This window comes from Macaca fascicularis, chromosome 6 (assembly GCF_037993035.2).
Source record: "Macaca fascicularis isolate 582-1 chromosome 6, T2T-MFA8v1.1".
Classification (NCBI taxonomy): Eukaryota; Metazoa; Chordata; class Mammalia; order Primates; family Cercopithecidae; genus Macaca; species Macaca fascicularis.
Window position 1 is genome coordinate 86,704,397 of NC_088380.1, and position 144,179 is coordinate 86,848,575.

At 38.0% G+C, this 144,179-nt stretch overlaps 1 long non-coding RNA gene across 1 annotated transcript; it reads right to left on the reverse strand.

Annotated features, from left to right (window-relative positions):
* Positions 1–37,485: 37,485 nt before the first annotated feature.
* On the reverse strand, positions 37,486–91,416 carry LOC135971322 (uncharacterized). The gene is made up of 4 exons (XR_010587434.2): positions 91,196–91,416; positions 83,569–83,656; positions 46,887–46,987; positions 37,486–39,736 (listed from the first exon to the last, which is right to left on the reverse strand). It is a non-coding gene; the product is annotated as an uncharacterized lncRNA (long non-coding RNA).
* Between the last annotated feature and the right edge of the window lie 52,763 nt (positions 91,417–144,179).

Sequence of the window (144,179 nt, forward strand, 5' to 3'; positions counted from 1 at the left end):
AGTCATTGAATGGATGGCTGGATGGATGAATAGAACCTCAAAATTAAAGGGCGATAGAGTACCCTACACACAAGAATTCAGGTACTGATTCACATCTCAGACAGTTCTTGTGTTATCAGCCAATATCATGTGGCTAAAGAAATAAATGTGTTTTTGTAGGAAATGGTAGTTTAAAAATTACTGTCTTCTTCTTGCCTTTTCTGAATTCAGAGGAAATCCACAGTCCAGCAGTCAGAGGTTGGGAATCTTGAAGGTTTGCTCTGAGGACCTTCGACCCTGATTTTTGTTTCTTGTTTCTTCAGCTGTTGTTTTTCTTTTCTTTCATCTGACAAAATCCTCTATGTGGCTCAAAAGGCAGGTTCCCTACCCCTATGGATGGCTGCATTCATGATTCTTTTGTCTTAAGTCCTATAGGGATGCTTACTTTTGCCTGTTTGGCTCAATGCCCCATTACTTTTGTAGAGCCCATCACATCTTTGTCACTTTATAGGCATAAAAATAAGTGTTCAGAGCAAAACTTCTATGCCATCTTTCAAAGTCATCTTTGGGAAAACATTTTTTTCTCCACTAATACATCTGTCACATGGCCCTAAAATTTGTCTGAAGTCATTCTTTCACTTGAGCTTTTTGCGGAAATGTCAAACATCCTCAAAGATGGCATGCTCTGAGCTCCATACCATAGTTTCAAGATGCAAAATTGCCAAGTTGCTATTGGATATGATTAGACTGATGCACTGAATACTCTTAACCAAATTTTAAATACAAAAATTTATATTTTTCTTGATGGAAGCAATTCTGCTAGGAAGTGAATATGTGGATTTTATCCATATGTCTTACTTATAAATATATGCATTTATAAAAAATAAAGCTGGAGGGAAGCTTCTCTCATTCCCCACCCCAAATCCTGCAAAATAAACAAGTTGAATGACTTATCAAGTTATGCACTGATTGGGGTATATTTACTCTGATATGATTTCCCAAAATGTTGCTATGGAAGGACTGCTGGGGAGCAGAGATACATGAGGAGACAATACCTGATTAATTCTTTGGGCAGAGAGAGAGGCACTGGATTTACAAGTCAAGATTTCCTGACTTGAAAACTCCTATTTCCTTGGTTACATATGATTACATTCCTTCAGGAATGTTTATGATGAAAGCTTTTCAAGAATTGACCTGGGAACCTAACCACCACATATTATATTGTTTCTGTAGGAGAGACATAATATTTGTACAAATAATTACATTATATCTGAACTTTTGAAACACAATTTCTTTATAAGCTGGAAGCCATCTATATTCAGGGAACAAAAAAACATAATAGCCAGTAAGTGCCCTTGGGAAGAAGGAACAGCACCTGCTTCCATAAAACAAAGTAAATCCAAGGAATGGGGGGTGGTCCGAATTGTGATCTAGTGAAGAATAGCAGATTGCGTTGGGGACCTGACTCCTTGTCCTATCTCTTTTGCTGCTAGCCTCAGTTAGCTGTGGATGGCCACTGCTCAGCCATCTGTCAACCCACGGTACCAGCCTAGATCTGCTCTCTGATTCCCAAAGGCTTAAGGAACAAAAGAACGGCTGGACGGGGCCCTATTGTTACTGCCATGTAACCACTGAATCTTGTCTTTCCAGTGTCAGAAGTAGGAGTCCGTACCTACAAGTTTCCTGCATCCAACAGTCTGCAGAGGTCATCCTCAGGAACAAAATCTAGACAAAATGGAGAAGGCTAATTTAGTCTCTAGCTCCCCTTTCCTGCCACCATCCTGGTGGTGTCCTTCCTGATACCCCAACATTCCTTCTGACTTTGTGGCCTTTTCTTCCTCTTTTAAAATACCCAGAATCATTAAAGTGACTCAAATCAGCTCCATATACTCCTTCTTTGTAAAGTGTGTGCTTTATAACACAGAACAAGGTCAATATTTGATTAAGTCAAAGGAATACATCTCAAATTGTAGAATTTCTGTGCATTGAGGTATGGGTAAGAGAGGAACTCAGGGGAAAGAGGATTTTCCCAGCACCCAATAAATCATACTATATAAATGGCTAATTTATCTTACCTGCCCTTTAAGAGGCTGATAATACAGTAGTGATTTTTCACCCTGGCAACCCTTTAGAATCTCTGAGAGTTTTAAAGACATATATGATGGCACAGGCCCTGCCCATAAAGATTCTGACTTCATTGATTCAAATGGAACATGGGTATTGGTATAGTATTTTTAAAGTTTTGCCAGTAATTCTAACAGGCAGCCAGAATCGAAAATTATTTTTTGTAGGTGCAAAAGCCCCTGTGCCCTTCCCTCCAGAGACTCTTTTCTCCCATCCCTGCCCTGGTCTCTAGACCCCTAGCAGACCTGGCAGTTCTTCATTTTTCTGTCTCTGCTCACCTCTATTCCCCTGCTCCACAGGGCTGAGTGGGCAAGAGTGTCTGTGCCCGACAGCTCTGTGATGGACCAGGAGTGCTTCCTTGCCTATAAAGGAGTTTCTCTACAGGAGAAGGGTGTGTCCACAGAGCAGCTGATTTGCCTCTGTGGGCCTGAGCAGGCAGAATGAAGCCTACAGGATAGGATAGCATGTGCTTATTCTTTAAGAATGTTCCTTAGGAGATGGACTTGCCAGGGGAATTTTCTGAGCAATTTGATTCCAATTACAATCTATTTCTCCCTCTGTAAGGACCACAAATCAATACGGCAGTTTCTATTTTAAGTCAATGAGCTTGAGTGTTGGTACTAATGTTTTATGTGCTGACAAATCTATACATTTACTCAGTGATATTTTCAGAAAACTTTGATTATATCTCTTTTTGCAAATTCTGAAGAAAGGTATGGACATCAGATGGATATTTGAGAGAATTAGGTAAAGTTTCCTGGTTCACAGCACTTGATTAATTAATTGTTCCTGCAGAGAACTGAATTCACTTGGGCCAGTCTCTTAATGGTTTCCAATTCTGACTGCACATGGAATAATCTCCAGAGCTTTTTTTAAAAAAAATTTCTAATTGCTGGGCCCTATCCAAGAGGGAAAAAAAAAAAAAAAAAGTCTGGGGATGGGGCACACGCAATGGTACTTCTGAACCATGCCCCAGGCATGGAGGTTTCGTGTGGAGACAGGGTTGGAAGCTGCCACTCCTCAGCAACACTCAGCAGGGCTGTGTGTTGAAGACTACCACTTCATCAAGTGCACCCGCACCTGTCCCACATAGAATAGGTTGAATCTTCCCAGGGATGTTAGGTTTCATTTTGTTTTGTCTGCTTGGTAAATCCCATAACGTAAATTTTGAGGAATATTATTGACCAGAAACAAATGTCAGCAAGCCTTTGGGAATGACCTATTTTTCTGTATTTGGAAAGCTGTTTTATATTTAATGTCATAGAAACTACCAACATTATTGCTTTTTTTGCCCAAATTTTATTATAAAACTTAGCAAGAAAGAAGCTGGCCCATTGTAAGAATGAGACATTTCTTTAGCACTTCTAAAACACAAGAATCCTGAAGCAACACAATCATCTGCCTCTCCACAGCCGGCAGAAGGGCAGGATGGCATGTGACTTGACATGGATGTGAATATCAGGAAACTCTGAAATCAGAGATTATTTCTGGGAAGTTTTTTTTTTTTTTTCTGCCTCTAAGGAAAAAGACACAAATTTTCCTTGCCTCTGACATTTAGGACAGCCCTTTAAGTCTTTACGTTAAAACTTTGGACAACAGGATCTGAACGTTCTGTTTGCCAGCCTTGCAGTAGATGTCCTGTACTACCACAATAGAGACTTTTCTTGGGGTAAAGAGGAGAATGTAATCTGATCACTCCTGATTCCATGGAGGCAGCCAAACAATGTCAGCACCCATGACAGACTTTATTAGGTGTGCTGGGCAAAGACACAGTTGAATGTAGCTTTCTAGTCTATGCGGACATCTACATATGACATTTAGCAACCACTTCTAGTTGGAATATCATTCTGACTACGTGATTTTGTGGGGAAAAAAGTATATATATGTGCCACTTTTTACAAAGTATGAGAAACACACCATTAATAAGAATTATGGTTAAAATATGTCAAGAGAATTTTATTAGAAAACAAGATAAGGATGGAAGGAAGAAGGAAAGGAAAGAAGGAAGGAAGGAAGGGAAAGAAAGAGAGAAAGAAAGTAAGAGAGAGAGAGAGAAAGAGAAAGAAAGAGAGAGAGAAAGAGAAAGAAAGAAAGAGAGAGAGAGAAAGAAAGAAAGAAAGAAAGAAAAAGAGAGAAAGAGAGAGAAAGAAAGAAAGAACGAAAGAAAGAAAGAAAAAGAAAGAAAGAAAGAAAGAAAAAGAAAAAGAAAGAAGGAAGGAAGGAAGGAAGAAAGAAAGAAAGAAAGAAAGAAAGAGAAAGAAAGAAAGAAAGAAAGAAAGAAAGAAAGAAAGAAAGAAAGAAAGAAAGAAAGAAGGAAAGAAAGAAAGAAAGAAAGAAAGAAAGAAAGAAAGAAAGAAAGAAAAGAAAGAAAGAAAGAAAGAAAGAAAGAAAGAAAGAAAGAAAGAAAGAAAGAAAGAAAGAAAGAAAGAAAAGAGTCTCAGGTTTTGAGAAATTCTCTGTCTAGACTGGCCATATCCACCCAAGTTCTAGAAAACAATTTGAGTGCTGAGTGAATGTACTACAATGTAGCAGAACTAGAGAGGTGTCTGAGAGTTCTTGGTTCAATGCTTAATCACCTGTATGACCTGAGACAGGTTTTTCTTCACTTCTCAGGGCCTCAACTTCTGAAAAAAAGGGCTGATTTTTAAAAATTATTTATTTATTTATTTATTTTTTTTTTTTTATTTGAGTTCTGAGATTTCCTGGGAAGAGGAATGAGGAAACAAGCTCCACCTAGAAGGCAAAAGAAGACATTTACTGACAACAGTCAAAAACATGCTAGTTAAATTCAAAACTAGTAAAGGGGAACACTTCTGGGGAACAGATCATGTGTGAGCTTTCCCCTATCCCCAATGTATTGACAAGCATTATTGGCATCTTTAGGTTAATTTAAACAGAATCGTGTCACTGTACTGCTAGCCAGCAGCTTATAGAACCCCGCGAAAGGAATGTTTTAAATATATGAAGAAGAAATTGCAGGGGCATCTTTAAGCATTTTGAGCCCGAAGGTTTTCCTGTTTTCTCTGGTAAATTTTAGGGATGTGTGTTAGTAAATGGAAGCCACGGCATGTTATTTTGAGGAAGGTGGGGACGTGTGTCTTTTCCTTGTTCCTCCTACATCAGACCTTCTAGGTGGGGTTCTAGAACACAGGATTTTCATCAGTATTAGTAGAGCAGCCATAGAATTTTATCAGTTCTATTCATTATTCAATATTTGCTGTGCCAAGTAGGACTGTGCTCAGGGAAAACACATACAAAGCTGGACACATCCTGCCCCACCAAGGAGTAGCTGTTGCTGGAGATGAAGTGCGAAGCATTCAGTCTTCAGTAACCCCATCTTTTCATTCGAGATTTGGAAGTCTCTTATGGTGATTAACAGTACAGCCACTGAACTTAGTGAGATCCATCCTCTTGGGAAATTTGGGAAACTGCCCACAAGAAAGCTGGAGCTTTCTGCCCAAGGAGGGGATTACATTCTGATCCTCTGGGAGAGATCCTCTCGTGCGTCCTTTGAAGTGACTGCTTCTCTGCAGGTGTCAAGTAGCTCAGATTTGGAGCTCTCTGCTAAGCACTCTGAGTGACCTTTCTCCACGGGTCTTTGGGAAATTTACATGGTAATCCCTTAAAAGCATGATGGAGATCAGAAACAGTTTTCAAAATAAACTGGAAGAAGGCTGAAGGCTGCCCAGTACTGTTATTCCTGGCTTCAGTTTTGTTTGTTGTTGCTGTTTTTTTTTTTTTTTTTTTTGAAGGTGCAGGCAAAGTTTTTCTAGCACTCTCCCTGCTCCCACCAGACATGCAATGCCCTCCTGCCTGCCCATCCCCAGCCAAGCACTTGGGTCCAGATGCAGTGTTTCCCAGGCTTGGTCATTCTTTGCTAAATGTCCTATGTTGAGATTTAGTCCATCGAGGAGGATGCAGTAGGAGGTGTTTCCTGTTCCTGTGTCTCTCTGGTGACTTCCCTATTCTAGCCTTAGGCTTTGGGACAAGTCATTGCTCCAGAGTCAGCTCCTGGTGTTCACTGTTCCTGGTTCACCCTTCTCTCTTCAGCAGCTGCCCCCACTACCTGTCAGCCAGGAAAAGGAAATGATAGCTCTGCTTGCTTCTCTCTGTATTTGGGATATTCGTATTTTCTATCCTTTGTTGATGATACCCATTAGTGCTGTGGCTGGTACAGTAGGGCAAGGCCACACCAGGGCACAGTCTTTTGCTTCTTTTCCCAGATGTCACTTTTTGAAGTTAACATCATTGGTTATGACTCTTTATTTAGTTGTTTCTCAAATTTTTTTAAGCTCAGTCTTACGACTCTTTAAAATTTTATTAAAAATTTGTACATAACTAATTAATTTCATTCATTGTATTTCATAGTAGGGAAGGTAATGTGGTTTGTTTGTTTTCAATAGCTGGAGTCTCACTATGTTGCCCAGGCTGGTTCAAGGGATCCTCTTGCCTCAGCCTCCTAAGTAGCTGGGACTCCAGGGGAAGGTAGACTTTTGATGGTTCTTCATTTCACCATCTTTAATCAGAATAATTGTTAAATAATTGCTAAAAATGCTTTTTGACTAACAATGGAAAATTTTATTTGATGATAAGATTTGTTTGGGTTCAAGCCCTTGCTGTGTGACTTTAACAAAGCTACTTCACCTCTCTAAGACTTAGTTTTGTCATATTTAAGAATTGAGGTGATGCACAACACAGCAATGTTGTAAGTATTGCATGGAAGAATGGGGTCTAGCTTTCAGCAGAACACCTCACGTATGGTAAGCCATCCATAATGACAGTGACAATGGGAATGATGAGTGAATGCGCTTTGGAAGGAGCAAGGGACAGGGTTGATGGAAGAGGAAGAAATCAGTCTATTAGGAATCTGCAAGTTTGAAGCAAATATGCAAGCAAAAACTACAAGAACAAAACATCATTTTGTAATGACTATAGTGATAAACAGTAGAAAAGAGCCCAAATAGCACCTATCGCCAGCAGTGTGATAGATCCCACTCACATGTACATACACATCCACACAGATCCACAGCACACACCACACTCATGTACACACTCATCCACATACACTCACTGACATATACACGGATATGTACACAGACTGCATGGTTTGGAAAGCTGTAGAGAGTGAGACCTTTTAAATTATGTGTTTAGCTTAAATATTCAACCTGCCTCAGTCTTACTGTCAGTAGTGTCCGGGGCTATTTCTGGCACAGTTCTACCCCAGATACAGGTCATTCACTTGACTACACTTAGATTTGACCTTGTAAACAAGTTTCTTCCCCTTCTGAGGTCCTTGTGGTTTCTGTGGTCTTTTATTTTTTAACCTGTTAAAACACTTTTAAGTTCAGTTTTGTGGATTTGACATCCCACTCCCACTGGAACCTGACAGTGGTTTCCTATTTCTGGTTTATTGCTAAGGACTAATGAGAAATAAAAAGCATTAGAGCAAGGTCACCACAATACACTAAATAAGAAATCTATCCATGGTGCACATTTCCAAAGAGGGCTTCCTTTCAGGGTGATTTTCTCTTTGTCCTGTCTTAGAAGATGAGCTATAATTCTCTGAATTATTTGCCACATTACTTACTTTATCAAGCATGATATTTCAATCTTCACATCTGCTGGTAATTAAAGAGAAGAGTCTCTAAATGTCACAAGGACACTGGAATACATGCAATGGGACCTGTAAGCTGCTGCAGGAAGATTTTGGTAGAATTTCCCCGATACCTTAAAACACTGATACTCAAAAAACAAAACAATGTCTTACTAATACATTTTCCCTGTGAGTGCTGCTAGACCTACAGCTGTGCCAGCTTGTTAACACAGGTCTCTTAGTTAGCCAGATGATATTTGTTCTAGTTGTTAAGAATCAAGCCTATCTCCAGAGAGTTCAAGTGCAATAAAAGAGAAGCTGAGAGGGTAGAACTGATTGCTAATTTCAGAAATGTTTGGTAATTTGGATTAAGAATAAATCAAACATGGGCCCAGTGCAGTGGCTCACACCTGTAATCCCAGCACTTTGGGAGGTCGAGGTGGGTGGATCACAAGGTCAGGAGATCGAGGCCATCCTGGTTAACATGGTGAAACCCCATCTCTACTAAAAATACAAAAAATTAGCTCGGCATGGTGGCGGGCACCTGTGGTCCCAGCTACTTGGGAGGCTGAGGCAGGAGAATGGCGTGAACCCGGGAGGCGGAGTTTGCAGTGAACTGAGATCGCACCACTGTGCTCCAGCCTGGGCAACACAGGGAGACTCTATCTCAAAAAAAAAAAAAAAAAAAAAAAAAAGAAAAGAATAAGTCCAACATACCCAAATGAAGGATGATAGTGATAGTGTTACCAACAGAGGAGTCAAGTGCTTATGCTCACAAATTCTCAAAGTGTGAAGATTCGTTTTTGTGAACCCTGTGTGCCTATTGTGTGCCCACACTACTTCTTAATGGATTTAGCATGGATAAAATCTATGAAAACATTTCAGTGGAGGCAAGCAAAGGCGAAGGCAAAGTAGAATGTAGTAAAGGTCAACCTGATACATTTGCAGGCTGTTCAGATGCAGGCCTCAGCAGAACTATCCATGGAAACAAACTTTCTGGGGCTCTGAAGGAACTGTGGAAGGAAGCATATTCAGTCCTCCCAGCACCAAACGAGTACCAGTTTATGGTTCCGAAAGCAAAGAATTCAATATAGAAGCACATCAAGGGAAGAAGATATAGGGGCCTACAACAACCCATTTTCTCTATTTATTTAAACATAACTCCACACATCATAAGGAAAATGTACAGGAAAGTTTATGAAGCTATATGAAATCCAGTCTAAGGGGAAAACATTCTAAGAAAAAGGTACTTTTATTTTAAACAGAATGATTCCAAAATGTCTCTTGTCCAAAAGACAAATGAGGTAACTCAGAAGATAAGCATCCTCAGAGAATAGAAGTGTGCAGCAAACAGCTAAATCAAACAATTATAATCTCTAATTTTGTAAGAAGATTTATCAGATTAAGATAATAAACATATTGATGAAGAAATAAACATCCCACTAACATGCCAATTACATTCTCCTTCCTGAGGACACAATGCAATAAATGAAGAAATGGCTACTATGCAATATGATAGGAAATATTTTCAAACTCACAAAATAATCAGCAAAAACCTAAAAACAGAAGGAAATAATACCAAGAATTAGGCTTATGAAATCATACTGTTGATCTTCTGATCTAGTCTTATTCTTCCAAGCAGCAGGACTCCTAAGCCATGTAATTATGTGTTGAACAAATGGCATAACAACTTTAAATATAGCCTGTTTCTTTCCAGTATAAAATGTCTGGAGGTAAATTTAATGCCTTCTCTTCTGTTTTTTGTTGCCTGTAATCCTACAACACGACCAAGTTCTGTCTTCAAAGTCCTCTGCTTTATTTTTCCTTCAGACAGGACACTGATACATTATTTGTTCACTCATCCAACATTCAACACATACTATGTGGTAGGCTCCACTGGCCTGAATGACCATGTTCTCTACTAGATAACCCCAGACCCTTTCCTTAACCACAGCTTATTGGACCTGATGTGACAACTGACCCAAAGATGGTGGCTCCATTTGCTTCTAAAACTTAGGGCTTGTGAGGCTTGGCTAAAAACTCTAAGTGGAGCCAACCTTCCCTGGGAATTTGGAGCCTGAAGTCCTTTGCTAGTCAGCAGACGAGGGTCAGAAACATAACTATAAAAGGTTTCATGATGTAACAAGGACTGGATCAGCCCCTCTGAGTTATGTACAAGCTGAATAAGAGGTAGGCAGAGATGAAGATGGATCATAGACACAGAGGGTAGCAGAGACCCCATAACCCTGAAGCCCCCAGAGAGATAGAATAACTTCAATTCCTGATAGCTATACAATTTCAGGTCCCAGGACCTGGTTACATAATGAATCTAATTTTTGATTTCTATCACCCTTACTATATCTTTGTAAAAACTTAAGTTCTTAAGCTAGCTTAGGTGGGTTTCTGTTCCTTGACGCAAAAGAGCCTTGACAGGAACACTGCCTGATTACATATGTCCTGAAGAATATAGCTGAAACCATGAATATCTGAAAGAGGCATTTCAGTGCAGGTCAATTGGAAGTTGGGCTCATTCTTTTCAGCTAGCCATTGTCATCTTTATAAGGATGGCCATTTTAAAATCTATACTTGTAGCTAACCCAGCTATCCATTTATATGTAAAAATTGAATTTATTATCCTATCATGCTAGGTACAGTTTTGAACACATATACAATATATAGCAACTTATGGTAGAAACTTATCTTGCTGACAAGTCTGAAGTATGAAGAGTTGGGTAAGAAACCAAAGTCCCTATGACTGTTACTGTGAATATAACACTGTATGTTTAAAACCTCTTCTAGACTATTTCCTTTTCAAAATATAAACCTAGAACTCCTGCTATGCGTCTGTGAGGTTATCGTCTTAAACTTCTGTTTCATCCCTCTATGACATACTTTAGATCATGAAACATGTTCTTTCATCTTTTCGAACATGTCATTATAATGTCTATTTTGCAGTAAATCTGAATGAATACAAACTTACAGAGCAAAATAATTCTTCAAGATTCTAATGTCATTTTTAAACTCAAAGAGGGGTGTATCTACAGCCCAGGAATACGTGGATGATCTGTCTTTTAGAAAACTAAATTGTGTTCTTCCTCTTTATATAAAATAAGTGGTAGTATTTTAATTACATGGACATATCAGTAGAGTTTGTGTTGTTTCACTGGAATTAAAAAAAAATAGTCACTATATCAGTGTTTACAAATGAGCCTTAATGATAAAAATAAAATTTGTATGTAGTTTAATAGTGGTGAGTTAACTGCAGCTCATGAGATACTTTCTATACATATTTATAAAAGAAGCATCTTCCATAACACAAAACAAAGCAGTCAGAAAAATTAATTGGAAAATGCAAACAATAAAAGTTTGTCATATAGGGAAAAGCTTTTGTGGTAAAAAAAAAAACCACATAGTTAAGAAAAATGTAAATAAAATGCTGAGTCAAAGAAAGATAGATGAATTCATGGTAGCTCTGACTACCACAATGTAATATATACATGGAAATGTAAAGGACATAAAATAACCAAAGCAATCTTGAAAAGTAGAACAAAGCAGGAGGACTTAGCAATACCTGATTTCAAGAATTACTGTACTATTATAATCAAGACAGTATGGTACCACTGTAAATCTCAATGAAATAGAATAGAGAATTCAGAAATAGACCACGAATATTTGGTCAATGATTTTTGATAAAGCATTTTCAACGAATGCTACAGGAACAACTGGATATATATATATGTGGAAAAATTAACCTCAACTCTTACCTCCTACCATACATAAAAATTAACTTGAATGGATTATATACCTAAATGTAGATAATTAAAGTCATACAATTTATTTTTTTTAAAAAGCATAGAAAAAAATCTTTATGACACCAGCATGGGCAAAGATTTCTTGGAATTCAAAAAGCACAAGCCATAAGAGTAAAAAGTGTTCACTGAATTTCATCAAAAGAAATATTTCTGCTCTTAAATAGACACCATTAAAATATGAAATAACCAAGTCATAAACTAAGAGGATATATTCTCAATATATACATCTGATAAAAAATCTTGTATTCAGGGTACATTAAGAATTCTTAAAATTCAGGAATGAAAAGACAAACAGTTCAATTAAAACAAACAGGGAGAAGATTTAAACTGACATTTCACAAACAAAAAACAAATACGAATGGCCAATAAAGACATAAAAATATGTTTAAAATCATTAGTCATCAGGGAAATATAAGTTAAAACCATGAGATACCACTTCATACCCAATAAAATGGCTAATATTAAAAAGACTGAAAAGCTTGGCGATGATGTAGAAGAACTAGAACTCTCATAAATTGCTGGTGGGAATGTGAAAGTGGTGTAGCAAAACCAGCGCTTTCCTCTAAAATGAAATGTACGCTAACCACACAACCCAGCAATTCCACTCAGAGATAGTTACTCAAAAGAAATAAAAACATGTTCTCATAAAAACTTGCCTGTAAATGTTTCTAGAAACTTTATTCAAAGAAGCCAGTAATTAGAAATAACCCATATATACATCATATGAATAGATAAACTGCAGTGTGTCTATACACTGAAATATTGTACAGCCATCTAAAGGGACAACTTATTAATACATGCAACAACATGGAGGAAGCTGAAAAACCTTATGCCATTGAAAGAAGCCAGAAACATAATATTCTATTTATATGAGATTATAGAAAGAACAAAACTAAGCTGCAGAGAGTAAAAGCAAATCAGTAGTTACCTGGGGTTCTGTGGTCGTGTGTGTGTGTGTGTGTGTGTGTGTGTGTGTGTAGGGAGTGTGGTTGACTGGCAAGGTACACAGAGGCAGAGAATTTCGGGATTAATAAGAACATTCTATATTTTGCTGGTTATGGCGGTTCTATAGATCTATGCATTGAATACATGAAGAAGGAAAACCCATCTTAGAGTTACGACTGAAAATCTTTTGACCAAACTAGCAAAATTTAACTATACAGAGGAAGCTCAGCCAAATGACCTGTGTGTGTGTCTACTTGGAAGGAGCATCCAAGTTCCAGTGTCTCAACAAGAAATTGATCCACTGATTATCTGGATCTTGTGGCTTCTTTTGGCTAAGGAGGTATTCTTTTTCTTTTTGGCCCAGTAATGTTTCTGAAACCTAGGAATGTGTTAACACTATATTCTTAAAACCTTTGGAAAATATCAAAATTAACATAACTAAAACGGCAGTCTCATATAGAAACTAACATAGAAAAAAAGAAGTGAGTTTAAACCCATAGTGTTGGTGTTTTAGAATAAATATATATATAACCATATTCATTTGTGTATATTTGTCTGATTTTTAAGATTTTTAATTTATGCAAACTTTTCAACAATACCAATATTTTAGTTGTTTAAACTGTTTCAGGAAATTTAATTGATTAAATTTGTCATTAATGACCAAATGCTTCAGGAAAAAAGTTTCTGAAGTTTTTATCTGATATAATAATTTAATAATTCTTCCACTCAAAGTGTTATGTATTTAAATGTCTTTACATCTTTATAAAAGGTACATAAAACCATCTTGCCATAATTAAAGAACTACCGTTGACTCTTGAATAGTTTTTAATTATGCAGGTATACTTATACGACACTTTTCTTTCGGCTCTGCCACCCCTCCTGTTCCTCTTCCTCCTCAGCCTGCTCAACATGAAGAATACAAGGATGAACACCTTTATAATGGTCCATTTCCATTTAATGAGTAGTATATATATTTTCTCCTCCTTATTGTTTTCTTAATAACATTCTCTTTTCTCTAGCTTACCTTATTGTAAGAATACAATATATAATACACATAACACACAAAATATGTGTTCATTAACTGTTTATGTTATCAGTAAGGCTTCCAGTCAATAGTAGGATATTGACAGTTAAGTTTTGGGGAAGTCAAAAGTTTAATGTAAATTTTTGGCTGCATAGTGGGGAGCAGTACCTCTAACCCCTGCATTGTCAAGGGTCAGCTGTACTGTGCACATGGCTCCCCATGAACCATCAGAGTCTGGGATTTCCAGCATTTTCCTAGGAGAGGACTTGTCATTTGCATAGTTAGGCTCATCTCAATTTCAAGGAACAGAAAAGGTTTAGGTAAATAAAGAAATAAATTATGGGCAGCATCTCAGCAGCTGTATACTTTTAAGCACTTCTGAGGCTGAAATATATAGCCATGATTTGACCAAGAATTGTGGGCACCCTATTGTCATAGTTTGGGTTTACCCCAAACACAAAGCCTGAGCAGAAATTCAGGTGCAATGATTTAGAAAAGACCAATAAGGGAGTGGGGAAGCAAGATAGGAAAGGGGAATAAGCTAAGTAAGAGTGTGATTTTTAGCCTAATCTCAAGGGCATCACAGGCTTGAGATGAAGGAACTGGACTTATATCCCACCCAGTACACATAAGCTACAAGCCACCCAGGAAGGACACAGGTCAAGGGAGGCTTGAGAAAAAAAGAATGGGAAATTTCAGAAGAATGGCAGCTCCAGTGGCTCCCGTGTCCAAGGGCAGTTGTAAGTGACAGTTGTTAGGGGCAAAGCCCAGCAGTTTGAGGGATGCACTCACAGAGCTAGTGATCTGGGTGGGATGGCAACACTGCCCACTGCAATAGTGTGGTGTAGTAATGTCACCCCTTCAACCCAATATTGTCCAATACTAGGAGACATGCTAAGAGTTACTTGGAAAAAAAGATAGAAAGGACAGACTTGAGTGGCAGGCCTTAATCAATTTTCCAAAGAAATTCAAATTTGACTCCAAAATGCAAAATTCACCCAGGAAAGAGAAACATCCCCCAAATAAAAGCCTATAGATAAAGAAAGTTTTAGGCCGGGTGCGGTGGCTCACACCTGTAATCCCAGCACTTTAGGAGGCCAAGGTGGGTGGATCACGAGGTCAGGAAATCGAGACCATCCTGGCTAACACAGTGAAACCCCGTCTCTACTAAAAATACAAAAAAATTAGCCAGACATGGTGACGGGCACCTGTAGTCCCAGCTACTCAGGAGGCTGAGGCAGGAGAATGGCGTGAACCCGGGAGGCGGAGGTTGCAGTGAGCCAAGATCGCGCCACTGCACTCCAGCCTGGGCAACAGAGTGAGACTCCGTCTCAAAAAAAAAAAAAAAAAGAAACTTTTGCTTCTTGAGAGTGAGTTTAGAAATTATATGAATACAATGTCTAAGAGACATTGGTATCCCTTGAGATGGATCTCACCTGTACCTTAAAAACCTTTTTCAAGAATTCCTTTCAACCACATATAATACTCTTTCTGAGAGAAGTTCTGGTGAGTACATTTTGTATAGTTTTAGGGCTGTTTTAGCACCCTTTATAGATTGGTGCCACAGGCAACTTCCCAGTGGACCCCCTTTCAAACAATATAGCAAACCTAAAAGTGGATTAGAACAGTAGGATATCATCTACCGGCTATCCATATAGCTGACTTCATCACCTCCTTCAAGTGTTTGCTCAAACATCTTCTTAGTATGACCTGCTCTGAATACTCTGTTTAAAATTGCAAGCCCCCACCTATCAGCATTATGAATTCTCTTGATCCCCCCTTACCAAACTCTATCTTTCTTATCTGTAGAATACTTACCACCTTCTAAGTGATAGTGCTATTTATCTATTATATCAATATCTTATTGTCTGTTCCTGTACCCATTAAGAAGAAATTACATGAAGCTGGGGCTTCATTTATTATGTATTTCAAGCATCTCGAACAGTGTCCAGCACATAGTCGGTGCTCAAAAAATATTTACTACTTTAGTAATCCTACAGTTTCAGTGACTCAGATAACCTGTTGTTCTCTAAGGAGCATGAGCCCTTTGTTCCCGGTGTTGGTGACTCAACCATTCTCATAATTTAGCCACAGCTCACACGACTGATTAGGTCTGATCAGTTATCATTGATTTGAAACATCTCTAGGGGATATGCTTCTCAAGACAGACCAACGGTTTCCTCTGTGTGTGCTTAAATGGGGTTTCCTAAGGTATAGATCCATGCACCAATCAACTGTGGCCACCATAACAGGACTACAGGACATGACACATAACAACTTTTGCAGAACAAATGTCCTATGGTGACCTTCTCCCATGCCACAGGGTCTGTGGGTATAGACTAGTATAGTATGGACTGGCCAGTGCAGTTTAAGCTAGTCATGAGCCCTTTTCCACTGTGCTGAATTTTTGCAACAATTCGTTTTCTCTTCCTTCCTAAATGAGGTCAGTGGGAAAAGTTCATACTTTGGTTGTGCCTGAAATGCTCATTTTAAAATAAATACACATATGTAAATGTATGTGGATATTAACTGATGACATCAGGGCTTTGGCCCTCTGTCAATTGACTCTCAAAGTTACCTGTTTCAGAAACCCTCAAGAAAAATCATATCTTATGACAGAGTTGCTGGCAAGGAAAACTGCCCTGAAGAGAGGCCTGGAGTTTAGTAGAAAACTGCAGTTGTGTTTAAGTAAACGTGTTTATAGATTACTGTCTGAATGTGGGATTAAAAAGTGATGTGGATATAGTGATTCCTTTGACTTCCACAAGTCCATAAAAATTAGAAAGGAAAAAAATAAAATTTAATGTTGTGGAAAGAACTGGACACCAGTGTTCTCATTTAGCTCTGTCTCTAAGAAATTATGCAACACTGGCTAAATAATTTAACCTCTCCAGAACCCCATTCACACATCTTTAAAACAATAGGGCTGGAAGAGAGACCCTCCAAGGCTTGCCAGTCATGATCACTTAGAATTCTGGATTCAAAGTACTTGGGCAAACATTCTGCTAAACTCCCCCAAATCCATCACCTATTCAGTAAGTACATTTTCCACAGATAACATTTTGAAACCACTACACACATTTTACATTTTAAAAGCTCTATTCAGGCAGAAACTAAAGAAATAATATTTACAAAATCAATTTCTATTATTGTCTGCATTGTTTTATGCCATGTAGACTATTTTAACCTCTTAAGAAAGATAGTCTTTTATCCATAAAATATTAGATGTGGTACTAATCCATTGTAAACTAAATGCAGACCATTTAGTTTACACAGGGCCACAGGCGACCCTGCAAGTACAAGCTTACTGCATTATACTGAGAGAAATAGATTATATAGCACAATGCACTGCCTATATGATTAGGTCATAAAAGTCATGAGTTTTGTATTGCTTTGCAACAAGAATTTTTAGTCTTTTAGCTAGAGTCCTGCCATGTGCACCCTATAGTGCTGCAGACTTTGTTCAGTGGCTACTGTTCAACTGTCCTTCGCCCATGATATCAGTAAAACATACAGAAGTTTATCTAATATGTATTTAGTAAAATGATTCATTCTTTTGGTTCTCTCTGGGATTAGACTGAGTATGCCATCAGAAAACTCATAACTCTTTTTCCTGATAATACAGCAGTTCATCTTCAACCCTAAATCAGCTGTAGAATGATAGAACACAAACTTGGTGTCCAGCTTGTCTAAATCCATCATTTAACACCTGAGCAACCTTTCAGATGAAGTGACAAGTTATAATGTCGTTTTTTAAAAGCCTACAGAAATAGTAACAAGTATTAATACAGCTCTTATATGTGCCAAGCACTGTTTTAAGGGTTTTACATGTACTAATTTACTTAGTCCATTCTTCAACCTGATAGTTGACAATCCTGAGGCACATGCTATTTATATCCTGTTTTACGTATGTGGAAACTGAAGAAAGAGGTGCTAAGTAACCTGGTTAAGAACACACAGCTAGTATGTGAAAGGGCCAGTATTTGAACCTAAACAATTTGTCTCCATGTATAAACATGTATGTGTGTATTAGAAGAGAAATAGACCCTTAGTAAATAAAAGGCTTTTTACTAGAATTTCAGCACACAAATATTCCTATTTCACTCATTTGCACTTCTACACCAAAAATAACAATCTGCTTTCATGGGTGAGTTTTCTTTTGTTGAATCATGAATGTTATGCTGGAGAATTACGGTGGGTCTGAACTTATTACCAGCATGGCACACGGGGAACTCAGTTTGGATTTACAACATGCTCATCACATGTCATGTTAAATAGAAGCATTGACAGCTAACTTTCTGGCTTTTAGTAAGACTAATTATATAGGTTTAGTCTGCTCTAGGATTCAGTGAATGAATTTAACATAAGAAATATGCTATTTGGCACGAAGTAAGATTTAAATTTGTATCATGATTCAAAAGAATGAGGAAAAAGAAAGCAAATCCTGAACCTCTTTATAAAATTTTAAGGAAGGAATAATTAAGAAGCAAAATTAAGCTAGTAGAATTTCTTTTATACAAGCTGACCTTCAGAATAAAGTCAGCTCAAATTATTTTGCCCTCTACCAAGGATGAGTTTCTCCTTAATTCTTTTCCCTTTAAATATCATCACAGTGATGTTGTTGTAATGGTTAATTTTATGTGTCAAATTGACTGGGCCATGAGATGCCCTGATATCTGATTAAATGTTATTTCTGGGTATGTCTGTGAGGGTGTTTCTAGAAAAGATTAGCATTTGAATTGATGGACTGACTAAAACAGATGGCCCTCCCCAACCAGCTGAGGAGCTAAACAGAGTAAAATGGTGGAGGAAGGTTGATTTGCTTTCTCTCTGCCTGACTGTTTGAGCTGGAACATGAATCTTGGGCCCTTAGCATTCCTGGTTCTCAGACCTTCAGACTCCAACTGGAATCTATACTATCAGCTTTCTGGCTCTCAGGCCTTTGAAATATACCAACTTTCTTAGGTCTCCAGCTTGCAGATACTAAATTTTTGGACTTCTCAGCCTCCATGGTCACATGAGCCAATTCTCTGTAATCTCTCTCTCTCTCTCTCTCTCTCTCTCTATATATATATATATATATATATATATATACACAGACACACACACACACACACACACGGAACATATGTATTTATATTTATGGAATATATATATATATATCCTATTGGTTTTGTTTCCTTGGAGAATCCTAATAAATTTGCCATTTTTAAGCCGGGCGCGGTGGCTCATGCCTGTAATCCCGGCACTTTGGGAGGCTGAGGCAGGTGGATCACCTGAGGTCGGGAGTTCAAGACCAGCCTGACCAACATGGAGAAACCCCGTCTCTACTAAAAATACAAAATTAGCCGGGGTGGTGGCGCATGCCTGTAATCCCAGCTACTTGGGAGGCTGAGGCAGCAGAATCGCTTGAACCCGGGAGGCGGAGGTTGCGGTGAGCCGAGATCGCGCCACTGCACTCCAGCCTGGGCAAAAAGAGCAAAACTCTGTTTCAAAACATAAATAAATAAATAAATAAATAAATAAATAAATAAAATTTGCCATTGTTCTTATAGATTTTTATCATTTCTAGTAAGCGTAGGTACTTTACATACATTGCTTCTTATTTCTTTTTTTCTTTTTTCTCTTTTTTTTTTTTTTTTTTTTGAGACAGAGTCTCACTCTGTCGCCCAGGCTGGAGTGCAGTGGCGTGATCTCGAGTCACTGCAAGCTCCACCTTCTGGGTTCATGCCATTCTCCTGCCTCAGCCTCCCGAGTAGCTGGGACTACAGGTGCCCGCCACCACACCCGGCTAATTTTTTTGTAGTTTTAGTAGAGACAGGATTTCACCGTGTTAGCCAGGATGGTCTCAATCTCCTGACCTTGTGATCCGCCCACCTTGGCCTCCCAAAGTGCTGGGATTACAGGCATAAGCCACTGCACCAGGCCCATTGCTTCTTATCCTTACTATGGTACTGCAGATTATTGCTATCCCCATTTTCAGTGTAAGAACTCGAGGTTCTGAGAAGCAAAGTAACTTGCCTAAGGTTATACCACCATTCTTGAGGATGGCAGAGTTTATCATTATTAATATCCAAACCTAACTGCACAATGAGGTATCACCTCATACTTATCAGGGTGCCCAGTATTTAAAAAAGAAGAAGAAAAGAAGTATTGGTGACAATACGGAGAAACTGGAAACCTTGTGCATTGTTGGTAGGAACGTAAAATGGTGCAGACACTATAGAAGGTTAAATGGCAGTTTCTAAAATAATTAAAAATAGAATTACCATATGATCCAACAATTTCACTTATGGATATATACACAAAAGAATTAAAAGCAGGGCTCAAAGAGCTATTTGTACATTCATGTCCATTATAGTACTATCATGATAGCCAAAACGTAGAAGCAGCTAGTGTCCACTGATGGATTAATGGATAAACAAAATGTGGCATATACAAACAATAGAATATAATTTAGCCTTAAAAAGGAAAAAAATTCTGACACATACTACAACATGCATGGACCTTAGGGTCACTACACTAGGTGAAATAAGCCAGTCACAAAAAGACAAATGCTCTATGATTCCACTTTCCTAAGATACTTAGAGTAGTTAAATTTATAGACATAGAATAAAATGGTGGTTGCCAAGGGCTGGTGGGGAAGGAATGGGAAGCTGTTGAATGGGTATAGAATTTCAGTTTTACAAAAAGAAAAGAGCTCTGCATATTACTTGCACACCAATGTGAATGTACTTAACACTATAGAGCTGTACAGTTGATAAAAATTAAGGTGGTAAATTTTGTGTATATTTTACCACAATTAAAAATTAGAAAGAAAACTAACTTTGCTCAGAATGCATGACATGTGTCAAGCAGTGACACTGTCCATTTAATCCTTACAGTAAGCCCACAAGGAAGATATTATTATTCCTTTTCTATTGGTGAGGGTTGTGGTAGGCTGAATAATGGCTCATAAAGCTGTCAGTGTTCAAATCCTTAAAGCCTGTGAATGTGGACACTTGACAGATGTGATTAGCTGAGGATCTTTAGATGGGGAGACTAAACTAGATTTTCTGAGTGGGCCCAATGTAATCAGAAGTGTCCATATAAGAGGGAAATAGGAAAGATTTGACCATAAGAGAGGAGTCTGAGTGTGCTGCAGCATGAGAAAGACTTAACTAGCCACTGCTGGCTTTGAAGATGGCAAAAGGGACCACAAACCAAGGAGAGCATATGATCTTTAGAAACCAGAAAAGTCAAGGAAATGAATTCTCCCCTAGTTTCTCCAGAAGAAACACAGCCCTGCTTATTTATTTTAGGACCTCCAGTCTCCAGAACTGCAAGATGAGAAATCTGTGTTGTTTTAAGTCACCAAGTTTGTTGTAATTTTACAGCAGCAATAGGAAACTCATTCAAGAGCTTCTATAACATGTTCAGTATCACACAATTACTGAATTTTACACTTAAGATGCCAATTCAGATCCACCCAACGACAGAAGCTGAGTTCTCATCCAGTGAGCCTATGACAGAGTCAGTCAAATGAACTGTATGGTACAATGAAATAAGAATGTGTTCACACCAATCATATGGTGATATCTGCCTCACATTTATTCATCTATACATTCCTCTTCTTAAGAGTTCTCAGAATGTTTGACACTTATTTTTCAATTATTTGAAATTGATGTTAAGTAGCACCCACTGGGTAGAAGATTGAAATATAAAAATTAATAATGTCATCTATACAAAAATTTTAACTGAAAATATATTACTTTCTCATTGTAATGTTTTTCTGGAAATAATTGCTTGAATTAAAGAGAGGAAAAAATATCTGACAAAGAAGAGTTGCAGACATAACCTAATACTGCAAACAAGTCAGGTTGTCATCACCCTGAGAGATTTGAACTTATATCTTTAAAGCATTGTTATTGTTATCATTGTTACATAACAATGTTCCCTGTTTCCTAATTTTTTGCACTGAGGTATTATTGCATATAGTAACAGATCTTAAGTTTACAATCTGATGAGTTTTGACTTATATAGCCAATATCTCAGTCTAGATAGAACATTTTCATCACCAAATGATAACAAGGAAAGAGGCATGCTCTTCTCATGCCCCTTTCCAGTTTTGATCTTCAGGAAATGATTTATGATCAGATTATAAGCAACCCATTTCTTACCCCCTAAGCCACAATTCTGCTATGCCCATAACTGATCATGCACGTATTTGGAATCGAAATTAGGGTGATATTATTTATGGTACACAAAGGGAATACTTATTCACCTTTCAATATGTCATTTCATGCTCTCCATAGTTTAGCCCATACCTGCCTCTATAATTTTGGTCCCTTTCTCTCCTTTGAGTTTTCTTCTTCAATTGTATGCTCCCTATACCCAGCATAACCTCCTCCCCTCCATATAAATCTACAGAACACCTATTCCTCTTTTAATATTGAAACTGCCTTCGCAAAATTATGACAGTAAGAGAAATCTGACATAGTTGACTCCATCTTGCTTCTAATCTCCAAGCTGTCCTTGGTCATTCCTGGGTGTGGGCTAAACTCACTTTGGGAGGAATTTAGCCTATAGTTTAACCTTAAAGCAAGGATGATAATGGCTCTTCCCAAAATTAAACCACCTTTGTAAAACTAGTGAAAGGCCAGAAGGTTAGAATTATGGAGGAGCCTGAGTGCTGCTAAGATATAATTAAACACTAACCAACCATTTCTCTGGAGGTCACAAGATTTGTAACCTCCCCCAATTACTCCTGTAGATAACATCACTATTGTAGAACCTAAAATTGTCCTTTTGAGGGTTTTTTTCAGATTTTTGCATTTCTAATGACCAGCTGACTTAAGACTCAACTAGTCCTGTGATCCCCACCCAGAAGTTGACTCAGTGCACCAGGATCATTTTCCGCACCCCTATTATTTCATCCCCAACCAATCGGCATTGTCCATTCCCTAGCCCCCTGCCCACCAAACTATTCCTGGAAAACCCTAACCTCTGGATCTTGGAGGAGACTGATTTGAGTAATAACTCTGTCTTCCACAGGGTTGGCTTCATGTCCATTAAACACTTTCTTTACTGCAATACCACAGTCTCAGCGAACTGGTTTTGTTTGTGCAGTGGGCAGGAAAAATCCATCAAGTGCTTATGACAATTCAAGGGCTACTTCTTTATTGAAATGTTTCCTGAAGTCTTCCCCAATCTATGAATAATTACCTCCTCCTTTTTGCCCCCAGTGTACCTTAATCACTCTGCTCAAATAAAATCCAATATCACATTTCTTTATACATGTTAGACCATAAAAGAGGGTTGCAAATCAAATGACTTCATGACCAAGAGAAAAATAAATGAGTGAAACAGCTAGAATTAATATAATATGGAATGGTGAGAGTGTAGCAAAGTAGAAAGTGCATACCACTACCTACAGCATGCAAATAATTTTATTTTAGAACAAACAAAAACTGAAAAACCTGGGAGTGAAAGACTTATGACACTATCCTTTTTAAATGTAAGCCACTAAAGTTGGTGTATACTCTTCAAGACGGAAGGGGACAGATACTAATGACCAGCCAAGGTTTAAAGAAGTCTGTATGTTAAAGAGTTTCCCAGCTCAATCCCAGTCTAGAAATCCACTCTATTGCTTGTGAGAGTAAACCACAACTAATTGCCTTTACTTAAAGTTCTAAGTATTATCAGAGAAAACAGGAAGCATTTTTCATTCCAATACCTAATTACTCACAGATAAATTTTACTTTCATGGAGAAAGTCAAAGATACAATTTCTCAAAAATGCAATATTACTCTGACATCATACAATGGCTCTTTCTCATTAAGCATTAAACTTGGGATTTTTAAAGTATCTACAACATGTTCACATTTTATAGGCAACTATTGTATATCATGTGTTTAATTGGGATCTAAATTTATGACATATTGTCAGATAATTTCCTCACTAATGCCCACAAATAGTTTCTTACAATATTTATTCATTTTGACAGCATTGCTTTCTTGGATCTTTTCACTTTCTTTATAAGGGGTCTCACTTCAAACGACATTTTATGAAGTATGTGCTAAGAAAGAAACACAAGCCAAAAGTTTGAGCAATGCCACTAGTGAGATGTTGCATTGAGGAAATCAAGTCTCAGAACTTCCAAGGGAAATGTGGAATGAAGAACAAACAGTTTTGGTAAACTCTCTTTAATCCTCTACAAGACTATGATGGGTGATTTTTGTTAGAATTTTAGATGATGGTGACCTCATCTGAAACATCTACTTAGGTAGGCAACACAGTGCAGCTATTAATGTTACAGACTCTGAAGTCAGAGGCCTCAGGTCAAATCCAAGTCACTTAATCACTTGAGCCTCAGTTCCTCATCTATAAATTTGAATTTATCACCAAAACTACAATAGTAATACTAGCTACCTGTTAGGCATGTTAAAAAGCATGAGTAACATAATTTGCAAAGTGCTTAGCATCACTTGACACATGGTAGGTGATATGGTTGGGCTTTGTGTCCCCACCCAAATATCATCTTGAATTGTAATCCCCATAATCCCCATACGTCAAGGGACAGACCAGGTGGAGGTAATTGAATCATGAGGGCAGTTTCCCCCAGGCTGTCCTCATGATAGTGACTGAGTTCTCACAAGATCTGATGGTTTTATAAGGGGCTCTTCCCCCTTTGCTCAGCACTTCTTCTTCCTGCTGCCTTGTGAAGAAGGTGCCTTGCTTCCTCTTTGCCTTCTGCCATGATTGTAAATTTCCTGAGATATCCCCAGTCATGCTGAACTGTGTGTCAATTAAACCTCTTTTCTTTATAAATTACCCAGTCTCGGGCTGTTCTTTATAGCAGTAAAATGGACTAATACAGTAGGACTCAAGAAATTATAACATGTACTATTGTTATTTACCTGGAATTATCAACAAATTAGATGACATTTAATTATTTTTGGTAATAAAGAAGTTTGCTTTCTACTATTTTTCATACTGATTGTTTAAAAGCTTCAACATCTGTTTTGTACACATACACAACCACATATGTGTAAACAATTTTTATAATAAACCTATAGTGTAAAAAAGGATAATTCTACCTAGAGTTTTAACAAGGAGGAAATGATCTTTTATGCAAACCTCTATCAGTAGTGTTGGAAACTAGCAGGAAACTACAGTGTAATTACTACACATACAAGGCTCTGCATTCTTATTCAATTACTGCCTTCACAGGCCTTTTATATTTTTACTCAAGCATAGTAAAGACAATATTACATATTCAGTCTCTACTTGGATAATTATAAATAATTAAATTTGATTAAGCCCTAATTATGCATAGTGAAAAAAAAAACTAGCATTTCCCTGCGATGTTCATGCAATCCCATGCCTAGCTTGGCTAAGTGTACATTGCAGCACAAAACTTGAGAATTATTAAGAAGCCTAAAAAGCAGCAGATACCGCTAATTTAAGATGTGTTCTGGAATAAGCCACTCAAATTCTGTGGGACTTAGCTTCCTCCCCTACATAGCCTGGGGCAGAATTAATTCTTTCCGAGACTTCTTCCAGACTTCAGAGTCTGTGCTTATGTGATTATCTAGTCTACCTTTCTCTTATCTCAACACAACTTAAGGAAAGCAGCACAATCCCATGTTTAGTGGTGAAGAGATCCTCAAATGACGTAATAGGTGCTCCCTACTGGAGTATCTCAGAATCGCTAGTGTGAAGGGAAAGAGGAATTTGTAGATTGAAAAACAAACAAACAAACAAAAAACCCTGCCAACGGAAAGTAAAGTGGGGCTTTATTTCTGTTGTCCCCATTGACTAAAGTACTCCAACCATCCAAATACTAAATTTTAAAAATTATTATATTATTTAGAAAACCTTGTGGAGGCCAAGACAGACTTCCCCTTTGCCCTCTGGAGAGTTCCTGAAAATCCAACTCAAAAAAGGCAGATTAACTGGAGAAAAGGCACACACATTTATTTAATGTGCACATGGGGAGAATCACTGACGGATGCCCACCATCCCACCTGGTTCAGAAGCTTAGATACTGCCCTGGCAAAACAGGTTACCTGAGAGAGGATAAGAGAAATTCTGTTGAGGGGATTACTAGGGAGAATGAATGGCTCAGGGAACAGAAATTAGCTTGTCCATTATCTTGTGAAAGGGTCTGTTCAGGCATCGTTGCATTCTTGGTTTTATAGGGAGGAGAAAAAACAATTGTTCCTTTTGGTGGGCCTGGATCTTAGGCAGATAAAGGTTTTGGGAGAGATGGTGGGTGGAGGAGGGTGCTCACATGAGGTTTCTGCAGTTCAGCATGTCAAAACGCCAAATTTGGAGTTACTGATTTCTGAGTCCTAACAATCTCTAATCCAGGGATCATAGAAAAGTGGCCCTGAAACCATAAACAGTCTATATATGTGTTTTATACAGTCAAACAACGTTCTTAAAATATTTGAATTTGTCACCAAAACTTACAACCCAAGAGAATTCACAAAATCTGGATTTCTGGTTTGCTTTGAAAATTCAGAGGACCAGGCTACAGTAGGCTCACATTGTTGCAGCTTGATAGTGGTTGTAGGTGAGTAGCAGGTGACTCCCTGACTACTACTCTCAATGGCCTCTTTAGCGTTTGTCACTATATGTTGCTCTCTGTTTCTTCTAGCGGAGAAACATTTTTCTGTATCCTAGCTCTATCAAAGGTAGGAAAACTAAAAATAAACCATGTTTCTTATGCCATCCAATTTCATTCATTCATCATCAGGGTGACATATTTGACTCACCACTATTGGTTCCCACAAACTGGTCAGTCAAATATCAAGGAACTTATTTTCTGCTTTGTCACTTTGAGAAATATTGATTTGACCAGTTTTTACTCTTACTCTTTTTATTCATATACTCTCAGGATGATTGCCAGATTTTCCTTTTCTCTGAAGCTCATTTATTTTAATAAAGTATTTATACTTCATGTTATAAATATGGTATAAAGTATTATAAAGTATAAATACTTTATACTTTATAACATAAAGTATAAATACTTTATATAACATACTTGTATTTATACTTTATATAACATAAAGTATAAATACTTTATACTCTATATAACATAAAGTATAAAGTATACTTTATAACATAAAGTATTACATAAATATGAAATGTAGGTATATATTGCATTTATATATTATAATATATAGTACATGTAATACTTATATAACATTATATTTTCTATAATATAAATATGGAAAAGTATACATAATATATGTATAAAATAGAAAAAAACATCCACAACAGATACAAATACTGTAAGTTAAACATAAAAAATATGAGCAAAACTTCCTATTAATTATAAAATGTTTCTAAAAAATATAAAAAGTAAGCGTAAGGAACAATATGCCATATTCATTAATAGGAAGATGCAATAATACAAAGATATCATTTATCCTAGCATTCATTTATAACATCAGTAAAATGCTTAAAAATTTTTAACTTTTTTTCCATGAAACTTAGTAAGTTGATTCTAAATTTATACGTAATTCCAAAAGGGTCAAATCTATTCAAGAGAATTTTCAAGAAGAAAAGGTAAAAAGACTTACCCTAAAAATTCCAGGACTTTAAGCTATGAAAGTTAAGATGGTAAGGTATTGTGACAAGAATAAAGAAACCAAACATAAACCTACACATATGAACCCCTAATTCAACAATGTAACTACATTTAGTCTCTAAGTACCATTTCCTACTAAAATGAACAAAGGCTCCTTGGAGAAAGAGCTGATTCCAGATCTGGAAGCATAATTTACAGGATTGTCAGAAATATTTTGCCATCTTCAAGAGCAAGGAAGCTCTCCAAACTACTAGGGTCATAACAAAAGGACTTAGGAGCCAACTTAAAGATGCTCCCAGTAGCCAAAAATAATCTAAGCATCAATAAGATAATAACCAAAATATGTATGAAGGTATTGAGGTATATATGCATAGATTCTTGAGATTACAATGTGCCTACACAACAATTACCACCATGAAAAACCTTGTTCATCACTTTAAAGGATTCCAGAAAGCCAACTCATTTTAGTAGCTTATAAATAAAGATAAAGAATCAAATATTCTTTCTGACTTTCCAATAAAAACTATAACCCAAGGGAACGAAATAAGTAATAAAAATTTCTCTTTATAAATGATTTCTAGCTAATAAATGAAGAAAAATGACAGAATGAGAATATCACCATTTTACAACCCTTAGTGAAATAAATTAATGGAGGCAATGATTGCTAACATCACCAAAAGCAAGAAAAGACATTACATGCTTTCTAATAGAAGTACATGTGTCATGTACCCATGGGATTTTAATTTGTAGAGGTGACTGAGTGACAACATAGAGAAGCTAATGCCATTGAAAGATTTTTATTATTTGCATTGCACAAGTGGAGAGGGTGTACCACAGCATTCAGGGCCACATGGAGAAACGTCAGATTTGGTCAGGAAGCAGAAGGGGTGCGGGAACAGCATGGTCCATAGCCTTTATTGTGTTTTCCAAGGGGAAGGCAAAGCAGAGCAGTTTAGGTTGGGTTGTTTGAAGAATGTTGGCAGATGCTGAACTATAGTGGTGGTCTTTGGTTGCCTGGTACTTGGCCCTCAGTGCTTAGGACAGAGGAATACTGCCTCCTGGAGATAACAGCCAGATAAGAGGTGCCTCAGAGTACAGACTCTGGTTGGGTAGTTTACATGTGAAAGGCATGCTTCTGGGCAAGTCTTTTACTATATCTTGCTAGCCCTGGGAGGGACAGTCTCTTTCCATTCAGAGAGGCCACTAATGCTACAGCATTAAAAATACAAAAATAAGAAAACATAGCTAATATAATACATACTACCATGTGTGAAATATTACTGGAAATTCTTAAATAATACGCTAGGATAGTACTGTGGCCTTCATGTGTGTCCTTCCAAAATTCATGCTGAAACGTAATCCCCAGTGCAACAGTATTAAGCAGTGGCACCGTTTGTGAAGTGATAGTCATGAAGGCTCTGTCATTACAACAGGATTAGTATCTTTACAAAAATGCTGGAGGGAACTTGCTAGGCTCCCTTTTCCCTTTTCCCTCCAGAGGACATAGCGTACACGGCGCCATTTTGGAAGCAAAGAACAGCTCGTACCAGGCATTGAATCTGCTGGCACCTTGGTCTTGGACTTCCTAACCTCCAGAACTGTGAGCAATACATGTCTATTGTTTATAAATTATGCAGTCTCAGGTATTTTGTTATCGGAGCACTATTGGATTGAGATGGAAATAATCGGCAAAATTCAGACTATGAGAAACTTTATCTCAAATATCCCTGGTTCTTCAAAAAATGAATGTAAAAGTAATAAATAGAAAAAGGGGGACATATAGATTAAAAGAGACAAGACATAGCAAAATTCGGATCTAATTTGGATCTCACACAGATAAACTATAAACATATATAATACAACTGGGAAAATTTGAACACTAACTGGATATATAACTATGTTAAAAGATAATTGTTAAAATTTTCAGGTATGATAATGATTTTATCGTTTTTTTGAAAGAATCTCATATTTTAGAGACATCAAATAAATTAGCTTCAGGTGCAATAATGTGCTGTTAGTGATTTGCTTTAAAATATCAAAAAATGATAATGGAGTGGGTGTATAGAGAATGGCTGTGTGCCTAAACCAAGACTGACCATATGTCGGTAATTATTGAAACTGTAAAAGAAGTACATCAAGATTCATTACATATAGTTCACTATGCTTAAAATTTTACATAATAAAAAATTTTTTAAGAGAAAACTCAAAAAAATTAAAATTAGAATCTGAAAATATCTAATTTTGCAAGGTTGTAGAGCACTGGGAGTATACCCATGATATGGAATAATTTGGCAATATCTGGTAAATCTGAAGACAGGTATACTCCATAATGCAGCAATTTCACATCTAGGTATATACCTCAGAGGAACTTTTTCACCTGCATATGAGAATACACATACAAGCCAAAAAAAAAAAAAAAAAAAAAAAAAAAGAGAGAGAAGATAATCTAAATGTGTATTAACAGAAAAGAGGATAAATGCACCTATACAAACAAAAGATATTCCACAAATGTTAAAAGAGATGAGTAAGAGCTACATGCATCATCATGACTAAATACCAAAGCCATAATTTTGAGTAGAAAGAATGCAAGTTGCAGGATAATAGTTGTAATATCATTTACATATATTTATATAAAACTTTAAAATAAGCAAAATTATACTGTAGAGCATTTATGAATATGTAATTATACAATAAATGTTTAAAATATATGCAGTTATAATAAACACCAAATTCAGGGGAGTGATTTTTCTCTGAGAAGGAAGGGAATGGTATAGGATCTCAGAGAAATCTCCAGGGGATAAATGTGTAGGTAGTACTTTTGTTTCAAATACTTCCTCTCTGAAACAAAAACAAAACTGAAGCAAATATAGCAAATTATGAAAATTCACTAAGTGGATGGTGGCTACTTTGTGTTTTGCTGAATTATTTGCCATAGTTGTCAGCATGTTTAAAATAGTTTAACATTCTAAAATAAAAATGGTGGTGTATTCTGTGTCAATAATGGAATGTTGCAGCTGTCTCAAAAGTGTCTAAAAATAATTAAATAATTTCAGCCAAGGCAAACATAATCATCTGAGGAAATTGAGAGTTTGAATCTCTGTGTGGTCAAATGGGCATTGTGACACCCAACTGGCCTCTTAGCAAAGGTTCAGCTTCAGCTGCTGTTAGAAGGAGAAAAAAACCTGTGTCGTTTATACTAGATTCTGTTTGTAGTGCACACAATGGAGATTAGCTGTTTATTTCTTCCCCTGACTTTTGAAAATCATAGTTTCCACTTGTAACATAAATTTCTTTTATCTTAGCTTGACTTTGTGGGGTGACTGCATGATTAGATACATATAAATGCTCACTTGTAAAACATTTCAAAGAGCCCAAATGAAACATTTGCTTCTTTTTTTACATTACTTTCAAAACTAGGCTGTAGAAAAACAGACACTTTAGTGATGACTCTACCCAAATACTGAAGTCAAATAAGGAGCTGCTGCAGACCAGTCTTTTCCTTGTTGGTTACAAATAGTTTCTTTCCTAATGAAAAAGATATTTCAAATACTCAGGGTTTTTGTTTTTCCTTCCTCCTTTTTAAACTTATTTTCTGTCCTTTTTTGTTATTAGTGTTGTCCTATAAAGGATGACCTATGACATCTCTTAAATTCTGAGCAAGTTTCTTTTAATACTGTAGCCATATTTTAACATCAGCAGTTGGCACTTCACATGTTCGTTCTCACGGAGTGCAATGTGTGAAATGTGCTGTAGAACTGCCCCATATGCATGACTCCACAAAGATGCCTTCTGTTGCAATCAAAGCCTGTCAGCAATATATTTGGGGTACATCAATAACACGTAGTGGTAAATGGAGACAGAAGGCCAGCCTCTGAGTACATTGCAAATGCTCAGCCTCTGTGAGGGTTATTCTCTGTATCTTGCTAAGGAAGCAATAGTAAGAGTCCACATATGTTTGGTAGAACCACTGAAAGAAAGCTCAATCGAAAATTTTTAGAATTCCCATCCCCTCAATTTCCAACTGGTAAAACAAGAAAGATCTACTTCTTTATTCAGGTGAGTGATGAAATGCCACAACTACCCTAGTGGCCTGCTTGAAGATAGCATTGCTTTTATAGTGTTGGATGATGTACATGATCTTCAGAAGCAAGACCCTATGTAACTATGTGTGTGTGATGTTCAGGGGACATTAGCCCAGTGCTCTCTTTTTTAAACAACGATGCAAAACAGAAAATCACCTTCAGGTTTGGGAAGAATCGTCAGATTCTAGCCTCCTTCCTTTTCCTAAGTTTTTCCTAAACTGAAAAGCACTGAAAAATGGCCTCAGTTATATAGGGAGCCACAGTATGTAAGACTAGAGCTGTGCTTAAGCCAGAGAAAAGACAATCTGTCCTCACCCTCCTCTCCTTCAGCAGCCTTTCTTTCTATAGAGGTAGTGGAATGGAATAAACTCTTTAATACCTTTTTATCGATCTATCGATCTATCTATCTATCTATCTATCTATCTATCTATCTATCTATCTATCTATCTATCGGTTCTCGGCCTTTTGGCTAAGATCATTGTATTTATCTATATATTTGCCTTCCATTTTCTTTCTTCTCTTCTCATCCCTTTCTTAATTTTCTTTCTCTTGTATTCATAATAACCTTTTCATTTGGTTCCTACCCCAAACCACATGTTTGCATATTTGTTCTTATAACTTCTGGTTATTGCAGTTGTCATAATTTTTTTTGCTAGCTGGCTTTAACAACCTCATCAAACTTGAATATCTTTAGGAAAATAAAACAACATAAACTATCTCTCATACTAAATTGCAGTATCTCAAATTAATCCAAAAAATCATAGTTTTTTCATGAAATCCTGAGAGTTAATGGGTCAGTAAATAATTGCATGGCTTTATCCAAAAAAAAAAAAAGTATTTTTACCACCAAGCTGAACAGAGAAGGTATATTTACCCCCCAGAGACTCTGAAAAATGTGCAAATAACTAATTCCTGCAAACGTAATTCTCATCCCTGGTTGGAATTAATTTGACTGAAACCTTAGATGTATTCCTGAGTTTTTCTTCGGTCTACAGAGTCTACAATCTAGTCCTGAGGTTCACAGTTTGTAGCAGTTCTTGGAATAACAAGAAAATCGCTGCATGTGTTCAGTTCCTCTTTGTCTCTGTCTATGAACTTTCATTGGTCTAATATTTTGTCAACAGTTCATCAAGGAAATTAATGAGCAGTCTGACAGTTTTATCTCATGGGGCCACCATTTCCATCTGTGCGGTCTTCAAGTTGTCTCTCTGGGGAAGAGTGAATACACAGGGTTGTTTTCGGGGCTAGATGGAAGAACAGCATTCTTCCATCTCCGTGAGTCTAATCCAATGATGGTAACAGGCCCAAGTCATTTACTCTTTCTCCAAATGTGTTTACAAAATAATATTTATTTGTTCAAGCTCTGCTGTTTGTGCAATGTTACGGTATATTTAGCAGCCAATTTTCGTTTCTGAAGAGCTTTGATAGTGAGCTGTTCTGACTGAAACCGCATCTTTCTCATTGTTGCATCTCCACTGCCAGCACAGAATTTATCTAATTTAACAACGCGGAATGTAGAACTTTACAAACATTAGCTCATTTAATATCCACAACAGCCCTGTGAAATGTTGGATTTTTGTCTCCATTGTAAGGATTAGGAAACTAAAGCAATAAGCTATTTTGTGACCTTGCTCAAGGCCCAGATAGCTGGTGGCAGAGCTTGCTTCCAAAGACTCCACTACTGCTGTGCTAGTTTATGCATCAATGCTACGCTGTGTTGGGAGTGTCTATGGATTCAGGACAAGTCTGTATGCAAGAGCAAGTGGAAAAGAGTAAAAGAGGAAGAAGGGAAGGGAAAAGAAAGCAATTTGAAGAACAGTTGAAGCTAAAAATATCATTAGTAATTGAGAGACAAAACTGGGATTTGAGTTTCTTTCTTATAAGACAGGTTCAGCTGGAATAAACGCTCTCATTTTATTTTAATATAATTTTGATAACTATAAAATACAGTACTTAATAACTTAATTTTTAGAGCATAATAATAAAATGAATACCCATGAACCCACCACTTACCTCAAAACTAGAACACGACTCATCTGTGTGTTTTCTCTCTGGCTCATGTTCCGGTCTTCCCCCAGAAGTAAGAGCTACACTGAATTTTGTGCATATCATCCCCTTCCAATTTTAATATAATTGTATCACATATATAGGTAACCTAAACAAGCTTTTCTTGTTTTTGGTCTTTATCAAAATGATATGATACTATTTAAAATTCTCTTTTGTCTTTTTCACTTAAAGTTATCTTAACAAGATTCATCTATGTTGAATAGAATAAACTCTCCTTTATAAAATGTCATAGGAGTTTTCAAAACACTTCTTCTGTTTGTTGGTTGGTTGGTTGGTTGGTTTGTTTTTGAGATAGAGTCTCGCTCTGTCACCCAGGCTGGCGTGCAGTGGTGCCATCTCGGCTCACTGCAACCTCCGTCTCCTGGGTTCAAGCAATTCTCCTGCCTCAGCCTCCTGAATAGCTGGGACTACAGGCACGCGCCACCATGCCGAGCTAATTTTTGCATTTTTAGTAGAGACGGAGTTTCACCATGTTGGCTAGGATGGTCTCAATCTCTTGACCTCGTGGTCTGCCTGCCGTGGCCTCCTGAAGTGCTGGGATTACAGGCTTGAGCCCCCACACCCCGCCCTCAAAACACTTCTACATAAATTATCTCATTTAATTCACATAAAATCTATTGGAAATAAGTAGATTGCTCTAATTTTTCCTATTTTTTAAATTGCACCAGCACCAAAACTATGCTGGCAGCCACTAACAAATCTGGGTGTTTAGCTGGGCTCCCCCACGTGCTTCAAGGCCCACATGTCATTATGGGCTCCAGGTCTTGCCACAGACACAGATACTATGAACTTTGCATATCAGTAAGTCTGTTTGAATGCTTGTAACCGTGATTTTATTTTCCATGTGGTATGGGTGTTCTCTCATTATATTGAGAGAGAAAAAAATAAAATAAAAAAGCAGTCAAAGCACTTAGGATTTCTTGGAAATTCATTTTATTTCCATATGTATGGCACATAAATAAAGCTTTATGTTCATTCCAAATGTGACTGTCATGTCCATTTCACCATAGCTGATAGGATATGATAAACAATAGCATATGTAAATTCCCACCAAAAATACATATCTGAAGGAGGTTCTGTCTTTTATTACCTTGCAAATATCTTCTTTTAGACATTCTTTCAGCTGCCTGGCAAGCAAGTGAGGCAGTAAGAGACCTGACATTCCTGTGGTTGGCTTGAGTTTTGTGTTATTTATTACTCAGGGATGTGCTAATATCTACTACCTTACAAAATAACGACAGCAGAAAAATTAGAATTCTGATTCCCACATGAAATATACAAAGCAAATATGCCAACGGGCCATAACACCTGTGAGATTAACAACTCAGAAAGCTCGGTTGACTAAAATGAAAAAATGCCCAATTCTCTGGTGGTTTCCTCCATGGCATTGGACTAACAGATAATTCCTCATCTGACATGGTATATTTAATGCAACATTAGATACTTTCTCCATAACTTTTTATTAAATCTATGTCAGTATAAGGGAATTCATTAATAATTGAAGAAACTAACATGGTAATTCAGAGCATACTTCCCTGACCATCAGGAAAGGGGTGAGGAAAGGATTTTTCACATAAACTTTTCAAGTTTACTCTTACCTGTGGGTTGATTAGTCATTACTATCCAATGAGTAAAATACATGTATATACCACCATCAGAGCTGTCTGTAAAAGCAATGAGAACTGCCCTGTGTTAAATAGTAAGACTAAAGCATTGACCATCTTAAAGATAAAGACAAGTTGTTCTATATCTTAAGTAGCCAAAAGATCTGCTTCCTTTTGAGGTCATATGATGTAAGAAAAAAATACTGAGCAAAAGTTGTTTTCCCTTGCCACATTGGCCTGCAATACCATGAAAAGGTTGGGAGCACACATTTAGAGTCTGCCAGACTAGGGGTTCAAATCCTATCTTTGCTACTTAATACGTTTGTAGCTTAAAAAACTGTCTTAACTTTGGTGAACGTCAGTTTTCAATATCACAAGATGGAGACTTTCTTCTGGTCTTTATCCACAGGCTTGTTATGAGTATTAAAGGAGGTAAATCCCCTGGCGGTGTCTGACATGTAGCAAGGGCTCCTTAGAGAGGAGTGTCTTCTTGGGCAATCTGATATCCTACTGATTTAAACAGCTCTATCATACTTGCCATTGTAGAACCATGTTTCCTGCAGACAGAGAGTTGGTGATTGCTTCTCAGACATCACTCAGCCTTTGGTTTCCATGTGGCCCACAGCTGGAGCGGGGGGACAGGAGTCAGTGCTCAGCAGCACATGAGCTGCCAGTTTGCACTAGAGCTGCGCTTTCTGTGCTCAGCCATCTGACCCACCGGAAGAGGTCCAGAAGCCTCCTGTCTCTGCAGTGTAATCCCTGTGGAGAGCCTGTATACACAACCCACTTTCATTTTGCCTCCACATGGCGATTGTTGTCGTTTTCTAGGGCTTTGTGTTTTCTTTCTTACCAGGTCCTTTTCATGTTAAAGTTGGGCAAGACCTACCTGCACAGCAGGCATGCTCACTCCTCCTGAGGAGTATCCGTCTCTTGTTTCTCCCCAGCATGGTTAAAGATGGTTGTTTTGTGAAACAAACAGGCTTGGCCCAAGTTAGGGCTAACAGGATGTGTTACCCCTCAGGGGTGAAAGAAAAGGAAAAGTCCCGCATGAGGTGCTCTCTCACCCCATTACTCTGTTGGAAATGGTCGAGAGGAGCAAAGAAAATCTGGACAAAAGAAATAAAGTGAGATATGCTGGTTTTGATCAGAGACCATTTTGCCTCAGAAACAAAACCAGGCATGATATTTTAAAGATAAAATTCACTTGGAAACTATAATCAAGTAGCATAAATGTGCTTATGATATGAAACTGAAATTAGAAGTTCCATTCTCAAGACTGAGGGATCCCGAAGGGCTTCTGATGACTGATATTTAACTAAAACATGATGATTTTAGCTCACCACTGAATAATAGGTATCACAGAGATGCAGAAGGAAAAAAAGGAGAGGGGACCTTCTGATTCCGTTCAGGAATGGAACTTGGAAAGAACAAGGGGAGAGTGGAGAAAGGGAAATCTAAAGGAAAGTCATGGAGTGAGTTGAAAAAAACGAATCTCAAATAAGTAATGGCTGTTCCCTGAATTCAGAGTTCTTTGGGAGCTTCTTCCCCAGGACTGAAATCTCAAGGTTATTTCTTGCCTGCTCCTTTCCTTCTCTTTAGATGTGTATGGACAGTCAGTTAGAGGTGAGAGCCATGCCTGGCAATTTCTGAGGCTGTATGTTCCTCTCATGGTACAGCTTAACCTTTGGCTGTTGGGCTTGTCATTTCTTTTTCCCAGTATAATTCTTCTGCCTATGGTCATTCTTGAAGTCTATACAATAAGCTGCATTAGTGAGGACTGCCTAGGGTTCTCCATTTAAACAGATCTTGAACTCAGATATATTTCTATTGAAATTATCTTCATGCACTCTAGCACACATTCTTTAAAACATTTAACTTTTTAAGAAAAAAATAACTGTTGATTTTGGTGGTAGTTTCAAAACTCCTAAAACTGAACACTAAAAAGGGGGAAATGTATGTAAATTATACCTCCATTTTTAAAAAGCTTTTTAAAAAAGTAAATGTTGCCATATTATCTGCTGTAGACAAGTAGAACAAGTAGGGAATCATGTACTGAAACTGAGAACATCATAAGCCCTAGATTTTTAGGCCCCATAAGCTACTAATTAACCGTGGGATCTTAGGCATGCAATTTTGTCTTTAAGTCAGTTTTATCATCTGTAAAATGAGGAGTGTGTTCAGTTTAGCATTTCTGAAAGTATGTTTGGCAAAATACTAATTTTTCAGAATTTTTTTTGTTAATTTTTTAACTATTATTATTTTTTAATAGAGATAGGATCTCACTCTGTTATCCAGGCTGGTCTGGAACTCTTGTACTTAAGAGATCCTCCTGCCTCAGCCTCCCAAACTGCTCAGGTTACAGGTGTGAGCCACCACCCCCAGCCATGTTTGTAGTTTTCATGTAAGGCAAAAACAAGGGTTCCTTCATCAAATATTTTAAAGAATGGTTACATCAAGCAAAATGAAGTAGATTCATTAAGTACAGGATATGTCACAGCTTTTTCACCATGTGAAAATATACACACCATTTCCTCAGCTTATCCAATCACCATGATCTTTATCTACTCCACCCCACTCAGAATCCAGCATCTCTGGGTTTAATGTATAAATGCTGGGAAACACTTAAGTAATCCTTCCTGGCAATCATCTCCCACAAAATGTTCCTTCCACAAAACGTTTCTCAGGCATCAATTTTATTTGCACTTAAATTCACACATACGAGCAGAACGAAGTTATTAAGTGGTTATTCTAACAAACTAATTTGCCATTTTGTTAGTCTGAATATAATTGAGAGAAATCTTTACTTCATACTGCATGTGTAGACACAGATGTGGTCAGTGAATAATTGTATAAACGCGTTTCAGAATAGCTCCAGCATCTTTTGAGTGGAGTATATGTAGAAAGCAGGCTGAGGCTAGCAGAAGTGAGAGATAACAATAGAAGTGTAGGCAGGAGTCAAACGAAATTCTATTGGAAAATAAAAACACTGGTGAACCTGAAAAGTGTTTGAACCCTGTTACAGACTCGCATCAATGATTTTCTCTATTCTCTGCCACAGATGTGACAGCTAAGTTACTGTATAAAAAGAGGCCTCGTTTTTAGCCCCATTCTGGGAGCCCATGTAATTACTACTGGAGTATAAAGCTGGGAAGGGGGGATCTGTTTTCACTGAATGAACTATAATCACCACCACAGCTTTGTGCAGTCACGTCTCCAAGGAAAAGCTCATCTGAACTTTTCCAAAGTTTCTTCCATATATATCAAATTATTTATATGCTGTCAAAAATTGGCTGAAACCCAGCTATCCACAGCTATCTACAATTCCTAGAAAATTTAGCATATGATGTTTCTCGAGCATTTTTCTGCCTTTCTGCAAGGAACTTATCTAGTTATATTAATGATTATTGGCCTCTTTTACCACTCTTTTGCAAGAAAATCCTTCTGGACAATACAAATATTAAAAATGTAAATACAGTCACATATGATAAATGACTGCTTTTACAATACCTTGACTATATGCTGTATATGATGAATCCCAGCAGCCTTCTCTCTTTCCTAGTTATATTTATTAGCAGTGTTTTTCTTATGTAACCATAAATAATACTCTACTAAGCAATTCCTAACACATATATTTAATAAGTTAAATACAAATAAAGATCTGAGTAATTAATAGCATAATTTTCTTGGAAAGAAGTTGAACAAATGCATTAAGGAAAATTTCAAGTCCTCGAAGTTGCAGAAAATAAACTTATAATACACACAACTGGAATCAGAAGGATAATAGTAATTTGTAGCCCCTCCAAGGCAAAGTTTCAGGAGTAGCTTCACTAGCCTTTTACCTAAAACTGATGACTTTAGGTGTCTCCTCTATCACAATACTACAGCTACTTACATTTCCTTTAAGCCTAAACAGAAAAAATGAAAACACAGCAAATATTTTTTTGCCTTTATGTTAGAGCAGTGTTTAACCATCAGCAAAGTAAACAACTGGTATTTAACAGTAGGTTGCTTCTTTCTACTGAAACCTCTCCTTACACTGCTATACTCCAATTATCCTGCAAGTAAGTAAAGAAGTGGATCCATTAGGGTCACTAATTAACATCCATAAATATCTTGAGTTTATTTCACTGAACTTTGATTTAGTTAATTATAGGCTCACCTTTAGCACCTGAGCTGTAACCATTAACATTTCCATATTCTGCCTGGTCCCAAATGCTCCTGGGAATACTTAGGTAAAAACTACACCCACAATTGCAATATTTCTATGTTGGGTTTAATATCATTAACATGGAATCAGATATAGGTAACTAAATCCATTTGCCGCTAATATGGAGATACTAATTCTTGACTTAAAGGTCAAAAATAAAAATCTTATGAGATAAAATTGTATTGGTCTTTAGATTTTTATTTTTTAAATTGCATTCAGTTCAAATATTTACAGAAGCCCTTAAAAATAATATATATGAATTTCTGAGAGAAAATAACTATCAGCTATGTATAGTTTTCTTGTTTCTATTTTGTGGAGAAAAAAGAGGAAGACTGAAAATATTATTTCAGTTTCCTGGTAACATATTCAATGGACACCACAAAGGATTTAAAATACTTATTGAATTGAAAGAATATCAGCTAATACATAACAATTTGATAATTAATATCTACAAACCCCATCAGTCCAAGGTTGCCAAAATTAAAGTACAGAGTAAAAAGTTTCAAAAAGCTCCAGAATGAAATAAGACCCTGGGTCTTCTTTCCTGGTGCAACAGAATAACAGACTGAACACATCCCAGGCACAAAGAATTTCATCATCCAGTGAATCTTCTACTGACAATTTCTTTCAAATGCCAGCAAATTCTTCACAGAGGGGAACGCACCAGCCATCTTCTTTGTCCTTGGGACAGAGCAAGAAGGGTCTGTTCAAGTTGGTGACCTAGATTTGGGGAGCAAGAAAAACAAATGATAATCCCTGTCCCAAAATAACTTCATTTTTCCTAAAATTCAGTTTCCTAAATGAACCCATTTTTCCTAAAATGAAGATATTTCCTAAATATCTTTCCTAAATTATTGCCTCCAATTCCTACATTACAGTTTCAAGTTAAGACTTGGAAGACTGTTGTATTAGTCTGTTCTCACACTGCTAATAAAGACATACCCAAGAGGTTTAATTGACTCACAGTTCCACATGGCTGGGGAGGCCTCATAATCATAGCTGAAGGCAAATGAGGAGCAAAGTCACGTCTTGCATGGCAGCAGGCCAGAGAGCTTGTGTAGGGGAACTCCCCTTTATAAAACTGTCAGATCTCATGAGACTTATTTTATCACAAGAACAGCATGGGAAAGACCTGACCCCATGATTCAATTACTCCCACTGGGTCCCTCCCATGACACGTGGGAATTATGGGAACTACAATTCAAGATGAGATTTGGGTGGGGACACAACCAAACCATGTTAACTGTTAAAAGGGAAACATTTGGGTGAGCAATACCCTTTACACTGCCATGGCAAATAGATTTGACCCCATATGACATCTTTGATAAAGTGACAGAGGTTGTCTGTCATGTGCTGAAAAAATTCTAAAGCCATCCCCAAGCTCAACAGAAAAGAATCCTCTTTTTGATTAGTACTGTCCACTGTGAGCACAAAAGAGACTTGCAACAGATAAGTTGACTATTTCCTGACTCTGTTGTTTTTCCTTGTCCAGCATCTGCTCATCTTTCTTTTGCCGATACCATGTTGATTTTCCTTTGAGCATTCACCTCTTCCCTAATTTGCATTCTCCCATTTGCATTCTAAATTTTTTCCATCTCTGTTTTTACACATTCAAAATTCAGATCAGTTTGATTAAGCAAGAAATGTGTCAATAATCATAGATGTCCCCTCCTGGGAACCATGTAGGTGGGCTAATTTGTTGGTGCAGAGAAGGGAGATTTGCTCTAGATTCAGCCTTATAAGAAGTGAGTTGAAGATAAAGCCTTAGAAGCTCCAGTAGTGCAGTTGGTTAGCACACGATACTTAAATGAAGATAAAGTGTTAAAAAATTGCATTGAATATTCATATGACTTGCAAGAACATCTGGCAATTACAGAGCATTTTGCCAAGACTTAATAAAATAAATAAGGAGAATAAAAATCAGAATATATTTCAAGCTAGTACAGGCTTGTTCAATATATTTTTTAATTGGTGAAGAATTATATAACAAAACCTTATGAGACAATCTGTGGCAGCAATTCTTATTCTCAAAAATTAAATAAGCTATTTAAAGAGAAGGGCTATCTGCCATAGCAACTTTCTAACACTGACCTACCTAGTTTCTTCTGTAAGGGGATACCTTATTGTATTTAATGTACTCTAAAAATACATTTACTTCCATGTTATTGTTTTATCTTGACCATTTATTTTTTATTTATTCAATGTTTTTGAGATAGGGTCCTGCTGTGTCACCTAGGCTGGAGTACAGTGCTGCAATCACAGCTCACTCACTGCACCCTCAAACTCTTGGGCTCAAGTGATCTTCCCGTCTCCTGTGCAGCTGGGACTACAGGTGGACACCATCATGTTCAGCTAATTTTGTTTTTAATTTTTTGTAAACTGGGGCCCTCACTTTGTAGCCCAGGCTGGTCTCAACCTCCTGGCTTCACTCAACCCTCCTGCCTTGGCCTCCCAAAGCACTGGGATTACAGGCATGAGCCACCGCACCCAGCCCTAACCATTTTTCCTGAGCATTTGATCTTGCTCTCCATGACACTTTTAAAGAAGTAAGCCCAGAGTTTATCATAAGGATGTTATATTTTCCATAACACGATTTTTTTTTTTTTTTTTTGAGGTGGAGCCTCTCTCTGTTGCCCAGGCTGGAGTGCAGTGGCATGATCTCGGCTCACTGCAACCTCCGTCTCCTGGGTTGACACCATTCTCCTGCCTCAGCCTCCCAAGTAGCTGGGACTACAGGTGCCCGCCACCATGCCTGGCTAATTTTTTGTATTTTTTAGTAGAAACGGGGTTTCACCGTGTTAGCCAGGATGGTCTCAACCTTTTGATCTCATGATCCGCCCACCTCGGCCTCCCAAAGTGCTGGGATTACAGGAGTGAGCCACCGCATTGGGCTTCCATACCACAATTTTTAAGACTTCTTTAATAGAGCCGCTCTGGGGATCTGTGGTTTCAAAAAGAAGTTCAAAGCGTCGCTCTGCTTCATTGCCCTGTATTTTCCTTTATGATAAATCACAATCTGTATTTGTTTTGCTATATGTTTCCTTGTTCTTTGTCTATGTCATACAAAGCTGTATGAGGCAGGCACCTTATCTGTCCTTTTCACTATATGTCTCCAACACCAAGCAGAGTGCCTGGCACAATAATTATGTGTGAAAAGAATGCTTAATAAATCAGTGAATCTATGAATCAATGAAATAATTCATAAATGAAACTGATGGTGATACAACACAGTGGAGGTGCTTTTATTTTGTAAGCAGCTTTGTTCATAAAGTCATGAGAGTTCAGAAGTGGAAAGCTCATAAGTAGAGGCACTTCTGTACTCCTTCCTGCCTGTCTTGGACATGGCATCAATACCCATCTCATGTAGATTCCTAGGCAACCACTTCCAATGGATTCCTTCCATCTCTGGGATAAGGTACTAAAGCCAAAGTAGGTATTCATGCCTCTGTTTGCCCTGACCCTGCCTTGGACTCTTTATTCCAGTAAAGCAAGCTATGGTATATTTTCCTCTCATCGTCTTGCCATTCAGTGTGTACAAAAGTTTGGACCTTTCTATGCATTGCCAAGATATACTCTTTATACCATTCATAACATCTGGCTCACAGCTTCTAATAACCCACAAATGCCTTGACATAAGCAACAGCTAATTTTGTATTATGCAAAGTTTTAGTTATATTAGAAAATGACATAATGTATATGAAAGTGTTTTATGAACTATAAAATCCTATGCAAATAAAAGAGATAATGATCATGATTGTCACTATCACTGTTGTTGCCTTAGCAAAGACAGAAAACTGTTTGAAGAGTCTTTTCACATTCTCTCTTTTTGGCTTTTAAGAGATATTGAACTATATGCTTCCAGAGAAGAAATTGTTTCTTGGCATTAAAATAGAAATTTTAATAAAATTGCATTGACTCATTCAGGCATTGTTAAATTACAGAGGAAAACAAACAAAGAAACAAAACCAGATCCTATTGTCCCAGATCCACTATTTATCTAAAATGTGAAGAACAGGCATTTCTTAGTAGCTTACATTTTCTTTTTTTTTTTTTTTCCTTCAACTTTTATTTTAAGTTCTGGGGTTCATGTGCAGGATGCGTAGGCTTGTGCCATGGTGGTTTGCTGCACAGATCCACCCATCACCTAGGCATCAAGCGTAGAGTCCATTAGTTATTATTCCTGATGCTCTCCCTCCCCAACCCCTCAACCCTGACAGGCCCCAGTGTGTTTTGTTCCCCCCCACAGTGTAAGCTTTAAAACATACTTTCATTTCCTACACAGAGGATGATCTTGATTCCCCACTTTATACAAACTACCTTCTTAGAGAGGAGACCCCACTAGGCCAGTCAACCCAGCAATATCTCAGATCACATCAGACTCATTAGAAGAGAAGTAGAAGTTGCCTAAACACTATTATAATTTGAAGCACATCAAAAAGGTCCACACATGGCTCTGCCTAGAGGTCTAGCCCTGGGGACTGAATAAATTCAATAATAAGCCTAATGTCCTTGAGCACTCTCAGCTACCAAACAAAAGTCATGCTAAGCAAATGGAAGTACAAAAATGGATGCATACAAACATGCTTCTTTAGCACACAAATGTTCCCAGAAAGTATTGAATTGCCTGCTAGCAAGAGAGCTAGCCACAGAAAGGATCATATAAACAAATTCCTGTTTTCCAATTTTGACCTTTACTGACTGTTCAAGAATATTCAGCTCTCTCACACTACCTTGAGCAATATTACCATTTCCTATTTATCCAGATAAAAGAAAATGCATACTAAGAGTCCCTGATTAGCTGTAACTTACTAAATGATACCATGGAAGCTTAAATAAGTTAATATAGATTTCACATGTATAATATATTCTTGTGAACAATTGTACTTAGAGCAATAATCTAGCTCATCAGTTTTTGGAAGAGGCAAAGCACTTTTCAGGGCTTATTTTTGCAATATTATATTCTCTCCTAGCTTTCCTCCAGTTATGAGAAGTCAGGGGGGAAAATAATGAAACCCATCTCTGGTCATAGGCATCTGACTGAAGAACTTTGTTACTATTATTTGCAAGGATTTGACACTGACTTGAGGTTTCACTGATGACTGGCATTTGTAAAGCAGCCTTGGCATAGCATTCAGTAGGCTGTTAAAAACATGTATAATTTAGCTTTGGTAGTTTCAATAAAGTAAAGGTTAGGTTCTGCCAATGACCTTTCATGAACTTCTAGGAGTATATAGTCTTTTGGTGAAAAGGTAAAAAAACAGACTATATTTTCCTACTTAGGTGGTAATTACACTTCAGTTTATGTAGTTCTGATGTTCGTGGGAGATCTTTGTAATTTACCCCTGGGCAGGCTCACTGTGAAGCTTTTTTTTCCCCTCCAGAGAGTTGGTGGTTGTTGTTGTTGTTGTTGTTTTTAACTAACATCCTTGCAAATTGGATAAGTGCTGCATTACAGTGATTTGCAACTCACTGATAGACTTACATGTTTGAACCTTAGGAATAGCACTTGAAAGAAAGATTACAAATCCCCTTAACCTGCAAGCATTCACTTTCCAAAAATACCTATTTCCAAGGCAGGAAAGCACTGAATTTTGAAAGCCCTGGTAAATCCAAGCAAAGTGAAATGTACCTCTGCTCAAAAGAGTTCAATGGTGGTCGGGCCTTTAAGAAGACAACGTATTTTGAAGCTTTCTACAGATAGCCAAAGAAACTCGTCCTTCATTCAACATCACAGGGTTCCTCTGCCATCATGGTAATTACACATGTTGCCAACTCAATTAAGATTGCACAAGGAAAGATGATTATTCATTGTAGCAATTTCACTTTATAGTCAGTGGTAAATTCTGTGAGAAAACTTCATCCGGCAACTTTCCCATCCTCCTGGAAGGGGGGTCCTTGGTGGTCAGCCAGAAACATGCAAAACTATCAGTATAATTCATACTGCTAAGGGGTTCAAAAAAAAAAAAAAAAAAAAAGAAAGAGGCATTTCCAAAGCCACGGCAAATTAGCCTTTGGCATTGAAACTCTCGATTATTTATCCACTCAGGCGCATCTATACAATGAGAAACAACTGCCTTGAAAGGCAATAAAATGTTGCATACATTTCCCAGGGGCTTGTCTGCCTGATGAAGCATTTAATCAACCAGGCCACAGAACCATTTGCGTTCTATGTATCTAGCTAGGGGAGGTAGTCAGAGAAACTCATTAAACAGTACTCAGAAGAAACTATCCAGCCCAGGTCTTGATTTTCTCCACAGGCTCTCAGGCAAAGTACCAAAAGTCCATCTTTGGGCTGTTGATGAGTGTTACCAAGCTCCAGCTCCATTTTCTCAGAAAACTCAGGTCAGGAAGGTGTTTGTTCCTTGAATCTCTTCCTTAACTCCCGGACTGTGGTCAGCATCTCATGCTCTCATTTTGCATGCTTTTTGTTTTCTTTCCCCAATAATAATGTAGTCTACTTGAGTAGGAAGGATGGCATTCTTCTCTCACAGCATCTAAAATATGTTTGGATAGATCACTGGGTCTTGAAAAGTACATTTTCATTGTACTGGGCTGGATGGTTTCTTCTGAGCACTGTTTAATGGGTTTCACTGACTACCTCCCCTAGCCAGATACATATAATGCAAATGGTTCTGTGGCCTGGTTGAATAAATGGGTTTGTACTTCATTGTACTACTAGTGGCTCTTCACCTAAACAAAATTTCCATTTGGAATATCCCTCTCACTTATGTAAACACTACTTTCCCTTTCTTTTGATCAAGGACCTTCCTTCAACCTGAAAGTTTTTCATCTCCTCTGTACACATGATGCTTCCGGATTCTGAAGTCTTGTAAGCCAAACATTTAATGCTTAAAAATGTACCATCTTTCATAGACACAAAGTAACTATGCATCAGAACAAAAGCACAGCTAATTTATATAATGGTACTTTGTACGTAAAAATGAAAGGGACGGCCAATGCAGTGGCTCAAAGCTGTAATCCCAGCACTTTAGGAGGCTGAGGTGGAAGGATTGCTTGAAGCCAGGAGTTCAAGACCAGCCAGGGCAACAGAGCAAGTCCCTGTCTCTAAAAAAAAAAAAAAAAAAAAAAAAAAAAAGAATACAAGGGGAAAGATTTTTTGGAACTCAAGCTGTTCATCCATTGAAGAGTCTCTGTACAAATTATCTGGTCTCCTTATTGTCAGGAAGCACACAGAACCTTCCTTTATGTATTTGAGTATTACATATGCATTTATTTAAAGAAAATTCACAGGCTTTACAATGAGTTCTAATACCAATTCCCAGTTCCTTCTCACTGTGGAACTGTCAGTGACCCATTTGGTCATTTGAGGTGCACCATTGGGTGCACTAATATAGCCTTGAGATAATCCCAGATCTACTGCTTATTAGTTGCATGACTTGGCCACATTATTTAACGTCATTGCTTCAGTTTCCAAATCTGTGAAATAGAAATGGCGACAGCAATCACCTATAGGCTATCATGAGGATTAAATGGGTTACTACGTGTAAGGCACATGGGCCTGGCACTTAGTATGAACTCATCAAATATTAGCTTTTTTTTTTTCTTCCAGATCTGGGGACATTCTCATGTGTCCCTTATGAATTTTGTTCCCTTCCAACTGAGAGTAGTGGAGGATGTCACTTCTTAATTCAGGGTCCTTAGTGCTAAGTCTTCGGCCTTTTGTTATGTACTCGTTCAAAATACAGGCTCCAAGGGATGACTCTGTATTTCTATAATCTCCACTTAGACTGAGAGATTCCTAAGGACAGGAACTTGATCCTAATGTTGTTTCTATGGCCCACCATGTCAAAGGCAGTGTCTCACATGGAGTAAGAGCTCTATATTTATTTTTGTTGATGTTTTTTTTTACCATTCCTTCCTCTCTGGTCACCCAAGACTGATTATGGCAGCATTCCACTCGTTCTCCTCTTCCACACCACGTGTAAATTGATCCAATAGGGGTTACAGAGCCTGTAAGGCATAAAACAAAGGACTTATCAGTAACCAAATATGTGATCCTTACCAGAACTCTTATTGTTTAGATAGAAGAAAGAGCAGATAATTTTTTGGACAGATGTGTGTCCTGGGTTGTGGGCTGCTCATGGGTTACTTATGTGCTGGCAAGCTGATAAAATTGAAAGGCAATGAAAATATTTGGACCAAGCATTCCAGTGAAGCTAACATGAGAATTCTTGATTTTGACCAACCTTGGCTACATTATTAGGAAAAGATAGCCAATAAAGGTGTGTTCGATGGGAAACACTCTACTATAGGAAGATAACCAATGAAAATTTTTAATTCACTGAGCCAGACTTCTTTCCACATAGTCTCATGTGATTCAATTACAAAACACTTTCCTCGGCCAGGCGCAGTGGCTTACGCCTGTAATCCCAGCACTTTGGGAGGCCGAGGTGGGTGGATCGCAAGGTCAGGAGTTCAAGACCAGCCTGGCCAACATGGTGAAACCCCATCTCTACTAAAAATACAAAAATTAGCTGGGCATGGTGGCACGTGCCTGTAATCCCAGCTACTCGGGAGGCTGAGTCAGGAGAATTGCTTGAACTGGGACCCGGGTGGCGGAGGTAGCAGTGAGCGAGATCTCACCATTGCACTGCAGCCTGGGCTACAGAGTGAGGCTCTGTCTCAAAAACAAAACAAAACAAAACAAATCAAAACACTTTTACCTGCTTCCTGGCATCTTTGAATGCAGATTCAATAGTGAACTGGACTTACTCTCTTCAGAAGGTACTCCTACTCGTGGTAGAAAATGCAGCCACAAAGGAAAACCATTGTAGAGGAATTTCACTCCAGCAGAAAGAAGCAACCCCCTCATTACCAGATTGTTGTTTTCATTAATTCTGTGGAAAGTCCCTTCTCTTGTTCAGTCCTTTGCTTCTCCATTTGGCCTAATCCCCCCAGCTGTAGTTTTCAGAGTCTTATGATTAGTATTAATGTTGTTGACTTGCTATTTCAGATAGCCTAGGTTCAAGTTTTCATGAGTAAAACTTAGCCTTTCTAATCCATGATGCTCACGAAGGTCCCTCATGGATTCTTTTCTTTTAAGTTGTGACTTGGCACTTTGGTTTGGTCCAATGTGTTCTGTGACCTATGTACAAGCCATGTTTTTTTTCAGTTGGAAACGGGCTGTTTTTTTGGTGATCACTTACACATGTTGCTGTTTTCCCTCTGTTTCTCTGCCTACTCCATTATAAAATCCGACACATGATATGGTGAATTCAAATGTTTTTTTGAACCAGGTGAGAATTGAACTTTGGGCTTATTATTATTATTATTATTATTATCATTATTATTATTATTTTAATGGACAGGTGTTTCTAGTGAAGCATTTTCAAGCTGTTTTCTTTTGAATTTTACTCCTTTAAAATCCAGGCACTGTTTAAAATTAGTGGAAGGCATTTGAACTGTATGACTAAAAAAACATAAGCTGTTAGTATTCATGAGTTATATATTTCTTTCAGAGATGAAGGCTCCCTGTGTTGGCCAGGATGGTCTCGAACTCCTGACCTCGGGTCATCCACCCGCCTCAGCCTCCCAAAGTGCTGGGACTATAGGCATGAGCCACCATGCCTGGCCACTTGGTGACTTTTAAATGAAAAGGATTTGGAGCACAATAAATTTATGCTATTGTAGAGCATGAATTGGTGAGGATATCTGAAATAAAGAAATATCCTTCCATTCAAATTGGCTTGAACATAAGAGAAGGACCGTTATAGATACTTCAGGCCTGTGTCAGTGGTGGCTGCCAAAGTGGTCTAGAAGATCCTTGTATTAGTCCATTTTTATGCTACTGATAAAAACATGCTCAAGACTGGACAATTTACAAAAGAAAGAAGTTTAATGGACTTCTAGTTCCACATGGCTGGGGACGCCTCACACTCCTGGTGGAAGATGAAAGGCACATCTCACATGGTGGCAGACAAAAGAAGAGGGCTTGTGCAGGGAAATTCCCATCTTTAAAACCATCAGATCTCATGAGACCTATTCACTATCATGAGAACAGCATGGGAAAGACCTGCCCCCATAATTCAATTACCTCCCACAAGGCCCCTCCCACAACATACGGGAATTCAAGATGAGATTTAGGTGGGGATACAACCAAACCATGTTAATCCTTAACTATATGGGACTAAGGTAGAGATAATTGCAGAAAACAGAGATTTCTTAGTTTCCTGAGTCTGAGAGAAACCAGGAGAAGAGGGTTTTGAAGGTCTTTCTTGCCCATCCTATAAGCCATCTTTTTTCCACCAGGGTAAGATTCTGGAATCAGATAAATTTAATTCCAACCCCACCACCTTCTAGCTGGTAGTCTTAGGGAAGTTACTTGAACTTTCTGTGCTTTAGTGTCCTCATCTTAAAAATGAAGATAATAGAACTTATTTTATAAGGTTGTTGTATCTGTTGATTTACCTTATGCACAATGCTTAAACAGAGCTCTCCCACATGGATGGCATTCAGTAAATATTAGCTTAATTATTCATAACACCATTTCTCCTTCCTTATTCTGATCATTGTCTCACAGTCTCCTTCACTGGTACTAATTCCTCTGCCTAGCCTATAAAACCGGTGTCCTTGTCTCTTCTTGTTGTACATAATCACCTTAGATGATCTCATTTACCTCAAACTTTCACATACAATCATTAGGTGAAAGCCTCTTAAATCTCAGTGTCCAACCAGACCTCTCTCTTGAGTGCTGAGCTCTCTCTCCAACTCTTTAATGCACAATTAACCCTTGGTTGCACCATCAATACCTCATATTTAGTATGTCTAAGAGGAATGCATCAGCCCCTTTCCTGGAACTTCAGCCACCAGAGATGACAGCATGCCCCTCAAAGCAATGTGGTAGGGAAATCAAGGTGTGGGTGTTTAATGAATGGTGAGTGTTCTCCATCTCAGTTCCAGCAAGGGGTAGCTGTGGACAGGCAAAGAGGCTTCATTCTGAGTAGGTAGAATTAGCTTAGATTTTTACAAAACTTGCTTATAATTGGGAATTCCGTTCTGTAGTAAATAGAGAATTATTGAAAACGTATGATAGAACAGTTCCTAAAAAATATTGTCATATGTTTCTAGCTCTCATGTCTATGAGCAATAGACTTTACTGACATCAAGGATGATCTCCAGTCTCTTCCTTTGTATTCTGTGTATCTCTGTCAAGAACAAAAAGTCTGTTGCTCTCGGTTACTCTATGAGTGGCTGGACGAGGTCCAATATGTGAATATGAATCTTTTCCACAATAGTAGCCCAAAAACCAGCTCACCTGACTTCATGCCTCTTTCTGAAATCTTTGGTGCAATCAGATAATCCATTTCCAGTTATAGGACATCAGGCTAGTCTGATAGCTGTTGTTTCATGGCCAGTTATGCTGTGCCATTTTAACTTACACGTGGGAGGGTATTTTTCACAGATTTCCTGAGTTATGGTAGTGGTTTACTATTAGTCATCTCAATAGATGATAGGTTACTATTTCTTCTATCAATATATTCATGTAGAAAAAGTCCTGAGGCCAGGATCCAAAATGTATGCTCGCTCACTGGTGATAATTTAAGCAATCCTACAGAGTTGGCAGGGATGCCTGACAACTCATAGGAAATGGCCTCAAGGCATCTTTGCTTTGTCATCTAGTAAGAAAATGTAACACAAGTCATAGAAGGTGTCCTGCCCCAAACCATCACCCTAGCGCAGTGTGCATTAGCACCGAGCAAAAGATTATAACCATGCCTGAGTGGGAGTAACGACCGGCACATTCACAGTGAGGAAGAGTAATTTCTTACTGTTACATGCCTAACACACAGAATTTACTGAGGAGGAACACTGATATTCACACCACTTCATCCAACAACTATTATTTTAGCAACTACTATATACCAGACACTCTTCCATACACCAGGAATATACCAATGAACATACAGACCAAAGTCCCCATGCTTATGGAACTCATACCCTAATGAAACTGAGAAAGATTTGAGACATGGGAGGAAGTTGGGTTGGAGATTTTTGCTTAGCTGTCGTATTGAGACCAAGCTCCTTGATTGTACATGTATGCTCTAGTATTTTTTAAAAAGAGAAAAAAGTAAAGAAAGACACCACACACACACACATACACAAATACACATAAATATATACCTATCTATGTATATATTCATGCATAATCATATATACAATTAACAACACCATTCCCCTCACCCCATATGTATTTCTATGAGGGAGAAGGTATTCGTTCTCTCAGACGGTTTCACAGTTGAAAAGCAAAGCAGATGGCTCTTCTAGGGGAGGCAGCTTGCTTGCTAAAATGTCATGGATATACAGAAATAAAACCGAAAATGAAATGAAAGGCAAGAAAATATTCTCATTTGAATAATGAACTATCTGATGTTTCCTTAGAGCCACACAGCTCAGATAACAAAAAGAAACACTGTCAGACCCTTTGTTCTGCATTTATAACAAAACTCAAACCACATGTCTGTCATGTAATAAGCCACTCTGGATAATTTTTTGAAGAATAATAATCATTGTTTGATGGAACCACTTGTAAAACCCAGAAGGCACCCCAGAGAAGCTGGCACTCATAGTAAAGTATCCAAGGGATAATTTGTGGCAACAAATGATACACTGAATATTGCATTTAAACTTTAAAACAATTGTTCACACACAAAAGAAAACTAATGGCCGAGCTCTCACTCCGCCCCAGCTTCCTGTCACTGTTCATTTTTCAGTTTCCCCATGGTTGAAGGAAGCCCTTGGGACTCATGGCAGCAGATAGCTCAAAACGATGCCTGTAGAGCTTTTGTAATTATTATTATGTTAAACACATAATTTGATTGCTTTGTTCTGTGAGTATACGTGCTTATTTCAGCCTCCTAATAGTTGCCAGATTCGGCTGTGTGATTTGTATCCTGCAATAAAATGCACTGACCACAAGTTTGCCTTTCTGCACCCACGTTTCCACCAGCACTGTGCAAACCAACAATGCCTATTATTGTCTCCGGAGTTTTGTGTAGACCTGAAGTGACAAAGGGGAGTAACTTCAGACAAATCAACAGAATGTAATTACAGGTAAGGAGTTTGGGTTTACTCCCTCTAAAGGTCTTTGAGTCCTGGGATAAATTTTGACGCAACACCAATTGGACTGGTTTTAAGATCAGTTGTTTACTTAAATCTATTACATCCAGATTTCACATGAGCCAAGAGACCCACCTGCAAAGCCTGACCAAAGTTTGCTGTCTTTCCAACTACCTCCTGGGACAGGAAAAATCCCCAGAAAAAGATTAAGTGAAAGATATTAGAGATGTGACCTCCAGCACTGTCAGTGTGGACTAGAACCAAGTTGTTAAGGCTCCTGGGATCTCCATGATATAAAAGAGGAGCCAACCATTGTATAAACCCCTCTGGTTGCCGTCCCACCCTGGTATCCCTCCTCCTCAAGCTTATTCTGAGAACAAAGCAATTTGCCTGCTGCTTAGGAACAAATCACCCAGGTCTGAACAAACAAAGCAGACACTTCTTTTACGGAGGAGAAGTTGAGAGACCCTAAAAGCACTGTGAGTTAGAAAGGGAAGAGGTTTAAAAAACTGATGAAATTGTTTTCCCTTAAGAGTAATTTAACTGAATACTGAGAGGCCAGTTGTTAGGATTTGAAAACAATTCAGAAGCTATAGAAATCCTTTTGACTGTAACCTCCCTTACCCAGACCTTGGTCTCATGAGAAAGAAAACTCTCTTTGCTTAGAGTCATAGCAGATAATGCCTCTACTAAAGTTCCCAGTAAGGGCAGATGAATGAGTCAACAGGAAGCAGCCAGTAGTGCTTTGTGCTTTGACAAATCCTGGCTTTCAAATTCAGGCCTCTCTCCTATATAGTGGAGAAATCAGATAATACGTTGAAGAGGTGATCACCATTAAAATTATCAAGGAGGTGTAGACAGACATTGGGTGCCTCTGGTGCAATATGCTAAGAAGGACATGACCTCATCTAGGTAGTCTTCCAACAGAACACACATAAACTAAATCTAATCATGAGGAAACATCAGAAAAAAATCAGGAGCATTTTATTTAAAAGGGGAGAGAGGCTGAAGGTTTCACAAATGGTGATGTGATAAAAGTCTTAGACACTGAAAAGTTGAGGAACTCTTGCAGCTTAAAGAAAATTAAAGAGATATGAAAACTAAATATAATATGTGATCTTAGAGTGGATTCCATATAGAGGGGGAAATGCTACAAAGAACATGATCAGATCGCTGAAAAATTGAAATATTAATTATAGGGTAGATTAAAGTATTTAATGTTAAATTTCCTGAAGTAGATAACTCTACTGTGGTTGTATAAGGGAACATTCTTGTTCTTAGGAGATACACACTGAAGTACAATTGTCCCTCAGTGTATGTGGGGGATTGGTTGCAGGACCGCTCGTGTACACCAAAAGCAGAGCATATGCACATCTCAAGTAAACCCCATGAAACTTGAGTGTACAAAACATCAGCCCTCTGTATACATGGGTTTCACACCCTACAAATACTGTATTTTCAAACTGAATTGAGTTGAAAAAAAGTCCATGTATAAAGAGACCTGTGTAGTTCAAACACATGTTGTTCAAGTGTCAACTGTATTTAGAAGGGGCATAATGTATGCAACATAGTCTCAAATGGGCCTGAATTATGTGAGAATATATGTATACACACACACACACACACACACACACACACACACACTGCTTTCTGAACTGTTTAAGAATATGTAAGTGTGTGTGCAGAGAGGCAGGTGTGATGTAATGACAAAGTGGGCAAAATGTGAACAATAAGAGAGTCTGAGTAAAGCATATAGGCGTGTTCTTTATACTACTCATGCAAGTTTTGTTGTAAGTTTGAAATTACTTTTAAATAAAACAGTTTCCTTTAAATCTCTTAGAATGTATCCCAGGGGTGTCCTTTAAGAGAAGGCAAATTGGTTCCTCCATTTATATGATCTAGTTTATGTCAGAATCTTCTCAGATCAAGAGTGATTAAATGATAGAGGGAAATGTGCCTTGCATCCAGGTACTAACTATAAACTGTATGCAAGGTGAAATGAACATATTTTCTGATTATAATCTTTGGTTAAGAAAGTATTTGAGGCTGGGTGCGGAGGCTCACGCCTGTAAACCCAGCACTTTGGGAGGCCAAGGCAGGCAGATCACAAGGTCATCCTGGCTAACATGATGAAACCCCATCTCTACTAAAGATACAAAAAATTAACTGGGCATGGTGGTGGGCGCCTGTAGTCCCAGCTACTTGGGAGGCTGAGGCAGGAGAATGGTGTGAACCTGACAGGCAGAGCTTGTAGTAAGCCAAGATCACACCATTGCACTACAGCCTGGGCAACAGAGCAAGACTCCGTCTCAAAAAAAAAAGTATGTGAAAGATGTTTTATAAATTTTTTTTATTTTTTTATTATTTATTTATTTATTTATTTATTTATTTATTTATTTTTGAGACTGAGTCTTGCTCTGTCATGCAGGCTGGAATGCAGCCGCACAATCTCGGCTCACTGCAACCTCCACTTCCTGGGTTCAAGCAATTTTCCTGCCTCAGCCTCCTGAGTAGCTGGGACTATAGGTGCATGCCACCATGCCTAGCTAATTTTTTTTTTTTTTTTTTTTTTTTTTAGTAGAGACGAGATTTCACCATGTTGGCCAGGATGTTCTTGAACTCTTGACCTCTAGTGATCCACCCGCCTCGGCCTCCCAAAGTGCTGGGATTACAGGCATGAGTCACCATGCCCGGCCCTTTAAATTTTTTAAAAATGAACTCAGTAATACTATAATAGAGCATTTAGTAAATATAAATCAATTTCTAACCTTAATAATTAAGCTTCCTTCAAGCCTGTGTCCTTATTCTGGACACCCCATTTCTCTGGGTCCTGGTTTCCTTACAGCAAAATGGAGATAATAAAGCTACCTTAACTTCTTGAAAGGTTTATATGAGATAATATATGCATCATCAGTACCTACAGAATAGGGGAAATATACCTATATGGATGCATATATATATCAGTATAACTTTTTTACTGTAAGGGACTGAAAACAGAACTCAAAATAGTTTAAAGAGTAAACCATTCATATCTCATTCAACAGGGTGTTCCAAAACAGCACATACTAGGCCCATCACAGCCCTAGTATGGTCAGAGAGCGGGGTGAGAAAAGTGAGTCATGGGTATGAGGACTAAAGAGAAGATATTTGCTGTAAAGTGGTTTTGGCTTGGTTGACTGATTAGGTGACTCAGTGACATCAAGGTTCTAGATCCTTCCATTAATCAGTTGCCCACAGCTAAACCCTTCCCCAGAAATGGGGGAAAATATTTCCTCTCAATCTGAACACCCAGTTTAGGTCTCATGCCCAGCCATAGTCGAAGGAATCCTTAGGTGAGTGCAATGCTCCGATTGACTTAAGCCTAGGTGCCAGAATCCATCATAGGCAAGGAAATGGGTGCGTTACCATGATGGGATTAGACTGTAGATTCAACCTCAAGGTGCACAATAAACATAAAGCACCCATCACAATTCCTGGCACAAAACGGTTACTTAATAAATCTTTTTACCCCTCCTTATTTAACAAGGCTCTGCAAAGTACTGTTCTTCATTCTGTAGACATTAAAATACAATACATGATCTCTCCTTTTAGAGAGTGTACAATCCAGATGAAGAAGAAGAGGAATGTTAAGAGAAAATATAAAATATAACCTGAGAATACAAGATGGCATGTTAAGTGCCCAACTAGTGGTATAGATATGGGGCATTTAGGATGGTGGTTTCCCAGACATGATCTATTGTGGACTGGTGAACAGAGTAAGTAATTCTACAGGTTTGGGAATTCAAATACTCACCCAGGATTGCCTCTAAGCTGTAGAGGCAAAGAATAGCATATACTGTAGTAAAATAAATATGCATCCCAAGCACACACACATGTGCATATTGGTCATGAAGTGGCCTCTGTGGTGTCTTCTGCAAACTCCATGGCCTATCATCTCTGTCCCTGCCACCCATGATGGTGTGCCAGTGTTAACATCAGCCCACCAGCAGGAACATAGCAGCCATCCCCTCCAGTGGCTCACTCCTGCTCATGCATGACTACTCCAAATGCTACTGGGCTCCACTTCCACCAACAGCTTCTGTGGAAGTGCTGAGTATTTGGGGATGTCATCCCCCTACCATCACCAGGGTCTCCCCAAGGCTGGTCCTAATCACTGATGAGCAAGCTTCTTTTTGAGAAATTTACACTCCTATTCATGGCCACAGTATTGGAGTTCTCAGAGCACTCGGGATCTCCCCAGGTTTCCAGCAGAATGTCCACCCATGACCTGGCTAAGGAAGCCTTGAGAGAGGCCTGACCCACTTCTGGGGGTCCTAGGCCCATCACAGCCCTAGACTAGGCAGGCTGTAATGAACTGAAAGCAGTTGGGTTATTTTTATGTCAAAGAGCAAAATATCAAAAAGGAAGCTGAGAGCACTCCACTCTTCACTATCCAAGTCACATCAAGCTTATGTGATATCCTGTAACAATTTGCCTTGCACCAAGAAGAAAACAAACGCCCAGCAGCTAGCAAAAAATAATAAAATGAAATAAAAAATTTTAAAAAATAAAACTATGCTAGTATTTGTAAAAATGTTTAGATACAAGCTAAAGTAGTACTAAATTCATTGTAGCTTTTGGTATTATACATTTCACTCGAAACTTAAAAAACAACAGCCATTGTCATAACACAATATCAAAATGCTTTTGTCCTTATAAGATATCAAACTGGAAAAAGTTGAGCCCCACTGCTTTAAAAGTTCTTAAACTGGAAATGGTCATTGCCCCTTTAACCCTTCCCTATGCCAGCATATGATCATATGGGAATCATTTGGGCTGCTTCGTTCTCATGAGGCTGCTCTGTGGCCTGTCCACCTTATGCTGGAGCTTGTCTTAAATAAAGTACTGAGAAAAGGAAGAGATGGTGGCTTGAAGGAGATATTTTCCCTTAAAAGATTCTGCTGCCACATCCTTCCTGCTCAGCTTCCACCCAGACCACTGGTCTGGCTCACAGAGTATCCCATCTTCTCTTTAGAACACGAAAACACCCTGTCATATGTCTTGGGTTGGAGACTCACCTTGGCAAGGAACTATTTTCTGCCAACCAAGCAAGAGCTATAAGTATTAAGTATCTGGGAAAAAATATTATTTTCCCTCATTTCACATTCTCAAAAGAGCAAGGTAATGTTTTTCCTGTAGAGACAGTATTCTCCCTATTTTATTCTTTCTAGAGGATTTGGAATTAGACAGATTTTTGTCTCAAATCTTGACTGTCACTTACTAGTTTCATGAGCTCAAGCTTTACTTTCCCAGTCTGTAAAAATGGGACATATATATATACACACACACACACTTATGATGAAGGATATGAATTATTTATTTTTATATCATCAAATATATAATAAATACTCAGTAAAGTGTTGAGCACATGAAAGTAGAATAAACACACATATTCCTACATCCCAGCCAAGCTATACCATGCTCTTTTTAGAGTTGTAAAAATGAGACTTTGGCAAATATGGCTGGGGTGGTTTTGAGTGATCCAGAGAAGATGTTCTTTTAGACTGAAAACCTCCATCTATTCTGTTCTTGATATACATCTCAAAGACGTTCATACACAGATCCAAGGGTACGTGTACAAGGATATGCATTGCAGCATTATATGTGGTGGCAAAGAGATGGAACAGCCTGGTTGTCTATCAAGTAATAATGTGGTAGATAAACACCAGGGCTGTAGCTGTTAGAAACAACAGATTCAATATATACATGGCAACACATGAATGTATCTCACAGTCATGGTGCTTAGGGACAATAAGTAAAACACAAACCCATTTACTTATAGTCATGCAAAGCAGCAGTACTCATTTTGTAAGAAAAGCACACTAACACAAGATTCGCAATAAAAGCATTAGAGAATTTGACTACATGATAGGGAAAAATGATTAACTGGAATGTAGATAAAAGGAAATAGCTAAAGAAGGAAGAGAGGGGAGAAGAAAGGAAGAAGGGAGGTAAGGAGGGAAGGAGATACTCTGCTCTCAACAGTGATTATTATGTACCATGAACTGCGGACTGAAGGGTATAATTAATTGTTCCTTCTGCATTTAGGTCAGAAAAGAAGAAAGAAAGGAAAAGAAAGTAAGCCTGTGGAAATAGTTCTCAAATGTTTTCCCTTCCCTCACAGAGGTCCAATAGAGTTCCATCAGGACCCTGATCCTCCAGCGCCTGGAGGAGAGGAGAAGAACGGGAGGAAGGTGAGGGTTCTAGGGTTCTAGAGCAGAGATTCTCAACATTGGGGTCTGAGAACCATCCTGTATCAGGTACACTGGAGGCTCTGGTTTACGTGCAGGTTAATGAGTGCCATCCCAAACCCACGAATCAGAACCTCTGGAGGAGAGGCCTGGGAATGCATTTTGACAAACTCCTTAGAAGATTCTGTCACTGAAGTTTGAGGACCACTGCTGTAGAAGTATACCTCATTCATCTACTTAAATAAGACTGAGCCTTTTCTTAAGCTGAATTCAGACACATTTTTTGTGTCCATTTTTTGCTTTTATTATTATTTTTCATTGACACAATAATTGCACATATTAATGGAGTTCAGTGTAATATTTCAATACATGTATACAACATGTAATGATCAAATCAGGCAAATTACTATATTCATCATATTAAACACCCATCATTCCTTTGTGTTGGGAACATTCAAAATCTGCTCTTCTAGGTATTTAAAAATATACAGTAAATTATTATTAATTATATTTGCTATCGCTATAGAACACTAGAACTTATTCCTTCTATATAGCTATAATTGCTTTCTGTTAACCAACCTCTGGCTATGTGCCCCATGCCCCTTCCCAAGTAACCACAATTCTACTCTCTACTTCTCTGAAATCAACTTTTTTAGCTCCCACATATGAGTGAGAACATGCGGTACTTGTCTTTCCGTGCCTGGCTTATTTCACTTAACATAATGTCCCCCAAGCACATCCATGTTGCCAGATACATTTTTATAAACTGATTTGTGTTGCCTAGCTTAAGGCTGTGAACCTCTCAAGTGAGTAGTCATAGAAGCCATCTCCTTTTATTTTTTAACTTATTTGTGTCAGGCAAGATGGAAAAAAGAGGAAAAATCAGACTTCTTAATCAGATGCAATATACCATTCCTTTATACACAAAAGTAAAAAGCAAATTCAAGAAAATTAGTTTGCATTGGCACTTCTTGGGTACTTTAAATCACTTGACAATGGGAATAGAACATTAGTGAGCTGGTATCTGCTATAATTACACTTACTGTTGCATGTTATTTCTTCTTCCATGGAACATATGGCAACTTTCCAGAAACCTTTGTTCTGTTATTATACTGTAATATTCTTCAATATAGAGGGAAAGAGTATTTTTAAATTTTTTCCCTTTCCTTTGAAATTATTTCCCATGCCTTTCATGGACCTTGGTAATGTTCCAAAACTTTTCTAATCAATATAACATTGTACGCTGTCAGAATGGATTTTCTTCGCTAGAATTTATATGGCACTATACATTTAATATCTGTTCTACATAAATCCTTTTTTGGTATTATTTTCTTGTTTCGTGAGAGTCTTTTTTTTCAGACCTATTGAGTTATCTCCAATTTTAAAGGCTTTATTAAAGTAGCCCTAGAGTTCCATTTCCGGAAACACTGAACAGCAAAATCTTTTTGACAATTTGCTATCATGTTACTTAGAGATTGAGACTCATTCCATTTGCAAAGTGTCTAAAAAGGGGGTATTAGACATTTGAGGAGGATGAACTGCTTTGATCAAACTGGTTAGTACATTCAGTCATATAACCAGTGAATCCTGGTAGCCAGCTTGATGATTGGGGAATTGTTTTTTGTTCCTTCAGTATATTGAGTGATTGTCTTAATGAATTTATGAAAACACTGGAGTTTCGTTTGGTTGCTCGTTTTTTGTTTTTGCTTCATTGTAGTCCATAACCATAAAAATAACCACTTATTGAGCACAAAAATAAAGCTTAACATTGAACAGTAATAGCAACTCAATAATAAAGCAAATTCAAATGGAAAAAATCTAGTCTGATATGTACCAAATAAAATATTATTATTTATATAATGTCTTCTTAGCTGTGCAATTACAATTATGATTCAAGTTCTATACTGTGATATTTCAGCATTATAATAGTTTTGTGTTTTATTGGTTGTTTTTCCAAGAATATACATTGAAAAATATATGCAGAATTACATATATTATTTGCATTTATTAATGCCTACCAACCAGTGGGAAGATGTGGGAATGGATATGTACTGAAGTTTAAACCACTTACCTTTGTGCTATTCCTGTATTTTAATATGGAAAGGAAAAAAAAGGAAATCAACATTAAAGACTGGGTGAAGGACTAAGAATAATAGAGACCAGCCAGGTCAGTGCTCATGACTGAGTAAAACTATTGGTTATTTTGCAAGATAATTCTTTCTGCTAATTTGTTTCTAGGGCTAAATGGCAATATATAAATACATTGAAGTTAGAATGCTGACAGAGTGAAAATGTTTTGTTTTCTGAGAATGCCACAGACTATTTCTGAAACATTTAAACTTTGGCATTAACTACATTTTCCAAGCACCTTTCCCCTATTTAAAAATATGAATACATATAGCCCATATGTTTCTGATTCATTTGCAACTAATTTATCAAAATTGGCAAGACCTATTTGCTAACCACAAGGTCTAGGAAGCCAGTTTTTTATGTGTGTGTTTTTTTAAAGGTATTCTTAAATTTTCCATTCTGACCACTCAGTTAATTCAGAGGAGATTCAAACTTTGATTATGAGAGTTTCTTAGAAAACAGAGAAGTCGTTGAGTGTTTCCTTTCACTGTATTTTTTCTATCTGATCTATTTTGCCAATCTGAGAGACCCTTTTTTCCTTTGGTTTCCCTGTTCTCAAGATAAGTGGAACATGTTCATTAATAAAGTAATAACAAATTCAAAAAATATTTATTCTGGATAATGCTTCCATTCCCCATGGATCTTACATTCTAACAGAAAAAAATGTTATTATTAATAGAAGTCAACTGGCCAGGAATGGTGGCAGACACCTGTAATCCCAGAACTTTAGGAGGCCGAGGCGGGTGGATCACTTGAGGTCAAGAGTTCAAGACCAGCCTGCTCAACATGGCAAAACCCATCTCTACTAAAAATACAAAGTGGCTCATGACTGTAATCCCAGCTACTTGGGAGGCTGAGGCAAAAAAATCGCTTGAACTCGGGAGGCGGAGGTTGCAGTGAGCCAAGATCGTGCCATTGCACTCCAGTGACCGCAACAAGAGCAAAACTCCATTTCAAAAAAAAAAAAAAAGTAGTCAACTGTATAATACATTCAGTGCATTTGCTTTTAGTTTCTTTCAGACTTAACTGACCCTGTGTTTCAGGACACATGTCTTTTGCTTACACTTTCCCCTGAAGACCCAATACAGAGACTGAGCCTGCACATTAGCAATTAAACACTTGAATATCTACACATCAATCTATCTGTTAATTAATCAGTTAAATATTGCAGATGTATTTCCCATATTATCCATTCTCCCAAATGTATCTGATCATAAACTTACCTGGGCATTTATTTAACACACAGAATCCCAGGTCCCTGCTCTGGAGGCTGGGGACTGTGGATGTTTAAATAATATCCCAAAGTGATTCTTAGCAATCTGGGACCCATAGACACTGTGCTGGCTAATTATGCTTTCTGTAACACAGAGTTCTCATATGGCCCTGATTTCAGGTCATTTTCACCTTTTCAACAATGATAATGTTTTCAATGTGCAATTATATGTGACTTAATATTTAAACATCATAAGACCTTTCATATTAATATATTTACCAACAGAAAAATTTTCTTTGTCAGACTACTTGTCATAATTTTTCCTTCAGAAAAAGGATCTTTATAATATTAAATGTGGTCTCTTTCCTTAAGAAGATTGAATGTGCTGTTTAGAAAGGAGACAGCAAATGATGGTGACAGTTACAACCTATTTTTGTGAATTTCGGGGCAAGTCATTTAATCTATTTGAAGTTTATCTGGATTTTAAGGCAAATATCAACATTGGAAATAAGTTTTATATTATTTGAAGAAAAAGCAACTCTTTATGTCATTGCTTTGATTTTTTTGTCAAAATATTTTATTTTTATTTTAGGTTACACCATGAAAAGGGTAAATGTATATATTTACATTTATGAAATGGGGTGTGGATTAAAACAGATTGAAAAGTATTAGTTTAAAAGGTGTATTCATTTTCTATCGCTGTAGCTAATTACCACAACAAATGTTAATTAAGGTTTTTTTTTTTTTTTTTTTTTGAGACGGAGTCTCGCTTTGTCGCCCAGGCTGGAGTGCAGTGGCCGGATCTCAGCTCACTGCAAGCTCCGCCTCCCGGGTTTACGCCATTCTCCTGCCTCAGCCTCCCGAGTAGCTGGGACTACAGGCGCCCACCACCTCGCCCGGCTAGTTTTTGTATTTTTAGTAGAGACGGGGTTTCACCATATTAGCCAGGATGGTCTCGATCTCCTGACCTCGTGATCCGCCCGTCTCAGCCTCCCAAAGTGCTGGGATTACAGACTTGAGCCACCACGCCCGGCCAATTAATGTTAACAAATGTTAATTAATCAGTTAAATATTTCAAAGAACACACACAGTTTCTGTGAGTCAGAAATCTGGGCACAATTTAGTTGGGTCTTCTGGTCAAATACTAATCAAAACCTCAATTCAATCTCATAAGACTGCATACAACGTGTTGGTTTGATTTGAAGACTTGGCTAGGGAAGAATCTACTTCCAAGCTCATTCCGGTTGTTGGGAGAATTACTTTCTTTGCGGTTGTGTGACTGAGAAGCCCTCGCTTCTTATTGGCTGTCAGCTGAAGACTGCCTACAGTTCCCAGCCCTCTCGATAGGCAGCTCATACCATGGCTGTTTGCTTCTTCAAGACTAGCAGGAGAATCTGTCTCTCCAGTCCACTAAGACAGTCTTACATAACAAGACAATCACAGGGGTGATATCCCATCACCTCTGCTATATTGTATTGGTTAAAGGCAGATCTCAGGTTCCGTCACTCAAGGGGAAGGCACCATATACTAGGGCTGTGAATCATTAGAGATGACCCTAGGATGTAATTGTACTTCAGCAAAATAAAAACTTCTGTGCCTTAAAGGACACTACCAAGAAAGCAAAAAGACAGCCTACAAAATGGAAGACAACATTTACAAATCTTGTGTCTGATAAGTCCTTTATATAGCTTACTTTCCAGGATATATAAAGGACTCGTCCAACTCAAAAACAAAAAGACAGATAACCCAGATGAAAACAGGCAGAGAATGTGAATAAACAGTGTAAAGGTAAACTGAGGCTGGAGCTGAACCAGGAATGAAGACACAAGGCAAATGGCAGTGAGATTAGCCTTTATTAGGACTCGCGGGCGAGGTTCCTCGGTCCAAGGGTGCGGGCTGAGGAAGTCGTGCTGAGGGAGGAGGGTAGGGACCTTTTATAGCTTGAGCGATGGGGAAGTTGGTTGTGCAAAACAAGTCCTGGGGGGTCTTCAAACTGCAATGTCACGAGGAAGGGGTCTTTGGAAACTGTTTAACTGAAACTGCTGTTTACGAACTTGTGAAATGCAGGTGAGCTGCGGGTCATGGGGGAGTGTGGTTGCCTAACCAGAACTCTGACACATGTAAGTCTGCGGGTGTGTATAAGGGTGAAGGGAGTCTTTAACAAAAGGCCTGCTATGCCGGGTAATGCCGCCATGTTGGGTCTAGATTCCTGCCTAACAGTTCTCCAAAGAAGGTATACAAATGGCCAATGAAGACATGAAAAGATATTCAACATCATTAGTCATTAGAGAAATGCTAATCAAAACCTCAATGTGATATCACTTTATACCCACTAGGATGCCTACAATCAAAAAGACAGACAAAAACAAATGTTAGTGAGGATGTGGAGTTGGAACCCTTATACAGTACTGGTGACAAGGACACCCTCCTTGGTCAAACTTTAGCCAGCCTCCTCTTAGCCCTCTTCTCTATTAGGCATTATTGTTAACCTGCTGTCCTTGGTCTGCTGAGCCCACTTTAGCAAAAATTGTGCCAAGCCGGTTTAACAAGAATCACTCACCCTTTGTGTCCAACCAGGTTCCTCTTGGTACTTTTCCATCCACAAACTCCCTCACTCTGCCCATTGCTATAAATCTCCGGCTGCCCCTGTTGTATTCAAAGTTCAGTTCAATTTCCCTTATTGCAATAGTCTTGAATAAAGTATTTCTTGCCTGTTTAATTCTATTCAATGGAATAGATTTATCATTGCATTAAAAATGCATTTTTACCATCTAATGTAATTTTTTCTGACACTAGTGAGAATTTTAAATCATGCAGCTTTAAACTGCTACTTTAAAAAACAGTTTAGCAGTTTCTCAAGTGGTTAAACATAGAGTTACTCAACACTTCCACTCTTAGGTATATACTCAAGAGAATTGAAAATATGTTCACACAAAAACTTACATGTGAATATTCATAGAACAATTATTCATAATAGCCAAAAAGTGAAAACAACTGAAATCAACTAATGGATAATCAAAATGTCCATAAATAACCATAAATGGAATATTATTCATCCATAAAAATAAATAGTACTGATACATGCTAAAACATGGATGACTATGAAAACATTATGGTTAGTGAAAGAAGCCAGACATAAAAGGCCATATCTTGTATAACTCCATTTCTATGAAATGCCCAGAAGAGGATAATCCATAGAGACAGATAAGAAATTGGCAGTTGGCAGAGCTGGGGGAAGACAGAAATTGAGAGGGACTGCTCATGGGTATTATAATATATTTATTTTTCTGGTGATGAAAATGTTATGGAATTAGATAGTGGTGATAGTTACATGACCTTGTGAATACACTGAAGGTCTCAGAATTTTACACTTTAAGAGTGAGAATTTTATGGTACGTGAACTTTATTTTAATCTGTTAGAAGCATAGGAGCCATGAGAAAACTTTCTCTTTACCCTCTGAAGTTTCACTGAAAATCAACTGAAAGATGGCATATTCATAAGAGAAAAGACATACCAAATTTGTTAATGTGCACCCAAGAGTCATACAAAATAGGAAAACTCAAAGAGAGGGCCAGATGGTTGATACTTTTATACCATCTTGAAGTTACAGAAAGAACAGGGGCTTGGAGCATGGCAAGACAAGTTATAGGAGGAAGAGAGAAAAAAGGCATGGGGCAAAGGCAGTCTTGTGATGCAGATGAAGCCTCACATGTAGCAGCCCTCAGAAAGAATAGACGGTAGCCTGTGGTTGAGTTAACCTTTTCAAGATCTGGACACACCAATGCAGATTTTCTCTACAGATGCAAATCTCCTCCCTGCAAAAAGCATTTTTTTAAAGCTATTCTGTGTTTCTTGACACTGTGAATACTTATCTTGAAATATGTCAAAGAATTATATTTTGGGGTAAAATATTTTGGGGTGGTTCATTTAAAAGTGTACAAAAAAAAGCAGTGAAAAGGCATCATTTTCTAAGTGAACTTACTCCATTGTATGTTTGTGTGGTGTGTGATTGTTAGAAATTAATTATAATTATAATGCTAAAATATAGAAAAAGAAGTGTTAACATTTCTAAAAAAGTACAACATCAAAGTTAGTTATCTTTGCTCAAGCACTAACATAACATTGCAGTAAGCTTTTAAGGATTCATCATTCCCAAATAGTCAATAGTAAATGGAACAGTAACTAATGTGTAATGAATAAAGCAGTTCTATAGCACATTGTCAAATATATACGTATTTTCTCAGGTATATAGTTTATCTCACTTGTGCTTCTCTGAAGGTTTGTGTTATCCAGTGGGGAAGGAGGAGGGGTGGAAGGAGCAGAGAGGGGAAGAGAGGAAAAAAGAAAACAAGAGGAGAAGAAATGATCATTAAAGCTCACCCCTGATTTCTATCTTAGGACTTTCAAGCTATTGCTGTTTTTCTCCAGCACCTAACTGAGATTAAGCATTTAGGTTGCAAAGCATTCTGTAAATTATTTTGCAGTATTAATTTGTACTGGTTGAGCTGCATATCCAAGAGTTGGGAAGGAGACCACAAAACCCAGAGAGAAATAAACTGCTTTGCACAAGAAAGAAACAGGAAATTCATGGGTGAGGGGCACACAGTTAAAAACAGCTTAAAGAGAAGACGGAGAACCTATGGAAAAAGCAGAATCCTGGTAAAATAGTGAAACATCTGGCTCTGCCTGGGGTATTGGAATGCAGAGGGACTTTTTAAGAATGTAAATACCTAATGTAAGTTTAAATCACTTGCTGAGTGGTACTACAATTAACATTACTTTGGCAGACTTCAAAAACAAGTGATGTTATTTTGCAATATTAATATTATAATCATGAAGTTTAAACCACTTATATCTTTATAAGAAGACTAAAAAACAAAACTATGAAAAATAATAGCTACAACAATTTGTTAAGAGACAGGCAATACAAAAATGCAAATTGTGACATCAAAAATTCAAAATGTTGGGGAGAAGGCAGTTAATGTGTGCAGTTTTTTGTTTGTCTCTTTTTTTGCAATCAAAATTAAATTCTCCCATTAAAAGACAGAGTGGCTGAATGTATTAAAAAACAACACCCAATTATATGCTGCCTACAAGAAACTCACGCCTACAAAGACATACATAGATTGAAAATGAAGGGATAGAGAAAGAAATAAATCAAAGGCAAATTATTTGCTTCCAAGATTCAATGATGGAACAGACATTGGTAGACATTCCCATTCCAAAAGGAAAAAAATAGCCAAAAGCAGGGGTAACAGGGGCCATGCAAGTATGGAACCCAGAAGAGCAAATATTTTAAACTCTAAAATACTCAGTTTGAAACTCTAAAATAATCCCTCTTGACTGCACGTTCTGTATCCAGGGCACACTGGTGAGAAGAGTGGGCACCCAAGGCCTTGGGCAGCCCTGTTTCCACGGCTTTGCTAGACACAGCCTACATGGTCATTCTCACAGGTTGAAGTTAAATGCCTTTGGTTTTTCCAGGCTGGAGGTGCACATTGCCGGTGGCTCTATAACTCTGGGGTTTGGAAGGTAGTGGCCCTGCTCCCACAACTCCACTAGACAGGTCCCCAGTGGGGATTCTGTGAGGGCTCCAATCCTGTATTTCTGCTCAGCATTGTCCTAGTTGTCTTGACATGGGGACTTTCCACTGAAGTAGTCTCTCTTGTGGTAGTCTTCTGCCTGAGCACCCAGGCTTTCTGCTATATCCTCTGAAATCTAGGTGGCAGGTGCCAATTCTCCACCACCACTCCTACACTCTGCACACCTGCAGACCTAACACCACATGGAAGCTGCCAAGGCTTATGGCTTGTGCCCTTTGGAGCAGTGGCTCCAGTGGTACCTGGGGCCGTTTGAGCTGTGGCTGGAGGCAGAGTGGCCAGGATGTGGAGAGCAGAATGCCCAGGTGGCAAAGGATAGCAGGACCCTGGGCCTGGCCCTTGAAACCATTCTGTCTTCCTAGGCCCCTGGGCCTTTGATGGGAGGTTTAGCCTTGAAAATTTCAGAAATGCTTTTGGGATCTTTTTCCCATTGTCTTGACTATTAGCACCTGCCTGCCTTATATCTCTGCTAATCTCTCTAGCAAGTGCTTGCTTCCCAATACCCTATGACTTCTCTCTTGGAAATGCTCTTTTCTTCTCTAACACATGGCCAGGATGTGAATTTTCCAAATTTTTCCACTCTGTTTGCTTTTTCTCTACCAGTTTACCATAAGCAGTTAGAAGTAACCACACAGCAGCCTGAGCCCTTTGCTGCTCAGAAATGTTTTCTGTCAGATACCCTAGGTCATCAGTCTTAAGTTCAGCCTTCCACAAAGCCCAAGGGCATGCACACAATGTAGTCAAGTTCTTTGCTAGGTGTAACAAAGGTGATAGCTGCAGTTTGCAGTAAGTTCCTCATTTCCATTTGAGACCTCATAAGCATGGCCTTTCCTGACAAGATTTCTATCAGCATTTTGATCACAACTGCTTAACTAATCTCTAAGAAGTTTTGAACTTTCTCTCAAATTCCTATCTTTTTCTGAGCCCTCCAAACTCTTCCCATCTCTACCCATTACCCAGTTCAAAAGCCTCTTCTGCATTTTCATGTGTCTTTAGTGTAACACTCCATTTCTGGATACCAATTTTTTGTCTTAGTCTGTGTTGCTTAAAGGAATACCTGAGACTGAGTAATTTATAAAGAAAAGAGGTTTAGTTAGCTCACAGTTCTGTAGGCTGTACAAGAAGCAAGGTGAGAACATCTGCTTCTGATGAGGGCCTCAAGAAGCTTCCAATCATGGTGGAAAGTGAAGGGGAGCCAACATGTGCAGATCACATGGTGAGAGAGGAGGCAAGTGACAGGAGGAGGTGCCAGGCTGTTTTCAACGACCATTTCTCAGGGAAACTCCCATAGGAACTAATATAGTGAGAACTCAGTACCACAAGGATGATGCCAAGCCATTCATGAGGGATCTACCCCGATGACCAAAACATTTCCATTAGGTTCCACCTCTAACATTGGGATCAAATTTTAACATGAAGTCTGAAGGGTCAAATATCCAAACTATAGTCGGGTAGATCAATAGGTGACAAAACTAGAAAACGGCCTAATAGCAAAGTTTGATTTTCTTATTGTAAGCAATAAATGAGGGTAGCAGGTGGGGAGTGCATCTTGTAGTCTGCTCAGGCTGCCATAACAAAATAGCAAACACCAGTATTTTTGACTTAAACAACAGACATTTATTTCTCACAGTTTTGGAGGCTGGGAAATCTGAGATCAAGGTGCTGACATATTTGATTCTTGGTGAGGGTCAAATTGCTGGCTTGCGCATGGTAATCTTCTCACAGTATCCTCACCTGACAAAGAGAAAACACTCTGGTGTCTGTTTCTTTTGTAAAGGCATTAATGCCATCACTAGGGGCTCTACCCTCCTGGTATTATGTAAACATAACTATCTCTCAAAGGCCTCAATTTCTAATGCCATCACTTTGGAGGTTAGGGTATCAAAATATGGATGTGGGGGGCATACAAATGTTCAGTATATAAGATGGCTAGTGAGTTGGCCATGTCTTGTTAGAGTCATAGTTGACTATCCAGAATAGTTACCCTGTAGGCGATTGTGTGCACCAGCATGGTATTCAGCAAAGACTTACCTAAATTCAGGATTTGGGTTTTTTAAGTCATCAACCTAAAGATGATAGTTTAAACCAAAGACGTACCTAAGGTGACACATGTAGACAGTATAAAGTGAACAAAGGAGCGGGCCAAAACCCCTGGATGCTCCAAGGGACACAGATAAAAAGGAATCTGCTTAGGAAACTAGAAGGGTAAGTGGTGGGGTCCTGTAACATCTTTCTGGTGACCACAGAAGGGACTGTAGTGCAGAAACTTGACCCAACAGCTACCTTTGGGTAAGTGCTGGGGTCCTGTAACATCACCATCAGCAAGTCACTTAACTCTTCAGAACCTCAATGTTGTCACCTACAAATGGAAATATTTCTAGTCACATCTTCTCCTTCACAAGGTTGTTGTGAATATTGGGTAAAATCATATTGTGCAAAGTGATAATATTTCAAAAGTCTCCTGCTAAGCTGCAATACCTCAACTGAGAAGGGCTTATTATCATCCATAATCACATTCATGGATGACTAATTCACATCAGCTTTCTCTCAGAGATGGAACATATGCTCGAGTGATCTCAGGAAACGTCCGTGGCAGGAAACACAAAGCTGGACATCAGAAGGATGCTGAGAAGAGGGATGACAACAAAGGACAGGGGGTGTTGAAGAGGAAACTTGTCCAGGACCAGAATTACTGGGAACATGAATTTACAGCATTCCAAAGTCCCTACAGTTTAATGAAAGGAGAGGCAGTCCTTTGAACTCCAGTTTTAAAGATGTTACATTTAGAAGGCACATGCAACAGAATAGGCCCTTTCAAAGAAACAGTAGTTTAAGTGCGGGTACAATTACCAGCAGGTTTTCTGTGTTAAATATATATTCTGAAAATAGAAAGGACATTTCATACAACTTTTTCTCTAACCAAACAATCAAGAAGCAAGTGGTACAGCTCTCAGACCTTCAGATGAGAATTACTGAACTTGGGGAGGAAAAATGTTTCTTCCCCTGGGACCTCTAAAATTACTGGTAACATGACTATGGAAAATGTGTCAAATAAACCAAAGCACCAACTTCAGAGACTGAAAGTCACTGGCTTCCCTGTGAAAATATCAAATATTTCACAGTTACTTGGCCAAATGTATGCTCACGTTAGGTAAAGAGAACATATTGTAACATTTTTCATTTATCCTGCTCCGCATGTATTAACACATTACAAATAAAATGAAAGTGATAGGTAGGAGAGAGTGCAGAATAGATGTCTTTATGGTCTAATTAGTTTTGATGAAGGCAGTTGCTATAAGGGACTTTCCCATTCAGGGGTGTAAGTCTTCCAGCCTTGGGCATAAGGAGCAGAAGAAATCCTTGGTGTAGAAATAAATGAAATAAAGAAAACAAAAAGAATAAGGAGATGCTCTGCCAAGTGGAGGATTCTAAGAGCCAAATTTTCTTCAATTTGTTTACTCATTCAAAAAAGGAATTCACACATCAATTATTGGTTGAAACCCTTTAATGTGCCGGACACACGGAGGGGGACATGTAGCAGGGAGAGCAGGAGGGAGGTGGATGCGGCCCTTGCTCTTAGGAAGCTTCCAATCTAGGAGAGAAGACTTCTATTAAACAAGTAATTAAACAAAGCACCACATCACTATTTGGATAGAGAATGGGTATTGCAGGGAGATGAACAGAAACTCAATTGGGGCTAAAGATACTACATTAATGTCTTCAACCCCTTCTTTTCCTCAGATTGCTATATGCCTCCGTGCTTTTGATTCTCTTTCTTCCTTTCCCTCTCTTCCAGTCTTCCGTTGATTTTAATAACAATGAAAAAAAAAGGGAGGGGGGCAAGCTTTGGGTTGTGTGCCAGAAGCTGAAGAAACTCCTTAGCTCAGCACAGATCAAATGCTAGCTTCTGTGGCAGCCAAAGTGAATCTGTCATACTAATGACATTCACGGTCTATATTGTGCTTCATTGTAATTAACCTTAAGTGGTTTGGGTAAATCACTTTAATTTGTTACATGTTGGCAGAATCAAACTACTTTTTTTGCTTCTTCTTCTCTTTCCCTTTTAATCTTATCATTAACATCATAGCTAATGCTAGGAAACTATTGGTGGAAGCCCCTGTGTGCTACTATCTGAAATTCCTTCCACAATGGAAAGAAAGGGCAGTGGTGTCTTGCATCTCAACATGATAGCCGGAATGAATGAGACCGAAGAGCCTCTTTCCAAGCACTTTTTGTGTTTTTAATTTTGCATTCTTTTACTTGAAGAGGGCCCCCAAATCTTGGATACACCCTCAAATGATATTAAGACTAAAAAAGTATATAACCCATAAGAATAAAAAATGTTGAGTAAAATATATTGATATCATATCAGTGGGACATTGGACTAAAAGACATATTTGTGTGTGAGACAGAATAATAAAGGGAAGAAAAGGCATGGAAATAAACATAGCTGGGCTGGGTGCAGTGGCTCATGTCTATAATCCCAACCCTTTTGGGGGCTGAGAGAGGAGTATCCCTTGAGCTCAGGAGTTTGAGACTAGCCTGAGCAACATATTGAGACCCTGTATCTACAAAAAATTAAAAAAAAAAAAATTAGCCAAATGTGGTGGCGCATGACTGTAGTGCCAGCTACTCAGGAGGCTGAGGAAGGAGGATCACTTGAGCCAGGAGGTTGAGGCTGCAGTCAGCTGTGATCCCACCACTGCACTCCACCCTGTATGACAGAGCAAGACCCTGTCTCAAAACAAATAGATAAGTAACTGGTTTATTCTACCTTTGGTTGGGATGGAGCATTCTTCAAACATTCAATGAATATTTATTGTGCACTCCTGTGTGCCAGGCACTGTTCCAGAAAAATGAGATACATCCAGAAACAAAACAATCAATAATGCATGCCTTGTGGAGCTTACATTCTAACAAGGGAAGATAGACAATAAACACTAAGCATATTAAGTAAGCATATATTGCATTCGAAGGTGATAAGCATAATGGGGGGATTGAGAGTTTGGGGTAAGGATACAGAAGATTTGAACAACACAATCAACCAACAAGATAGATGCCACACTCTATATATGAACACTCCACCCAACAATAGCAGCAGTCACATTTTTTTTCTTGCATCCATAGAATTTCAAGATGAACCACATCCTGGACAATAAAATGAACTTCGATAATTAAAAAGAGAAGGAAGACATTTGGTTTTTACTGAGAATGAATTGAGACTCATTGTAGGGTGTGGAACAAAAGGGACCTTGTAAGGCTGTTCTGGCTATTGCATTTCCTCTTGTAGGGGAAGAGAGGCGCAAAACTAGAGGCCGAGAGATCAGTTAGAAGGCTGTTGCCACCACCTGGGTGAGAGATGGTGGTGGTTTGGGGTCAAGGTCTTCTTTGAAGGCAACAAGAGTAGCCTGATTGTGCTAACATTCAGGGAAGTGTAATACAAAGTTGTTTTAATATTGCTATCATTTGAAAGAATATGGGGAATAGTAACAGACTGCATCTCAGAATAGAAGCACTATTATGTCTTTTAAAAATTTTTTTAAATTTAATTTTATTTATTTTATTATTATACTTTAAGTTCTAGGGTACATGTGCACAATGTGCAGGTTTGATACATAGGTATATACGTGTGCCATGCTGGTTTACTTCACCCATTAACTCATCATTTACATTGGGTATTTCTCCTAATACTATCCCCCCCACCCTTATGACAGGCCCTGGTGTGTGATGTTCCCGCCTCGTGTCCATGTGTTCTCATTGTTCAACTCCCACTTATGAGTGAGAACATGCAGTGTTTGGTTTTCTGTCCTTGTGATAGTTTGCTGAGAATGATGGTTTCCAGCTTCATCCATGTTACTGCAAAGGACATGAACACATCCTTTTTTTATGGCTGCATAGTATTCCATGGTGTATATGTGCCACATTTTCTTAATCCAGTCTATCACTGATGGACATTTGGGTTGGATCCAAGTCTCTGCTATTGTGAATACTGCCGCAATAAGCATACGTGTGTGTGTGTCTTTATAGTAGCATGGTTTATAATCCTTTGGGTATATATCCAGTAATGGGATGGCTGGGTCAAATGGTATTTCTAGTTCTAGATCCTTGAGGAATCACCACACTGTCTTCCACAATGGTTGAACTAATTTACACTCCCACCAACAGTGTAAAAAGCATTCCTATTTCTCCACATCCTCTCCAGCATCTGTTGTTTCCTGACTTTTTAATGTTCACTGTTCTAACTGGTGTGAGATGGTATCTCATTGTGGTTTTAATTTGCATTTCTCTGATGACCAGTGATGATGAGCACTTTTTCATGTGTCTCTTGGCTGCATATATGTCTTCTTTTGAGAAATGACTGTTTATGTCCTTTGCCCACTTTTTGATGGGGTTGTTTGATGCTTTCTTGTAAATTTGTTTAACTTCTTTGTAGATTCTGGATATTAGCCCTTTGTCAGATGAGCAGATTGCAAAAATTTTCTCCCATTCTGTAGGTTGCCGGTTCACTCTGATGGTAGTTTCTTTTGCTGTGCAGAAGCTCTTTAGTTTAATTAGATCCCATTTGTCTATTTTGGCTTTTGTTGTCATTGCTTTTGGTGTTTTAGTCATGAAGTCCTTACCCATTCCTATGTCCTGAATGGTATTGCCTAGGTTTTCTTCTGGGGTTTTTATGGTTTTGGGTCTAACATTTAAGTCTTTAATCCATCTTGAATTAATTTTGGTATAAGGTGTAAGGAAGATATCTAGTTTCAGCTTTCTACTTATGGCTACTCAGTTTTTCCAGCACCATTTATTAAATAGGGAATCCTTTTCCCATTGCTTGTTTTGGTCAGGTTTGTCAAAGATCAGATGGTTGTAGATGTGTGGTGTTATTTCTGAGGCCTCTGTTCTGTTCCATTGGTCTTTACATCTGTTTTGGTACCAGTACCATGCTTTTTTGGTTACTGTAGACTTGTAGTATAGTTTGAAGTCAGGCAGTGTGATGCCTCCAGCTTCTTGGCAATTTGGGTTCTTTTTTGGTTCCATATGAACTTTAAAGTAGTTTTTTCTAATTCTGTGAAGAAAGTCATTGGTAGGTTGATGGGGATGGCATTGAATCTATAAATTACCTTGGGCAGTATGGCCATTTTCACAATATTGATCCTTCCTATCCATGAGCATGGAATGTTCTTCCATGTGTTTATGTCCTCCTTTATTTTGCAGAACAGTGGTTTGTAGTTCTCCTTGAAGAGGTCCTTCACATCCCTTCTAAGTTGAATTCCTAGGTATTTCATTCTCTTTGAAGCAATTGTGAATGGGAGTTCACTCATGATTTGGTTCTCTGTTTGTCTGTTATTGGTGTAGAGGAATGCTTGTGATTTTTACACATTGATTTTGTGTCCTGAGACTTTGCTGAAGTTGCTTATCAGCTTTAGGAGATTTGGGGCTGAGATGATGGGGCTTTCTTTTTTTACTTTGCTTTTTTTTTTTAGATGGAGTCTCACTCTGTTGCCCAGGCTGGAGTGCAGTGGCATAATCTTGGCTCACTGCAAGCTCTACCTCCTGGGTTCATGCCATTCTCCTGCCTCAGCCTCCTGTGTAGCTGGGACTACAGGCGCCTGCCACGATGCCCAGCTAATTTTTTTTTATTATTGTTTTTAGTAGAGATGGGATTTCACATGTTAGCCAGGATGGTCTTGATCTCCTGACCTCATGATCCACCTGCCTCAGCCTCCCAAAGTGCTGGGATTACAGGCATTAGCCACCACACCTGGCCAGATGATGGGGTTTTCTAAACATACAATTATGTCATCTGCAAACAGGGACAATTTGACTTCTTGTTTTCCTAACTGAATATCCTTTATTTCTTTCTCTTGCGTGATTGCCCTGGCTAGAAGTTCCAACACTATATTGAATAGGAGTGGTGAGAGAGGGCATCTCTGTCTTCTGCCAGTTTTCAAAGGGAATGCTTCCAGTTTTTGCCAATTCAGTATGATATTGGCTGTGGGTTTCTCATAAAGAGCTCTTATTATTTTGAGATATGTCCCATCTATACCTAGTTTATTGAGAGTTTTAGCATGAAGGGCTGTTGAATTTTGTCAAAGGCCTTTTCTGCATCTATTGAGATAATCATGTGTTTTTTGGTCATTGGTTCTGTTTATATGATGGACTACATTTATTGATTTGTGTATGTTGAATCAACCTTGCATCCCAGGGATGAAGCTACCTTGATCATGTTGATAAGCTTTTTGATGTGCTGCTGGATTCACTTTGTCAGTATTTTATTGAGGGTTTTCACATCGATTTTCATCAGGGATATTGGTCTAAAATTCTCTTTTTTTGTTATGTCTCTGCCAGGCTTTGGTATCAAGATGATGCTGGCCTCATAAAATGAGTGAGGGAGGATTCCCTCTTTTTCTATTGATTGGAATAGTTTCAGAAGTAATGGTACCAGCTCCTCTTTGTACCTCTGGGAGAATTTGGCTATCAATCTGTCTGGTCCTGGACTTTTTTTTTGGTAGGCTATTTATTATTGCCTCAATTTCAGAGCCTGTTATTGGTCCATTCAGATATTCAACTTCTTCCTGGTTTAGTCTTCAGAGGGTGTATGTGTCCTGGAATTTATCCATTGTCGAGACCAGCTGGGTCAGGAAGCCCCTAACCCAGTGGTGCTAGAGGAATTAAAGACATACACACAGAAATATAGAGGTGTGAAGTGGGAAATCAGGGGTCTCACAGCCTTCAGAGCGGAGAGTCTCAAACAGAGATTTATCCATGTATTTATTAACAGCATACCAGTCATTAGCATTGTTTCTATAGATATTAAATTAACTTAAAGTATCCCTTATGGGAAACGAAGGGATAGGCAGAATTAAAGGAATAGGTTGGGCTAGTTAACTACAGCAGGAACATGCCCTTAAAGACACAGATTGCTTATGCTTTTGTTTGTGGCTTAAGAATGCCTTTAAGCAGTTTTCCACCCTGGGTGGGTCAGGTGTTCCTTGCCCTCATTCCTGTAAACCCACAACCTTCCAGCTTGGGCGTTAGGGCCATTATGAACATGTTACAGTGCTGCAGAGATTTTGTTTATGGCCAGTTTTGGGGCCAGTTTATGGCTGGATTTTGGGGGGCTTGCTCTCAACAATCCACTTCTTCTAGATTTTCTAGTTTATTTGTGTAGAGGTGTTTATAGTAATTATTCTCTGATGGTAGTTTGTATTTCTGTGGGATTGGTGGTAATATCCCCTTTATCATTTTTTATTGTGTCTATTTCATTCTTCTTTCTTTTATTCTTTATTATTCTGGCTAGCTGCCTATCAATTTTGTTGATCTTTTTTTTAAAAAAAAAAAAAAAAAAAACAGCTCCTGGATTCATTGATTTTTTGAAGGGTTTTTTGTGTCTCTATCTCCCTCAGTTCTGCTCTGATCTTAGTTACTTCTTGCCTTCTGCTGGCTTTTGAATGTGTTTGTTCTTGCTTCTCTAGTTCTTTTCATTGTGATATTAGGGTATCAATTTTAGATCTTTCCTGCTTTCTCTTGTGGGCATTTATTGCTATAAATTTCCCTCTACACACCGCTTTAAATATGTCCCAGCGATTCTGGTATGTTGCATCTTCGTTCTCATTGGTTTCAAAGAACATCTTTATTTCTGCCTTCATTTTGTTATTTACCCAGTAGTCATTGAGGAGCAGGTTGTTCAGTCTCCAGGTAGTTGTGTGGTTTTGAGTGAGTTTCTTAATCCTGAGTTCTAATTTGATAGCTCTGTGATCTGAGAGACAGTTTGTTGTGATATCTGTTCTTTTACGTTTGCTGAGGAGTGCTTTATTTCCAAATATGTGGTCAATTGTGGAATAATTGCGATGTGGTGCTGAGAAGAATGTATATTCTTTTAATTTGGGGTGGAGAGTTCTGTAGATGCCTATTAGGTCTGCTTGGTGCAGAGTTGAGTTGAAGTCCTGGATGTCCTTGTTAACTTTCTGTGTCATTGATCTAATATTGACAGTGGGGTGTTAAAGTCTCCCATTATTATTGTGTGGGAGTTTAAGTCTCTTTGTAGGTCTCTGAGGACTTGCTTTATGAATCTGGGTGCTCCTGTATTGGGTGCATATATATTTAGGATAGTTAGATCTTCCTGATGAATTGATCCCTTTATCATTATGTAATGGCCTTCTTTGTCTCTTTTGATCTTTGATGGATTAAAGTCTGTTTTATCAGAGACTAGGATTGCAACTCCTGCTTTTTTTGTTTTCCATTTGCTTGGTAGATCTTGCTCCATCCCTTTATTTTGAGCCTATGTATGTCTCTGCATGTGAGATGGGTCTCCTGAATATGGCACACTGATGGGTCTTGACTCTTTATCCAATTTGCCAGTCTGTGTCTTTTAATTGGACCATTTAGCCCATTTACATTTAAGGTTAATATTGTTATGTGTGAATTTGATCCTGTCATTATAACGTTACCTGGTTATTTTGCCCGTTAGTTGATGCAGTTTCTTCCTAGCATCGATGGTCTTTACAATTTGGCATGTTTTTGCAGTGGCTGGTACTCGCCATTCCTTTCCATGTTTAGTGCTTCCTTCAGGATCTCTTGTAAGGCAGGCCTGGAGGTAACAAAATCTCTCAGCATTTGCTTGTCTGTAAAGGATTTTATTTCTCTTTCACTTATGAGGCTTAGTTTGGCTGGATATGAAATTCTGGGTTGAAAATTATTTTCTTCAGGAATGTTGAATATTGTCCCCCACTCTCTACTGGCTTGTAGAGTTTCTGCCGAGAGATCTGCTGTTAGTCTGATGGGCTTCCCTTTGTGGGTAACCCGACCTTTCTCTCTGGCTGCCCTTAACATTTTTTCTTCATTTCAAACTTGCTGAATCTAACAATTATGTGTCTTGGGGCTGCTCTTCTCAAGGAGTATCTTTGTGGTGTTCTTTATATTTCCTGAATGTAAATGTTGGCCTGCCTTGCTAGGTTGGGAAAGTTCTCCTATATAATATCCTGAAGAGAGTTTTCCAACTTGGTTCCATTCTCCCCGTCACCTTTGGTACACCAATCAAATGTAGATTTGGTCTTTTCACATAGTCCCATATTTCTTGGAGGCTTTGTTCACATCTTTTTACTCTTTTTTCTCTAAACTTCTGTTCTCACTTTATTTCACTGATTTCATCTTCAATCACTGATACCCTTTCTTCCACTTGATTGAATCAGCTACTGAAGCTTGTGCATGAGTCACGTAGTTCTTGTGCGTGGTTTTCAGCTCCATCAGGTCATTTAAGGTCTTCTCTACATTGTTTATTCTAGTTAGTCATTCGTCTAATCTTCCTAAGCTTCCTTGTGATGGGTTCAAACATCCTCCTTTATCTCGGAGAACTTTGTTATTACCAATGTTCTGAAGCCTTCTTCTGTCAACTCGTCAAAGTCATTCTCCATCCAACTTTGTTCCATTGCAGCGAGGAGCTGTGATCCTTTGGAGGAGAAGAGGCATTCTGGTTTTTAGAATGTTCAGCTTTTCAGCTCTGGTTTCTCCCCATCTTTGTGGTTTTATCTACCTTTGGTCTTTGATGTTGGTGACCTACAGATGGGGTTTTGGTGTGGACGTCCTTTTTGTTGATGTTGATGCTATTTCTTTCTGTTTGTTAGTTTTCCTTCTAACAGACAGGTCCCTCAGCTGCAGGTCTGTTGGAGTTTGTTGGAGGTCCACTCCAGACCCTATTTGCCTGGGTATCACCAGCAGAGGCTGCAGAACAGCAAATATTGCAGAACAGTAAATATTGCTGCCTGATCCTTCCTCTGGAAGCTTTGTCCCAGAGGGCACCTGCCTGAATGAGGTGTCAGTCAGCCCCTTCTGGGAGGTGTCTCCCAGTTAGGCTACACAGGGGCCAGGGACCCACTTGAGGAGGCAGTCTGTCTGTTCTCAGAGTTCAAATGCCATGCTGGGACAACCACTGCTCTCTTCAGAGCTGTCAGACAGGGATGTTTAAGTCTTCAGAAGTTTCTGCTACCTTTTGTTCAGCTATGCCCTGGCCCCAGAGATGGAGTCAACAGGCAGCAGGTCTTGCTGAGCTGCGGTGGACTCCGGCCAGTTTGACCTTCCCTGGATGCTTTGTTTACCTACTCAAGTCTCAGCAATGGCTGATGACCCTCCCCCTGCCAGGCTACTGCCTCACAGGTCAATCTCAGACTGCTGTGCTAGCAGTGAGCAAGGCCCTGCCAAGCCAGGTGCAGAATATAATCTCCTGGTGTGACATTTGCTAATACCATTGGAAAAGCACAGTATAGGAGGAAATGTCCAATTTTTCCAGGTACAGCTCATCATGGCTTCCCTTGGCTAGGAAAGGGAAATCCCCCATCCCCTTGCACTTCCCGGGTGAGGCAATGCCCTGGCTGCTTTGGCTCACCCTCCTTAGGCTGCACCCACTGTCCAGCTAGTCCCAGTGAGATGAACCAGGTACCTCAGCTGGAAATGCAGAAATCACCCATCTTCTGCGTCGATCATGCTGGGAGCTGCAGACCAGAGCTATTCCTATTCAGCCATCTGAGAAGCACTATTATGTCTTACATGACATAACTTGATTTACCTTTCCCAAATGAAAATTAATAAGGGTTGTACCTCAAGATGTTAGTAAAAGGTCATTGCTTTATATTTAATTTTTCTAAATTCAATTATTCCGTCTTGGTAAAAACAGACCAAAGGAGGAGTTGGTCAAAGAGAAGGAAACAAATCATTTAAACTGGGTCACAATTCTGGCCTGCCATTTCACTAAATGACCATGAGATGAAAAGCAAGTCTGCACTTCTCAGATCAGGCTCAGTTCTTGGTGCCTGTCAACATGAAGCTGTTTTAAAATGTGGTCTTTTGGTGTGACATGGTCCCTACAGGCAAACCTGCTATACTACTTAATGTTCAATCAGAGAAATCAACAATTTGTTTTGACATTGAAGGAGAAATTGACAGTGCTGGATATATTGAGAGGTGGGCTGTGGGTCTCCAAAAAGGTCACTTCCAAAGGACTTTCCAGAACTAGTTATGTTTAAATTCATTTTCCTTACTGATTGTCAAATCTAATCACTAAGTAGCAGTATAAGTCCCTTGTATTGAGATATAATACCATTTATATTGTATGCCTGGTGCTAGTATGTTAATTTGTTCAATACTCATAATAAGCCTATACTTATATTTATACATCTATACTATCCTATGAACTTTTCATTTTAATTGTGAAGGAACTGAGGAACACAGAAATTTGACAACCTGCCAGCATCATACATTTGGTAAGAGTAGAGCTTGGGTTTCAAACCCAGGCCTGGCTCTGAAAGACTAGGATATAATTTTATGAATAAATATAGACTTACTTTTTAAAAAGTTTTATTTTTATTTTTATATGGGTGCCCGGGCTTAGGGATTGAGGGGAGCGGGTGCTCAGGGAAGGGGCTAAATATTGACTCTAGCAACCCAAAAATGGTTACTTCCAAGCAAAGGAAAAATTTCTTCTCATCTTCTACCAGTCAATATGAAGACACTGAATTCACTATGTAGCCAGAAAGGTAATAAAATATTTGAAGACTGAAAAAAAAAGTATAGAATGGACAGATCACTGCTGCTGAGAAAAATGAAAAGCTCTTAAAGGCCACAGGCAAAGCTTCATTGGCCTCCTCAGGGGCCCAGAGGTAACCTTACTCCTTTCTGGGAATTAATGGTTTGCGTATTCTTCATTGTCCATGTCCTTCCCCACCTAGACTGTGAACATCTCAATGGGTAGAACTCTGCTGTCTTAATCATACTAGAATCTAAAGTGCTTAGTACAGTGCCTGGTACATAATAAATGCTTTCAAATGTGTTGAATGAAATACTAAATGAATGAAAAAGATAATAAAATTGTAATTCATATGGTGACTGGATTTTTGTTCTTCTTTATCTCTCTCTAATAGAGCATACATTATTCAGTAACCTTGAGGCTGATGCTTTCCACTCTCACAAGCCCCAGGTAATTATGCTGTCCTGAAAACACCCATTAAGGCTGTTATGCAAAATCCTCAGATGTTTATCTCTAGGGGCTATAAGTGACCTAAGGCAATTTTTGGAAGCAGTGATAGTGCCATTAAAACTAGTAGAAAGTGGTCACTATCTTTTATGTATGTGATAAGCTTACTGTCTTTATTGTCACCTTCATAATAAGGGAAAACATTTTACTTTATTTATTTATTTTCTGAAGGGTGGATAATGAATTGGTAAGAGAGAGGCTAAATCCTTTGCTGACTTCTAATGATGAGCAAAAAAGACAGTTCGAGTTCAAGGGTGTTTTCTCTGAGACAGAGTTTTTCACCTCAGGGCAATCGATGCTTCTTTGTGAAACCAAACCTACTAATTGGTATCCTCCTCTGACAATGCCTACATTGGGTCCCTGGAACCCAATAAGTGTCTAAGGCCCCTGGCTATCTAGCAATCATGGGAACAAGAGGGGAATAAATTATCATTAAAGACTCATTGTTCTCCACAGCTGGGAGTTTGGGCATTTAAAAGCGTCAAAATGTGCTAGGTCATTTAATAATTTACTTCCTGAAGTAGATTCTAATTCTAATTGAAATGTATGTTTTACTTAGCACTAGGTGGGAAATGTAGAACCACACTTTTGAAGAGATCTCTTTGAAAGCTGCTTGCTTTGGTTTTATTGAATAGCTTTGCCTTCAGCTTTGCAACTTTGTATTCTAGTTTATATAGTCTTTGTAAAGATAACTATTCTTGTAAATCTGGCATAGGTTTAGTTTTTTTCCCTAGGCTTTGCTCACAGAATTCAGACGCCTGACTCTGGAACAGAAAGTGAACATGCGTGCTTTGCAGATGATTCTGACTTAAACATATGGCTATTATGTTGTACATTTTAAAAATGATATTTAATGCAGCGATTCCTGCTTTCCATATGGTTTGATTTTGTTTTCCCCCTCCCTTCCAATCCCATGCATGTTAGTTCTTCGCCTACTACGTCACAGCCTTGCGGGGATGTGTTCATCAGGGTCAGAGCATGACAACATGTCAGCTTGCACATTGTATATAGCTGGCACTCTTTTAGCTGGAAGCAACACAAGCTAGTTTAAACAATTGGGACAATTATCATCTCACTAAATGGAAAGTTCAGAGTCAGGGCAAACTCCATGTTTAATCAGCAGCCCAGTATGGTCACCAAACCCCTAGGATTTTTCTTTCCATCCTGCTCATTTCAATGTCACGTTCATCCAAAGCCTGGTTCCTCTCATAAATCCCAAGAAGGCTCATGGGTTAATCAGACCTTTATTCTTTCTTGTTTTTGCCAGCAGGAGAGAGAATGATGATCTTTCAACAGGAAAGATCTTTGCTGTCAGTCTAGTTGGGCCATCAGAGGCCTCACACCAAGTGTAGTTGTCAGGGGAATGTGAATTGGGTTCGACCGTCAATGTCCAATATGGTGGCCACTAGCCATACTAAGCCCTTGAAATATGGCTAGTCCAAAATGACATGCACTGTAAGTGAAAAAGATACACTGGATTTTAAAGATGTAATATGAAAAAAATGTAATATAGCTCATTAATAATTTCTATATTGATTATATTGACAATATATTTCAGATAGATTAAATAAAATACATTATTAAAATTGATTTACCTGTTTCTTTTTACTTTTTAAAAAATGTGACTGCTAGAACACTTTAAATTACATATATGGCTTCCCATATTTCTATTGGATGGCGCTAGCTAACTAATCGAGATTCCCTCTGAAGTAGGAGTGAGCTACACACTCGAATGAAATTTAAGGTTTTCTTAGAAAAAGGAAAGGAAGAATCAGTGTTAAGTAAGCAGCCACATGGTCTACTTTGTCTGGAGGACCATTTTTAAAATTTCTCTCTTGTTGTTTTTATTCTAACTTCTAATTGGTGGCTGGAGGATATAAGAAAATCAGTAGTAACATGTGGGTTTCGTTGGGGACCAGGACAGCTTTTTCCAAGCATTCCAAACTATGTACTATGTGGGAATTTTGAGAGAGCAGAGATGTCATATATTGTTCTTGATTGCCAAGTAAGTTCACTGGGAACAACGTTGGGTTGAGCTCACAGGCCTGAATCCTTTTCCACTGCTTAAACAATTTTATTTTGTTTCATGTTCAGCATTTATTCTGTTATTAAAGCAATATGTAACAGTGGCACCAAATATGTAAAAATGATTAATACACTGTGGGGCACAGGAGACCTTTCCTGGTGTCAGTTGCTTGTTGCTTTCCACTCTGCAACATTTCTCTTTCTTTTCCTTTTTGTTTCTTGCCTTACACTCACAGGCAGAAGGACTCCTTTTCACACTTACCTTATTGTAGGTAACCTCTGTCTGTTTCACAGCTAATTGTGCAACGAAGAACAAGGATTTCATAGAGTTTGTAGAATAATCGGGAAGCCTGTAGACATTAGTGAAGAAAAATCACGTGAATTCTTAACAAATTGTACATTACTGTCAAGATGGCCAATTGTAAAGCCAAGACTCTTCCTTGAGAAAAGTCTCTCGTCATCAAAGGTGTGTATGCAGGGCAGGACGATATTCTGCTTTAGGTTCAACTCACCCCAGGGCTGGTATTCTTCTTGCACACAGCAGCACAGCCTATACCAGGAGCTGCACTATTGAAATCCTTCTGCGGAGTTACTAAATAGCCACTGCCCAAAACCCCCACATTCCTTTCTTACCACCTTGGCTTTTCTGGCCTCTCCCCCTGAAATCTGGCAGTGAAGATGCAGAAGGGACCTCCAGGGTCATCTTGGTGCTGAAGGGACTTCCAGGACTCTGCCACACTTTTAAACAATGCTTCAACTGCCCAACATTTAAATGTGCCTTACACTAGTGATCAGTTTCCATCTTAACAAAGAGACAAAGGAAAACAAAATATCTGGAATGAAAACTAGGAAGGCGAAGGGCCGAGCGCAGTGGCTCACACCTGTAATCCAGCACTTTGGGAGGTCGAGGTGAGTGGATCATGAGGTCAGGAGTTTGAGACCAGCCTGCCCAACATAGTGAAACCCCGTCTCTACTAAAAATACGAAACTTAGCCAAGTGTGGTAGCGGTCACCTGTAGTCCCAGCTACTCGGGAGGCTGATGCAGGAGAATTGCTTGAACCTAGGAGGTGGAGGTTGTAGTGAGCTGAGATAGTGCCATTGCACTCCAGCCTGGGCAACAAGAGTGAAACTCCATCTCAAAAAAAAAAAAAAAAAAAAAAAAAGAAAAGAAAAGAAAAAAAAGGAAATAATCTAAAAAGGCAACTTAATGCTTTCTTTGATGATTTCTAATAAAAAACAAAATCATTGTAATTTTTTATTGATACACACCATTTAAAGACTTCTCTTGAAGAGTCATAGTGAAGCAGAAAGAAGACTAGCACTTTGTGATATGATAACTAGATTCCAGTTTTATCCTGACACTGGCCACCTGTGTGAACTTGGTAAGTTTCATCATTTCTGCAAGCCTCACTTCCTCATGAGTAAAAAGCAATAATGCCAGTTCCCACTTCAGAGTTATGAGGGTAAAAATCAAATAAAATATGAAAGCAACCAGCCCTGTTCTTGGCACATCACCAATGCTTGATAAGCTCTGGTCAAATTAGAATTTGAGAAGCTGGAGAACAACTGCATGAAAGAATTTTTTGTAACTTTGTATTGAAGTAAGACACACAGGCAGAAAATGCAAATTACTGTATTTAATGTAATGAATTCCTGTAGAGAGAACACATGTAACCAGCACCCCCATCAGGAAATTAAACATTATCCATACCCCAGGAGTCCCCTCCTGCCTCCTTTCAGTCACCCATCCCCAAGGAACTTTTCATGCCAAACTGATTGTTTTAATGTGGGAACCGAATATTGCACATGCTCTGATGGGCTTAAGTGCTTAAAAACAAACAAAAAGGGTTCAGGTGAGTTGTTCTCCAGACTGAATGGAGAACCTGCGATAGATTAAGTAGAGGCGCGTTAAAGACAAGCACACAATCTCTCACTCACTCCTACACTCACACGATCATACGCTGCAAATGTGTAAGGACTTCCTGTTCTGTGAACAATGCCAGGTTAAGGATTATCGCATTTGCAAACGTGCTCCCGCTTCTCCAGGATTTTTTTTTTTTTGAGAAGTCTCACTCTGTCACCCAGGCTGGAGTGCACTAGAGTGATCTCAGTTCACTGCAGCCTCCACCTCCCAGGTTCAAGCAATTCTCCTGCCTTAGCCTCCCAAGTACCTGAGATTACAGGTGCATGCCACTGCACTAAGCTAATTTTAGTAGAGATGAGGTTTTACCATGTTGTACAGGCTGGTCTTGAACTCCTGACCTCAGGTGATCTGCCCACCTTGGCCTTCCAAAGTGCTGCGATTACAGGCATGAGCTACTAGTACCTGGCCAGGATTTTTACAAAAGGAGCAGCATAAGCAAAACAGGAAACCACTCTCTTGGGGTCAGCAAGCCTGGTTTCTCCTACTCTGCTAGTGAACTGAAGCCTAGGGTTGGGGTAGACCAGAGAAGGCATGAATGCCAGGCAAAAGATGTCTGCAGGCAGTATGGAGTGACTGGATGCTTTTGAGTGCAGGGTGACAAGGCGAAAATATTTTTATTGTGGAGGATGTATCTGGGAAAAGAGGGACTAGCCACAGAAAGTCAGTGAGGAGGCTCTGTGAAACAGTCTAAGCCAATGAAGCCTCAGAATCACCTAGAGAGGCTTAAGCCACAGATTGCTGGGATCCTTCCCCAGGGTTGCTGCTTTAGAGAGTCTAGTTAATCTGAGAATTTATATTTTGTTTCCAGGTAATACACTTTGAGAATCACAGTTCTGAGCCAAAAGTTCTCAACACTCACAATACATTAGACTCATCTAGAGAGTGTTTTACAAACATCCATGCCCACGTCTCACCTCCAAAAAAAGCCTAGGGTTTAATTAGTCTGGGGTAAAGCCTGGGCATTGACATTTTCTAAGAATGATTCTATAGCATCACCAATTTTGGGAACCACTTATCTAGACAGCGATTCTGGAATGTGGCTCCTTATCAGAATTACCCAGGGAGCATAATAAATAGATTCCTGGGCGCCACCCCAGATAAAGGACATGTAGAGTGGAGCCCTGGCATTCCTATGCTTGATCTTCACAGACTGGTCACGCTGATACAGATGGTTCCCACACTGGCTTTTGGGAACTGCTGGTCTGGAAAGGCAAATGAGGATACAAACCCTAAAAACAAAGTATGAGGAATGGCAATAAATGAGAGCTCCTAGGATTTTCTGACTGTTTAGATGGGCAGACCATGGAAGGAATTGAAGCCCAGAGGGTGGGAAATCTATCTACGGGTCACAAGAAAGCCTTGTGTGGCCGTCAAGGTGTGGTCATAGAAGACTGCTGGTCGCACAAAGAGCCACAACTTGAATCAGTTATCTTCCTGCCAACAGCCTGACATATCCAGACAACCCATCTTATCAAACCCTGACAATTAGTGGGTGCTAATTCATGCTGACTAAGCCCTAGGAGGTTCAAGTCTCTAACATAGCATGCAACTGTTAATTTTCACTGAGAAACAATAACAACCAAGGTAGCCAAACACTTGTATTCTTCCCATGGGTAAATTACACAGAAAGCCAAATTGTCATCAGAAAGTTGATGGGTAGAGATGGAATCAGAGCAGAGAGGAGTTAATTGCATGATTCAAATGTTTAGGGGCATCAGGTTGTGATAGCTGGGTGCCTCCTTCTCTACAAGTAAATATTTGGAGGAGTCTGAAAAGACACAGCCTCTAATGGAGAGTTCCTAATGGCCACAGTCAGTATTTGCCCCAGTGACTCGGCTGGGTTTATGCTCCACCATCCGCAGGCTAATTAATTCATTAAGTCTTTAGAGATATGAATATCCTCAATCAAATGAGTCTCATCTTGCTCACTCTTGAGTCCCTGTGTTTCTTAGGGTGATTTTGCATATCTCTCACCTGAACAATGATGTAGTTTACAGTGTAGTTCTAAGAGGATAATTCCATTTTCCTTAATACTACACTTCTGGAGTGGTAGTATTAGGGAAAAATACCGTTGCCACATAGAGTTCAATTTCACTATTTTAGCAACGATTAGTCTTATTTTATGCGGCAGAATTAGAGGCTAATATTTTAATTATTTTTATGTTTCTTCAAAGCATAGTATACTGTCATGGTTAAAAGAGACCTAGTTAACCCTGAGCATATGAAGCCTTTATGCTCAGATCATGAGGTCACAATACTGGGTTACTTCTCACCTACTATGAGCTTCCTCGAAAAGCAGGCAGGCAACTGTAGTTAGAAAACAAAGAATTCAGTTCAGTAAGTGTGCCTGGCAACCTAAACCTGCAAAGTGATGGCAAACGTCCCAACCCTATTTTAGCTTTACAATTATGTTGATGATGAAACAGGCTCTTTGTGAGAGCCAAAAGTAGAACAAAGCATTTGTATCATGCTTGATAAAGATAACAAGAGAAATAAATCCAAACCATAGCATTTAGTTGGCTTCTTGAGGAGAGAGAAGGAGTGGGAGTGATGAGATGTGGACTCCCCAAGTGCACATTTGTTGCTTAGTGACATGAGGAGCAGCTCTTTAGCAGGAGGGGGAAGAAGATGCAGGTGGGGAATCCTTGAATCTGCTTTCTATAGAAGCAGACAGGATGTGTCTTCTCCGACCCCTTGATACTCTTCTATTTATGTCAGGCCTTCTGGGTGACTGTGCTCAGATTCTTATTTAAATCCAATTAAATCTGGGACTTGAGTAAACACAGATGTATATCATGCAGAAGATAGTAGTAAAGGATTCTGCATATAGGCCAGAGCAGCTGTATCTTTTCTGCTATTTAAGGTTTGGGTTTTTTCTTAGTATCTTGGAAAGAAAAAGTGACAGTAAATATTGGCGGTTTTAATTTTATACAAAACCAGAGTCTCTCCTTTTTCTAGCCTTTCCCCTTGGCCTAGGCCAGACTGACTTTATTAAAACAATCTGATCAGGCCCCTCTCCTTCCCGTGGCTCCCCACTGTCCACAGAAAAACGTTCATTCCCAAGGGGACCTCAGACTTCCTTCATGACGGGTTCCCCCTTGGCTGCATAGCCTAACATCCTGCCACTTTTCTCCTCGCATAGAATATTCCATCCAATGCAGACTTTCAGGGTGTCCCCAGTTCAGAGCTCTTTCACTTCTGTACACTTCATCTACCTCCTTTACCTTGCCTGAAAGTGAGAATTACAGAGTCTGGAGCAAAACTGCCACCCGTTATGGCTCTGCATCTTCATTAAGTGGTGTGGCCTTAGGCAAATTACTTAACCTCTCAGTGCCTCAGTTTCCTCCTGTCCAGTAAAAGGATAGTAGTGGCTAACCTAGGCTCACAAGGTTGTTGGCCTTAAATGCATTAATGCATAAAAAATGCAGAGCAGTGCCTGGCACATAGGAAATAGTTAATATTTTTAACTTCTACATATGCTACAAGACTAAGCCTAAACATTATTTTCTGTGGGAAGTCTTACACTGTCAGATGTAAGATAATTCTCAACCAAGGGTGATTTTGCACCACCACCCTCCCGAGGATTTTTGGCAATGTCTGGAGACATTTTTGGTCATCTCAAACAGTGGAATGCTACCAGTAGAGGCCAGGAATGCTGGTAAAAAAATTTAAAAATCTACTTTGCACAGGACAGCTGTTCCACAGCAAGGAGTCATCAGGTCCAAAGTGTCAACAGTGCCAAAGTTGAGAAATTCTGACAAAAGGCACACTATGACATTTCTTAATATTCAGTCTATTAATATTTGTTCTTATGTCTTTATTGAAGACAACAAAACATAGCAATAATACCTAAGCTTTATAAACTATATCTCAGTGACTCATGTTGAATTGTAGCTTTTCAACTTGCCATTCTGGCTATCTTAGTCAGCCAGCTGTTAGTATTGAGCCAGGTGTCATTCTATGCACTTTGCCTTTATTAATTCATTTAACCCTAACAACAACTCTATAAGGTAAGTGCTTTATTACCCTTATTTTACAGACGAGGAAGCTAACGCAAAGTGACAAAGTAGGGTTTGAACTCAGTCTTGCTCCAGAAATTATGCAGAGTTGGTTAAGACTGAGTCCCCCACTAGAAGTCATCTTCCTGTCTTAAATGATTTATAATGGTTGTTTTATTTTCCTTTTATTGTCATCTTTGGCAGAGAAATTGACTCTGGCTTATTCAGTCTTCTTAACAGAGGACCTACTGATTTTGAGATGTTAGGCTGATTAGAGAGGAAAATAACAGCAACACAAAAAGGGGAATAAGAAAATAAACCTCTGAAGAATTTGATGCTTGAGTCTAGTGATGTATGTAAAAGCACTTTGCAAGTTGTAAGGCAGTGGTTTTCAAACTATGATGTATTCAAACTATGATGTATTCCACAACTACCAGGAGAGTTTGTTAAAAATGCCGACTTCCCAGTGTCACCCTCAGAGATTCTGATTGCATGAATCTGGGGCCTTGCCCAGGAATCTGCCTTTTTAACAAGCTCCCAGGTGACCTTGATGCAGGTGGTCCAGTTGCTCACCTTGGAAACATGCTGTACATATGGGGCTTAGAAGCGAGAGCTAGCAAATCCCAGAAGAATACTTGAGTTTTTGCCTGTAGAATAATTCAAACCACCTGAGTGGTAGCTTATTAGTGCTTTTCTGGTTCCCCGGTAACTCACTAGCTTTAGGCCAAGGAGCTTGATTGAGAGGGTATTGACGGGGAGGAAGGAGAGGAAAAGAAAGGAATAGGGCCAATTAAAACCACCTTCCCACTGAGGTGATTGTTTCTCTGTGGACAATGAAGGAGCTGTGGAGCACCTTCTTCCTTCAGTGTCTCCCTAATTGGCTGTTGTGACTATCATTCTGCCCTGAGGGAGGTTAATAGAAACAAGAGAGAGAAGAAAAGGATGCCAAGTAACTTAGAGCAGGAACAAAAAAGGAGCTGGCGCTCATTTCCACCAGGACAGAGAGAAGCCCTGATTGGTCTCTTTCCCTAAGGTCCTCTTTCATACATCTCTACGACCTTTCCCCTCCTTTTTTCTTTTCTCCCTCAGAGGGACCAATAAGCATGGGTTGTCTGGACAAGCAGTGCTTTATTAATGATCCAGGGAAAATTCTGAAGACCCAGAATTCTGCCATAAAGTGATATCTTGTTATTGCAAAGTGATCGTGTTCTTAACCTTCTTGCTGAACCACGTTTTTTTTTGGCAGGGGGGTGGGATGAACAACAGCCAGAGGCTCTTTTATTCTGAGCATCTTTCCAAGAGATCAGTTGAGTTATTTGGATTTTCATACTGGACCGTTACATGACATGCATTAACAACGTATGCTATAAACAACTTACCTTTCACTGAGCTAAGTAATTTAAAGTAATTTTAGCAATATCATATGGCATCGTGATTAAGATTTCCTGGCTTCAATCCTGGCTCTGCAAATCACTAACTGTGTGTCCTCGAAGGTGACTTTACATCTCTAAGCTGCAGGTTCCAATCTGTAAAACTGAGATAATAATAGGACCTCCCTCCCAACATACAAACACACATACAACAGCGAATTGTTATGACCACCAAATGAGACAATACATGTAAAATACAGTGCCTCACCCACAGTAAGCCCACGATAATGTTGGCCTCCATGTTCTTTACTTTTCTGAATTATTGTTTGATATTTCTAACCTAATAACTGCTGAATTGCTGGACAAAAAAAAAAAAGAAAAAGAAAAAAAGGAACGTTTTTAAAAAGTGTTTCCTCTCTATTAGCATTGAACTTCAAATGCTCACAGCACACTGTAAGCAGAGCAACAGATGGATTCTATCCAACGGGAAGGACACACAATTTAGGAAGCAAACAGACATAGGAGAGCAAGATAAATCACTTAGTTGCTTACCACACACATTGTGAGACACTGAATGTGTATTAGAAGTTTCTTACCAATAGTTGGGCCTCCATTTCTTGAATGGTTTTATATTTCCAGACTGCAAACAAATGATTGTATGTGTGAAAAAAATATGGAATAGGCAGGAGGACAAATTCAAGTGAACCAGAATGCCAGGGGCTCTGGTGTTCTCTTGGAGCTCTCTGCACCGGGTAAATCCTCTGAGTGTAGGCTTGCTGACAGCGGTCTCATTCACACGCAGGTTCCTCCCGGGTATAGCTCCGAGAGCAACAGCCCCCAGTCAGTGCAGGGTTACTAAGCAACTATACTCCCACGGAGGTATGAAATAAGAGAAAGTCTTGATTTTAAAAACAAAAGAAAGCCAAAACGCCCTGGTAAGCAGAGCTAATAATATAACCTGCTCTTCTCCTTTGAGTATACTAACCCTCAAGCTAGTTTACCTTTACCAGCGTATCACAACCACATGGAAATCAAATTAGAAAGCATGCGGCAATTGTATAAAGTAACTTCAAGCAATGTTTTAAATTACTGCTAATAAATTTCGTGTTAAAATGGCACCTCATATAGTGAACCCTTTTGTGTGTATCATCTCTCAACTGGGCACCTCGATGGAGGGTGATTGTCATTTGAATAATGGTTTTAGCAACTAAGTCAATGTTTAGTTTTAGACTTAATTTTTTTATTGTTTTTGTATTATCTAAGTTATACATTATTATGACAAAAATTATTAATTTGAAGTAGCTAGTACAAAGATGATGACCGGTAATCATTGACTGGATCTTTAGAGTTTAAGGATTACAAATAGATCTGTACATGTTTACATGTTCCCTACATATCCCCTTAGGATGACACAGGGAAACATTTCCTTGTTTTGATTCTTACTTTGATTAACATTTGCTAAGCTCTCAATTTGTGCGAGCACTATGTGAGACACTGGAGTTGAAGAGGGAGAAGGAAGAACATGTACAAAGAGACAATGCAAGGTCCAACCATTCAAAGAAGTGTTGCATAGTTTTAATGAAGGAGATAAAATTGTACACAGATACTACAGAAGGCAATGAAAGGAGGAATTAGGATACTCTGAATGATGTAATAATTATAGAAATCACTAGCTTTAAATTGCCAAATTAGAACATTACAGTTCTAATCTGCTGGGATAGGGCAGGAGAGCAGTACAGAGGGAATGTTAAAGAATCAGAGCTCTCAAATAGAAATGAAGCTGGATCTGACAGCTTTCTATACCTTCCAGCCTTTTCAATATCACGGTGTGTGTGCATAGATAGATAGATGATTGATAGATAGATAGATAGATAGATAGATAGATAGATAGATAGATAGAATTTTATTTTTACAATGCATCAAGGAATAAAGGATTTGTGTTAGAGGAAAACAAGCCACCAGCGACCTAGGCCTTGTCCAGCTGCTTCCAAGGTTAACAAGACTGGTGTCCCTGAGGCCCGCCATACCCATTGAGAAACTCTGCGTATTTGAGACATGCTCCTTACATGGATTTGCCCACTAGAGAGTCAGAATCTCAAATATAATATGAAGGAATGTTGGCCCAGCACAGTTGATGTGGATGTGTGATGTGCCATGGTTAGCAAGGCAATCTGAGTCGGGATGGAACTCCAGCCTGAACACCCACTAGCTTCCATCACCTTGGCAAGTTAGCTCACTCCTCTAAGCTTCATGGAAATGTCACTAATAAAATGGAATGCCCTGCTGAGCCATGTTGGAGCCTGAAACAAAAGGAAGACTGCGTGTTCCTATATACCTTATCAAAATAGCCCCTTTATTGTGAATCAAACGAGAATAGTTAATTGAAGTTTTCAGGGGCAAATTATGACTTCTGTTTAAAGCTCTGCATTGCCCAATCTGTTTGCATGACATTATCAACCCTAATAAACCGGCTGGTGGGGCATGCTGTTGATTGGAAATGACTGTTCCTGTTGCACAATAATACAGAGTTGTAGAACAAAACAGCCTGCTTTTATTTAAAATTATGATGGTGTTTATGCTTAGTGAATGCTTGGCATTAATTTTTTAAAAATATTACATTACAATATTATTTACACTGAGTGCTGAGTTTTTTGGTTCCCCATTAAATGTTGCTTGCCCCTGTGGTGAATGCCTCACTCTCCTCACCCTAATTGGGATTCCAAAAAATGTACTTTGAAGGACCACTATAACTACAAATAAAGACTATAAAATATCTTTATAAAATCTGTACTTAAAAGCAATAGTCATTGCTATCTGATTTTATAATACCTAACAGATTCCTTAGCTATTACTGAATGTGTTTTCTGAGAGTCCCTGAAAAAGCAGTGTGAATGAGAACAATACGCAGTTTATTCAACATGCTGAAAAGATACACAGTGAGTTCTGAAATCTGCCTCCGATCTGGTCACCAAGGAAATGTTGATGACCCTTAACCAGAATATACAAGGGAAAGGTGCTGGCCCAGCTGGGATTTCTCTTCTTCCAAGTTCTGGGAACCCTCTTGTGTATCCAAGACAATCTGCTCTCTCATGTCCCCTCTGTCGCTTTAGACTCCCAACAATGACACTCAGATAGCTTTTAGTCTTTGCTTGTACCAAAAATGCTTGAAGTACTGAGTTTACCAATAGATTTCCATACACAACTCCGATTCCCTCCTTTAGGTTCAGCAAAATGCTAAAGGACAGCTTGACTAATTGTACCATCATTCCTTCTGTCTTCCTCATAGGTAACTCTTCTTTCTGGGCCAATATTGATTCTCTGTGGACAGACATGAGGATTTTAAATTCCCCTTTTGGCAGGAAGAATAAGTTCCTGCCGGGAGTATGACCCCATGTGTTTCCCTGTTAGCAGGTTCGCGGTGGTGGCTTCTTTCCTCAGCAGCAGCAGCAGCTGGAAAGCATTCCTGTTGAACCACTTCACGCCCAGTACTGGGAGAGCTACGGAAAATAAACTAACATGAAACATCATCTGCCTTTGCCTCTGAGAATGATACCCCAGGGCAAGTTGATGGCAAACACAATAAAGTCACCAATGTGCAGTTGCATTAAACAAATACGGAAAAATTAGCACATTGACTATTTCTAATTATCTCCATTTATTCTGTAATGTGGTGTCTAGAGGAAACGGTTCTGTGGTAAATCTGCAAGATGTTGCTTTCAGCCTAGGAAGACAAATAAATAGGTACTACTTTAGCTTTTCATTCTCTTGGTCGTTCACAGAGTGAAAAAAAGAAAAAAAAGAAAAACCCCAACTACTTTAAAAATTGAAAAAATATTACCCATCAAAAGAGAAAGTGCTTACAAAAGGAAAGACTTGACAAAAAGTAATATGTAGACACAGCACCAGGCTTCTCACTTCTGATGAATTTGCAGTCTAAATACTAAAATATGCTGTTTCCCATTTCACCTTGTTTCCACAGAGACCAGGGCTGACAAAGAGCCCGTCACCAACAGTTACCGCCCTTTGTCTGCCCTGGTTGCTGAAGGCTGCATGAGCAGAGAATGAGCAAATGTGGGATAAATGTAAGCTGCTGATTTCATTCACACTTGGAACCTTATCTGTCTCCCATCTGAGTCACTAAGGAGCTCTCAGATTTGCCTCAATCTGACTTATTTTATGCTCTGGCTTTTCTTCCATCTACCTTTTCTTCTTTGTGTGTAATAAAAATAACACAGTAACACATGGAAAGATAGAAAGCAAAAAGTTAAGAATCACTGATAATTTTCAAAAAAATTTTTAAATCATCAAAAAATAAATACAAATAATATTTGGATATAGTTTCTTCCAGATTTTTCCCTGGCTCCTTCTCCTTATGTATGTATTCTCTATGTTCTTTCCCACTTATCTGAAATACCACTGAGGAAGTGAAATCCCAAGTATCCTTAGGTCTGTTTCTAGACTCAGTTTCAGTGACTTTTTTTTTTTCCATATTAACTTGCAGAGTTCTGAGAGGTCATTAGATCCTTTGTAATGTGACTTCAGAGGAATTAGGGGAGAAGATCAGTCTGCTATGAGCACAAGGACTAGGTCTCCCAGCCTTCCTTTTACCAGATCAGCTTTTATTTTTTAAAAAACTTTGGACTTCTGTGTGAGATTTTGTTTGAATAAAGGGTTTTGTGGCAAAAGCAAAATAAAATGAAAATGTCACATATTCTGTTCCATTTTTCTGTAGGGTACATGAAATTTTGATGTTATGCTTTTGTAGCAGCTATTCGAATGTGTCAATATTGATATTACTGTTTTCTAGTGACTATGCTTCCATACAGACTAAAGAGCAATGATACATATAAATCATACGTGAGTATTATGTAAAATAGATTCCCTCACCTACTTCCTGAGTCAACTCTGGCCATGGTCACCCTCTTCTGATGTCCCCTATAATGCCTTCATCCATTCCAGGGAGAGAACAGAGTTCTCACAAGGCCTAGGCTCATCCCTGGCTGCTCTCAAATCACTAGTAATGGGAAATCCAGCTGTACTCCCTAACACCAGAGAAATCCACAGTGGCTGATCCCAACTTGCTGCCTAGAGACTGACTGCCCACATGCTGCACTATTCTTGTCATAGTAACTTCCATATGCAAAATACGGAACTTCTGTGGCCCAATTGCTCCATGTCTGTCTTTGCCACCACCCTACTGCTGGATCCTTCTCCCTCACATTCCCCATACTCACTAACGAAGCTCTTTATGCCTCTCCACACTCATTTTCTGCTCCAACAGTAATCATTTTCCAGGATTACTGAAAGAGAAGGACTATTCTTTCTGGATTGGTAAAATATCCACTCTATAAACCAGCATGTGGCCTTCCCTCATGACCCAAGCAAGAAAATAATGAAAAAAGTTTTACACTGGCCTAACCTATTAGCTATATATATGTAATATGCTTTATCTATCCTACCCATGAATACTTCATTAGAGAAGCCAAGGAAGCAAAGAAATCTGCTCATCTTCTAAGAGTTTGACTCACGTACATATTAAATGGTCTGGCCCTCAATACTGTGATTTCTCTCTTGATGTGGCTATGTTCTTGTTCATTTACATTCAATTAGTAAATGATTTGACTGTTTACTAATGGCATTTACTGAAGATCTAAAAGATATACACTTCTGTTTTTATGGAATTTCTCATTATTCTAAATCTAGTTGAATGAACGCAAAGTAGGTACAATGGGACAGTAGACATGGGAATGGGGGGATATTCAGGCCGCATACAGATCATGGCCATTTATTCAATACTTTCAATGATTATGTTAATTATATTCGATTTATAATCACAGTTGATAAGGATAAAATATATTATTGGAGGCTAAGTTATTATAGGCTTTTGAAATAGTTTACTGAGTTAATATGACTGTAAAATTGATATATTTTTAATTTTAAAATGCCAACAGTGTAAAAGTTTTTCCTCATTGGTATAAGGGTTAAAGATAGAATAAGGGTCAAGAATGTTTTCAATAGAACATTTTTTGGTAATAAAATATGCATTTTATACTAGAGCAGGGTCCTTTTGGTGTGATTATGTAAAAATATCTCAGATTGGAGGTCTACACCAAAATCACAGAGTTTTGACTGCTGTAGTTATATAAAACAATTTAATATCTAGCAGGGCAAAGCCATACTATAAAATAATTCCTCTTATTTTTTCTTTAGGATTTTATTGGTGGATCTTACTTGCTTATTCTTCCAGATATACTTTAGAATCATTTGGTCAAGAAATGAATTAAACTTTGACTTTACAGAAAGAGTATTTTGGGCAGCTAAGAGAAATTACAATACCTGTAGGCATGATCTTTAAACGCAATTCTACTAAATGCTTTCAACATTCTGCTTCAGTGAGGATCACCAGAAGCTCTGTTGACCTTTAATGCCTAACATTTGTCCTCGTGGTAAATTAGAACTGGTGAACACAATTGGTGGTTCTTTCTATTTTCACACTCTATTTTTTCCAGAATGTCTGGGAGGTGTGAGCAGGTCATCCTGATCTATCAGCACCTCATGAAGGTGAGGTGTCATTAGACCCTCAATTGACTGCTGCCCTCTTTATAGGGATCATATGGTATAAGCTGTTGTCAAGGAAAAGCCTAGATGTGGAAAGGAGGAACAAACTTTAAATTACAAGTTGGAAGGTGTGCTATGAAAGACTAATTTTGGTCTTCCTGCTGGTTATTCTTTATCCTTTTAGAAAATATATTCAAACATATGTGTACATGCAGTTTCTGGATGGCATCACAAACTTACCACCTGTTCACTTGCCTCTTTGCCTTTGTCTTATGTTGTTGTAGGTGGCCATGAACAGGAACACACTCAAGTTACCTTAAGGTTATGGAATTTTATTTTAAAGAGTCCTGGTGAAATGAGGAATCATTCAGCTCTTTCAGGTGTCAAGAAAATGAGAACCTTGTAGTTGTAGTTAAATATAAGGATGCCCATTGAAATAAGAATGACAGAAAATAACGAAAGAGATTTATACTGATATATATGTATTACATATTTGAAGTGTGGGTTATCTGTCCTACCTATAAAAACTTTCTCACATAAGCAAAAAAACAAAAATCCTGGGCATTTTCTGAAAATATACAAATGACAATTTGCATATTACATGGTCCACCTCCTGAATACTTTGATTTCCCTCTTGACTTTACCATGGCCTTATTCATTTACATTCGACTAATACATTGTTTGACAGTTTAATAGAGCTGCTCACTCAGGCTTCAAGGAACTAGAACAGGATTTAAAGTGGCATCAGAACACAATGCCTCCACTCTAATATGCTGTCCTAGTAGTGATTCAAGTTATCTGCTTGTACTTCTTCTGAGACTATTGACCCCTTCAGAAAGTTCCCTCTACTCTTATCTACTTCCCTTTTGGGCTTCTTCTTACTCATGGCAAGTGACTGCATCAACACCTTCTTTCTCTCTGTCTCTCTCATCCTGTGCAACTCCACCCTGCCAAATCTTTCTGGATGTCTGGCCTTCAAACTCACCCGGAGAGAGAATCTGATTAGTTCAGCCAGTCACCATCCTTACTGAAAAGTTTTGGTCGTGGCCTTTAAATGGGTTATCTTTGTTTGTATCAGGCATCAGTCCCTAGTCCAATTAACTGTGGCTGGGGTAGGGTTACGTGGCAGAAAACATGAGTATCTGTGTCCAGGGAATCCTACCCCCTGCAGCTGCTTTTCTCAGAAAGACACCATGCACGTGTCAGGCCTTCAGAGTGGAATGGCCTGTTTAGTATCGGAAAATTTTAGATTTTGCTTCCTTATTGAAGACATCAACTCTTGTTCTGCCATAAACATTGGTCTTGACATTGGTCACTGAAATGACAGAACACCACAGAATGCAGCTCAAAGCAGCATGTGTTGGCAGCAGAGATTTCTTGGCCTTAGCCCCTCAAACAGAATCAGTGAGTGACTTCAGCCAGAAAGGTATAGCTGCTGGTATGGTACCTGTTTCCTGTGTTTCCTAAGTCATACCAGCCTGGAGGTGGAACATGAAAATCAGCAGCCAAATAATATTTTTCAAGGTCCACCCTCTTGTGCACTGAAATAGCTGCTCTCTCTCCCTTAAAATTTTTACCAGTAGAGCTGTAGTTCCCAGAGTTTCTCCGATGTGTGCCGAGAAGTAAGCCTCTCAACTGTCATGGCATTCCTGCATTCTATACCTCCTTTGTCTTGAATCCTTGCAATGAACACCCTGGCTGCAGCTGATGCCAACAGTAGTAGCTGTGTCTCCTGCCAGAAACACCACTGCAGCTGCTTCTGCTGCTGCCACTGCCTTTCAGGCTGAGACTACTCCTACCTGCAGAAAAAGAGGTCACTAGATAAATATTAAGGGTAACTATGTCCGATGTCAAGAGCACTGACATCCAGTCACAGCTGCAGCAAACTCTGCTTCCATGAAAGTTACTGCTTTCATTGCCAGTTCTGCTGTCACCACCATCAGTGCCTCTCCTGGTGCCTAAGAGCTTGATGCCCCAGAGACATCTAAGGAAAAACAGCTTTTTAAACTTGTTCCTTCATTAAAATTTTACCTTCTACAAGTTCAGTCATAAGTCTACAGAAATTGAGCCAGAGTATAATGTAGGTGAGATTTGGGTTGAAAATTGCCACTCGTCTTCAATATCAGTGCCCTGGCTTCTCTCCCTCCCTGTATTTCTTTGGGATGAGTTCTTTCCCACAAACTTCTTGGGTCCTCATGAGTATCAGAACAGATAGGTCTCAGCCACCCCACAGAGTAGCAAAGTGATTAGCTACTTCAGAGTAGTTAACTCTACCTAATTATGTAATTAATTACTCCATAGTCACCCAGGCTAAAAAAAAAAATAAAAAATCTACAAGTATGTGTTTTAGGAGATTTAAGGATATCCTAATATACATAATTGATATGAAGAAGAATTAAAATTTTATCAACTATACTCTTCAGTCTAAAGAAAGAATACAGAAGGTAGGTGGTCTGTCTCAATTACAGAAATGGGAAGATCAATATGCAAAATTTTTATATTTTTTATTCAATATCATCAGAAAAAGAAGACACAGAATCTGATAGACAAGAAGATCCCAGTCACTAAAAATGTGTAGTCTGCTTTAGCACAAATACCTTGTAATACATCACCATGGCCTCAGAACATTTCATCAAGATTATTAAAGTATTATTGTGATATTTATATCTTTATTAAGATGTGTTTGTGTATTATTAAATGAGTTTAATCTGAGCACTAATAAATTTGAGGCAGTACGAATCACCCAAATGGACCTGCTGTGTAGATACCTGGATATATAGGAAGAGGACTAACCTAGAAATATGAATTGGTGCATTTCACCATGTAGATGAAGGCAGGAGAGTAGATGAAATCATCTAGGGAAAGAATGTAAAAAAGAGAACAGGGTTTCTAATCAAGTGCGAGGGAACCCCAATATCTAAATAATGAATAGAAGGGAAGGATCTGGCAAACACAATCAAGAAAGAGTGGCCCAGTGAAGCAGGAGAAATACTAGAAAAATGGAATGTCATGGAAATTAATTTAAGGGACTGTTTCCAGCTGGAGAGAGTGGTTGGTGCTGTCCATGCTCTTGAATGACCCAAAAATACGATTTTCTAAAAGTTAAAAACATGACTTTCATAAAACTATAAAATTGGCCCAAGTCAAATAATTTATTCAACTCATTAATTAAGGAAGAAAACAGTATGTCTGGTTCAGAGGAGAATTTGAAGGTCAGATATTTGAACAGTCAAAGGCATAATAAAATTAATTTACTACTAAACAAAAAATTGGTTAATATCCTACAGGCCAATAAACTGTAATGGTTGGGGTTACCTTTTCTACCTGATGAAAATAAATTGCATCTATTCTAAACCAAATTACTTTATTGCAGTAGGCAGGAATAATTTTCATTTCTGTCAGCCCACAATCACTTGCATTAATACCAGTTTTTCTCTATAAGTTTATCACTATTAAGTTGCAAAATAGCCTGGTCAATAAAAACTCAATCAAAGTTGCATACCGCTATAGAATTGTATAATACCCAGATGAGCTAGACAGTGACTACATGACTGGTTTATTTCACTTCATATAATGACCTCCAGACTCATCCATGCTGCTGCAAATGACAGGTTGTAATTCTTTTTTATGACTGAAGAGTATTGCATTGTGTATATATACTATGTTTTATCTATTTATTCATTGATGGATACTAAAGTTAATTCCATATCTTGGCTATTGGGAATAGTGCTGCAATAGATATGGAGATGCAGGTGTCCCTTTGATACACTGATTTCCCTTCCTTTAAATAAATACCCTTAAGTGAAATTGTTAGATCATGTGGTAGTTTTTAGTTTTTTGAGAAATCTCCATACTATCTTTATAATGGCTTTATTAATTTTACATTTCCACCAACATTATCGTTTTCTTCCATTCTACAGGCTGCCTCTTCACACTGTCCATTGTTCCTGTTGCTGTACAGAAACTTTTTGGTTTAACACAGTCTCATTTGTCTCTCTTTGTTTTTGTTGCCTGTGCTTTAGAAGTCTTAGTCATAAAATCTTGGCCTAGACCTATGTCCTGAAGCATTTTCCCCTGTGCTGTCTTCTAGGAATTTTATATTTTGGGGTCTTATGTTTAAGCCTGTAGTTCATTTTGAGTTAATTTTTTTCTACTACTTTTATATTTTTGAGTCTTATGTTTAAGCCTTAATTCATTTTGAGTTGATTTTTTTATATGGTAAGAGATAGGGTGTTAAATTTTATTCTTCTGTATATGGATGTCTAGTTCTCCTATCACCATTTATTATAGAAGGTATCTTTTCCCCAGTGTATGTTCAGGCACCTTTGTCAAAAATCAGTTGGCTTTAAACACATGGGTTTACTTCTGGGTTTTTAATTCTGTTCCATTGGTCTATGTGTCTGTTTTTATACCAATATCATGCTGTTTTGGTTACTATTGCTTTGTAGTATATTTTAAAGTCAAATAGTGTGATGCCTTCAGTTTTGTTCTTTTTGCTCAGGATTGCTTTCATTATATAATCACAGGATCTTCTGTGATTTCATGTAATTTTCAAGATATTTTTTCTATTTTTGTAAAGATTATCATTGGTATTTTGATAGGGATTAAATTGCTTTAGATAGTCTGGTCATCTTAGCAATATTAATTCCTCTGATCTATGAGCATGGGCAGTCTTTCCATTTGTTTGTGTTCTCTTCAAAATTTTTCATCAGTGTTTTATGCTTTTCATTGTAGAGGTCTTTCACCTCCTTGGTTAAATGTATTCCTAGATATTTTTACTCTTTTTTTTAACTATTGTAAATGGGATTACTTTCTCAATTTCTTTTTCCACTAGTTATTGGTTTAAAGAAGTGCTACTGATTATTGTATGCGATTTTGTATCCTGCAACTTTACTGAATTTATTCTATCAGTTCTAAACATTTTTGTTAGAGTTTTTAGGGTTCTTTCAGTACACAAGATTATATCATCTGCAAAGAAGGACAGTTCAACCCCCTCTTTTCCAATTCAGATGTCTTTTATTTCTTTCTCTTGCTTGATTGTTCTGGCTAGGACCTCCAGCACTGTTTTGAGTAAGTTGGTAAAAGTGGGCATTCTTGCCTTGTTCCAGTCCTTAGAGGAAGGTCTTTTAGCTTTTCCCCATTCGGAACATTAGCTGTGAGTTTGTCATATATATCCTTTATAATGTTGAGGCATGTTCCTTCTATACCTATTTTGTTGAGAATTTTTATCATGAAGGGATGTTCAGTTTTATCAGATTTTTTTTCTGCATCTGTTGAGACGATAATACAGTTTTTGTCCTTCATTCTGTTAATGTAATATATCACATTTATTGATTTGCATATATTGAACTATCTCTGCATCCCTGGGATAAATCTCACTTAATTGTGGTATATTACCTTTTTGATGTGTTGTTGGATTCAGTTTGCTACTATTATGTTGAGAGTATTTTTTGCATCTATGTTCATCAGGGATATGACCAGTAATTTTCTCTTCTGTCGTTGTGTCCTTGTCCGTTTTGGTATCAGGGTCATACAGGCCTTGTAGAATGAATAGGAAGCATTCTTTCTCCTTCTTTTTTTTTTTTTTTTTTTTGAATCATTTGAGAAGAATTGGTGTTAGCTCATTATAAATTTGGTAAAATTCAGGAGTAAAGCCATTCAGTCCTGGGTTTTTGTTTTTTGAGAGGCTGTTAGTGATGCAACCTCATTTCTCATTACTGGTCTGTTCAAGTTTTCTTTCTGGTTCAATTTTGGTAGGTCGTATGTGTCCAGAAATGTATCCCATTTTTTTCTAGGTTTTCCAATTTGTTAGTGTATAGTTGTTCTTAGCAGTCTCTAATAATCTTTTATATCTGAGTTGTAATATCTCCTTTCTCTTTTTTTAAATTTTATTTATGTGGGTTGTTTCTCTTTTTTCTTGGTTAGTGTAGCTAGCAGTTTATCAATTTTGTTTATCTTTACAAAAAATCACCTTTGATTGATCTTTTATATATATATATATTTTTGTCTGTATTTCATTTAGTTCTGCTCTGGTCTTTATTATTTCTTTTCTTCTATTAGCTTTGGGTTGAATTTGTTTTTGGTTTTGTAGTTCCTTGAGGCATACCATTAGGTTGTTTATTTGAAATTTTTCTATTTTGTTGATGTAGGTATTTATTGCTATAAACTTCTTTCTTACCACTGCTTTTGCTATATCCCACAGGTTTTGGCATGTTGTGTTTCCATTTTCATTTGTTTCAGGAAATTTTTTCTTTTATTTTTACCTTTTTCATTGACCTAATGGTCATTCAGGAGCATATTATTTAATTTCCATGTATTTGTAGTATTTCCAAAGTAACAAAAATCTTGTTATTGATTTCTAGTTTTATTCCATTGTGCTCTCAGATGATACTTGGTATAAATTTGATTTTTACAGATTTGTTGAGACTTGTTTTGTGGCCTAACATATGTTCTATCCTGGAGAATGTTCTGTTTACTAATGAGAAGAAAGTGTATTCTGCAACTGTTGAATCAAGTATTTGGTAAATGTCTGTTATGTTCATTTGGTCTATAATACATATTAAATGCAATGTTTCTTTGTTGATTTTCTGTCTAGACTCTCTGTCTAATGCTGAAAGTGGAGTGTTGAAATCCCCAACTATTACTGTACTAGAGTCTATCTCTCTTTTTAGCCCTAATAATGTTTGCTTTATATATCTGGGTGTTCCCTTGCTAGGTGAATATATATTTACAGTTTTTATATTCTTTTCCTGAATTGATCTCTTTTATTATTATATAAGGGCCTCCTTTGTTTCTTTTTCTCTAATATAAATATAAAGAAAGTCTGTTTTCTCTAACATAAATATAGCTACTTCTGCATGCTTTTGGTTTCCATTTATATGGAATATTTTTCCATCCCTTCACTTTCAATCTGTGTGTGTATTTACAGGTGAAGGGAGTTTCTTGTAGACTGGAAATAGTTAGATATTAAGTTTTTTCAAAATCCATTCAATCAGGATGTATTTTAGTTAATGGATTTAAACAATTTATATTCAAGGTTATTATTAATAGGTGAGGTTTTTTGTAGTGATAACGTTTGGCTTTTTTCTCATTTGTATATATGTTCTACCCATGAGTTTTATGCTTTCATGTGTCTTCACAATGGTAGATATCTTCCTTTTTGTTTTCAGATATAGAACTCCCTTGGGCATTTCTTGTAGGTCTGGTCTAGTGCCAATGAATTACCTGTTTTTGCTTTTTAAGGAAAGACTTTATATTTCTCCTTTAGTTTTGAAGGATAGAATTGTTAGGTAAAGTATTCTTTGCTGGAAATTTTTTCTTTCAGTGCTTTGAATATATCTCTCCATTCTCTCCTGGTCTTCAAGTTTCTGCTGAGCAATCCATTGTTAGTCTGATAATAATTCCCTTTTATGTAACTTGATGCTTTTCTCTTGCTGCTTTGAGAATTCTCTTTGTCTTTGACTTTTGAGAGTTTGACCAAAAGGGGTCTTGGAGACCGCTGTTGTTTGAATCTATGTGTATATCTTGGAGCTTCCTGTATCTGGATGTATATATCCTTTGCAGGCCTTCATAAGTTTTAAGCTATTATTTCATTAAATAGATTGTCTATGCCTTTTCCCATATCTTCTCCTTTAGAAACTACCAAAATTGAAACATTTGATCACTTTAACATGTCTCATATGTCATATAGGCTTTCTTTCTTAAAATTCTGTATTTTTTGTCTGACTAGATTCTTTCAAAAGATTTTTCTTCAAGTTTAGAAATTCTTTCTTCTACTTGATCTAGTCTATTGTGAAAGTTCTTGATTGTATTTTTAATTTTATTCATATTATTTATAGCTCCAAAATGTTGGTTTTGTTCTTTTTTTATTATTTCTGTCTCTTAATTAAATTTCTCATTCAGAACATGAATTATTCTTTGTTCTTTGTATTGGTTATCTGTGTTATCTTGTATTTCACTGATTTCAAAATACTAATATCAGTATTTTGAATCTTTTTCAGGCATTGCATAGACTTTCTTTTCTTTGGAATCTTACTAGATAATTATTGTGTTCTTTTGGACGTGTCATATTTTCTTGCATTTCCATGTTTCTTGTGTTTTTAAGTTGATACCTATGCATCTGTTGTAACAGTAGCTTCATCCAATTTTATGAATTTGCTTTTGTAGGTAAAGACATTTTCCAGTAGATGTATTAGGTTGTTCTTGCATTGCTAAAGAGAAATACCTGAGACTGGGTATTTATAAAGAAAAGAGGTTTAGTTGGCTCACAGTTCTGTAGACTTTATAGGAAGCCTGATGCTGACAACTGCGCAAATTCTAGGGAGACCTCTAGAAGCTTACAATCATGGTGGAAGGCCAAGGGGAGCAGGCATGACCTGTGGTGAAAGCAAGGGAGGGGAGGTACCGCACACTTTTAAAGAACCAGATCTCACAAGAATTCACTCACTATTGTGAGGACAGCACCAAGGAGATGGTGCTAAATAATTCAGGAGAAATTTGTCCCCGTGATCAAATTGCCTCTTACCAGGCCCCTTCTCCAACACTGAGGATTACATTTCAACATGAGATTTGGGTGGGGATAAATGTACAAACTATATCATATATCTATAGTGTTATTTGGGTAGGGTGCTTTGGCTTTGATTCTGGGTGGACACAGTAGTGTAGTCTCTGTATTTCTTCGGTTGTAATCAACATTATTGATATCTGTGAGTTCCTCGGTGGCTTAGGCTACAGCTTAGTGGAGACTGTGGTGAGGCTTTACTGGGATGATGGGCACCAGGCTGATCAGTCCTCTGGCACCAGTGATGGCAGTGATGGGCCAGGTGTGTGGTCCTCAGGCTCCTTGGTGGTGTATGCTGGCACTGGCAGTTGTGAGCCCAGAAGGGGTTGGTCCTGCAGCCACCAGGTAGCATGCTAAAGTGACAGCAGTGCCAGGGGCAGGCCAGGTGTGTGGGTCCTGAGGACCCCAGGCAGCATGTGTGGCATTAGCAGTGGCAGTAGCATTGACAGTCCAAGCCTTGGGCTCCTGAGTGTCTCATGTGGGCACCAGTAGCAGTGGGCTGGGCAGTTCAGTCCTTAGGCCCCAGGAGGCATGTGCAGGCACTGGTGGTAGACTGGACCGGCTTGTCCTTATACCCTTGCACTACAAGTATATGAATCAGTAGTGGCAGTCAGAGTGAGCCTATACCAAGCCTCCTAGACTATGTACATGGGCAGTACAGTGGGCAGCTTGGTAGTGGGTGGGGAGGGTTGCTCCCCCATCCTCCAGATGGTGCACATGGGTGCTAGCTTTGGTGGTTATGGGAAGGGTAGGCCTGTCTTGAGGTCCCTGCATACTGCTCATGGGTGCCAGTGGCAGTGAGAAGGGCAAGCCCATTCCAAAATGCCTGAACAACATGCACAGACACTGGTGGTGGTGGGTGGGACAGGTTGACCCCTAGGCTCCTGGATGATCCATTTGGGTGCCAGCAACAGCATTTGTATTGGGCCTGCCATCAGCTATTTGAGCAATTAAAATTTTCCTTTTTTAGTTCATTTCTGACTTCAGAATCTCTGAAAAGTTCTGTGTTTTCTGCACAATTCCCATTACAGCTGTGACAGAGAAACAAAGGAGTATGAGTTTCTATTTCTCCAAGTGATCCTCAAGCCACACATCCCTTAAGAAAAATGGTTACATGACCCTGACACCCTATGTGCTGCTAGTTAGATCAAGAGTAAGTTTCTGACTTAGGAAGAGACAATCCATAGGTTGGCCAATAACTAATAAGGTAGCTTGGTATAAGCACTCTCTCCAGCAGAGTTAATACCAACTATCAGAACCAAAAGATCTTTTTGGAAAGACTGAAAAATGAGAAAATAATCAGCAGAGGAAATGAGTACTTGGAAAGGAAACAGAAAAACTGAAATGCACAAGGAAAGAAGAAAAGAAGCAGCTGTGATGAAGTGGAAGTCTAAAAAAAGAAAGAAGAGTTTGGGGAGTGAGAGGAGTATTGGCAGAGAGAGCAATGGTAAAGAAAGAGATCAACTGCATTACAAGTACGGTGAAATTGCTATGATAGGTAACACCAGTCATGAGCTTCTGAGAGGACCACTACCAGGATTTCCTTTCTCTGAGTCTCCAGTGTGGCAGTTGCAAGTACTGGTGTTAGAGATGCTGGAATATAGTAATTTTTGACAGGAAGATATCTTTTTTATTTTGAGGATTAAATGATATTTTGTTAATCTGTTTTACCCTAATCAAGGTAATTTATTAGTCTGATGTAACTAGGTTTTCCAATAACAATCAAAGTCTTTTGTGTTTAACTTTTTTTTAGGTTCAGGGGTACATGTGCAGGATTGTTATATAGGTAAACTGTGTGTCATGGGGGTCTGGTGTACAAATTATAAACACAGGACCCAGGTAATAAGCATAGGACCTGATAGGTAGTTTCTTTATCCTCTCCCCACTTTTTAATGGGGTTGTTAGTTTTTTTCTTGTTAATTTGTTTTAACTTTTAATTTAAGTGTTTAAAATTTGTTTTAACTTTTAATTTGTTTTTTTTCTTATAAATTTGTTTAAGTTCCTTATAGGTGATGGATTAAGTTCCTTTGACAGATGCATAGTTTGCAAATATCTTCTATTCTGTAGGGTATCTGTTTATTTTGTTGATAGTTTCCTTTGCTGTATAAAAGCTCTTTGGTTTAATTAGGCCCCATTTGTCAATTTTTGGTTTTTGTTGCAATTGCTTTTGGCATCTTCATCATGAAATCTTTGCCAGGTCCTATGTCTAGAATGGTATTTCATAGGTATCTCCAAGGGCTTTTATAGTCTTAGGTTTTACATTTAGGACTTTAATCTATTTTGAGTTGATTTTTATATATGCTATAAAGAAAGTGTCCAGTTTCAATCTTCTGCATATGGCTATCTTGTTATCCCAGCACCAGTAACTGAACAGGGAATCCTTTCCCCACTACCTGTCTGTGTTGACTTTGTTGAAGATCAGATTGTTGGAGGTGTCTGGCATTATTTCTGGGTTCTCTATTCTGTTCCATTGGTCTGTGTCTGTTTTTGTACCACTATCATGCTATTTTCATTACTGTAGCCTTGTAATATAGTTGGAAGCTGAGTAAGTGATGCCACCAACTCTGTTCTTTTTGCTTCGGACTTGCCTTGACTATTCGGGCTCTTTATGGTTCCAAATGAATTTTAAAATAGTTTTTTTCTAATTCTGTGAAGAACTTCATTGGTAGCTTGATAGGAAAAGCGTTGAATCTATAAATTGCTTTGGCCAGTATGGTCATTTTAACATATTGATTCTTCCTACCCATGAGCATAGAATTTTTGCCATGTGTTTGCGTCACTCTGATTTCTTCAAGTAGTGTTTTGTAATTCTCGTTGTAGAGATCTTTCACTTCCCTAGTTAGCCATATGCCTAGGCATTTTATCCTTTTGTGGCTATTGTGAATGGGATTGCTTTCCTGATTTGGTGCTCAGCTTGGATGTTGTCGTATAGGAATGTTGCTTGGATATTGGTGTGTAGGAGTGCTACTGATATTGGACATTGATTTTGTATTCTGAAACTTTGCTAAAGTTGTTTATCAGATCAAGGAGCTTTTGTTCAGAGACTATGGGGTTTTCTAGAATCATATTATTTGCAAACAGGAATAGTTTGACTTCCTATTTTCCTATTTGGACCCCTTTTTGTTTGTTTGTTTCTCTTGCCTGATTGCTCTAGCCAGGACTTCCAATACTACGGTTGAATAGGAGTAGTGAGAGAAGCAATTTGTCTCTTTCTCATTTTCAAGGGGAATGCTTTCAGCTTTTGCCCATTATAATGTTGGCTGTGGGTCTCTCATAGATGGCACTTATTATTTTGAAGTATGTTCCTTCGATGCCTAGTTTATTGAGGATTTTTAACATAAAGGGGTGTTGAATTTTATCAAAGGCTTTTGTTGCATCTATTGAGATAATCATGTAGTTTTTGTTTTGGTTCTGCTTATATGATGAATCACATTATTGATTTGTGTATGGTGAACCAACCTTACATCTTACGGAAGAAACCTACTTGATTGTGGTGGATTAACTTTTTGACATGCTGCTGGATCTGATTTGCTAGTATTTTGTTGAAGATTTTTGCATCTATGTTCATCAATGATATTGGCCTGAAGTTTTCTATTTTAAATTGTGTCTCTGCTAGGTTTTGCATTCTATGCTGACCTCATAGAATCAGTAGAGGAGAAGTTCCCCCTCCTCAACTTTTTGGAATAACTTCAGTAGGAATGTTACCAGCTCTTCTTTACACATCTGGAAAAATTTTTCGGTGAATCTGACTGGTCCTGGCTTTTTTGGGTTGGTAGGAACTTTTACATTATTACTGATTCAATTTCAGGACTTGTTATTGGTATGTTCAGGGATTCAATTTCTTCCTAGTTCAGTCTTGGGAATTTGTGTGTGTCCAGGAATTTATCTGTTTCTTCTAAATTTTTTAGTTAGTGTGCATAGAGGTATTCCTAGTAGTCTCTGAGGGTATTATGTATTTCTGTGGGGTCAGTGGTAATGTCTCCTCTGTCATTTCTGATTATGTTTATTTGGATCTTCTTTTCTTTCTTTATTAGTCTAACTAGCAGCTTGTCTATCTTACTAATTTTTTCAAAGAACCAACTCCTGGATTTGTTGATCTTCAGTATTTTTTTGGTCTCAATTGTCTTCAGTAGTTCAGCTCCGATTTTGGTTATTTTTTGTCTTCTGCTAGCTTTGGGGTTGCTTTGCTCTTATTTCTCTAGTTCCTATAGTTGTGATGTTAGGTTGTTAATTTGAGATCTTTCTAACTTTTTGATTTGAACATTTAGTGCTATAAACTTCACTCTTAATGCTGCCTTAACTGTGTCCCAGAGATTCTGGTATGTTTTATCTGTGTTCTCATTGGTTTCAAATAATTTATTGTGTTCTGCCAGAAAGATATATTAAACCACTTTTAACTGATCATTTTTCCTCAACCAAGAACTGCAATTACATAGTCTGACAATAAATGTATGCTTATAGGTTCAAATGTATGAAAAAAGAACTATTCAGAAAAATTTATCCTCATGCTTAGTGTTGGACAGTTTTAGCTTTCTGTATAATATTAAGGACACACTATATTTAATGATTATTTTCTACTTTAAAGTTTTAGAAAGTTACTCAAACTAAACACTTCTGTGGGAAATGCGAACACTCTTCTTTCACAAATATCTTTATCTTCCTAAATTCATCCACTTATGTATGATACTTACTTTAAAATGGGAAAGCAGAGAGACATTGCCTAGTTTCTTTAAAAATAATTTTTTGGAAACTCTGAAGTTTCTTTTGTGAATAAAAAACGTATTTACGCTTTTTTCCTCCCTAGGACTATTAAACACTGTGTGGTAGTCCTTTATCAGCAGTGTTTATACTGCATGATTTTGTTTATTTAGATGGTTGTAGAGTGTAAAATTACAGGTTTGGTGGTTTGTAACCAGAATTTTCTTCTCCACTTTCACCCTCCTTTTACTTGAATTTTAAAGGTTGATTTATGCTTTGGCGGGGGTGGGGATATGTTTTTGTTTTCCTCTGTAAAGCAGATGAAGATTATGTAAACTTCCCAAGGAATGTCCCATCGATTGATAATTGGGAAGAATTCCTCTTCACTGTGGAGCTGTACAATTTTCAAGTCAAGTCATATAAAATCTTGGGTATGGCTGCAGAGAGGATTTATAATATCTACGGCTTTTACATACCATAATAGTTCATTAACTTGTCGTTAATCCTTCTCAGAAGGGATCCTATTCTCTTTTTAATTTAGGAAGCAATTTAGGAAGGCTGATTGACTCAAAGCAGGGGAGGATATCAATTTAGTTCATTTATTCTCTGTGTGAGATACATATAAATCTACTTTGAAAGAAGAATCTATAACGGGGTTGTTCACCTTTAGTTCTCTAAATAGGTGTGTTGCTACGTACGCTATGTCAAACTCTTGACTATTCTCATTTCATCTGAATTTTGTGCTGTCCACACTCTTAAATTTCATGGACTCTTGGAAGCTAAAGTCAATCTTCCTTTCATAAGTCTGTATGGCATTATAATTGTAGAATCCACCCAGCCCATGCACATCTATGTGGTATCAATTATATTAGTTCTTATTTGTATTTTTGTTTTGGAACGCCAGGAAGTTCTGACTTTTTATTTTATTTGCAAGTAACAGAAAATCAACTTCGATTAATTCAGACAGCCAAAATAGGCAAAGGGATGCATTGGTTAATGAAAACTAAGGATCGAAGAAACAGGAAGGATGCAAATGCATCTGAACCTTAGATCAACAGGACATCTTGGCCTGATTTTTGCAAGATCTCTTCTCTCTCTCTCTCTCTCTCTTTCTTCCTCACCTTGACTCACTTTTGCTCTTCTCAGGGGATTAGTTCATTCTCTTTCACTGAAGACTTACCTTCTTCACGAGGTAAGCTGGAGGTGTGGGATGTAAGCTGACAGCTTCTCAATTTCCCATTGTGTAGTTCTTATGCACTAGAGAGGTACTCAGTCTCTTCTTTACCTGAGGGTTGAAATTGCTCAGGAAAGAGCTTTGAATGACTCAGTCTGAAGAAGGTGTCCATCCCTGAACTAATTAAAAAAAAACTAATCAACAGTGCTGCCTTATAAGAACTTTGTGGTTTTCACAGGAACCACAGGCTGGACTGAAGAGGGGAGAGGAGATTAGGAAAAAAGTTCCAGAGGAAGAGGAGGAGCAAGGGCAGCTGGTATTGACAGAAAGAGGAAACAGTACAACAGTACATGCCCACTAGAAAAACAATACATGTCCGTGTCGTATAGCTATCTAAATACAAGAATATTCTTTATCTTTGTTTAAGTAAATGAGCTGACATATGCTAATTTCTCACTACCCTACATCCACTTCAGAATTGTTTTTTTCTCCTTTTATTATGTGGGGAAAAAAATAAGCTTATTTGTATGTACTTGATAATTCAGACTTTTTTATGTTATAAAACGTTGTCTCATAAAATTCAACTTTTTCCTTCATTTATTTGTTTGTTCATTGACTGCTCCTGGCTCCACAAAAAAGTTTGAAGTGATTTAAAGAAAACACATTCAGACCCTTTCCATTATGTTGGTGTGCTAAAAGTAAAACAAATCCTTCACATAGCCTGGGCTGAAAATAAACTATGATCTCAAATGCAGACTCAAAGCATCATCCTGAAACCCACCCTGCAGAAGTCTCATAAAACTGCCATTTGAGTCACTTTTTATTTCTTCAGACTTTACTCTAAAGGTTATGTAAGCATTGTGCAGCCCATGGCTCATCTCAATAATGGGTAAAGGAAAACTTCAAAAATCTCCCAGGAATTTCCTTTGGTTATAAATTAATAGAAAGGGTGGAATTTCTGACAGTCAATAGATAAATTTGACAAAGGATTACTCATTAAAAACACAAACAAAAAGAAACCAAAGCCACCCTGGTTTTGAGAACTGACCTCGCTAGCAAGATTTTTTTCCCTTTTCTTCCCCTTTTGCCCTTTTTTGGATGGCTCTAAAGCATAAGGTACTGTTGAAAAATTGAACCGAGCAATTATTTTAGCACACCTTTCTTGCTTTGCTTTCTCCAGCATTCATCTTTTCAGGAATAGTTGCAGAGTCTGTCCTGATAGGCAGAGAACATTGCCACTGCAGGGCACTTTGGCATACTTTATTTATGTAGTCGACCTACACTCATGAGAACCTACTGGGTGGCAGGTACAGTTCTAGATGCTGAGGTTACATTCTGGAACAATCAGGGCAAGTGACAGTCTCCATAACATTCATAATATTCTCTGGCTTCTCTTCTTCCCTTTTTTTTTTTTTTACTTGATCTCGTTTGGTTATCACATACAAATTTCCAAATGTATAACTTCCAAATATGTAGCTCCATGTGTCTAATAGAGTCCCATAATTCTGATGGCATGGAAATATGTCTGCATTTCTAGTTGCCACTTCAAATTCAGTACTTTCTAAAAAGGAATCATCGCCACCTGCCTTCAGTGTCCTCCTTCCCTAATGTTCTCTACATTTGGTAATTATGGCTTCTCTATCCCCAGCCCGTCACTCAGACTTAAAATCCCAGACACCATTCTAATGGCTTTAGACAGGTCTTTTTGTCTTCAGTGTTTCATCTCTCTGCTCCAGATTAAATATTGGTGCCAGAGGAAAATTCATGACAAAAACAACAGCTAAATTAGAGCATATATGGGAGATAATTTTGTAAACTTTGAAAGAGTGTCCCATGCTGGCTTTTGTTTGCTTGTTTATTTAACTGACTATGTTTCTATTCAGCTGAGGGATTTTCAAAGTCTTGATCTGGATGTTTGAGGCCCTATAAGATCTACTCTTGGTCTACATTTTAATTTTAATTATTTGCTTTCAAATTTTCTATGAATTGGATGACTTTAATTGTTCACTGTATCCTTCACAGCCACAATGAAGACACTTCTTGCTCAGATCATGCTTTTCCTTTGTCCTGGAATTCATATCTCGCAATACACTTCTTCAATACACCTCTTACCAGCAACCACTTAACTCTGCCAGAAAGAGAGGCCATGTAGTAGGAGTAATGGAATTCCACAGGGCACAGGATAACTGTGGCTTCATGGGTCAGTTAACGTAAACCTTTATTTGAAAATGTCAGTCGTAAGGAGGCTAGAAAGAAGTGTTCTAATTTGGGGAAGGAGGATGAGGTTTTATGAGACTTTAGTGGTAAGGGTAAGCCAGTCCATGAACACTAGTTTCAGACATAGGACTAAACAGATTGTTCTTGCAGTGCGGATATTTGGACAGTCTGGAGTTTATTGAGAGTGGTGGGGAGGATGTGTTAGGGGCTAAGGTCATTTGCAAGAAGCAGTGGGGAGAAGCAATGCAGAGAAAGAGGACAGGAGGGCTGCAAGGGAAAATTGTCAGGCCTCAAGTCCTTCATGGTCTCTCACAATGCACTCCTATCTCCACTGTGGATTTGCCTTAGGGCAGAAAGCTAATAAGATCGCTTCCAAATCTCAGAGACTAACCTCAAAATTTCCAGTAAAGAGAAAAATAAATGAAAGTCTGTGTTGTAAAAATTTTTTGTGGTTGATTTAACTTGCACAGACAAAGAACAACTGAAATCTTGAAATTTCCCAAAGATTTATTGTTTGTGCTTGTCAGTACACCTGAGCAAAATCAAACTCTTAAGAATTATCTAATCTAACTTTACAGGTGGCTTCAGGTAGAAATAAACATCTAAATGCTTAGGGGCAAGTCAGGTGTAAAATATGCTTTGTGCAAATGCCTAATGAAGTTTGACATGACGTGCTTTATTATAACAATGGATGATCTGATGGTAAGGGCCCTTGGGCTTTTGAGGCTCATTGGTGTCAATTTTGGGAACAAGGGTAAAAGATTTTATCTTCAAGCTTCACTATTATGCTTTATTTTGAGGATCTCCTTAGAAATGATTTTAGTTGTTGTGAAACAAAATAAAGAAGACCTGTCATAGCATTTTTATAGGTAAGATCCAGGATTATCATCAAGCTACAAATTTATCTTATGATATTTAGTCTGTATAAACTCAATTTTTGGAATGAATATAATAAAGCTAGATGTTTATTTCTTGGTTGCTCATATAAACTTTCCATTTGTATTTGTAACAGATTTCTCTAATTTGGAATGTTTTATATTGAACTCCTGCTCTGTCCACCAACCTGAAGACATTTCCATCTCAGAAAGTGGCACCAGCCTCTTCCAGTTGCTCAGGCCATAACCTTGGAATCATCCTTGACTCCACTCTTTCTCTCATGTCCCAGCATTCAAATGATAGGCACATCCTGTTGATTCTCTCTTCAAAACATATCCAGAATCCAATCACTTCTCATTCCCTTCACCACCACCTTCCTGGTTCAAGCAATCATCACCGGTGGCCTCGTTGATAGTAACGGTCTTATTTTGGACTCCCTGCTTCGCTCTTACACTATAGTGTCTACTCTCAATAGAGAAGTCAGAGTGATCCTTTAAAAGTCTCATTTCTTCTGCTTATAACTTTCCAAGAACCTCCCATCTCTCCCAGAGTAAATAAAAGTCCTTCAAAGTCTTCCAAGGTCCTAGAAAATCTACCTGCTTCCCTCAGCATCTCATTCATCTCTCTGTCCTCACCTCCTGGTACTCCTTCCCTTGCTGGCCTTCAGCCACATTGCCTTCCTTGCTTCTCTACCATTCTGGAGGTGCTCTTGGCAACCTCTGTGGCTCTTTCTTCCATCCTGAGTTTTCTGCTCCTGACCCCATAGGACTCAGCATAAGAACTAGCAGTCTTCAATCTAGCAGTGTACTGTCACCAAGAGAGAACCTTTCCTATCGCACTCCTTTGAAGTACCCTGTTCAAGTCGCATGTTTCCTCTAAGCATGAAGATCAACTAAATAATGTGTGATGAAGACAAAGGAAAGGAAAGATGGGGATGCCTAATAAAACTACAAAGTAATGAGAATGGAGCCATAGCTGCTGATGAGATTACTTCTAAAAGTACCTCATATTTATGTTTCAATCTCACCTTTCATTAAAGGTGGGAATTTCATGTGAGCCTTTCTGTACCATTTAGTAGAGAGGCAACCATTTGAGATTTCCAGTAGATAGCATATTTTAGCCAAGCTCTTGAAACACAAATATATGAAGAATATGGTTTCTAGGCATCCAACAAAAGCTGCCAGGGCAGGGTTTCCTTCCAGTTTCTGAGAAACTCTGGTTAGCTTTGGCAGCTAGAAGTGTTTTCATCATTGACACCTCTAGCCTATGCAAACAATTGAATAGAATCATGAATTTTTAAGGTCTTAGAATCTGACCAAAGAATAAAAGAAATCAAATAGCTAAAATAAAAAAGTACATGTTCTGTGAGGCCCAAATTGAGAAGCACTGATGAAATTCACCAAAACAAGCATTGCTATTTTAAGTGTGTATTCTATTTTTTTTTCTTCTTTTGAGACAGGCTCTCACTCTGTCACCCACTTTAGGGCAGCGGCACTCATGCAATCCTCCAACCTCAGTCTCCCAAGGAGCTGCAACCACAGGCATGTGCCACCATGTCTGGCTTTTTTTTTTTTTTTTTTTGTATTTTTTGTAGAGACGGAGTCTCACTATGCTGCCCAGGCTGGTGTCAAACTCCTGGGCCCCAACAATCCTCCCAACTCAGCCTCCCAAAACGCTGGGATTGCAGACTTGAACCACCATGCCTAATCCCACATTTTCTTTTTCTTTCTTTTTTTAACTTTTACTTTCAGTTCAGGGGTACATGTGCAGGTTTCTTAGATAGGTAAACTCCTGTCATGAGGATTTGTTAATTAAAGAAGAGTATGCACAGGATCCATCTCTAGTTGCTTTTCAACAGTGATTCAAGATAAAGATCAAGTTTCCAGGACTGACTACATATGTGCTTATCCTTTGGGAACATAGGAAAGGAACTCTTACGATGCCAAATATTCACAGAGAGCAGCCAGGAAAGAAAGAGCCCAGAAGAAGAATGAACTGGGCAACAAAAGGTACCCCAAAGTGCTTAAAGTTAATAGTTGAACATCTCCCCAAACTAAGCTTAATAATTTTAAGAGGTAACAGAAGTAAAAACTGATTGACATTAAACCTCACTTGTTTTTCAGATGCACTGTGATTTTTGCTTGACTTTATCAATAAAAGTGTTATCTCTGTCTCTTATAGTCAATTACTAAATCATTTTAAAATGGTCAAATTTTGTCAGTGCCAAAAATTGGCATTCCTTCTCCACAGTTTTCATATTTTCCATACTCTATGAGCTTCCTGAAATTCATAGCAAGAATTCTTGGCAACTTAGTGTTAATTTTATTTCTTGTTAAACATATGTATTTTTTATTTGAAATACATTTTAATCACATAGTAAATTCTCATGTGTGAAAAATATTTATTTTTTAATAAAAGTAATGCATGTATGTGATTAAAATATAAAACACTATAAAAGGGTTTAAAATGCAAAGCAACAGTCTCCCACTCTCACATCCCACTCTGACTCCTCCTTTACCTTCCTTGAGGCTCAAAGAGAACCACATTTATTTCTTCCAGGTTCCTTGTATAGCTTTAGATTATAATCCTACATGCTAGTTTTTGATGTATTAGTTATAGTCATAATCTATTATTAGCTCCTCAGTCTGATGTATTATAATTTAGCTCCATTAGACATTTACATTGCCAATTTTTGTTTCTCTCTCAGTTGCTTTTTATTTTTGTTTTTATTAACTATAAGCCTATCTCTTGACTCCAATTCACTATTCCTCCCCACTTTTAGTCATTTGTATTTATATATTTATATTGCCAAATTTGATAACATTTCATTTTTGTTCTGTGTCAATGAATACTTGTGTGTGTTCTTGTTTCAGCTGACCCCTGTTGAGGCCTTACTATTACTTTGTATAAAGTAGCTCATTCAAGCCTCACAAGACTATAACATAGATAACTATTGTTATTCTCATGTTACAGAAAAGAAATTGAGTAACATAGAAATTAAGTAAATTTCTGGATGCACACAGCCAGTATGATTTTTAGAGCCTGTATTTCTAATAATTGTATAATATGAAATCTTCACGTTGTCTATTAAATTTGAAAGTCATTAACCACTATTTATACTTTAATGGCAATAAGTCCACCTGTAGCACCAAGTAGTGTACTATCATTACATTTAGTTTCTTACTTGGTTTGTTTTGTTAAAAGTTCCCAAATGCTTTTCCCTCTTTCTTACATTGACTGCCTTTCTGTCTACTAAATTATTTTAATACAAAAATAATATTAAATCTCCCTTTTCCCCCCTTGATATCTTTCTTCCAAAGCCTTTCATTATCCTGCTCCAAGTTGTTCTAATTTCTCTTTATTGTGCTTGTTGCCCAAGCCTCTCCTGGACGGGATCATCTTTCTAGAGCTTATGTTTTCCTTTATCTTGGTTTAAGATCTCATCATGCTACAACATACCCTTCAATAATATTCTAAGAAATGGCAGCAGAAAGTATCTTCCAGAGGACTTAAGGTTTACCAAATGTGTCCTTCTTTGGACAGATAGTTTGACTACTTATACTATTCTAAGTTAAAAGTAATTTCCACTCACAGCTTTGAAGACATTGCTCCATTATCTTTTAGCATTCAAAATTGGTGAATGGATGACTGATGCCAAATTTACACTTATTATGTTGTTGATGCCCTGTTTCTTCCCCTGGAAACTATTAGGATAACTTTCTCCTTGGGATTCTGAAATTTTTAACACTATGACAGTGAAGATAAGAGCAGGCTCAAATGGTCAATGGACTGAGGACCACTGGGCTTTTTTAGTCAAAAGACATTTATCTCCCCCTCTGAGAAATCTCTTCTTTTTATTTCCTTCCCTCTGTTTTCTCCGTTCTCTTTCTAAAATTCCTAAATATAAGATGTTGACCTTTTAAATAAATACAGATGTTAGTATGTGTCTCAACTTTTCTCTCATATTTTCTTCTTTTGATGTTTATCTTTCTTCTAGGTTTACTCAACAATCTCTTCTAATGATTCCATTTTTCTTTCATTTCAGAAAACATTTTTTAAGTATCTAGAGATATTTTTGTTCTCTAATTCTTCTTCTCTTTTTTTGTAGCAGTCTGCTTTTGTTTTGGATGTAAAATCTCTCATTTCTCTAATATTAATTACAAGGATTTTTTTCCCCTAAATTCTGAACTAACTATATTTTCTCCAGGATCACTTTTTTCTTCTTGTTAATTTTGATCTTTCTCTTTATTTATTGCAGAATTTTCTCATTTAGTGAGCATTGTTTGCTTGTTTGTTTGTTTCTCTTGAAGCTGGAGGCCATACAAGAGTCCATCTATGGGCTCTATGAGAGTGGATGGGGTTTACCAATTGGCAAGATACATTAAGGGTGAGTGGTTTTGGAATCAGCTCTCACACTAGGGGTCTTCAAAATGACACTACACCGAGGGCATTTGCTCCAGTGCGCTTCCTGGTTGTCTGGTTCTCCTTAGCGTGTTCACTTAATACCACGAGTAGAGACCTTTCTTCTTTGTTTGTTTGCTGCAGAAGTACATCCCTCGCTTCCCGGAGTGCTGCATACAGGAGAGGAGAGGGCTATGTCAGGGTAGCCTGTTCTTTATTTGGTCCTTTTATTAACCTCCTATTCTGTGTCTCCTGTTTCACTCCCATTTTCTGCTCTCCCTGTAATCCTAAGAGCCACACTCATCTGGTGCTGTGCAGGACAAATGGGCATGTTTCTTGCCTACAACCCTCTCCCCTTGCATCTCGGGCTTCAGCTTCTTCTCTTCCACCTTAACAAACATCAATCATCCTTACACTTCTGGAAAAATGCTGACAGCTCTACTGTGATGATGGCTCCCTTACTGCTCTCCTCATCGTCACAAGCTTACACCTTTACTATTGATGTTCAGAGACTACAGTCTTCACTAGCAGAATGTGCTGGGTGCTGTGGGTTGGCTACTGTACATTGTATGTCAACTTTTTTCCTCAAAATGTAACCCTCTGCTGGTACTGAAGCTATTCCTTTCCAGTTCTCATTGTTCTTCCACCTCCATTTAAATACATCAGAATTCCCAGTCAGGAGGCTTAGGTATGAGGTGTTTTTTGTTTGTTTGTTTGTTTTGTTTTTTAATTCTGTGGAGGATTGTAATATGTAACTGGGGCTGAGAACCACCAGTCCTGCTGTAGACACAGAGAAGGCAAGTGGCAGACCATCTCAGGGCTGATATTTGTCTCTTCGTATGACCTAAATCAAATTTCCTGACTTTACAGACATTTGTGAAAGACTTACTTAATTATATATGAATAGCCTAACCAAAGTTTACAGAGTTCCGTATCAAGCTACTGAAGTGTTATTATCAAGTTCTGTTAGTGGTCAAATACAAGTAAGTGTGTTTAACAGTCATAGGATGAGGACATTGCTGAATTCCGCAAGTCCATGGTGTGATGAAAAATCTCCCGTGGTGCACATTCACAGGAAACTCAGGTCTCTGTGGACACTCATGAATGAAGTAATGCTACATTACTTTTAAATTTTATGTAAGGAAAAGTATGTATTTCTTACTTTATGCATATATCTGACAATGTCCAATCAATTCTGCCAATGAATTACTAATATGATTAAACTCCCACAAGATGCTATTGTAAACATACATTTTTAAGTGTTTAAGTTTACAAAACTTCTACTTGGAGCATGATTGGTTTCCCTTGGCTAGAAAGTTCTGAGTTCTCTGTCCATACCCCACTTTTAAGTGAAACCTGCTATTCTCTGAAAGATAAATTTTCTCACTATGAAAAAATCCTGGAATTCTAGTGTGCATCACCTGGTGGATTTATTGGGAATGCAAAATCCTGAGCCTCAACTCCAGAAAGTCAGATTCAGAAGATCTGGGCTGGGGCCCAGAAATCTGCATTGTATCAAGTTGTCCATATTATTCAGATGTAGAGGGTACTTGGACCTTCCTTTGAAAATGCTACTCTAAGGCATCAAAGAGAAAGAGGCAGAGTAATTAATAAGCGTGTGCCTTCTGATAAATAATGGGAAATAGATCAGAGAAAATCCATATGTAAAGGTCTCTAAAGTACCCGAGTCCCACTGGGGTTAAGTTGGTGGTAATTGCTCACATTATACATATACATTATATATCTGAAAAGATATTGATGTCATTATCAGGTTAATTTCATTTTTTTTAAAGAAAAACTTATTTATTTAGGTAAAGAACTTGCACCTATCAAACTACCAAACTTTGAAATGACAATATTTTACTTTGATATGTGAAATACTAATTCCACAGAATAATGTATCTTCTGCACACTGATCAATTTGTCTCTTCTAAACACAAAAGGTATGTAGCCTCAATCTGACCTTTGAAAATAAATTTCAGTTTTCATGCTTGCCTTTTTCCAAGAATATCTCTTATATTCTGCATTTGTTCTGCATTTGTCAGGGCATTATGTCAGGGCAAACTGCAGACTCAAAAGTGAGCAGAGAAGCATGTTGAAACTAGAAGTCTTTTTTTTTTTTTTTCTGTCAACTATTTTCCTGAAAGGAAAGATCACCAAAGCGAGCTATTTGGTTGAATGTAAATATTTAAATAAAGGCAAGATTACATTTAAGCCATTTTATTCATTTTTCTGAAAACCTGCTATTTTTCACTGTGTTATAAATGTAGGCAGGCAGAAACCTGCAAACATGAACTCTGAGGCAAGAGAATGTGACAGAAGTCTTTGTTAGATTCTTGAAGAAGATTGGCCCGTCTTCCTCTAGTGTCTATCCACCAGACAAGTAGTTATGATGGCTTTATAGATATTAATTTCTGCAGGGAAGTTACTCACCCTGATTGAAAAGCCTAATGTGATTGAACTCTAAATAACCATGGCCAGACGCCAAGTGAAATTTCCCCTTTCCCCCCTCCGTCTTGCCCATTTTCACAATCCTAGACAAGGGCTGTTTCAAATTCTACTCCCCACCCACTCATCCCTCTGCTAGTTAAAGCAAATGCCCTTGCTTTCCCTCCCTTGAGTTGTTTTCCCTAGCTTGCATTTCTTACTGAGCTATGTTTGTGGCCAGTATTCAACAGCTGAAATGTAGACTGATTTAGCGGGGTTTAGATCTGCTCAGCTTGCAGTTAAAAAATGTTTTTAATTCAAAAATGATTAATCTCTTAGTATGCATAAAAATTGTCCCTTTTTTTGGCTAGTCACACAAGAAAGAGGAGAAAAAAGAGGAGGCAAAGTGAAAAAGAAGGGGTGCCTGGACAACCTCCACGATGAGGCCAGCCCTGGGTCTGTCACTGAACCCTTGACCTTCCTGTAATCTACCAGTTTGTTCACTCTTCAGAGCTTAGAAATGGGTTTAGGTTTTCTCTCTCCATTATTTATCTCATTATTTACTTTTAAAAAAAGAATCAATTTATCTACAAAAGATTATGAACAAAAAGTAAAATTAAAATCAAGACAAAAAAGTTGAATTATTCACATATATTTAATAGAGTGATGAGAGTATGCTAAGTCTTAAGCCAAGCGTTTATTAGTATGTCAATCATTTTTATTCATTAGAAAATGCATTTACTCATTGTTCACTGTATGCCAGGCACTGAGTTGAAACATAGGTCCCCCTGATTCATCTCATCCAAACTTAGGAAACAGTGTAATCTTCATTTCTACCTGCCACTTGTATTTATTCACTTTATCCTACAAAAAGTTTTTCATTTTCTTCTCTTTGCTCTGACAAAAGAATATTTCCTATGTTTTCAAAATCTTTTAGAATGTCACAATGTATAATGAATTCTCAGACTGTGGTGTCTGCTGGAATGGGACTGCCATCCAATGTCTCAGTCTATTTGGAGGATAGAGGAGTCAAAATATCACAATCCAGTGTTGTAATCATATTTGCAATTTCAAGTTGAGGTTTTTTTTGGTTTTTTGTTTTTTGTTTTGTTTTTGCGTGATAGGTAACAATAACAACAACAACAACAACAGTAACTATTTCCTACTTTTTTTTCCTGGGCACTAATGGTATAATGTGAGTACAGACAACAGAAACTACTGATAATCAAAATATTTCCATTTGGTTTTAATTTTTTTCTTTTATCTACAATAGAATACGAGCTTGCCTTTGTTTTACAATACTTCAAATTACAATATTTCAAATCTATGAAAATAGATTGGTTCTCTCTAGTCCTATGATTGAATTCTCTAGCCCAGGAGTAGGAAGGGGCTGCTCCATCACAGGCTGCTGCAAGCCCCACAGCAAGCAAAGCTGACATGGAGAGGTATTGATGAGGTAATTAGGCTTATGAGTGAGGACCAAATAGTGTCAAATAATGTCATTCTATCCTTTTTCACTAATCTTTAAAAGCTAGGGGATGGGGAGTTTTGACCATTTCCTTCTAGTACTCACAAATTACAAGCGTTGCATTCCAAACTTCTGTTGCCAGCCTAGGTTTACAAAATAACTCAGGGATTAGATTAGCAATGAAAGGTTTGGGAATATGACCTAAGATTTTGACTAATTGAATGCTCTTTCCATTACAATACAATATCCTGATCTTTTGCTAGAATTTATTTTTTGTAGGTTATACAGGCAAATAAAAGGATCTTTTATGGAATCCCTAATAGAATCCTTTAACTTTAGTCTTCAAGATGCAGCCGGGCACCGTGGCTCATGCCTGTAATCCTAGCACTTTGGGAGGCAGAGGCAGGTGGATCACAAGGTCAGAAGATTGAGACTAGCCTAGCTAACACGGTGAAACCCTGTCTCTACTAAAAATACAAAAAATTAGCCAGGCGAGGTGGCATGCGCCTGTAGTCCCAGCTACTCGGGAGGCTGAGGCAGGAGAATCGCTTTAACCTGGAAGGTGGAGGTTACAGTTAGCCGAGATCATGCCACTCCACTCCAGCCTGGGCGACAGAGCAAGACTCTGTCTTAAAAAAAAAAAAAAAAAAAAAAATTAAGAAAAAAAGAAAAAGATGCAAGTCTGAGCAGCTGTCACAAGCAGCCAATTTTCAGTTAGAGATGTGTATGGACACAAAGGCAAGGCAGAGGTTGGAAGAAGTAAGAAGGAATGTTTTCCTATTCTTCCCTGTCCTGCCCCAGGTCACAATGTATCCATGACTCTCTCATTTCAATATCAATTTTGAAGGAAAAGTTAGCGCCTGCAGAATAGCTGAATATTCACAGAAGCACTGCTCTTCCTTTTAGCACCTGCGCAATCTGAAACCCAAAACAATTGGAATCTTCGTTCATTAGATCAAACCACAGGGTTTAAAAACAGCTTTATGAAGAGAGAGGCTAAACTACTGCTCTAAGTCATTTCCTAACCTACGCTACAATCAGGTCACAAAACCTGACAAATTTAAATGCAGTTTACCTTGCTTTCAAAATCAAAATCACAATGAGATGTCATCTCACCCCAGTGAGAATGGTTATTATCAAAAAGACAAAAAAATAGCAAATGCCAGGGAAGGTGTGGAGAAAAGGGATTAGCCAATTACCCTGATTTATACATCATCAATGGGAATGTAGTATACAGCCACTGTGGAAAACAGTAGGGAGAAACCTCAAAAAAAAAGAAAAGTAGAACGACCATTTTATCCAGCAATCCTACTGCTGGGTATTTATCCTAAGGAAGAGAAATCAGTGTATCACAGGGGCCTCTGCACCCCCATATTTATTGCATTAGTATTCCCAACAGCCAAGATATGGTATCAACTTCAGTGTCCCTCAGTGGATAAATGGACAAAGAAAATGTGGTATATATACACAATGGAACACTATTTGGTCCTAAAAAAGAAGGAAATCCTGTCATTTGCAGCAACATGGATGACCTCGGAGGACATTATGTTAAGTGAAATAAGTCAGGCACAGAATGATAATTACCACATGTTCTAGTTCATATGTGGGAGCTAACAAAGTTGAGCTCATAGTAGAGAGTACAGCTGTGGTTACCAGAGGCTGGGAAGAGTAATAGGGAGGGAGTGATAGGAAGAAGTTGGTTAAAGGATACAAAATTACAGCTACATAAGAAGAACAAGTTCTGGTATTATACGTCACTGTAGGGTGACTATAGTTAACGATAACTTATGGTATATTTTCAAATAGCTAAAAGATAGGATTTTGAATGTTCCCAACACAAAAAAATGATGGATATGCCAATTACCCTGATTTGATTATTACATATTATATACATGTATCAAAATATCACTCTGTACCCTGTAAATACACACAATTATAATGTGTCAATTAAAAATTTTTTAATTTAAAAAACTTGCTTTTACTTATTATCATAAATATACAATAATTATTATATTCCTGGTTCATGACAATCTTTTCCCTTTAAATGCTGCATTCTATTGAAATTTAAGAAACACTGACCTAAATGCACAAGTTCTCAAACTAAAGGCCAACCAAGCACAAATATTTACTTTAAAATAATTACTTTTGTAGAAAAAAACTAAATGATCTAATGAATATGAAAGATGTTTGAAAAGTTTTTAAATGCTAAGAATGAAAAGTCAGTTGCTTGATCATCATTGTCAGAAATGTCTTCTGGTACAGCACTTATCACTTGATAAGATGTACATAAATGACTTGGAAGGAAGCTACCCTGAACTATGAAAATACGGAGTTATGAATAATTAACAACAACAACAACGGTGATCCTATGAAATTAGTTATTTACATTCTGCAAATATATACTGTAAGTGAGGAGAATGAGAGATTGCTAAAGAAGTTGAAGGAGAGAAAGGAAGGAAATATAGGAGTTTGGATAGGACTATATGAACATGGTAATATTAAAAAATAGAATAGAGAGAGTGCAAGTCAGAATGTAGAGTGAACAAACTAGTGAGAGCAAGAGAGTGAAGGAAGGAAGGAATTAAGGTTTGTCTTTTGTTTTTAAGACAATCTGAAATGCAAGGTTTGTGTGCTGTTTTGGGATCTGCCCAATGTTGTATTTCTGTGTACCCCATTCTTAATACACTATATGTTTTCTCACATTTCTGTAGGTTCATTGATGGAAAGTATGGTAGACCAATTGCAAAAATATTCTCAAATCTTACCTTTTTAAAATATCCATGTCTTTGTAATATGGATTGGATATTCCACACATTAAGACTTGGAGTCTATTTCCTCATCACTAGAATTGGAATTGGTCCTGTGACATACTTCAGTCTATAAAACCCACAGAAATAATGGTTGATGGTGCCAGTTCTGAGTCTAGGCCTCAAGAGGCCTTACATACTTCCACTTTCTTGAACTCTTTTGCTACTATATGAACAAGCCTGATCTATCCTGAGAGACCTAGTCATCCCCTTGTTCCAACCAATAACCCAGACACAGCTGACTGCAGATGCTTGAGTGAACTCACCCAAGATTGGCTAAGCCTGGCTCAGATCTTCCGCACTGCCTAGACAAACCATAGACTGGTTATGGTTTGTCTATAATATGTCTATAAACCATAGGCTGGTTATGGTTTGTCTATAATATGTCTATAAACCATAGGCTGGTTATGGTTTGTCTAATAACAATAATACATCTGTATTGCTTGTGCTGCTAAATTTTGGATTGGTTTGTTACACAAGAGCTAACTGATAGAGAAAGGCACAGGTTTCTAAAGATTATCAACAAAGAGGATAACAAGGACTTCTGTTATTTATTCAAGTATTTATTGAAAATCTACTGTGCATCCACGTATGTTTATTGCGGCACTATTCACAATAGCAAAGACTTGGAACCAACCCAAATGTCCGTCAGTGATAGACTGGATTAAGAAAATGTGGCACATATACACCATGAAATACTGTGCAGCCATAAAAAAGGATGAGTTCACATCCTTTGCAGGGACATGGATGAAGCTGGAAACTATCATTCTTAGCAAACTATCACATGATCAGAAAACAAAACACCACATGTTCTCACTCTTAAGTGAGAGTTGAACAATAAGAACACATGGACACAGGGAGGGGAACATCACACACTGGGGCATGCAGGGGATGGAGGGGGAAGGGAGGGATAACATTAGGAGAAATACCTGATGTAGGTGACAGGTTGATGTGTGCAGCAAATCACCATGCCATTTCTATGCCTATGTAATAAACATGTACGTTCTGCACATGTAATCCAGAACTTAAAGTATAATTAAAAAAAAAAAAAAGAGGAAAAAAAAAAAAAAGAAAATCTACTATGCATCAAGGACTGTATTAATTTGTTACAAATAAACCTGCTATTATTCTTTGTAATTGGATTAAACTGCAAATTTTAGTCCATCCAATTTTCTCCTAACTTATTCTAAATTTTTATATTATTGTTTCATTCGTCAGGGAATTTTGCATGTTTAAGGCCTATTTATATTATTATTTTAAGAGTGATCTGTTGATAGTTTTTCCTTACTTTTCTACTAAGTCATCAATTTTTTTAATTAACTTCTAAAAACTCCTTATATATTAGAGAAGCTGTTGTTTGCAACACAATGGTGGTATTCTCTGAGATTATCATTGTCATTAGAATTTGCTTATATCTTTTTGACATAAAGATTTTTTTCATAATGTTATTTTATTTTATGTGTTTGAATATATTATGTATTACTTATGTTTTGTGGCATCTATATTGTTAGTCATAATTTAAAATTCTCCCTTATTACAAGGTTTAAATGAATTCTTCTATAGTAGTTCTTTTACACTTTCATGTTTGACATCAAGTATTTCATTTATTTTGCATTTATCCTGGTGTTAATGCGAGACATGAATTCAACTTCTGTTACTCCTTTCTAGTTTAATTGCATTGTAAGTAAAGTGTGCTCTAGGTACTACTCCACCTTTTAGAATTTACTGTAGTTTCATTATGGCCCAATATTTTATGAATGTTCTAAAAAAGAAGGCCTAATCTTTCTTTTTAGTGGACAGAGCTTGGTAGGTATCACTCAAAGGTGTCTTATTTCTCATATTATTTTGGTCTTTCATATCTTTATTTTTTGTCTGTAGAGATGTCACAAATTGAAAGAAATAAATAAGATTTCCTATTGTTTGTATGTTTCTACTGATCCACAAATCTCTTTTATTTATGCTTTTTAAATGTTGCTGCTTAGTTATTGAGCCATAGATACTATTATTAGTTTTTATCTTCATTAAATATAAATTGATTTTTCTGTTATAAAAAGTCCTTCTTTGGTTCATTTAATATTTTTGGACTTGAATTTCAAATTGACCACTACTTTATTTTTGTTGCCACTTGCCTGGCATATTACTACCAAATCTTTTATTTTCAATGTTTTTGAGTCTTTTTTTAAAAAATGTATGTTTGTTTTAAATATTATGGAGTTGAGTTTTGCTATGTGGTACAATGTGAAAATATGCTTTTAAAAACAGGCTTTTTCAGGCCTATTATTTTTAACGATATAGTAGGTTGGTTTGGTCTTGATTTCTTTATATTATTTCATGTTGTATTGTGTTTTAAGCACTATGACTATATCATCCCACTGTTTTCTGGCTTCTATGGTTCTGGATGAGATGTCAGTTGTTAATCTTATTGAGGAACCCTTGTATATGATGAGTTACTTTTCTTTTGTTGATTTCAAGATTCTCTCTTTGTCTTTCAACTGTTTGTCTAGGTGAGTATCACACTGAGTTTATCATATTTGGAGTTTATTGAGTTTCTTGGATGTGTAACTTTTTCATCAAATTTGAGAGCTTTTTGACCATTTTTTGTTCAAATATTCCTTCTGCCCCCATCTATCTGGACTCTTTCTGGACTCTCATTGTGTGCATGTTGGACTCCTATCGATGGTGTTCCTTAGGTCTCTGAGGCTCTGTTAAGTTTTCTTCATTCTTTTTCTTTCTGTTCCATAAATAAAAAGTAACCTACTTTCAAGTTTGCTGGTTCTTTCTTCTGCTGGTTAAAATCTACTATTGAGTGCTTTTAGTACATTTTTTCTTTCAGTTATTGTACTTTTCAGTGCCAGGAGAGTTATTTTTTGTTGTTGTTGTTTAAAAAAAAGAAAAAAAATATATATATATATATATGTGTGTATATATGTGTGTGTATATATATATTCTATCTCTTTATTGATATTTATTATTTGGTGAGACATTATTCTCAGATTGTCTTTTAATTCTTTATGCACGGTTACCTTTAGTTCTTTAAACATTTATAATAGCTAATTTAACATCTTGCTTAGTAAGTCAAATGTCTTGGCTTTCTTAGTGACAATTTCTATTGATGACTTTTTTTCTTTCTGTGTATGATCCATACTTTCCTTTTTCTTTGCATATATCATGGTTTTTTGCTGAAAACTGAACATTTTAAATCATAAAATGTGGCAAATCTGGAAATCAGATTCCCCCCCCTTCTCCAGCATATATTGTTTTTACAGTTTGTTGGTTTAGTGACTTTCGTAGGTTAATTCTATAAAGTCTGTATTCTTTGTCATGTTTAGCCAGTAAAGTTTGTGCTAGATTAGCTCAGTGGTCAGTTAATAATTGGACAGAGCATTTCTCAAATTTCCTTAAACCACACATCTCCTATCCTTTGCTAAGAGGCTCTGTGTGTATGTTAAAGTATGTTTTCATTGTTTGGCAAGCAGTTTATAGCTCTCCATTAGCCTTTACTTCCTGCTTGTACAGAGCATCAAGGTAATTCAGAAGTGACAGAAGAGAGACTTTTCATCTTCCTTGGGCATTCATACAACCTTATACATGTACATAACCTACTAGATTACCAGGAATATGTCAGAGTTTTTAAGGCCCCCAAAGTCATTTTATTCCCTTTTTTCCATGGAAGTTTTTGGTCAGCCTCTTGTTAGCTCCAACTAGTAATGCTGTCTCAGGCAGCCACCATGTTAAACAATAACTACTGGTTGTTTTCAACAGATTCCCTGTGGGCAGATGTTAACAAAATGTGAGCTCTAAGTGAGGTCAAATAAAGACAAGCCTTGAGAACAGAGATTTTCAGAAACTTGCCAGATAGGTCAAAGAGTGACAGTTTTTCTGTGGTGATGTTTTTGGTGGGAGTTCCAAAACCATTCTGCTGCCTCCAGCGTCTTCTAGGCTGCAAGTTTTTATAGCTAACATGGTTGCGAGGCTGTTGGTTATCAAAGCTCCCATACAGCTGGGAGAGGATGATGATAATAGGGAAGTTAAAAAGCCATAAAACCCATTGTTCTTACTTAGATTCAGACATTTTTCTTGTTGGTTGCAAGTCTTTGATTAATTTTAAGAGCTCTAAAACATTGATTGTCCTAGTGTTCTTTTTTATCTTTTCAGAGAAAGGAATTTTGGGAGGTTTTTACTTTACCATTCTTGGAGTCTGCATTGTGTTTTTAGAGTTAAAAAAAATCAAATCTCTTTTATGATGAGGTCTCATAGTTTTGCTTTGTTTTACTTATGCAGTAACTATAAAATTTAGGAAGTTACATATTTTTAATCAGGGATTTACTTTTTTAAGTAACATTCTTATATGTACTTACTTTTATATGTAGTACTTTTTTTTTTTAACTCTTTAGACAGTATATGTTAGCTTCTTCTATAAGCAATGCAGAGTTGGCATTTTCTTCTCTTTCCTCTCCCTTCCATTCCTCTACCACCTAAGTTTTTATTGTTTAAATCAATAAACTTTATTTTGTAAAGCAGTTTTGGATTCACAGCAAGACTGAGTAGAAAATATAGAGAGTACACATATATCCTGTCTTTTTCCCCCATACTCATAACCTCCCAAACTTTTGATATCACATACCACAGTGGTACATTTGTTATAAGTGATGAAACTATATTGACACATTATCATCACCCAAATTCTGCAGTTTACATTAGAGCTCACTATTGATATTGTATATTTCATGGGTTTAGAAAAATGTATAATGATGCATCTTTACCATTATAGTATTATATAGAATAATTTCACTGCCTTAAAAATCCTTTGTGCTCTATTTATCCCTCCCACTTCATAGCCCCTGGAAAGAAAAAATCTTTTTACTCTTTCCATAGTTTTACTTGCTCCAGAATGCCACATAGTTGGAATCATACAGTATGTAAACTTTTCAAATTGAGTTCTTTCACTTAGTAATACGCATTCAAGTTTCCTCCCTGTTTTTTTATGGCTTGATAGCTCATTTCTTTTTATCACTGAATAACACTACATTGTCTAGATGTACCATAGATTATTTATCCATTCACCTACTGAAGGACTTCTTGGTTGCCTCTAAGTTTTTTTCATTATGAATAAAGCTGCTATAAACATCTATGTGAAGGGTTTTGTGTGGACATAAATTTTCACCTCTTTTGGGTAATACCAAGGAGTATGACTGCTTGTAGATTGTATGATAACAGTATGTTTAGTTTTGAAAAAGCTGCCAAACTGTCTTCCAAAGTGGCTGTACCATTTTGTATTCCCACAAGAAATGAATGAGAGCTCCAAATCCTTGCCACCATTTGATGCTGTCAGTGGTTTGGATTTTGACCATTCTAATAGATGTGTAGTGGTATCTCACTGTTGTTTTAATTTGCACTTCTCTAATGACATATGATGTTGGATATATTTTAATATGCTTACTTTGCATCTGTATAGCCTCTTTGATGAGGTGTCTGTTCATGTCTTTTATCCATTTTTCATTCAGGTTGTGTGCTTTCTTATTGCTGATTTTTAGTAATTTTTGAATGTTTGGATAACAGCCCTTTATTAGATATATCTTTTGAAAATATTTTCTCTCAGTCTATGCTTTGTCTTCTCATTCTTTTGTCAATATTTTTGACAGAGCAGAAATTCTTTTATTTTAGTGAAGTCTAGCTTATCAATCATTACTTTCATGGATTATGCCTTTGGCGTTTTGTCTATAAAGTCATCTACCACCACTTTGATTAATAATATTATCCTTCTTAGCATTTAATTTTTCTGTTACATAGACTTATAATGTTGATTACTTGGTTTGTTTGATTTAAATGCTCTCCTTCAGCTTTAAAAGAGGTAAAGGGGAAATTTACTCTAGTTCCCTCTTCCCCTTTCTCTTTCAATTGTTTTTAGCTGTATCATTTCTATATTTTCAGTACTTACAAAATTTATATTCTATTTGGTTACATTAGCTCCACATTTGTTTCTAATTTTGAATTGCATCTATATATATTCTGTGACCACCATGAACTCTTTTGTTGTAATTCCTGGATTTTGGTTGGCTGGAGTCTGTCTTCTTTATCAATTTTATCAATAAGGACTTTGAGGAACAATATTTTCTGGATTTCAGAATGTTCAAAACTTTTTGTTTGTACCCTTTATACTTGAAGAATAGTTTGGCTGTATATAAAATCTTTAGCTCACATTTCTTTCCTTGAGAATATTACAGGTTTTACTTTAATAATTTTGGCATTGGATGAAGGTATGGAGAAGTCTGAGGAACACCTAAACAATTTTTCCTGTTGTTATTTATCTGATTATTATGTTTGCAATTGTTTCTTTATCTTTATGTTCAATATATTTACTGGATGTGTCTTGGTGTTAACTGTTCTGGGTTATTATTCCTGGACACAGAGTGTACTCTTTCAGTATGTGATTGTTGGTTATCTTTTTTTTTTTTTTACTTTAAGTTCTAGGGTACATGTGCATAACGTGCAGGTTTGTTACATATGTATACTTGTGCCATGTTGGTGTGCTGCACCCATCAACTCGTCAGCACCCATCAACTCGTCCTTTACATCAGGTATAACTCCCAATGCAATCCCTCCCCCCTCCCCCCTCCCCATGATAGGCCCCGGTGTGTGATGTTCCCCTTCCTGAGTCCAAGTGATCTCATTATTCAGTTCCCACCTATGAGTGAGAACATGCGATGTTTGGTTATCTGTTCTTGTGATAGTTTGCTAAGAATGATGGTTTCCAGCTGCATCCATGTCCCTACAAAGGACACAAACTCATCCTTTTTTATGGCTGCATAGTATTCCATGGTGTATATGTGCCACATTTTCTTAATCCAATCTGTCACTGATTGACATTTGGGTTGATTCCAAGTCTTTGCTATTGTGAATAGTGCCACAATAAACATATGTGTGCATGTGTCTTTATAGCAGCATGATTTATAATCCTTTGGGTATATACCCAGTAATGGGATGGCTGGGTCATATGGTACATCTAGTTCTAGATCCTTGAGGAATCGCCATACTGTTTTCCATAATGGTTGAAAGATCTAAAATTGACACTCTAACATCGCAATTAAAAGAACTAGAGAAGCAAGAGCAAACACATTCGAAAGCTAGCAGAAGGCAAGAAATAACTAAGATCAGAGCAGAACTGAAGGAGATAGAGACACAAAAAACCCTCCAAAAAATCAATGAATCCAGGAGTTGGTTTTTTGAAAAGATCAACAAAATTGACAGACCACTAGCAAGACTAATAAAGAAGAAAAGAGAGAAGAATCAAATCGACGCAATTAAAAATGATAAAGGGGATATCACCACCGACCCCACAGAAATACAAACTACCATCAGAGAATACTATAAACACCTCTACGCAAATAAACTGGAAAATCTAGAAGAAATGGATAATTTCCTGGACACTTACACTCTTCCAAGACTAAACCAGGAAGAAGTTGAATCCCTGAATAGACCAATAGCAGGCTCTGAAATTGAGGCAATAATTAATAGCCTACCAACCAAAAAAAGTCCAGGACCAGATGCATTCACAGCCGAATTCTACCAGAGGTACAAGGAGGAGTTGGTACCATTCCTTCTGAAACTATTCCAATGAATAGAAAAAGAGGGAATCCTCCCTAACTCATTTTATGAGGCCAACATCATCCTGATACCAAAGCCTGGCAGAGACACAACAAAAAAAGAGAATTTTAGACCAATATCCCTGATGAACATCGATGCAAAAATCCTCAATAAAATACTGGCAAACCGGATTCAGCAACACATCAAAAAGCTTATCCACCATGATCAAGTGGGCTTCATCCCTGGGATGCAAGGCTGGTTCAACATTCGCAAATCAATAAACATAATCCAGCATATAAACAGAACCAAAGACAAGAACCACATGATTATCTCAATAGATGCAGAAAAGGCTTTTGACAAAATTCAACAGCCCTTCATGCTAAAAACGCTCAATAAATTCGGTATTGATGGAACGTACCTCAAAATAATAAGAGCTATTTATGACAAACCCACAGCCAATATCATACTGAATGGGCAAAAACTGGAAGCATTCCCTTTGAAAACTGGCACAAGCCAGGGATCCCCTCTCTCACCACTCCTATTCAACATAGTGCTGGAAGTTCTGGCTAGGGCAATTAGGCAAGAGAAAGAAATCAAGGGTATTCAGTTAGGAAAAGAAGAAGTCAAATTGTCCCTCTTTGCAGATGACATGATTGTATATTTAGAAAACCCCATTGTCTCAGCCCAAAATCTCCTTAAGCTGATAAGTAACTTCAGCAAAGTCTCAGGATACAAAATTAATGTGCAAAAATCACAAGCATTCTTATACACCAGTAACAGACAAACAGAGAGCCAAATCAGGAATGAACTTCCATTCACAATTGCTTCAAAGAGAATAAAATACCTAGGAATCCAACTTACAAGGGATGTAAAGGACCTCTTCAAGGAGAACTACAAACCACTGCTCAGTGAAATAAAAGAGGTCATCTTTTACATTAGGAAAGTTTTCTTCAATTATACCATTAGCAATTTGTTCTGTTTTACTAGGTTATTTCCCTCCTTGAGAGCTTCAAAGACTATGTTGAATCTTTTTTACTTGTTTTTATGCTACATCTTTTCCCTCCAGTTTTCTCATTACTATTCTCTAAGTTTCCTATTTGCTTTTCACATTCTTTTCTCTCTGTGCTCCTTCCATTTTTTTCCTTCTTTGTACTTCTGCTTTATAATGTTCCTTCATAAAGACAACTGACTTTTTAAATTTTAAAATTCACAATAAATATTTGGGTACAATTTTTATTTGCTCTGTGGCAACGTTTTTTCTGGCTTGTGTTCTTTGTGTTTGGAAGGTTTATTGCTATTTCTTACATCTTCTCTTATATAATCTAGGTGTCAGTGCTATGCTAATTCCTTTCATTAATGAACAATTTGAATTTTTCTGAGCAACTTTTTTTCAGGAAGTTTCATTAAGAGAAAAAACACAACTGTACCCTTTCAGACTCTTAATTCCTTTTTTTCTTTCTTAGAGACAGACTTCTTTTTTCCAATATGGCTCATCTGTGTGGTTCTTACATAGCCCTGCACTTTTGCTTCTCTGAGATACACTGGGTCCATGAAGGCTCTTGTTGCCAGCCCCGATCACACAGGATCTACACCCATTGCTGTCAGCATGAATATAGCACCTGCACTTCTCAGATAACCTCTTACCTGCAGGAAGTGCAATTTTCTGAAATCTGCTGCCCTGGGATCCTCTCGTGAATCTCTTCGCTTCTTCTCCTCATGTTTTATATGTGGCTCTTGTCTGGTCTTGTTGCTTTTGGCAGCTGTTGAACTTATTTTGAAGATTGCAGTAAACCTGCTTCTTAGTTTTGCCAAAAGTGGAGTATGTAGGTTCTTTTTGTTTTCTTATTTTTTTATTTGTTTGATTTCAAAAGTAGAAGAGGGAAATATTAACACATTTATGTTAATACCAGAAGTGCCTCTAATTCAAATTTAATCTGCTTCAACGTGACCTAATTCAGTGCTGTTACTGTTAGGGCATTGAGACCATCCTGAACATGTATTACAAGACAGGATGTTGTCCAGACAGAAAATGTCCACAGTATTTTATGTATGGATCTGTAGATTAAAAAAAAAAAGTGCTAAGTTAAAAATAACATTGGAAATGATAATGTGAAATAATTCTGTTAAATATAAAAATAGAGAATATGGTTATTCAAAATAATTTTGTCTGGTAATTCTAGCGGTTAGAAACCACTTTAGAGAGAGTAAGAATAATTAAATGTAAAAACTAGAAGAAATTATGTCTACAGAGATCATGCTCTTTTCAGTTGTTGTAAGGTAAAAAAGTTATCCATGCATTTTCCTCAATAAAATTTGCTATAAATTCGTTTGGCCACAATTAGGATTGTAGCAGAAATCTGTAGTTTCCAGATATAGTCTCACCAAGCTTATACATCTAAAATATTTTTAGAAAGTTTTGCTTTTATAAGGTCTATATTTTATCATGAGGAAGGGGGATTATATGCTTATAAAAATTATAAGAATGCTTAAGTCTTTTCTATATAATACATAGCATAATGAAAATATTCAGGGGGCTTTGAGTGTCATCTACATACCAGATGATGTTTACTCAGAATAGCAAAATATAGACCAAAAAGAATGAGATTTTCCAATGATTTCACAAAGCCAGCTGTTGCTAGAATGGTCCTAAGAAGCTGGTATATAGAGAAAATACAGAGAGAAAAGGTATTTTCTTTCTGGTTTAAAGAAAAAAGATTTCTTAAATGATTTGAAGAAGTATTTCTTCTGGGGTAATATGTATTAATAATCAGGTAAATGAAAAATAATACTCATTCCTCTTCCAGTCATTTTCAGATGTTTGGGAAGGGATATGTACGGGATATATTTATTTTATAAATAATATAAACTATAATTAATAAATATATAATAAATTAATAAATATGTAATAAATGTATGTTATTAATTGTATTAACAGATACACTTCAGAAATCCTTCCGTGTCAATGCATGTGAGAAATATTTTACATATACACTGAGATCCATTGTTGCATAGTATTTAGTTTTATAAATGTATAATAATTAATTTAACCAAATCTCTACTTGGAAACATTTTTATTTTTGTATGCATAACTTTTTTCATTTGTATAAAAATTTATAAAAGCTAAACTTCTGTAAGCAGCATTGCTCAACTAAATTTTTATGTGTATATGTGCATAAATATATGTACATGATCTATAATGTGTGAGAGGACACTTTTCTGATTGGAATAACAAGCGAGATGGAAGCAGAAGAAGGAGATTAGGTAAGAGGGGCAGAGTGAGATAGAAGAGGCAGATCATGCAGGCCTTTTAGGCCACTGTAAAGACTATCATCAGTCTTTTTAATTTCGCTATCTTAGTTCAGGCTGCTACAACAGAATACCATGTATTGGATGGCTGAAACAACAAACATTTATTTCTCACAGTTCTGGAGGCTGTCAAGTCCAAGATTAAGATACCAGCAGATCTAGTGTCTGATGAGGACAGTTTGTAGACAGCCATCTTCTCCTTGTAGTACCACCTGGTGAAGAATAAAAGCTCTGGTCCCTTCATCTCCTCATAAGGGCACTAACTCATTATGGAGGCTCCACTCCCATGACTTAATACAACCCGAATTTCCTCCCAAAGCCCCACCTTCAACTACTGTCAATCACCTTTGGTGTTAACACTTTAACATATGACTGCTGGGGAAGCACAAACATTCAGCACATAGTACTTGCTGATCTGAGATATAAAAGAAGACTTCTCACAATATATGCATTGCTCATTTGTATGCCTTGGTACATAAATTGCTCATTTTACCTCTGTTATCTGTTGGCTTGTTCATATCACTCTTTTTTATTTATAAAATCATTTTTTGAAATATTAGAAATATGAGACTTTTGTGTCTTATATGTTACCACAGTTTCACTATTAATATTTTTTCCATTCTAAAGGATCTTAAAAGGTCTTCCTTATTTATGACTTACATTTAAATTATATCTTTGGGGCCAGGTACCGTGGCTCACACCTGTAATCCCAACACTTTGGGAGGCTGAGGCGGGCAGATCATGAGGTCAACGATCAAGACCATCCTAGCCAACATGGTGAAACCCCGTCTCTACTAAACATACAAAAATTAGCTGGACATGGTGGCGCACACCTGTAGTCCCAGTTACCCAGGAGGCTGAGGCAGGAGAATCACTTGAACCGGGGAGGTGGAGGTTGCAGTGAGCAGACATTGTGCCAATGCACTCCAGCTTGGGTGACAGAGCGAGACTCCATCTCTCGATAGATAGATAGATAGATAGATAGATAGATAGATAGATAGATAGATAGATACTTTCCAAAGATATAGATATATCTTTGGAAATTAATTTAAGAGCTCTGTTTCTGTTGTCTTGTCTCTTCTCTGACTCTGACACTTCTTCCTCTGTCTTACACAGACCCCTGTGATTGCATTTGTCCCACCTGGCTAATCCAGAATAACTTCATCCCAAATCCTTAATTTAATCACAAACTCAGTTATTTTGCCATGTAAAGTAACATTCACAGGTTTGGGGGATTGTAGGACATGGACACAGAGCTTTGTGACTTGACGGCACCTGACTTATGAAAAGTTTCACCCTATAATTGAGACAGTTGAATTCACTAACTTGTGACTCCAGGTTGTATTCAAGTATGGTTTTCTATTTTTTTCTGATTGTTGGACAAACTATGTGTTTCTCAAAGGAACAGTATTCGTCTTTTTGGTCCCTGAGCTCAGAGGCCGCATTTGTGGCTTGTCAACATTTTGCCAAAAGCTTTGTTAAAATAAAATAGGCCATTATCTAATCTGTGTGGAAACTCTGGGGGTGGTAAGAAGGAGAATTTTCTTACTGGGGATAAATTAATTTTGCTTTGATTTCAATAGAGTATTCATTTCTTATTTGACTCGTGAACAATTCAATATACAGCCTACTCAGTTTGGGATAATGTTTAATTTTAGGGTATTGTTAATAACAAATAACAATAATTATTTGAATACAGTCTTTTATATTTTTAAAGAACTCATTATATCTAAAGAAACTGTCTTTCTTTTCGTTGTTTATTTACCAGGAAATATAATAATGGTCAAACGGACCCTCGTCCAATCCTAAACCAAAGTAAATAATGTTTTCTGAGGGTAATCAATTATCTGGGGAGTCCACAGGCTACCGTTTAATGTGCCCATGGAAACAACGCATTCCTCCTCATCATTTCTTCCCATTAACTATCACCTCCTCTTAGCCTTTATGGCTTGTTTGGTGCATGACTTGGGTTCAGGTGATGGAAGTCAACTTTAACTAATTAAATTCTCTGTTCCTGAGAGCAGAATCTCAACAAAGTGCTCACTGAGACCTGCCCTGACAAATCTCCCAGGAAAGGCAGTGTGACATGGAGCAAAGAACACCACAGTAGGAGTCCAAAGGGCAAAGTGTTTGTCTTAGCTCTTCTACCGGTCATATGATCATGTATAGATCTCCTTCCCCATAGAGTGATGATAATACACATGCCCTGCCAAGAGCATAGGCCAATGTGTGGCATAAATCAGATCAAGAATCTGCAAGTACTTTGTAGATCATAATTTGCTGGGCGAATGTAAGGTACTACTGGTATTTGATTCCATGTAGGCTCTGCCCTAACCTATCTGAGTCTCTCTATGCTGCCTACCCAAGTATCTGGTCTCTTACCGTGAATGGAACAGCAGGAGCCCCATCCTTGGTAACCAGAAGGCAGAGTCATCCTCTGTTGGATGTTTCATTCAAACAGCTGTTTCACTCACACAGCTCATTTCTCCCACCTCCTCCAGCTCCCATCTGCTTTGCACAGAAACCACCACTCTCGGGATGTGACCCAGTTGCCTCACCACACACAGAGCCTTCCTCCCAGAACACACATACCCAGAACACAGGAGAGTCACTTTGCTGCCCCTAAGCTCACGACCAACACATCTCATTATCCACATGGTACATCCACGGTTTGCTCTTCACCGCTGCTTCCATCTCCCAGTTGCCACTTAGGAGTGTTCCTACTTCTTGAAGGTGTCAGTGTAATTTCCTTCTTATTATTGGTGTTCTCAGGATGTAATTTATTCACTAGGACTCAATGTAAATTTAGCACTTCTAACACTATTATTTACAAATTAGAAATTGGTGTTAATAATGTTGGAAAATGATTGAGTCAATTTTTTCACACCGCTCGGTCCTCGGCAGGCCCTAAAAATTGCAGGCAGACCTATGTGAGTCCTGAATGCAGAAATGAGTTATGTGACAAAGCCGGCAGGCAAGTGGTATCTTTTTGGTTGGGGCAGGATGACAGAGGTTGGTGATGGTACCAGTGGCTTTTTTATTTGGGTTGGGAGAGCGCCTGTGATTCGTGGGGTGGGGGCGGCTTCCTCACTGTGGCAGAGAAGACTTGGGTAAAGCTGGTCCTTTTCCAGGGTGGTCATCTAGTGAGGCTAGGAGCCGGGTGTTGCTTCTGGAAGCTCATTGCAGACTGTGCCTTCTGGTCTTGTGATTCTGTAAACAACTCAATGTGCTCTAATACATTCCTTACAGCTTACACCAGTTAGAATGGATTCTGTGGTCTATTTTTGAGAACCCTGACCAATACTAGGGCAATTGTCTCCTTACATTGATTCTCTCAATAGATGATTCTTTTCTTCCCATAGATAAGAAAAGGAAGTGACTTGGGCCCAGGAAAGCCAGGCAGTTGATATAGCCAGACAGACTTCCCCCCGCCACCCCTAGTCTCTGCATGATGCTTTGAAATGGCTGTGTGTGTGTGTTAGGGGTTTAAGGTGAGCAGGCAGAGCGTTTTGAACTGGACACCATAGCGTCAGCATAAGAAGTCTCCACCTTCTTCACAGGGATGCCCTTCACAGAGCTTTGCTGTGGCACTTCTACACGCACAAAGCAGATATCCTTCCTCTCCTGAGACCTTAACAGCTACCCCTATCTAAGAAGCAGTTCCCTCTTCTGCTGAGCCTAAGGAGGTGGCCTGTGTTGTGTGGGAAAGACTGTGTGTTTGGGGCGGGTGGAGAGTGGAGGAGGAGGTTCTCCCCTCTATGCTCCTGAGGGATCATCATTAACCTCACAGAGCAGGAGCTAGGGCTCAGCTCTACCCTTCAGCTTCTCTGCAGCAAGCTGCTAAGCCGCCGAATGGTTCTAGAAGTAGCTTGCTTCTTTCTTCCCCACATGCAGATCCATGAGTAGCTGTAAGCTCCTTGATGGCCAGGTCTTCCACATATTTGTAGCCTTAACAGTCTTGAACAGTGTCCCAACATGGGAAGGTGTTTAATAAATGTTCAGTTCCTGGCTAACCTGTGTAAACATGAGCTTGTGTGTGTGTCTGGGTCAGAATTTCTTCTAAATCTCAGTGTTTTTCTTTAATTAATTATGCTTTAAGCTTACACACGTCATGGTTTGCCAGTGACCTAAGCAGCTTGCACAATTATCATGCATTAGGATTTCCTGACACCTATATGTATAAAAAAGAAATTAAATAATATGAAAGATTGAAAAAATATTTTAATACTATTATGCAGTCGAAACAGTAAACATGTATATAGGGTTACTTTGAGAGAGGCACTGTTCTACGGGCTTTATACACATTAACTCATTTAATCTTCACACTGCTCCCATTTTACTAATGAGAAAATTGAGACATAGAAGGAGTCAGTAATTTACCTAAGGTCACACAGTAGTAAATAGTAGATTTGGTATTTAAACTCAGGCAGTCAGACTCTAGAGTCTGTGTTCCTAACCCCTATGCAGACTCCATTTTACATTTCACTGAAGACACAGTGAGGATACATTGATTTTATAGCAAGTGACATAGCTAGGGCTCAACATAGGTGCACTTCAAATTCTGTGGTACTTATCTGTAATAACTGGCATTTGTATAGCACCTCACATTTTCTAATATCTTTCTTGTTAGTATTACTTTATTGGTATCCTTTGTTTGCATGTTGCTATAGGTGTGTGATACTTTAGGAGATTCCTTATCCCATCCAATCTTCCCATTAGTCCTGTCCTATAAAATAGAGATGAGTTGTTACTTAAGGATATAAGTAACATTTAAAAATCAAATAATATCAGCAAATGCTAAAAAATCAAATAATATAGAGACAATATTGAGAAGCAAATCTATTACTCCCTCCCTCAACTCAGCCCTGCTTCCCAAAAGCAACTTACTTTAAATTTGTTTTTAGTTATTCAGCTGGTTACATTTAAACTCTAAAGTAGAGATTTTTAAATCTATTTCTTAACTTAAAATGTTCACACATGATCCATTGGCTGCCTGCTACAAAGAACAGGGAAAATTCAGCTCACTGCCAGCATCTTCTTTTCCTTCCAATGTTTATTACTTATATTAGAACTTTAATTTTTTTGAGGATGGATTATATTTGTAACTTTGAATTCTATATATTTCTAATTTTTTTGGTTCAACTGTATCTGGAACTCCATTCTAAAAAAGGGAGCATTTTAGTACATTGCACTTTCAGTTTTTCTTACCACTTTCTCTCTCCCACTTTCTGCTGACTGTATCTTGAATACCATGAAAGTTGCTGCTCTTTATATTATGTAATATGTTGTGTAATTAGAATTAAGGCCTCTGTACTTTGTCCATAAGTTGACTATAAAATTTAGAAGTCAAGAAATGGCCTACACATTATGACAGTATTGGTAGTTTTTAGTACACAGCCTAAGAATTACACTTTCTTTTCAGCCTGTTCAAATCATGACTATCGATTGAGCTACTTGAAAGAGACTGTTCTTGGGATCAAGATCAACTAGATTCTCAATCACTAAATAATCGTGTCATATTTAAGGATTGATTTTTGGAATAAGAGTATTGGTTTGCCCTGGGTTCCTTCAACTTTTCACATCAAGTGTATTCAGTCTTTCAACCATGATGGATAAAGCTTCCCCCACCTGGCCAGGCGCAGTGGCTCATGCCTGTAATCCCAGCACTCTGGGAGGCTGAGGTGGGTGGATCACGAGGTCAGGAGATCGAGACCATCCTGGTTAACGTGGTGAAACCCCGTCTCTACTAAAAATACAAACAAACAAAAAGCCGGGCATGGTGGTGGGTGCCTGTAGTTCCAGCTACTGGGGAGGCTGAGGCAGGAGAATGGTGTGAACCCAGGAGGCAGAACTTGCAGTGAGCCGAGATCGTGCCACTGCACTCCAGCCTGGGTAACAGAGCAAGACTGCGTCTCAAAAACCAAACCAAACAAAACAACAAAAAAAGCTTTTTCTACCTTTTCCACCTCTGGGATCATTATTCCCTTGTTACAATCTGGACCAGGGCTCTGAAGATCAGTAACAGACCTTCCATTCTTGGTCTCCTCTTTTTCATTCTCCTAGGTTGAAACCTGTTTCCTGGATTCTACGTCCTTTCCTTAATCATCAATCTCATGTATGTTTGAGTACAGTCTTAAACATTGTAGGTTAATAGTCTTAGATCTTAATGTCAAATACAATGAGTTCTAAATTTCTCTTCAAAGAATCAGTATGTCAGTATGTTCAGTTCTTTGTTCTCCATTTTAAAGTTTAACTTCCTTGTTCTCCTCGTCCCTAGTTTCGGTAAACAACCTTTTCCACCAGTTCTAATTAGTAGTTCACATCTGTTCCCCTGGTCACCTCCTCCGTCCTGAGTCACCCCGGTCACCTGCTCTGACCTGAATCATCCTGAATCACCTGTTTTGTAACTGCCTTTGCTGCCAAAACACTCACTTGCCACTCCAACTCCTACCCCCTCTCTCTTTAAAATAGCTAATCAGAATTAGTTTAGACTGTGCGGTCCAATCCTAGCCAATAGAGGAATGACACAGCAGTAGGGGCTACCTGCATCAGGAATAAAAACCTCTTCCCCTCCCTTGTTCAGGTGTGCTCTCGCCATTGCTCCATCCACGAGTCATACCCTTCTGTAGAAGTAAAATTGCCTTGCTGAGAAAATTAAATTTATGTTCAAGTGCTATTTCTTTTGTAGCATTGAAAATTTATTTATAATATTAATGTTTCATGTTTCTAAGTATATTAACTTTTCTTTCATGTATTTTATATTATGGCTGTGCACAGAATTCTAGGTTGGAAACTATTTTCCTTCAAAATCTTGAAGGAATTGCTACACTATCTTCTAATATCCAGTCCTTGCTGTTGAGATGTTGAAGACTAGTCTAATCTTTTTTTATTGATAGGAGACATGCTTTATCTTCAAAAGCATATAGAATGCTTGGTGCTCTGAAATCCTACCACATAATGGTAATTATTAAAACACACACACACAAACACACACACACATTTTTTCTGAAGATCTTTTTAGTTAGATCTTAAACCTCCTAGATTGGTCTTTTATGTCTCTTAGTTTTACCTCATCTTTTCTATTTTTTTTACTCTATTTTCTTTGAGATTACTTTACTTTTATCTTCCAGCCCTCTAATTCCTATTGAATCTTTCTTTTTCTTTTCTTTTCTTTTTTTGAGACAGGGTCTTGCTCTGTTGCCCAGGCACTATCTCGGCTCACTGCAGCCTCTGCCTCCTGGGTTCAAGGGATTCTCCTGCCTCCGCCTCCCAAGTAGCTGGGACTACAGGTGCACACCACTGCACTTGGCTAATTTTTTGTATTTTGGGTAGAGACAGGGTTTCACCAGGTTGTCCAGACTGGTCTTGAACTCCTGAGTTCAAGTAATCTGCCTGCCTCAGCCTCCCAAAGTGCTGGGATTACAGGTGTGAGCCACTGCACCTGGCCCTATTGAACTTTTAGCTGTCATGTTTTGAATATCTAAAGTCTCTTTATTATAGCTGA